Raw genomic sequence first — 144,179 nt, 5'->3', positions numbered from 1 at the left:
CTCCAGGTCATCACAGAATTAATTTGTTCTAAGGCTGCATACATGGAGCGCTCTTGATATGCGAATGGCGGAACCGACTTGACTTCCATATCTCGGCTGACGTCATTATGAGTCGTAATACAGACACACAAACCAAAGAATGGGCAACATTGCCATACGGCTACAAGCTGGTTAACCCCCCGGAGTATTTTTGTTCTTTTCCATATTACGTGATGCAATCTTTTTGTATCATTGTATACCGGTAACTCATAAAATCAAGACGTACATGTAGTTCACAGGCACTCCAGTGTGACAGTAAAGAATGTACCATCGAGTATGATTGATTTTTACAGTTTGGAACCTTCTGCATTCGCGGGATATGTTGAGCAATCACGTCCACTGAACGAAAAACAAAAAAACCGCCTATAATTTTAACATAAAATAAAATAACACCTAGGCCATATTCATGTTGCATAGACTTCATTCAAGATTCAATTTCTTGATTAGAACACATTTTTCATTCTGTTAGGGGAAATGTTGACTTTTCAATACAAGCGTTTGAATCACTTGAATTTAACAGGGGCTTGATAATGAACTTTTGCTAGCATTGCTTCTACAGTTAGAGCACTACATCAATTTACACAGCGCTACATTTGATGCTTTTTCATCAATTGCTTCTGAATCAGCAAACATTTAAGAACGCCAAACTTAAAACTGGAAAGTTATTCATGTAAAGCCGTTTGAACGGTCTGGTCACTATAAGGATGTGCTCTTCTAGGGTTAGGATCAAAATTCATAGCGGTTGTATAGTAGCAGAGGAACGTCTTGTGGGTAGGCCTAATGCGAATAAGTTGATTTATTTATTTATTTATTTTACTGGTGTTTTACGCTGCACTCAAGAATGTTTCATTTATGCCACGTCGGCCAGCATTAACCCCGGGGAAACCCGACACAGCCTGGGGGAAACCCACGACCATCCGCAGGTTGCTGCAACGAACAAGTTAATACTAAGGTCTAATGTAGGCCTATAGCCCTTAGCACACAGGGATACTGATTTAGATAAAATGACAAAACTGAAGAGCCAGTTGGTTGCCTCCATGGCATTTAAGGTGACCATGGTAACCATGCTGCAGGTGTAACAAATGATAAATGACCTACTACTAGTGTCTTGTAAAGAGCCTACAAGCATCAGCCTTATGTCTATGATACATGTACATGTACATACTGGGAGTCAGTGTTTCCGGTGAAATGCTGATCATGTGACACACCATGTCCGAAAAGTTCAGACTGCGATAATGTTTGTATTAATTTGACTTGTCTGATGTTTTACGCCATTTTAATAGCCATGTTAAAGAATTTGGCACCTACCGCAGCTAAATCGTTACGGGACTGGGAGAAATCTGCGCTGTAGACATGTAAGGTATGAAGTTGATCGTGCAGGTGTATTCGACAGACCTTTTCACTTTGTTGTAGGGTCACTGCTGATTGTAACGAGGAAGCTATTGGACAAACTCTCTGCATCACAGTTTCGATTACCTATCTGAGATCTAAATTTATTTAGAAAAAGATTGCTAGTCTATGCAATTCCTGAAGGTTGATATAATTAATAAACATCGCAATTGGACAACGGAACAATATTATTTGAGAGAAAACGAATTACCTAAACTCTCATTTCACAAACAGTTGCAATGTCAGAAAAAAGTCCCAATATGCGCCATGGTATGTGAATGTAATCCATTACCTATAACCTGCGATGTCAAATTTTGTACATGAGAAAGACTGGCCTGAAAATTTAATAAAGCAGTGTTGGTACCGGATTAGTGTTGTAGTTCTAACACTTCACATTAATATATCCATAGTTGGGATATGAATTAAATCTTAAATCTTCTTTATTTTTATAATATTTCTAGCCCCATTAAAAGGAATATACCTACCATTGTATTTCTTCAAAGTTTTATGACAAACGTTTTCATGTTTTAAGTAACTCTATACGAGATATCCACGTGTTTATTATAATAATGTATATCTCAAATTGCAAATTACTCACAAAGAATAGGGGAGCATGTTTTCCAACAAAATTGCTTACAAGAGTTTGGGCTGTTCTGATTAGTTGACACGATAACCAATAGGAGAAATAATTGAATAAAAAAAGAAAATTCCCATGAAAAATGTTTTATGTTCAGACAGACTGTATATTCCACCTACTTGACTGTAATAAATAGAGGATGAATTGCCCGATTAACTAAACACGGAACAGGTTCCTCGTTACAGACAGTATGGGTTCTTCTCCTTTCTGATCGATGAAACGTGCTTAGAATTGTCCAGGTATGGTACTGAAATTACACAGCTTGTGTGCCAAGCTGCCTTTATGGCGTAACTAGGGGAATATTCAAGGAGAAAAATCAAAGATTAATTGTGATGTGTTTATTCGGAGATTAAGACGTTCAACATTTCCTCTCAAACTGCCCTGTGCCGTAACCAAAGCAATGGGGACAGCAATTCTTCACCGATATGCTCTTGTATCGCACTATAGGAAAATATACACTATTTCTACACAACGATTTCTAGATACATGGTTCTAATCAGGGAAATATAAAACAGTATCAAAGTACTTGTCCATTAGAAGGTCATCCATATACAACAAATAACGAGCTGCAACTCTTGCCAACCTTATGTAAATATGATGCTAGATCTATGTTAGATAATACCGGATTTATAGGCAACATATATCTTTGCTTGCATTTCTATTCTTCTGCTGGACTTGTTGCTCGAGTTGTACGCGTCATTCCTTTCTGACTTGTTGAGCCCGTCACAGCTGCTGTTTCATCACACCATGTGTGCGCCCGTTTTTCCATCACACGAGACGGACACGTGCTGTGATCCAGAACAAGCCGTCACCAGCATTATACGACAGCATACTGGAATTGATATTGCTCCTGGTTTCCCGATCACTTGGGATATTTTGACAAAAAAATTAACTCTCATCATCGTTATGGACTGAAATGATGGTATCCAGGCATGTATCTTGATATGGACGCGATGAACGGAACGAAATGGGGAAAATGATAATCACGATTAACGACGGATCCGAAGACATGAGGAGGAACCACTCTTGGGGAGGGGGGTGGCGGTCAATAAATTACCATGCCTTAAAAACACGGGAAGTTTCCTCAGGGTTAACCTTGGATTTCTCCAGGGAACTGGGAGTGCTCTTAGCGGGCAGCGTGTGCGTAAGAAATTAAGTCTTACAACACAGTCATTCCCCATGATAGTTGGATGAGGACGAGATATGGGCGGTATAGCTATTGACTTTTGTAATGTGAATGTTATCATCATTTCATTTTACAAGTGAATAGATGTTTTTGGACGTAACCCTGGTGATATTCTGATGAACAGACCCATGTCTGGCAGATTGAGCAAAGGTACTTGGCTGTATTTTCATTTGAACAGCGAGGCTTTGATTCTCCCTTACATTGTATCCTCTGCAACTTTGTTCTCAGTAAATTTTGCTCCTTATCTTTCCACCGTTTTTTTAAATATACTGCACAATACGTTATATTTACAGAAGTCTTTTCCAATGTTTTGGGAATTGGCCTTGTGATAGCTGGTCTGGAACATCCATTTTGGCTGACGGTTGGTATACGAATGTCTGTTTCCACGGATAAATTGCGCGAAACGAAATGGGATTTCTCTCAAATGAACGGCACAGATCCATTGGTATGTGCAGTCTATAGGTAGGCCTATATAGACAAGGCTATACAGTTGAACAATAGAAGAAGTTCAGCCTGGGGAATAACTGCTTTTCGAACCAGTGCTCAGATCAGGCCCCGTTAATGAAGCAGACATTAAGCAAGCCGTATTGATCGCTGGGGAATTGCCCCTTTTGGGTGGGGTTCAGCTGCCGTACCAGGCATACCGGCTTAGGGCCCAAACTCAATTGATCTGATCGACTGGGCGCAAGGGCGCAGGGATTTCATTAGACGCTCGGGCCATCTCGCTGGGACGTCGTCTGTCTTTCTCGATGGTAAACATCTGGAATGCCTACAATCCTCGGATTAGCTCGAATGTCAGCTCTAACTACTTCCCGCAGACCCACAATTACTTGTTAAGCATTACGGATTTGACTGAACGTCTCCTTGAAAAGGTGGTAAATCACATTACTGACTTTATATTGATGCTAAATTACTAGTGGGTAGCTCAAATACCATCGCAGACCTATTCCTCACCTGTGTTCGCTATTGTTCTCGAAGATCTACCACACAACATGGTTAAAGCAAAAGACAGATTGCTGCGCCATTTATTATACCTTGAATGTTTACCTGCGTGAAATATAAAGGTTGTTTAAAATTTTTTCGGTGGCCTAATGATTAGGGTGTCCTCCTCGAAGTCGGGAGACCTGGTGTCACACCCGGGTCGGGAAACAGTGTAATCTGACTGGCTTGCGTGTCCTGTCTAGTGTCTTAGGCATGATTATTGAGTGACAATTCTTTGGCGACATAGGTTCGCCCTGTCACAAGAAGACACACATGAATGAAAAACTGTTAAGTGAGACTTAAAATCCCAAGCATACATACCTACATACACATATACATACATACAATTTCTTCTAAGTTCATGATTTGAGACACTAAAGGTGTTGCCTAGTGTCATGGGGAACAAGCATTTCCTCGCTGGAAGTTGGGCTATCGCTGGATTTAAAAACAACGGAACATGACTGGTCTGAAGTGCTAATTCATCCAAATACAATCATCTATACAAAACTTTCGCTCACGCATGATGTGTTTAACTTCCAAACATACATGTGGCTTTAATATTGCCCTCAGACATTTCTAAACAAAAAACTAAAACGTTTGCGTTATACAACAGATGAATTGCACACTTTCCCAGGTTTTAATGAATACATGAAACGCTTGGTTTTTATTTCTTAATTAATTATTTCTTAATTTGATGTGGCTTAACATATCAACTACAATAGAAGTTATCCGCTTTCTTCTTGCTACATAATATGGCATTAAACTACAGTTTTCATACAGCCCAGGTGGTCAGTCCAGAAATTGTAGCCTGCTGTGGTGACCTAAACGGTCAGGACGGTGGTAGCTGTAAAAACAAATGTGTTGGGGGAGAGCCCAAAATGGGACACTAAGCTGACCCCAGGCTCCCAGAATGTTCATCGATGACGTAATTTCCGAATATTAAGAAATATTAAATATGTATCAAACATGAAATACTTTATCTAACCTTTGGTCATATATTTCCTTATGTTCCTTGAAACCATACTCTTTGTTTCATGTATCCTTTAATTTCGACATGATTCCTTTCTATAGACGTCTGTCATTAGTATACTAATTATCAACTGTTACTATGATTCAAGTTTGAAATGATTTCTGTTTCGAAATGGCACTACATGTAAATACTTACATTTGTGTATATATGTACAAAGACAGGCGACTTGTATACTCTGGAAATAAATGCTTATCACATATCATCAAACGAGTACTGATCAAGACAGCCTGTCGGTTAATTCTTTACCAACAGCTGCCAAAACGTTTAGGTTAACAGCTTTTGAATGTGAACTTCAGGTGATCCACTGGAGTCCACGATGTGTCTGCTGACAAGTGTTCAGTGTGGAAAGGAACATCCCAATTATAAATTGCTGGCAGATCTGGGGTGCTGATACAGCGGCATGGGTATTACCGTACTTCTCCAGCCGTGGTAACGGTAACACGAGTAACACGAACTGAATATCAACTTTCAGATCTAAATATCTATTAGTATGAAAGAGTCTTCTTTGGCACTCGGCATAAACATTAATTTCCCTCTTGCCTCACTTCTAATTAATCCCAGTGATCCATTTAAGAACCCCGCTTTGCTCATCTTATCAAATATACGTACACCAATAAATCATTAAAAAGTAAGATCATAATGTTGGAGAAAATGTGTCGCCCCGAAATCAATATAAATATCCCTAAGAGCTCATATCGCTAGACAATTTAACTAGGTTCAGTAGTTATATGCTGAAAGATCTCCAATAAAATAAGATATTTCAGTAAACGTTTATACTAAACTTGACATACCAAAAGGTAAATGAAATTGGGAATTTATTCGTGTTTATAAAATGAACATATGGCAACTTGATGATACATTGTAACTTTTTGTACGACGAATGCAGACAAAGTATGATGATACATATGATTAACAAGGGTATAATTAAGATTATTATGTCTCATACCTGTAAGTAAAGACCATGGCTATACAGACGAACCTGGCTCTTGTACAGACGTACCTGGTTGTTGTATACCGGCGTACCTGGCTGCTATATACAGACGAACCTGCCTGTTGTATACAGAGGAACCTGGCTGTTGTATACAGACGAACCTGGCTGTTGTACACAGACGAATCTGGCTGTTGTAGACAAACGAACCTGGCTGTTGTATACAGACGTACCCAGCTGTTTTACAGATGTAGACGTACAGACATAGCAGATGTAGAAGCGTAGTAGATATACCGACAGAAGTATCACATATTCACGGAGGTACCAGATGTACAAGCCGAAGTAACAAACATACAAACGTAACAGATACAGACGTGGCCCGGTAGATGTAAAGCCTACACGTCACGGTGCTTTAGAGGTACAGACGTCACAGTTGTATAGAGGTGTACCCAGCAGATAGGCAGATATAGGCCTGCATGTAGTAGATGTAGAGACGTAGCAAATGTGCAGACGTGTAGCAGATATGTGCAGAAGTACCAGGCAGATGTACAGATCTAGGCACACATGTCCCAGATGTACAGATGTGTACAGATGTACACATAGCAAAAATACATTGTGGAAAAACCAATAAATATATTCGTCATCTGTGATGCACTTTCCGTTCGCGACCCCACAGCAATCGGACAGGTTCAGACGGCCATTTTGCTTCCTACAGTTATCTGTTATGAAATTATGAAATCTTACTGGCATTGGTCCACCGAGAATTTAAGTGATTTATTCACATAGAAATTAAATACATAATTCTGTGGATACACATCTTGGAATTCTCATATTATATGGTATTTTAAAAAAAGTTTTTCTCTTTGTTGCTAATAACAGTTAAACATGTCCGCAAAGGTTGCGTGTTATAGGGTTAGAAAGTTTCGTTCACTAAATATTTTCACAGAACTGCCACCGATGAACCCACCGTGACAACATTAACGGTACATATCGATCTGGAGAAATAAACATAGACAACGATCGTGGACATACTTGCTGTCAGAAGTGTAAAATTTGTCGCATAGGTATCATCTTCGTCTGTTTGCAGTTATACCTATAATCATATGTCAGGAACTTCAGTCTGCTATTTGACGAAAAGATACAGCTTGGGAAGTCAAAACAAAGGCTTCATGGTGTCTGTAGGACAGACGGACACGTCTGTTAGGGTACTGATGGGAAATGAGGTAGCAGGGAGTGTTAGGAGTAATGCTAAAGTATTAATATGACGGACAGCTTTTATGTGTTTGTCAGACCGATGGCAAATTGCCATGTTAGCTTCGCTAACGATGATTGACCAGCAATTTGCGAGAGCAGATCTCAGCCCAGATATCCCGTGTGCAATCAGCAGGATTAATGGAATAGCTGGACCCCGAGCAGATATTGGCAGCCATTCCCGTCGTATCTGTCAGACCGAATGGCCCGCTGTGAAACCAACACCATTGTCACTTATTTCGGTGGGTTTGAGGATATACCCTGCCACTTCCGCAGAGGGATTATCTTACGCAGAATAAGAAACCAATCTGTCTGTATACAGGATGCTGCTAATTTGCTTAATACCAGCTACGACATGCAAAGCATTCAGCAAACTTTGTATTTAACTTAAATGGCTAAAAACGCCACAGACAACATAAAGGATGAATATATTCTCTACTGGGAATTAGAATTGCAAGAGGAACAATAGACAGCATTTTTCATTGGAGTCTTCATTAGTTTTACGAAAGACCTTTTCAAGAATCATTGCTTCATATGAAGAACCATTTAAGTTCTGGCGTAGCCTGAGCGAGCAATTGATTTATTTAATTATTTTACGCAGTACTCAAGAAAATTTCACTTATACGACAGTGGCCAGCATTATGTTGGGAGGAAACCATGCAGAGCCCGGGGGAAACCCACGACCATCCGCAGGTAGCTACAAGACCTGTCCACGTACGGTCGGAGAGTAAGACAACATGAGCTGGACTTGAACTCACAGCGAGAACTATACACACATATACGATAAGTGTATATTTGACTAGCTTAACATTAAACTTTAAGATGTTTACAACTACAGCTTTGTGTGCATGTTGCATTTCAAGAAAGCATATGCAAAACTATGTTTCTCTACTCTGTTTCTTTTATTCTGTCACCTACATTCAAATTTCCTTAAGATAACTCTTAGCCCTTACGTCATAATTATTGATAAAGAAAGGGAGTTTTAGTCTTGTATGTTAACATCAAGATTGCTATGGAAAACAGAAAAACGAAATAGTGAGATCATACACGTGAAACCGTAGCAAGTTTGATACCAGGATATAGAATAGACGCCTGAATCTGGATTTAAAAAAGCTAGGTTCGCATCAACAAATAAATACCATCATCTGTAAACAGTCACGTCTCTGCAAGCAAAGTACTGGCTGGACGACAGATCCGTTGCCTTTATGTGTATATGACCATAATGAGCTATGTATTGTATACGAAAACTCTTCCAATAATATACATTCTAACATTCTTGGTAACTTGGGGGAAACATTAAATTTGAAACGGCGAAATAAATTTGTAATAGATTTTTTGTTCTCTGCCATCCAGTCGAAATTTAGAAATCTCATCTGCTATTTTCAATACGTAGCTGAGAGGCTTAAAAACTGAATGCACTGGCGGCTCTTGGCGAGTAAACATGGCGACGTAGTATTTGTAAGATTTCCATTGTAATCGCGTAAAATCCCTTGTGTTCGAAAAAAACAGAGCTATAAAAAATTGCTGACTTTCAATCAGACTGTAATAGTTCCTCAGACAGTTATTATTCCACAACAACAGCGACACCACCAAACATCTTCCCGGAATATGCAGGTCTGTGTATCAAACGAATATTGATCTTAGACACAGAAATAAGTTGATACAGTAAATCACAAGTAATTGGGTGAAATTCTTCACCAACTAATCACCCTGTAATGCATAAGGGCGATTAGTTACATGGTGAATATCACATTAAGTAATATGTGATTTACGGTTAATAAAACAACGATTTTTAACAAAACAAAAACTTTACAAGATTTTCACCAACACGTGCACACACAATGATGCCTTTTAACATGGGTCTTTTGCTTCAAGAGGGTATAGGCCTACCGAGGATTTTTGGCAAAAAAATGTATATCCGCTAATCAGTCCAAATTTCTGTGTTTACTGAGAACAGTTAAAGCTATTGCCTGTCAGTAAATATCAAACTCGTTCCTGTACTATTTATAGTTTGAAATGATTCTAAAAAAATATCATGCGGCCCACCCTTATAATTTTTAGGAACTTTATTACCGATTTTGAATGGTAACGCTTGAACAGGCGAGCCTGATACTTTATGGAAAGTTATTGGTTGGGCTATTCTAAATTAATAGCAAAATTCGATGGAAAGGACTAATTGCGGTGCGGCACACCTAGCTGCGATTGTGTATCGCTAGCGTGTTGGATTCTTTCAGCTTTTTACAACGCTCAGCTCTGGCATCATGGAACTACATTGTGCCCTCGTCCTTTGCAATTGAATTCAGTGACATAATGAGATATATTACAAGTGTGAAAATACTTTTTTTGTTTGTTTGTTTTAACACTTATATATTTCAAAAAAAAACATACACGCAACAAAATATACATAAAAGACAAAGCCAGAAGAGAGAATAATTCCATGACTTTCATGAGCCAAAATTCTAGAATCTGACTGGCATCAAACGGGTGGGGGATAGTCAGCCAGACTATAATCTCGGCTGTTTTACTTTCACCCTTATAATGATGCCACGTGGCTACCAGATGCTTCGCTGCAGCGAGGCGGACGAGACGGATTGAGATAAAACTCCCGTCGCGAGAAACTCCAGATGGCGGGGCAAACCCCTGCTCTAGCCTGACAGGTTATATTAAACACGGGTGGTAAGCGTGTACGTTTGTAAGGGGGATATATACGAGATAAATGAACCTCGAACTTAGCTTACATTTGCCACTCTCATTAAAACGCCTGATAAATACCATTAGTCGATTTGGAAACGGCAGGTTAATCTGGTATTTCTAACAGTCCGTCACCTGTTTATTCTTACTTTAGTCTTGAATGCCACTGTCAATTTACCTTTATTTCCTGGTCAGATTTGTTTTGTTGATTATTACTCCGGCGCTATTCCGCATAGCGAAATTAGCAAAAAATCTTTGTGAATAATACCAACAATGCCTGTACCTTGCTAGATCCTCACAATTACGAGCATCACTAAAACGCTTAGTCAGCTACAAGCTGTCTTTATGCAGTACGACTGAGCGACCGCCTTAGTCTTCTGACTAGTGGCTTTAAAACCTATAGAAAATGGTTCCAGCTACACTATGTGGAGATTCATGTCCTCACGCTTTTGTTACGCTGCAACTTTGGTGATCCGACTCACCGTTTCCAGGCGATGTTAACTATATGAACCTGAGGCATAATAATATCGCAGATTAGAGACGATTACAAGATATTGGAATAATGGTACATATCGTAGCGAATATTTCTTTTACTTCACACTATCTCCTATATGAGGAATGTAGCAGTTGTACACAGAAAAGCTATTTCGGATAAAAGAAAGTTTGACATGTCCCATTAGGGGTTAATACTAAAGGTGAGCGTAGTTCCCCTGTGAGGAATCTTTCCTACTTTAACTGAGACTGACCAGGTCCAAGCTGTATAGCCCTAAGGGTTCACATCTCTTCTGTGTGACATTTTGATGATTGTGTATAGGTAACATGTGAAAAACAAGCCAACCCCATCACTCTATTATCAGTGGATAAAGTCTCCAGTGTTGGACATAGTTAAGGGAAATCTTCCTACATATATACAGCAAAGCATTTGGGTATAAGTATGTACATGTCTCAGTCGCCTATAGGACTGGACTAAGGTTTCCTGTGTTATTCATGCTATTTAAAGTTTCAAGAGATACCTCTATGTCCTGTTAAAACATCTGAACAAATATGACGTTTTTGATGTACTTCGTGTTGTAGATATACGCTTGACAGTTTCCGTTGGCTATGTTCTTATATACCACATACATCATATCGCATAAATCATATCGCATAAGTCATCGTTTCTGCTTCTACGGGATGAACTTCACTTCAGAAGGTAGCAAAATGTCTGATATATGTATGGGAAAAACTACTGGGCAAGTTACAGTATTATAACTTATACCACAAGTTTTTAGAAAAACTGGAAAATTTATTTTGCCCTTAATTGTTTGCATCGTGCATCCAGTGTTTAGCTGATGTTATACCCATGTCTATTTATGTTCCCTAAACTTCCGGTATCTCGTGTAATATTTTTAACTGAGAAAGATGAAGGAAAATCAGGTATATCTGCTGCTACTTTAGAACCGCCCTGATATCTTTACACCGTGGCTGAACTGGGTCATATCCAGAGAGGGTAGCTAGATTCCCTGAACGATAGACATTTCAAAGCCAACATCATGCAGATGTATAGTGATGATAGTGAAACCATACGTCTTTTAGTGGTAATGTGTGATTCATCATGAGTAAGCTAGAAAACATATAGTGCGATAAATATTTAAACAGCATGTTAAGTCTGGTTTACCTTGGACACGTTCTTGAGTATTTCGTTGAACAACGATCATATGCAATCATGCATTATTTACAAGTGGGTATTACATTTACTCCAGTTTAGGTATACATATCGACAGCTATGTAACATCTGACAAGTTGACAAGCTATTGGGATGATATGTTGTTGTGTTTATTTCGTTATTTGACCTTCAGGTTTTACCGATATCCGCTGACCACACCTTAATGGTGATTAGCCCTTTGTTAATGATATTATAAATGTGTGAAAGCAGAGATTTGATTTCTTCAAATTCAGTTTTTTTTAGTAATCTAGGCCATCATTGTCAGAACATTTGCAGTGCTGGAATGAAAGGGTTTGATACTGGTTCTTTTCGGTTAGAATCGAACCAACACGTAAAAAATGTGCCAGAATTGTTTGTGCATAAAAACTTTCAAAAATTCTTGTCTTTGCCTGGGGCATAAAGCAAACTCAGAATAGCCCGCCACCTGGTGTTACGCACGGAAGTTAAATGGCAAGATAACAGAAATGGTGACGCTTTGCTGGGAGTTGGAGCAGGTGTAGGCTGGTACATTGGGCTGGTCAGATCGCCAGCCCGGCAGGCGGTCACACCTGCCTCTCAGCTATACCTTCCAGACAAATGTCTCAAATAGGCGGTTTACGATTTTTTCCCTGACCTTTTTCCCCAAGAGTGGCGAAGGATTCAATGATACATGTATTTCGTGTAAAAACTGCATTTTATACGAACTGACGTATGCAAGTTTGTGACTGATCATCGTGTACAGGGGGAATGGCTATCGCATATTTCATAAACTTGACAAAATGAGCCAATATAACTTAATTTATCCTCAAGGAATTGAACCCAACGCCATATACACCCTCCTTATACCCTCTGACGGGGATTCTCTTTGGAGACACTTTATGGTATTGCTTTTATTATATGTATTATTGTTTATTATTATATATTAATTGAATGATTATAAGGATTAAAACCAACATAATCAATAATTGAACTCATGACGGAATATCCGTTGGGGACTATTAATACTATTCTAAAATAAAAAAAAAAACAATTTTGTAATTACTTATTCAGATTTAGACTTTATAAGTAAAATATTTAGCCATGACGTTTTTACGAACTGATTTGTTATTATTACAGACTTAAGGTTTATTATCTTTCCACGAAAGGAAAAAAAACCTGTTAAACTGTGTTGAAGTTCTCGGCTTGACGTCTCTGATGCCAACGCTCTAAAAAAATACACCATCTCTTTTGTAAATAGAATCCTTAGCGCAGGTGCTGAGCAAATAAAATTGCAAAATTTTACAAAGATGGCTTCCATTTAGGACACAGAATGTTTATACCAGTTAAGTATGTCTCCGAAGTTTAGAATTTGCTCCCGGGTCATCGATAAACACTTGTAAGCATCGGAACAGTTGGTATTTATATCAAGTTCAACTCCAAATTACTCTCAAGTCTGAGGGATCTGGGATGTAACATATCGCCTGGTGGGGTAATGGTAAACAAATCTCTGATTCTGTCAAATCTTACAATGAATCTAAAGGCGTTATGTTTGTGGCAGGGGATGAAAAAAGCACAAGACGTTACGATAAGTATGTACCAGGTGCAAAATCTCTCTGTGTATTAGGCCCGATTTTTCCTGCACGCTATAGCCTATTTCTACTTGTGCAACTGCATTTGGTTACTGCTGGCTGATGAAACGAATGCTAACGTCATTTGTGCATACATACAGATAAAAGTGTAATGAAGGTTAAAGAAGAGCAAATGAATATACAACGAGCGAGATATATTACTTTTGATATTGGCGTACATCAGTAAAATTTGATGAAATGGTCATCTCTCTCGCGATATTTTCTTCCATGCAAAATATAATGTCATAGGATGTCGATACGATATTGATATATATGTCATATGTTCAGGGAAAATGGTTTCTTGTCAAATTCTTTCGTATCGATTTCCCAGTCTTTTAAGAAGTTATTGTATCACACCATGGTTGTTCCTGACTACTGCGTAAAACACCAATCCAATAAATAAATAATTATCAGAGCATGGCGCGATGTCTGTCTTTATGGGGTCATACTGCACCTCGCAAGCACAATTTTATAGGCCCTACAGCTTTGGATGGTTAAATTAAACTTCAGACTTCCTAGAGCAAAACATTTTAATTGTAGCTGTGTTTGAATTTTTGACTTAAGTCTTAAGATGTTTGATAAGTATGGACGCAGGTTCGCTGCGACGATCAGGCCATTGACCAATCAGGTCGTGTGCACGAATCCAGCTCTTGCTGTTTCGGAGGTTTGTCAGGAACGTGGTGACGAAGGTGATTTACTCTGGCCACTCCACGTTTTACTCCACTTATACACGTGGCCGCCGTCATACAGGTGAAATATTCTTGAAAACGGCGTTAAATTCCAAAATATGCTGGCTTCCTGTCCGGCCATGCGTTGTAAGATCTTCCAGCAACGCGCGGATGGTTGTGGGTTTACCCCGGGCTCTGCCCCGTTTCCTTCCAGCATAATGCTGGCCGCCATCGTATAGGTAAAATACGACGTCAACCATTAATCAAAGAAATAAATAAATTCCAAATAAATAAATACAAGCTTTAGTATTAACTTCATAATCTCGACGTTTGTGCCGTATCCACTATCTGGCAATGGTCTGTTCACTGAATATATAAACATTTAAGGCCAAAACTGATAAGTTCATTTTGTAGTCCAGACTTAATCTACAAAAAAACATTTAGATCCATTTTCACTTTACAGGTGTGTGTCAGCGATTGTCATTAATAACCCACGCGATTACCTGTTCAGGAATTATGTGTGACATAGGTTCTTTGAAGCAGGCGCGAAAAGTGATCGAACAGTATACATTATATTAATTGTTGTTTTACCGGGAATTCATTATCGTCAGCAGATGTTTGCCACAACATGTCAGTATCTGTGTAAACAAAGCTAGGTTCAGCTTACCCCACTGCAAGGAACATCACACTCCACAAATCACGATAGTCACAACAGTTATACTTAAATGCTTATTGTCTGGTTGCCATTTGGTACTGAAGACCAGCATTCAACAAATATACGTCCATGGAGGCTCAAAGATACATATCCTCAGGCTGTATGTCCACCTCGAGACGTATTAGTCAGACTCATATAACCCTCATTTGTACCATCCTCTCTACATAAACAACTCAAGTATGTAATTTTTTTCTTGGACAAGGAACAATTTCTGGTTTCAGGTTTACGGCAAGTCAGCTCGGATCGTATATCTATCTCTTTTTGCAGATTTTCAGTCGCTCTTTTGTTTTTGGCCTTCAGGCATATTACAGAAGGCTGGATTTTGACAGGTATATTGACTGTAACGAAATATTTCACTGATCTTCAGCAGCAGGTGGCAGGTGCGTCTCAGTGATAAGAGACAGTCAGTGATCTGTTGTTCGTATATATGTCGCCCAGCTTCCAAGGAGGGACCGGAAATTAACGTGCCAAATTGATATACTGACTTAAGTTTGGACAGAACGGGTATTGGGCGACATGTTATTTTGCTCAGGTGTCAAAACCGTATGGTAATGTAATGGCCACTTGGGTGAGACGATGGCATTTTGCCATGGGTTGCAACATTGTTTATTCTAAAATATATTGGACAGCCCGAGTAAAGGGAGACCATTACATTTTGCCCAGGTATCACAACAACATGATAACGTAGATTTAGAACAGCCATCTGTGTGAGTTTGGGCAGTGCGGTGTTTTTTTTTCGGATGTCACAGTCGTATGATATTGTGAATGGACGGACCGGCCATTTAGGCGAGACGATGGCATTTTGCTTGGCTCCTATATGTCGTTATAACATTTTGCTAGAACATGACATTTTGGTCCAGTAACACTTTAATGTGGTTACGTGGATTTGGACATAACACGCACACAAAATGGATATGTCTGCTGTTTTGCTTTGGTGTCACAACGATAGGGTAATGTTAATTTTGGCATTTGGTCGGGTACTAGTGGAATGGTTATATAGATTTGGACTGATCAGATAGGGAGAAGATGACGTTCTGCTTGGCATCGCACAAGTTACAGTAATCTAAATTTGGATAAAGTGGTCGAATCAGTGGTGTTCTGTTTGGGCGTCACATTTATACGGTAATGTGAATTTGGACAGTTCGAGTGGGACTTGGTAATAGTCTTTGGCATGGACATTATACCATGTAGGCAATCTTGTGCTAGCTAAGCCCAGTAATAAGGATCTCGATCCGGGCTTCTCCGCTGTTAGAGTTTTAGAAAGTCGATATCAAATCCGACAATCGCTAGATTGATTTATGTCCGTTCATCTCCCCCTAATATTTCACTTCTCAACAACTCCATATATTTCGTGTTTTTCATTTAATTAAGAGAGTTCTCACATATCTGCTCAGTGACTAAGGGCATGTTTATTACGTTACCATAGGCTACAAGAAAGCTGCACAGCCGCACCTCCCCCCCACCCCCAATGAATATGTGGCAATCTTCCCAGTGCCCTCTTACGAACAAGGTTGCTGTGAACTTTGCTTATAACATGGCATACAAAATTGGCTTATTGTCTGAGCCGGTCTCCTAAGCCCGTCAGACGAAATCAGAGAAAGCCAGTTCGGGGGTTATATAGTGGCGAGTGTAGCTGGGTGGATTCAGGTCAGTCAGTAACAATAACTAATACCTGGATCAGGTTTGTACTAAATTAACACACCCCTCTGTTGTTCTGACTCGACAGACAGAAATTCCTGCCCGAGAAGCTGTCATGATGTACCAGAAATCAAAATTCGAAGTCAACACAGAAGTGCATGTGAGGACCTTTGGCGATCTGTTTCATTTCTGTATCCGTAGTCGGGAGACCTGGGATCAAACCCAGATCGGGTCATACCAAACACTTGGCACTTGTCTTTGGCGCGATACTTCAGTGGCGGCTTGCCCTGCCACAGGAAGACGCAGTATATGTACACAAACCTAAGGACCTTGTCATATGAATGAATAAATGTACGACGCTAAAGCCCAAGCATACACACATACATTATTCAGAATTGGGTAGTTTACGTAAAATCTCACTCATACATACGTTCTCGAGATCTACTTACGCCATCCCATAATCTCGGGGCCTCAATTGCATCTTGATGACAAACATCGCCATGACCCGGTGTGCCTTTGAACAAATTCTCCCATACACGTCGAGCTCAAAGTGCTTGTCATATAGGTAGACTTCATGTTACCAACCTTGGTGGAGATCATGTTACCAACCATGGTAGAGGTCGTGTTACCAACCATGGTGGAGGTCATGTTACCAACCATGGTGGAGGTCAGGTTACCCCAACCATTGTGGAAGTCATGTTACCAACCATGTTGGAGGTCATGTTACCCCAACCATTGTGGAAGTCATGTTACCAACCATGTTGGAGGTCATGTTACCCCAACCATTGTGGAAGTCATGTTAGAAACCATCATGGAGGTCATGTTACCCCAGCCATGGTGTAAGTCATGTTACCAACCATGGTGTAAGTCATGTTACCAACCATTGTGTAAGTCATGTTACCAACCATGGTGTAAGTCATGTTACCAACCGTGGTGTAAGTCATGTTACCAACCATGGTGTAAGTCATGTTACCAACCGTGGTGGAGGTCATGTTACCAATCATGGTGGAAGTCATGTTACCAGCCATGGTGGAAGTCATGTTACCAGCCATGAACTTCATGTAAGACTGCCTGAAAGGTTTTACAAGCGCTGACGGCTGTAACGCGCAATATAGACCCAAAGGATTCCGCATGTAGCGGGCAAGCCCACGTTTCTTGTTCGGTGGCGGGATGAAATCAACATCTTCTATAATGATAACCTAGCAATTGAAAGACAAACATCTTAACCATTTGGCAACAATAAGTCCCATTAATTAAGTTAAACTGAATTAAATTATCCCTTTGGTTAAGGGGACTAAGGCTGATTAAAGATTACTACAAAACATCGATTAACGCTTTGGATATGGACAATCCTATTAATTTATTTCTGGCGTTGTTTAAAAATATAACATGCAAAATGCAAATGAAATATGCATTGCTCTGGACAGATTGGATATCGATTCGTATTTGAGAAGAGCTGGATTTTTCAGCTGAGGTAGTTTTATGCAGTTCTGCTGGCAAGTAGTGTTGACTGTAATCTGCGTAATCAGTGCTGTACGTCAGAATGATTTAGAAGCATCGAGTTAAGTTTTCCCCTTGGCTCCTCCCACACTGATTACCGCCATCTAAAGCAAACACTCATAATTATAGCTTAAAACATCAATCGACTCATATAAAACTAAGGTACTACCTGGTGTTAAAAGGCATCCTATGCCGGGGTGTGAATATATTTTCACTGACAAAAAAGGAAAGTTAATGTGAATGTCACACCTCGCAGGACAGTAAGATACGGAATTATTGAGGGATCAAAATACAAAGAAAGTGATTGTTACATTCGTAAACGCAGACAGGAAAACTTATACTACCGCGGACTCGATAGATATTTAAGAGAAATGATTCCAATTCTAAACTTCAAGCGTTTTTTCTTCCTTCTTCAGGAGTACACACTTATCGTGCGAATTTTTGATAATCCGTCTCTTTACTCTGCGTGTTGTACACCACAGACAAGTTGACTACTTGGAACACTTTAAAGTGATGACGTCCATCTTTGGGTTTCTTCCCTGCGCTGTACGCTTTCGGGAATGAAAAAAAAAGAAAAAAAAAAAAGAAAGAAAAAAAAACCCTGATGTAAACTGAAATGGAGCTTGTGGACACTAAATGGTGAACCATCCTATAGACGGTTGTTTTAACTTAGTATGCTAATTACTATGTAACATTGCCCAGGGAACAAATCAGTTCTCCCATAAATTGACGCCTTTTAATAATGTAACTTAAACATTGTAACTGAAAAAGAAGTGATGTTGGGACCACGTGGAGCGCTGCCGAACGAAATCATGTAATCGGCGTCATAATCTGATGGAATGAGGCAAGCACAACAGATGATATCTAGACAGCTAGATAACTGTGCAGAGATTCCGGCTTTCTATCTGAGGGTGTAGATGTCGGATTAAAAGCGACATGAAAGTCTCACCATACTTGATGATGAAAGAGGGTATCGTGGCATCGATTTGGATTCCACATGGTGTGAATTTAATGAACGTGATAATGTAGCCATTTTTTTAGCGGTGAAAAAATAAGTTGCTTCGAGAGTCTTCCCAAAAGACAAACTTGGAATTTAGATCAATACTTGTATCTGAAGCGAGAAACCACTCCGTTTACAGTCCAGTAAAAAAAGACATTTCAAAATCGATTGTTTAAAATCTTTTCAAGATGAAGGAAAATCCTAAAACAAACTCTGTTCGGTGGACTTAATGCCAGAATGTTAAATAAAATCGAAGAACAGTGGGCAGAAAATGTTAAATGGATTCTCTAGGCCTTAAACACAGTTACCTAAAAACACCGTCCTATCAATTCGGCACAATCTTCGATTCCACAACCAGTTTACTGTAAGTTCCATATGGTTACTGTATGGTTGCTGGACAAGAATTGCGTATACCTTTACAACATCCATAAATAGTACGGAAATGTCTTGAATATCACAGAATTGAAGTCTTATATAGCAGTTATACGACAAGAAAGAGACCTGATCTTTACACCTTTACGTCAATAGCTTTATATCAGATATATAACGTACAGTTTTATCTGTTAATGCGTCTTTGCTATAGGCAAGTCCGCTCGTCAACAACGCCAGGTTTTGGTCAGAATCCTGTGAGATTGATTTCCTCGCCAGGCTGTTACAATAAAACTATTCAAAGTTTAGAAATCCCGTTAGAGTTGTAAAAGACAATTGTGCTTAGTACATGAACCCCAATGCCAACTCGTGTACACAATATTTCCCACCGGAAATCGGTATTATGTAAAAGGTGCTTTTGGACCGAAGCTATATCCAGTTTTTTGGAGTTGGCAGCCCTCCAATGTGTTCGAATAAGATCCTCAACGACTATGTAAAGATGGGACCAGACATAGCCTCAGAAATGATTGCAATAATAGCAAAGGGTTTATTTCGGAGAAATGATTTATCTTCTGCCATAGTGCAGAGGCAGACGAATTGTCACACTGGGACATTGAGGACATGTTTACCCTAAAGAACACGGAATAGCGCTTTATATGTAGGGAGGGAGATTCAGTTTTTCTCCCTTGAGGCCTACCGGAACATTTCCCATTATGTACACAGAGTTCTCTTTTTACCTTAGCCAAAATGGTAAATATAACATATAAAAGTAGAAAACCACGTCAACTATTACACGGCCTTAGCTTGCCAGCGCGGCACAATGACACAGTAGCCTCTAACCATTGTCGTCGCTGTGAGTTCAAGTCCAGCTCATGCTAGTTTCCTGCCCGGCCGCACGTGGGAAGGTCTCTCTGCAGCCTGCGGATGGTTGTGGGTTTCCTCTGGGCTCCGCCCGGTTTTCTCCCACCATAATGCTGGCCGTCGTCGTGTAAGTGAAATATTCTTGAGTACGGCGTAAAACACCAATCATATAAATAAATAAAATTAAATAAGATTAAGGCATCATCTCTTTGACAACTTTGACCTGGATACAGTGATGTAATATCTGACGTAAGAGCCACGTGATCAAGTCGGTTTTTGATGTCTTCATAGATGTTTTGTTTCTTGAACGACATGGTTGTTAATAAGGAAACGTCATGTTACTTACAAATGTCTTTTCTTCTTGGTGCCCTGTAACAAGCTAATTTGAGTTAACCTGAACTTACGAGATGTGTCGACACAAGAAAAGTCGTGTTTTGTTTACAGTGAGGAATGGAATTATGCATCACGACTCCAAAGCATCATGGTGAATTCGAAAACCACGAAAATCTTTGCTGGAGTAAAAAGTTTCCAGCCAATTTGCTGTAGTTTGCTTAAACGCGCGAGAGAATGACCTCATTAGCTGGCAATACACCCGGGTGTCAAAAGTAAGGACAGAACCTCAGAGTAAATCAGAAAGGATGACCATGTTCAGCCGAACCTCATTGATCGTGAGGTTATCTGCCCAAACATCAGCCATAAATCACCTGCATTTACACCAAACCTATTTAGGATATCGCGACCTTCAGTGCAATGTTGTAAAAACGTGATTACTAACGGCTCAATCCATCATAATACTGCATTGCTGTCGTGGCCCCCGGTGTTAACAGAGTCCCTAATCATTGCTGAAATGGCTGGCCAGATGACACCTAGAACATCAGCGGCGCAGCAACAAAACACTCATCTCAAATCCTTCCGTCATGATTAAATACATGCAGCGGAATATTGAATCTGTTTCTAAACTAACGATCAGTCAGAGATATTACATAATGTGGAACACGCGGCAGAATAACCTCGGCAAATACACAATGAAGACAAAAAGAAAGGTTCCACGAACTTTCAACGGTCATCAGTTTTGTGTTTGTGTCAGAGAGTATCAGGAGGGGGCTATGTAAGGGCTAAATCTTTGGAATCCGTTTCCCCGTGTCGTTCTCAAAATTAATAAATCAAAAAACTGGAAGATGAATGAGTCTGTTTAAGAGAAAAGTTTAAGCTTTTAAGCGAATACATATATCTCAGCAACAGTGCAGAACGAAAGCTACTAGCTGTCATATGCGAAGGAGTATAATAGGTGCACCCGAACCAATAATCTCTGATGATAGTTCTTTGTATAAAAGGACTTATGGTCCAGATATAACAAAAATAACCAATGTGATCTTGCAGAACGATATCTATGATCATGTATATACATTCAGTCAGGTTAGAAGCGTGCAAAATATATTAAGATCCCAGCCTTAACTCATGCAGACATCACAACATCCATTTCCAGAAACTTAGGACATTAAATGTTATTAAATTTATTTATTTGATCGTACTCAAGAATATTTCACTTACACGACGGCGGTCAGCATTATGATGGGGGGCAAACTGGGCAGAGCGCGTTGGAAACCCAAGACCATCCCAACATTGCTGTCAGACCTTCCCACGTACGGCCGGAGAGGAAGTGTTCCTAAATTAGATCCCCTTTTACATCGTCACTCAGACAACGCCATTGAAATATAAACGTTTTTGAGAGAAGCTATAAACGGAAATACGTGTTTTTGGTGTTTACAGGTAATAAAGGTAAAGTAGACTGGACATGGTTGTCGAAAGAAAACAGCCAGTTGTGACAGTGGCGGATGCGTCTGTATATTTAGCTTGTTACATGGTAGACCTACTCAGTAAACAAAAAGCGTGGCTTATTCGGCTTGTTACATGGAACCACTACGCAGAAAACAATAGGCGTGGCTTATTCAGCTTGTTACATGGAACCACTACGCAGAAAACAATAGGCGTGGCTTATTCAGCTTGTTACATGGTAGACCTACTCAGTAAACAAAAGGCGTGGCTTATTCGGCTTGTTACATGGAACCACTACGCAGAAAACAATAGGCGTGGCTTTTTCAGCTTGTTACATGGAACCACTACGCAGAAAACAATAGGCGTGGCTTATTCAGCTTGTTACATGGTAGACCTACTCAGTAAACAAAAGGCGTGGCTTATTCGGCTTGTTACATGGAACCACTACGCAGAAAACAATAGGCGTGGCTTATTCAGCTTGTTACATGGTAGACCTACTCAGTAAACAAAAGGCGTGGCTTATTCAGCTTGTTACATGGAACCACTACGCAGAAAACAATAGGCGTGGCTTATTCAGCTTGTTACATGGAACCACTACGCAGAAAACAATAGGCGTGGCTTATTCAGCTTGTTATATGGTAGACCTACTCAGAAAAAGAAAGGCGTGGCTTGTTCAGCTTGTTACATGAAACCACTACGCAGAAAACTATAGGCGTGGCTTATTCAGCTTGTTACATGGAACCACTACGCAGAAAACAATAGGCGTGGCTTATTCAGCTTGTTATATGGTAGACCTACTCAGAAAAAGAAAGGCGTGGCTTGTTCAGCTTGTTACATGAAACCACTACGCAGAAAACTATAGGCGTGGCTTATTCAGCTTGTTACATGGTAGGCCTACTCAGTAAACAAAAGGCGTGGCTTAATCGGCTTGTTACATGGAACCACTACACAGAAAACAATAGGCGTGGCTTATTCAGCTTGTTACATGTTAGGCCTACTCCGTAAACAAAAGGCGTGGCTCATTCAGCCTGTTACATGGAACCACAACGCAGAAAACAATAGGCATGACTTATTCAGCTTGCTGCCTGGAACGACCACACAGAAAACAATAGGCGGGGCTTATTCGGCTTGTTACATGAAACGACTATTCAGTAACCAAAAGGCGTGGTTAATTCGGCTTGTTACATGGATCCACTACGCAAACAACAATAGGCGTGAGTTATTCAGTTTGTTACATGGTACGACTACTCGGAAATCAAAAGGCGTGACCTACTCAGCTTGTTACATGGTACGACTACTCAGAAAACAAAAGGCATGACTTATTCAGCTTGTTACATGGTACGACTACTCTGAAAACAGAAGGCGTGGGTAAAAGCTGGTAATCGGTTTACACTAATCTATAGCCTCTGTCTAGACACTAAACAGCAAGTGCTATATATTAAATGTATAAAACGTTTTGGATGGATTTCCAAGAATATAGCATGCGACTTAAATCAAAACTTGTGCATGTGTTCTTGTTTGTATTATGTATACTGACTCGAAAGCAAAATGTTAGAACTTTAAATCTGATATGTCAGACACCAGTCTTTAAATGTTTAAAACATAGCCTGTGGCTGTAAGTTATCATCGGCTCTTTCGTTTCGGGTACAGTAAACAGGCAATGATATAAGCGCTCACGTCCTTATATGTAATACAAGTCCACCCCATTATGACTTCCTCTCCGGCTGTGCGTGGGAAGGTCTGCTAGCAATCTGTAATCGTGGGTTTCCCTTGGGGCTCTGTCCGGTTTCCTCCTGCCATAATGCTGGTCGCCGTGGTATGAGTGAAACATTCTTGAGTACCGGTACCGATACAGCGTAAAACACCAATCAAATAAATAAATAAATCATGGTCATGTGAAACAAAGATGATTTTAAAGACACGGTCAACAGAAGAGTTGAGTATAAATTCGGGGACGTTTTCAAAATCTTATATGACGTCATGGCATGTTTAACAGATGTCCAGCACAGATAAAAAACATTTGACGGATTGATTGACTGTTTGTTAGTTGAAGTTATGCTGAAAAAATTATCACTTGTACCCGACGAACGTCGCCGATCACTTATTGTCCCCACGGCTTCAAGGATAGTGAGTGCGGAAGAATCTAGATATTTTCCTCTGCAACACCAGGTGTGAATCCACACATCGCGCGCCCTAGTGGTTGAACAGCGAGAAACATTTCCTATACTCATCTTTATAGTCATTCACTATACTGCCAGAACGTACATAGAATAACGTCAGACCAAGAGTGCCATGTTGTAAGTTTGGATATATGTCTAAAACTATAGATAAAGGTAACTTACACGAAGACTGGATAGTACCGGTACCCTTCTGTGTATCAATACTTCACACTGGAAAGTTTGCCACTTCACATAGAAACATGCCAGTTGAAAAGGAGGACCTCTAATATATATATGCATCACACATTCTTTTACAGACCTAGAGTACATGTGGATATGGATTCTACTTGGTGATTGAGACTAAACATAACCTGGTTAATATTTGCGGTCATCTTTAATATTAAACCTCTGTCGTTGGTTAGACTACAATGCAGGCATCACCAAGGCCAATCCGGCTTGATCAAACGGACGTATTACATTAGTCCTACCTACGGGGAAAGACCCTCTAATAGCCGCCTGCATGATAAGCGGAATTCCGACTTCATTTCCAAGTCGGATTTTCGGTCAGTATATGTCATTATTGCGTGAGTCTTGGCAGGGAGATGGAGAAAAGCCTCGGCTAAGGACTGGTTGGTGTCTGCAGGGTTAACAGGGTGGTTAATGTAATGCCTACCCCCCTCCAAAGTGTTTGAAGCGGAATTCAGATTGTCACAAATAAAAAGGATCCTCCGCGCCAAACCGTGCCAACAAAAAGTCTATTTGCTTTGTTCTTTCTTACGTCCATAGCAGGAAGTACAGAAACTACGCAGACAAGATCAAGAGTACAAAGCTTCATTTTGAGATTGCTTTGTGAACGCTTAGCACCTCATTCTTTTAACATAATTTTAAGTAATAATATTCTTAATATTAAATAAATAAAAGAAAATTATGTATCTAGATTTGCTCCGATATAGGAAACAAACAAATTACAAACAATGTTAGAAGTATCCTCGAGATTTTTGTCCTAAACCACACTGTTATTTTGTTAAAGGCATGGTAAAGCATATAGTCATTGTGTATAATGGTGGTATTTTGGCTTATTTAATCTAAAAAGACTCAAATAATTAACTAGTTTACCGGAATCATGGTCATACTGAAGACGGCATCAGGTATGACATGAGATGTAGGACACTCATCTGAATATCACAGCGTCTTACGAGGAGTATAGCTTTGAATCTGTCCAGTCGAAGCTAATCGCCTCCAAAAAAAAAAGCCTCAAGAATTGTTTTTGAAGTTCGAAATTGTGCGGTGGTGTGCAATGCATTATGTGTAAACCGAATCGCCTTTCTTTAGAATTGGTTTAACCTGCACAATGTTACAGCACTATAGGAAACCCTATTGCTTTTCGCCTCCGGCTTTTCTCATATTTTTGACGTCAAAGGCTTGATCAGATTTTTGTTCAATAATAAAAAAAAATGGCTTCCACCACTTTCTCTCTCTTGACAAGACACATTGCCTCCGAGCCGGTTTAATAATGTTCGCCCACCGAAGTCAATATTGACTGTTCAATTATTTAGAGAACATGCGAAAAGCAATTAAATTCGAGGAATATGATGAAAAAAGAATGATGCTGTGAGCGATTGCTAGTTCTATCGAATGATTCCAACTAAGCTCGAATTTCACGATACAGTGTTTTCTGATGTGGTGTTCATGTGCAGTGGGTGAGATCTGACTTAAAATACCCGTCTTGTATTTGTACATAGCAATTGTATGTCCATATTGTTCTGAAACAGCCTTAACAAGTGCGTGGTTTTACTTGATGCCATGCATGCAGAAGATAATAAAGACAATCACTTTCACAATTTACACGATTCTGATACAATATCTCAAGTAAAGGAAATTAAGACACAAAACTTCACAGAGAATAAAAAGGTCACAATCTTTTACGAATCTTCCAAGTTCCAAAGATTTCCTTAGAGCTTAACATTTCTGCATGTCCAGTGTCCATAGTGGAGAATTTGACTGCATCTGAACAATAAACCTGGCAGAATAGTGACCAGACTGCAACACCTCAAAGTCAAGCCAACCTGGGCATGAAAATAAAATAAAATAAAATAAATAAATGTGTATGAACAAATGCACTAATACATGGGGCTGGCTTCCTCTCCGGTCGTACGTGAGAAGGTCTCCTCCCACCATAATGCTGGCCGCCGTCATATAAGTGAAATATTCTTGAGAACGGCGTAAAACACCAATCAAATAAATAAATAAATTAGATGGGTAGTGCCACTACTTGGGTAAACTCACCTTTTTCTCAACTGACATTGCATAGTTTGTTTATATGGGTTATGTGGAGTGCCTCCAGTAACATGCATGGAATATTCTGGAGTTCTCAATGATGCGCAGTATACATCACGTGTTGTCATGTTTAATTAACACCCGCACATTGTTCCATCGGCAGAATGGGTAAACCGATCCGTCACCGACCTTTTTACATGAAAAATACATCGCTGTATTTAACGTTTAATGGCAATACCATGTAACCTGAAGTCGTAGGCAGCAAAGAATTGAAGGTTAATAACTGTGGGCAATTTTTCGTCATAACAACAACATTCAACGTTATATGGAATCTCACACTGTCTTGTTTTTGCAATAAATTTCCATTTCGCCTTGAGAATTTTATTTTCATCAGCCACGTGTAGCTGAAAAACACGTCCATTATTCTTCTGTTTCATGCAGGTTGTTTTTTTTTTTTCGTGACCAGGGATTCTCTTGCGCAATTTCGTGAGCTAATTTTGTTTTGTATGAGTGAAACATTATCGGCCATGGCCTCCGCTCATCAGATTTGATGCATCTTTTATCACGTCCCTTGGCCATTGCTTTTCGTTTCGTTGAGCGCCACGATTTTTTATTTAGCGGTAACATCTTTCACCAAATGCTGCTGGCTTAATCGCTATCGACGGCCCATAGAACCACAATGCAGAGCTCTGTTATACACTTTCCTAATGACTCTGTTAAATCCATCTTTGTTACACACAGAGCAAACGCCACTTTTTTCAGACAATTCCTCAGCTTATAAAGGACGGAATGAAGCATTTCTGTTGCGCAGACCATGTAGTTAATACCCTGTCTATTTATTATGTCTATTAATGTCACTTATGACAAAGGTAAAATACTTATTCATGTAAGGCGAAAAGTGGACATGGATAAGCATGAGAAAATATGTTTCTGTAACGCCACCACTTAACCAGGGAATCGCCCGATTTTTGCACAGAGATATAGAGAGAAGAGGAGGCTGCTAGTCAACTGTACGTCTATGCTTAAACTTATGTAGTGTTTTACTAGTGCTATAACCGACAGAAACTATGTAATGTTATGTATGTAAAACAAGTTTACGTTGATCAATTCTTCAATTTCAGATGAACAATAGCGACCAATAAAATTTTCATGATATGGGAACGATGAAAACTAGAACGTGCGACCACATCGATTTCTGACTGTGTAAATTTGACTGCTAAAGAGGGAATATGAAACTGTACATTCATGTACAGATGTGAATCATTGGCAACACCTTCTCTCTTTTTCAGTTTTATGACTCGTCCAGTTGCTTGGTTTCACTTTACCGTGGCCAAAAGGAAGATCTACCTATAATCATCTTAGTGTTTACAATACAGACTCAACTTGGCAAAACAGACAATGCTTTCATTTACATACTTTCACACATGCAGACATTTCAAAAGACTAACATCTTCTTACAGACTCTGAAAAAGAGCTATTCATTTGATGACAACAAAGAATGAAAGTGGACAGGGAAAAGGCAGATCTGATAACTATGATAACTATCTTTCCGAGCATAATTTTCAGTTACATTAACCTATAGCTTTGTCTTTCGAGTGTGTTGTCATAAAAGGAGAAAAAAATCTAAAAATGATGTCATAATCAGATGAACTTCGCTGCAAACTTATCTGTAAATTTCATAATGGTCTTCAGTATTTTTTTTTTTCATTTTTTTTTTCAGGAGAAAAGGGTATTTGAAAATATTTTTGTATGGTGGGTATTTGGGATCACCTCATGGTATATATCGTCTTCGCATAATAATGTACTAAATTAAGATTTGATGCTTGTCTAATAAATTTATTTGAATGTAAATTTGCTGTTTATATCTGAACTCATACATTTAATCTGAATTATGATAACATTTATCAGACATAAATTTATTAAAATCCAGATTGTACACATATATTCAGTGAAAAGATCAAATTCTAGTGCAAATATATTTATTAAAAACGTGTTACAACCTCATTTATAACATTATTACGCAAAACAATATATACCCAGAGGTGGTCTGAAATACCAATCATACAAACATTATTTTTAAGTGTCTTTTTCTCTTTAAAGCAAATCGACAAAAAATATTGAAGACCACAATGCATTTACATCTAGCGATTCACACTCTTCCATCCGAACTTTTTTATGTTATCCCCATTTTTAACAAGAGCGTCTGCTATATAAATTACGTTACCCTTAATCAAGAAGTAATTTTGTCTTTATGTCACCTAGTTATTCGTGAATAATTAAGTCAATAAAATCATAATTAACATGGGTAATATGCCGAAATTCGCCAACTGCCATTAGCAGACTTGAATATAGTCCACCACACTCGACAACCTCGTTTCAGAAAACACGAGTTTCAGTGGATTTCTCTGCGTCGTAAAGCACCGACCTCGTCAAAAACGAATCAAGAAATAAATCTGCTGGCTCTCAATAACTTGCTATATTTTCACCCCGTGATGTTGAGTGTATTTACTGTATCGGGCTGTGAAAGGCCTATAGGGTGTTGCAATGCTTTGCATCCAACCATGTTGTATGCAAATTAATGGGACTTCGCTTTAGGTTTAAAAAAAGCAGCTTATCTCTTGAAGATAATCGTGTACTGCAAAATCCTTTTACTAAGGCACTTTGATATCATTGAAAACTTAGAAGCTCCGGTCTGCGGGTGTATCAAACGAATAATGGGGGAGATATTAGTGCGCTGATAAGTAAGCCTATCTCGCAAGATTCCAAGTTAGCTGGGTACAAAGAGCCGGAAAGTGATAGGAGATCTGTTTGCTTGAGGTAAAAACGGCCCCACGGCATCGATTTAAAGTCCACAAGGTGTGAAGTTAATGAACCCGGTAATGTAGCTCAGTTTCCGGGTCTTCATAAACTGTTCTACTTTAGCCGACAAAAAGCTACAATCTCCAAATGGCGCTTAAAAAACGGGCGAGATGAGAAGCTGTACGAGCATATGAACTATGTTTTTGTGGTGAAATTGTTGGTAATAAAACACTTTAGTTTGTAACGTTAGCATCGATCCCACCTTGCAGTCGCATTTCCAGATTGCCTCCTGGAATTCTCACGGGCTAAAAAAAAATAATGTATGGAATTTGAATTTGAATTAGTGAAAACAAAATTCTCCATTTTCTTGGCATCCCTTTTTTATGTTGTCTTAATCACTAATGCTCAGCACGAAACATGCTATACATTTTTATATGTGGGTTTTGCGCGGTGATAAATCATGCCTTGAATGTTAAGAGGGCTTGATTCTGATAAATTTCCTTTCGCTGCAGTGTGAAGTATTTGGCAATGAGGATGGTGGTGATAGCCAAGACGAATTTCGGGTACCGACGTTAACACTTAACATTGCCAGTATTTTTTGTCCAAAGGCCTCACTGGCTCAGTGCATGCCTTATTAAATCAGCAGTTCGAACCCCGCTGTAGCTAATTTGACTCCTACTTTATGTCAAGAGGTGTGGTTTCCCCTACGCGAGGCCCGGTTTCTTGCACACGTTGACCTGACCGCCATCGTTGGAGTGAAATCTCACCCAGAGAAATATATTTACCTCAATAAAGACCGACCAGTGAAAACGGAAGTGCTGTTGCAGTTAGGGAGTTGCATTGAGCTTAGGTACTAAACGTAGTCTGAGACATTATCATGCGAAAAGGTATTCTGCTATTCAGGCTATAGAACAAATAAATAACGTCACTAAACTCTTACAGATATGGATTTACAAATCTAAAAAAAGACATGCACGCTTATCACAAAGACAAATGCACGATTCCTGGCTTGCGAATATGAACAAAGCAGGGGGAGTGTTGGGGGCAGATATCAAACTATCCCTAGATAGATGAAACTTCCAAAACAACAGTCACTTTCATCATTCACAAACTTTCTCCATTTTTACTGTTGATGTGTGAGAATCACGTGTTGGCAGAAAATTTCATTCTCACGAGACCTCCATAGTAACCATGGTAAAGTGATCTGCAAGATGTAAAAGAAAGTAATTATGCTCAAACAACCGACAACAGTCGTCTTTTTCTTGTTTTTTGAGGGAACCAATCCCCATTTACACCTTGGCTAAAATATTTGTTCACGAATAGCGGAGGTGAAAACTTAACGGTTCTTTTCTTCAAGAGTGATGTAAACACGAACCTGGGATACATCTGCGCTACAATGATGTCCATATAAAGCTGTAAACAAACCTGCTTCTTACTCCTCATGATAAAGACAACAGTAATATGGCTGTAATGATGGCTACATCTTGAGCAGTCAGGAATGTATTCACTGTTGACATTATCACGCCATATCAATTTAGTAATGATTTGTAATGAACATGTAAGTGTTAATAATTTCCTTCTTTATTTTGAGTGTGTTCTCTCTGGTCTGCCGATAATGATAGCGAAAGTGCATGAGTACAGGAAATTTAACAATGTGACGTGTTTGATGTGGTGTAATAACATTATATCTTGAGATTAAAGTTTTATTTTCATTCGCCGTCAAGAAACACATATTCAAAACATATAACCACACGATCCATTATCATGATCCCGTAACACATATAAATATGTATATAATGCAATCGCTAGCGCTTACGATATCAGAATGAGCTTTTATGCTCATCAACCTGATCTGACTGAAAACTAATACAAAAGCTATTATAAAAATTATCCAGGTTTAATGCAACATAACTGCGTCTGGGCCGTGTTGTGGATTGGTCAATGTACATCTAGATTAATTGTGACCAATAACTATACGTCAGTTTACGCTAGTAAAATTCTTTCTGTGAGAAGAAAAATTCCGCAATGTCAACCGATTCAAAAGAGTACATATTAATGATGGTTTATTTATCGAACTAACCGGAGAGGGGTTGATCTATGGAAATAACCACCTGAGAATTTGCAAATTCCGAAGACGTTGACTGTGTTGTGAAGTTAGGTATAAATTACAGTTGTTACAATTATGCATAGATGGAAACAAGCAATCATAACGGTTTAAGGACAATTCAGAGCTGTGTTGAGACAAAACAGGAAACTATTAGACAATCCTTGGACGTAACGTTAAACCATGGCGGAGTTTAGAGTTGAGGAATTCATGAGAGTATTTGAGGAAACAAAAAATTTTGACGAGATTTAAATTGGACGATTTAGGAGTGTAGTACAGCTATTGAAAACCATGACGAAATCTAACCTAAAACACTAAGCATTGGATTACTTTGTAATTGAAACACCTATGTAGATTTGGACGATTAGAAGTGTCTCAACGGAAGACAGAAACCTGGACGGGATTTAGAGGGTTTTGACGGGAGAAGGAAATCATAATGGGATTAACATTCAATTTCCTATCGAATCGTTCAAATTATACTTCGTCTTCGTTTTTTTTTATCCACAATACACACCCGAAATTCCCAAGACTGGATATACAGATTTGGGTGATTTAGTTGTGTTCTGATGGGAAGCTGGAACTATAATTATAATGTTAATACGTTGGATTCCATAGAAGGTTTTTTTCCAGGATATTTTCCAATCTGTGTACATTTTATTTGATGGCAACAAAACATCTTAAATGTATTCAGTTGTTAAATGGACACAGTGACATGTCGTTCATAGATAAATACAGAGAACGAAATCTGTGACATCGCATCACTCGAACGGTAACCCAATACGATTTAAAGAAAGACCGCTGCAAGATCTAGCTAAGATTCAGAACCTTATCCAAACTTTTGCCATATTTTATGTTCTATGACTGCGCCATTTGTGGGAAATTTTCTCATATTATAAGCAATATTTGTATAAATTATTTAGCTGATTTAGCTGACTGATTTAAAGTGTACTGTCAGCCTTAGATGGAAATATGTTAACCAGGGCTGGTAAGGAGAACCCACTGTTGTGGCCTCGATGTGGATACTTCTGGGTTTTGTGAATAGGTCATGACGTCACTTCCTACGTCACCTCATTTTATATAAACGTATGAACGTCATTTTCCACAACCAAATTCAAGCTACTTCCTACAAGGTATATTCGAGCCACATCTGTGCTAAGTCTTCTTAAATCTTGTTAGTGAATTGTGTTTTATTTCTTCGTGCTTTAAGAGCAACCTTGAGTTCGTAATCGGAGTGTTACGATGCAAATGCTAGTGTGATACAGAAACACTGGATGCGCGATTGCTGGTTGTATGCCCCTATATAAACACCTATTGTGACATTAGCATTGAATCTCAGTCGTTCATCGTATAGTGAATTCGTTGTGGGTAAACTGTCTCTCTGTACCTTACAGTCACAACAAGATGGCACGTGCATCTGTATTCTGTAGGGTTTTACATTGTAAATAGTATATACCAACCACTGGTATTAATCTCGTCAGTGAACAAAACTTCAAGCAATTGTAATAATATTGTCAAGTAATGTAATAATATTTAATAATAATATTAATTTTTTATTTTAGACAGAATAGTCAAGATCATAAATTAACAAAAAAAATGTTACGACTCACAAGATAACCTATATATGGCCTTTTTAAATGCACCGTAAATATATATCTTACCATCATGCTAACTAACATGATACTAAATGAAGGCTCCCGCTTTTGCAAAGTACGCTCAATTCTCCCAAATTGCGCAAAAGGCATTAACCCAGTGTAAATGGCTATTACAGTGATTTGCATAAATCCTTCCGCTCCAATTTCGAGGGGATTTTCTTCCGCGTGTTTTTGTACCGTCGAAAGGCAATTGGGGATTACAAGGTATTTTGTTTCCAATATGGATCTAGGCCAGCTTAAGGAAAGGGATAAATAAGACGGAATCCATACCAAACATTAGACGAAGCAGATTTTTTATGAATAAAAAGCCCTTGTTGGATGCACCGGAGTTCGACCTCTTCATCGTTTGCAACAGATCAGAAATGAGACCAGTGAAATTTATACTTCATGGGAAGGTTAAAAAATGGGACAGCGCAAAACCATTCTTTAGGAAAAAACCGTTACATTGCCAAATGAAACCAGAGTCAACAAATCCTCTGTTTTAAACCAAATGTTTTTTGCAATGACAAAATTATTTAAGTGCCATTTGCGATCTAATACCAGAGTCAGAATGACCGAGTATAAATGTTGGATTTTCCAATATCTCTTCCCTCTGAGGAGTGGTGTGGTCTTGAACATATTTTTTGGATAGCATGAACATGTCTAATAATGTGCGGATCGCCTTATTTGTCTGAAAATGGAATCTTGTCAGGTGGCATGAAGTTGAGAAGTTGACTGATGAAAAAGCTCTTAAACTGTCTCTTATGAATGTCAACTAAAGGTAAAAGGTAGATGGTTCAGATTCGTAGATCAAAAGAAAAAACTGGGTTCTAGCTATTGAAAAGATGAAAGCATAGGCTTCAAAGTTCAGCTCTGCTCATTATGATATTAGCTATACAGTAACTATAAAAATACTATTATAAAAAGGTTACAGCTCATGGTGAATAAAGCCGTGGCGGTGATGACAGTGTGTTTTACAAATGGTCACACATAACCGGAGAAATCAGGTCTCTTGTTAACTTTCATCTCATAATACAAAAGCTTAATTTACGGAGCAATGTTTACTGTCAATACAGCTGAAGGAGAATTAGTAGTGTCCCAAAGTTGTCTCCCCTGGAACCTGCCTTTCCACTATAGCTCTTGACAAGTCCTCAACTAATCGTCATTTTGTCACAGTACTTGTGTAACATCCGCATCTTCTGCTGGATGTCTGGTTATCTATATAACCGTACAGACAAAGCCAGTGTCACTCTGTTTGTACACTGACTAGTTTTAGTTCGGTTTCATTTTAAAGGGGTTTACGGAAACAAATGTTTTAGCTTCCTCTAAATTGCATACGTAAGTATGTAGAAAACACCATTTATTTCCATTTTCACTGATAGACTTCACAAAGTAGAGTAATGTGATAATTTCAACAAGGTACATGATTCAATATTTTGGTTTTATTTAAACCATGGTTTAAATAAAACCGAAATATCAAAAACCATTTGCTGCACTTGTTTTATGTTACTAAATGGATCAAATGTACAGTAAATACAAAACCTATAACGAACCTTTCACCCAATGAAAGAGACTATGGGTGGCTCGAATGTTAGCTTTCCCTGCTGGTTCGACTGCAGCTTTAAGTCAGGAGGTTTGTCAGATAACTGGAGATGATTGGTGGTTTCCTCCTGACCTCCTGGTTTCCTCCAAACCTATATCTGACTGCCGTCTATTTCGTGGAGAAATCCCGAAAACAGCGTTAAAATGAAATAAATAGTATTAGATCCTTCATACACAGTAATGTTGTCTAGAGATAAGGTGTACATTAGATCCTTCATACAAAATAATGTTATCTAGAGATAAGGTGTACTTTACATAATTCATATACAGTAATGTTGTCTAGAGATAAGGTGTACTTTAGATAACTCGTACACAGTAATGTTGTCTAGAGATAAGGTGTACATTAGATCCTTCATACAAAATAATGTTGTCTAGAGATAAGGTGTACATTAAATCATTCATACACAGTACTGTTGTCTAGCGATAAGGTGTACATAAGATCCTTCATACACAGTAATGTTGTCTAGAGGTAAGGTGTACCTTAATAGTTAAGCCAGACATTGCTTTTAAGACTCTGCATGAAATATTTGTATCTTCAAGCACAGCACGAGCATTATACGAGTCTAGCACGATGTACTGCGATTTCATTACGAGCTTGATACGAAGACTGTCCAGCTGGCTACGACTAACAGCGAGGTCAGTACAAAATATTAACGAGTTTTCCGAGGTGTTTGCAGCTTTTTTTTCGAATTTTCATGATGAGTTTGTAACGAGGTTTTGTCATCCTATTCCAAGAGATTTGTACGCGCTTTTATCTGAATATTCACTACAGTGTGGAGATATGCCGGACCTCAGATTGAAGATATGTCCGACTTCAGCTGAAAGCAGCGTGCCCTCTCTTCTGCCAGAATAGGAAACTGTTCTGTGTGCTGCAGGACAAATTTAGGACGAGTTGTCCCTGTTGTACAATGACTTGCTAGGCGATGTCACGACATCAGATCATGTGTTTTGAACATTTTCAAGTCAACTTGGCAACAAACTTGGCACCCGTATTGGTGAACTGTGAGTCACTTAAAACTATGTATCCACTAAACAGCTCTTTAGAAACACGTTGGAAACAGAGAAGGAAGCATATACACTTTGGTTTTATTCTTTACCGCTTGCTTGACTGACTGATTATGGTTCATATTTTATTGCTGACAATGGAATGTCTACCAGCTGAAAACAGGCATGTATACATATGTACTTATACACCTAAGACATGACGACCGTGGGCCAAATTCGTTGGGTTTTGTTTTGGTGGATCTCCATGCAGGACATATGCCGAATAGGTTTATCTTCTCGGCTTAACATCTTATAAATGCTGCATCTGTGTGTGGATTGAAGGTACCCGGGACCGTGCAGGACTACAACGTCATACTCGGTTCACGGTACATTTATTACGGTGTATTGAGTTAACAGGGAAGCTGGTACATGTAGCGGCCCAGCCCAGTGAAATACGAGCAAGTATTTACCTTGTTGGTAAATCATCGCCTGCAAAACAAGCGTCTCTGGTGGCGGAGCTTCGATACACGGATTATAGGCATACTCAGGAGAGCAATTTGCCCACGAAATTGACTTATATAATGTAACTCTTACAAATACCAGATTGTGGATGTCGGATCTAGGCATGCAGTTGAGATAGTTGTGAGGGTCTCGGGCAGCCTCAATTATAGCTCTCTCATCTTAACACATGGGCAGCATGGTGTGTTTACGTAAGCAGGTTAGCCAAGAATCGCCTACACCTGCCGCCGGCAATAGCTCTATTGGAGATAAATCCTGAGCCGGATAACAGTCCTTACATCAGACGTAGTCAGCTGACAGGGCTGGTTCCTGGGTACCACGCTCAGTCGTATATACAGGATCAATCCTGCAACCCTCTTCGTTGAGACGGTTATCCCTGTAATTTTAATGACCTATGTGTTCTCCCTTGAAATAAACTCCGCACCTAATGACGTCATTAGAACCTTGCTCTGTTGTCCGAAGCATCTTATTTTGAATGGCACTGGTCAGTTTCTAACACAAATACTCTTTAAATCCAGTGCGTATAAGAAATTAAAGAAGCAAATCCTGCTTTGCTGGATTTCATTGCGTATGTGCTATAGATGGTTTTATGTCTTTGGAAACCTCTGACAGCAAGGCCTGAAATACATCACTGCAAACAGCCAGGTATCTACAAAACAGCCGACATCACGGCATGAAAGAAACGCCTGCAAGTCGCCAGGCCACGATGACTGCTGATTTTAATAACCGGATGGTAGCTGCTCAATCAGGTCTGTACACAGGACCCGCAGTACCAGTGAGCGCATTCCTGCAAAGCTTTGCATAGCTACAATCACGAGAGTGAAGCCTATTGTATGTTAAACGTTACTGTATGTTAAATGTGATGACCACACATCATTTCGAGTAATTCCTGACCATCAACGTCTAATGAATTGCAGTTAACATCACTGCATTTTTTAACCTAATTCTGTTTAAGCTACGGTGCTAAGTGTTGTGTAATTTTCTATTATTTATATATTTACATGAATAGTCGGAATAAAACCTTGCCTGGAATAATTTTACAATAGGCCTTATTTCACCGCTTACGTGTGACCATTTGCCAGCAACCACGCTGTCGTTGCTGATCTGGTTTTACTCTCTATGCTATACGTCTTTAATTATATTACACTGAAAAGCGTCCGTGTTAAAAAATAAAGCCAAGGTGAGGAGGAGGTGGTGATGCCAAAAGCTTATTAACACTACGATGATTTATATTGAATTCCCTAAAATAATCCACACTGCTGTATAATAGATGGCGCAGCTGGATGGGGTAACACACTTGTATTTCCGTTCTGATGACCTCACAATCTGTCCGGAAATTACAACACACAGAAAACTGTTTGACTTCACCTCAGGGGCCACTTTCACAAAGATGTCTTACTTGTACGATATCGCACAAATAGTGACATGCAAAATATCGGGCGAGAAGTGTACGATAAAAAAACGTCGTACGCTGCTGTGTGAAAGTGGCCCCAGATCCTGTATATTCGGAAGCTAAATTCCGGTAACTTTCCTGAAGTTGTCAACATATTTACTGCGGGTGGAAACCTTTGGGATGTCACGTGACAGGGTTCAGTTATAGCAACTGAGCTATCCTGCTACCTATATAAATTACATACGCCAGTTTAAAAATAAATTTAAACCTTTTTAACCTGGCTGGATCTGTATACATACGCATGAGTATGTTGTGTCTGGTTTTGGTAACATATTTATATGTTCCTGTAATACAACAGGTATCTAGCGTTCAGTTCGAAGTGTACATATGTAGATATGTACAATTGTGCTTGTTCATTTGCATCGATGGTTCAATGAAAAGGAAAAATAGTGAAAAAACAAATGGAAGATAAAGTGGCGAGTGATACCAAAGACACGCGAGTAACGGTATAACTCGTGTATATATGGCATGCAGTCAGTGAAATATCATTGAGTGCGACGTAAAACACCAATCAAATAAAGGAATAAATATAAATGAAATAAATGTTTCATAAAGTATGCATACCAAAACTTCATTGCTAACAAAACACATCTAGGTTTAGGTCTAATTTAAGTAATACAAGTATGACTTCCTGCATGTGTTGTTCCAATTTATGATAAGTCAACAAATACAACACCGTGGGTGTTTTGGACTATTTTTAACAATAGTATATACAGTGTTATTGGCTGGGTATGTACGGATCGTGGTCGACATCGGGAAATGACCAAGTGCTGGATTAGTGGGTTGAAGGCTGACTAAACAAAGTGAGTCTGTGTATTAGTGTAACCTGTATCACGCTAAGAGTTCTACACGACGTGGATGATCGGAACCACAGACAAACCACATGCTTTATTTTTGTGTGAGCAATCCGATGAGACTACCTCCGAAGGATATCCTGGCTGATAGCCGCTGTGATATGTTTGGTTCGTTAGCAGCTAGTTCATAAACTTACTACATCAAACGTGAGACACGAATACTCACATACTTCGTGTATGCTGACGACCTGGTCGCGATTTCATGTCGCGAAGCTTAGGAAATTAATATTACTGAGTGTCTGAGACAGCTTTAGAAAGACTCAGAAATTAAATTAAGAATATTTGAAAGGAAGCATTTTCTTCTCGCAAAGGAGACGTACAGAAAGTTTGACCGAGTGTTTACTGTACGTACTATACTGGCGGTCCACATATAGAAATTCTTACTTTCCCCCAATTAAATAGTCATTTTGATGATATCGTTGAGAACTAAAATCATTTTAAACACGATGTCATCCAGTTGTGCCATATACCATAAAATAATATAGAAACAATCAAATAACATGCATTAGTTCTTTATACCTGATCGGTGTTTATGTTTTTCTCACTAAGAATGATTTAGGTAATATGACTCTGGCTGGACAGGTCAGAAACCGGAAAGATCACGTCGGAAATCACCGCGCCCCAAACCTTGCTGACAAACCTCCTGACGCCAGGCCGCGAGCTAATTCACGACTCAGAACGATGTCTTGTTGCCCGGGAGCATACATGGTCTTCAGCGAGAACCGTTTAAATCGGAGTCTTCCACTTATAATGACGATTCGAAAGGGAATAAAACACCCCGTAGACATCTCAGCGGAATACTATAATCCCGTTGACACTGAAATCTAGTCACTTGTCAGCATTCGTTCTAGTCTGAAAAGAGTTCACTTTTGGCAGGCTTTTGTACATCAACAGAAAGAATTCCTGTGATTCCACCATAACTTAGTTAACATTACGATGGCCGCTCTTAAGACCCAAGAAGAATTTGTTACCGACAAGCGCGGAGGACGCAAGCTACTTCTTAACGGCTTTATGTATAGAAGTAACACCAAACTTGACACAAAATGCTGGTGGAGATGTGATTTTATCGGGTGTCGAGCTAGGCTTTGCAAGGATAATGATATTGTCATCAGCTTAAATGGTGATCACAACTACGGATCACACTCTGCAGATCCAAATGTATACAAGTTTCTTGCAACCTTTAAGAAACGAGCCAGAGAAGAAATCACGCCAATGCCATCCCTGTATACTGAAAAACTTGGAAGATTGCGTACCGGAGACGACCTTGATCTCTGTGATGAAGAAGCAAAGAAGACGCCGACGTTTAATTCTGTCAAGGCTGGACTTTATAAACAGCGACAACTTTAACAGTTAGAAAGCGGTGATGCTCATCCACTTACAGGAGAAGAAAACTTAAAATTTTGACACTGGACTGAAAAGACCACATTTTTTGTCTATTTGGTGGTGCCTGCTGCATAATTTTGCGATTTTTCCTCGCCATATACGTAAAGCCTGAAAATGGCAAAGCTGGCATAATCCATCGCGTCCTCTATCTTTAACACCCTCTAATTTATGCAGGGGGTGTGTTGCCTTTCAGCCAGTGAGAGTCGTTGCCGGCTTGTTCGTGTAAACTCAAGCGGAAAACGAACTGTTCCCTACCTTCTGGGAAGAACAGTTACACCGGAAATGTACGAACTGCATTTTGGCGGTTTCCGACGGCAATTCTCCTCCTAACACAGAAGACTCCTCTGCGCCTGGATGTTTGTTTTTAAAACCTGAAATGTTTTTTGTTGGTCGTGTTGGTAAAGGCAACGTGAGTAGAAATCTGTCCCTTGGACAGGATGTAAAACTGAGGCTTTTATTACACAATTATGTTATTAGTGTGGTTCCGAGGATAGGCATGTGGCCGATGATGTTGTTTCTTTAAATAATAAACATTATAGTTTTACTTTCATTCCCGAAAAATTTTGTCCCTTGTAGTTACATGAAGGATTATATGTGTCACCATTTAATACAATAGAACATCAATTAAAATGACCCCATGTTTAGTTTGGTGTTTTATTTAATCTTCCTTCATTTTATTTACATTGTAGAAGGTTGACATGCCATTAAAGGTTCAATAACAGAGCGGGTAATTGCACGTATTCTGTACAATGGTATAATATGACAGAGGAAATGTAACTGAACACATTGACAAACAATAAAACATTTGAGGTACGTGTAAAAGTAAAATACCTTACATTAAAAATTAATTGCCGAAAAGATTTGTGTAGAAGCTTTAGGACAGTCGTCTGAAAACTCTATACAGAGATATAAAAATGTCAATACATATATTTCCTTTTTAAACTTACCAAACCATCCCAATATCCAGATGGTACAGCAGTTTATTTTCACATCCGAGAGCTCCCCCTCTTTGATGAATAAAATTACCGCTTCGTATGTACGAGTCTGTGGGTGGTTTAATTTTATGCTAAACTATTATGACCTCAATGTGTAGGGCGCATATAAGTTTCCATTGACTTCTTTTACAGAGTTTACCCTCTGTGACCATGGCTTTTTTTATCTTTCCTTGAAAATTGAATGCCAAGAAAAATTGTTGTCACATGAGACATAATACCTGTGGGTAGTTAAAAAAAAACTCATTGTCCCTAGATACGGGTGTTTATATGACTGCATTCAATAGAGGTATCCGTTTCCCTGTGTGTCCTGTGGTGGAGGGTTAAATGGTACAGAGACTCCGGTGAGCACAGCTATTCGTACCTGATGGAGCAGAACGACTGTGAAAACTCTGCGGATAAGTCTCACCCCACCCTCACAAAGAGTCCAGGCAGGGGACCTCAGAAAGGATGACGCGCATGCGCCCTGTGGAGGGATACAAGGTTTTAGGCGTCCTTTCATGTCTTATTCAGCGGTAAAATATGTGACGAGTCAAACGGCTACCAATGTGGGATTATTACAGGTGGAAACTAGGTCCGGCAGCGTTGAAATAAGAAGAAAAACTATATTAATACAGTCTTGTCTTGGTTATATGTCATGTAAAATTATTACATAAACGATTTTGTAACTTACCGGTACGTGTTATGTCTAGTTTTCTGTTTGAAAAGTTATGCCAACATTTTGTGTATTGAATTTTTAAAGATTTTTTGCATTTATTCTTAAGATATTGAATATGTGACACAAAGGACAGTTGGAATACGGTTCGTAAATATATGATGTAGCGATATCCACACTGCATGAACGCTGAGTATTAATATAATTAATGAAATGAAAAACTGAAATCTGAGCTGAGGGAAATGTTAGAAATGCCTAACTGGACAATTACCAGATAATATGCTCGGTACTGATCAAACTTGTCTGCCTGGGTGGGCTATAGGTATCGGTTTCGTGGCTCTTAAATCTAGTTTCCTATCACACTATAGTGCATGTCGGAAGCCACTCCACATATCCAATTCCCCTTTGTCGATTAGAAAAATCTCCTCACAGTGAACGGCTCTGTGCAATAGCCCAACATCCAATCGTCGCTCGTAGCTGAGTCCATGGGTAAGCATATTACATAGCGGACACTGCAAGCAGTTTGCTGGCTCAGATGAAAACAGAGGGCAGGCGTGGTTCGGTGTGTACTGGACTAAAATAAGACCAGGAAATTAAGGCTTAGTGAGGGCGAGATTCATTCCTCCTGTTGTGACGGTGGAGAGAAGCAGATGTATTGGTGACGGTGTGACTGGAATATTAGTGGAAATAGAGCTTGTGAGATATCAGCTGAGGTGTAGATTTGACCGTCCACGGTGTACCGCGAGTGAGCGAGGCGTTGTTCAGCTGAGCGGGTGGACAGAGACGGACTGCTGGGCGGAGGGAAAGAGGCACAACTGCCGGGTTACGGAACCGTGGGGCTGTCTAGCAGATCTCCCTGGTCCCACTCATCCCTTGACGGCGCGCGAGGAGAGAACGGTAAAGGCCGTGTGCTAACACACTTCTCCCCAGACTATAGCCAATTTGCAATGCCTTGTTGAGATTTGCCTAGTGCTGGTCGGTGATAATTCTATTACCCTTTACTAGTCAAGACGGATCTCAGAAGAGACCGACTTTAGCGAACAAAGGGTATATATTTACCACGCGAATTGTCTCTATGCAGCTTGTGTGGGTTTCACTAGGTCTCGAGAATTGCCTCGGCGGTGTATGTGTGTTCTAGCCAAACCTGTGTGAAATTCCCCCCGGGATTTACCAGTCTGCGACGTGAGAGGATACCTATACCTAGCACCAAGCATGGCGTTCAGAATTCGTGTCTTCCTTCTTATCGTGCTCGGTCTGACATTAGCAGCTGAGGTAAGTCAAACTTTCAACCCCTCCCAAAATAACTCTTTGTGTCATCGTCACAGACTGAATTCAGTGTCCGAGTGAGTGTTTGACCAGCAGTCATACCACATTCTTAAGACGCGTACAGCAGAGATGATATATCCACTATTTGACCAGAATTGCTGGCTTTATTGTTTTTGTCCATTCCTCTACATAGCTTCACAGTTTCACTATCAGCAATTTGCATATTTTTAGCAAACCAGTCCGAGCTAACACAGCCCTCCAGAACTAAGCGGACTCATGTAAAACTGGACTATATTGAACTGCTATAATTCTCTTTAGACGCGCCCTTCTAAAATTCCATATTCTTTCTTTTATTAATATTCATTATGACTGCCCTGTTGTCTACATTTTAACTCACTGTGAAAGTTTTATATTTGGTAAATAAATACGATATAATATCCTTTCAGTTATATCATCTTCTATACATCATAGATTTTGTAGGCCTGTCTAGGTACATTTGCTTGTAACATTTAGCACGGCATGAATGGCATATGCATTTAGAATAAGCTGCATGTGGCGCTGGTACTCCGTTGCAATGAACACGAAATTTCACAAGATTCATTGGGCGGCAGCGATTCAAGTAAATGTTTTTAAGCATAGAATTCACTTTTTGAATTATTGCTTTAGACGATAAGGGTATACTTGAATACTACATTCTCATTTCACACACTGAACACGTTAATACGCCTCTTGTATACGTATCGGGTCAAAGCGCGATTAACATATATACTAGCATAATATGGTTATATATCCCGAAATCACACCTGTAGAAAAACCCTATTAACTTTAGGTGTTGTAATATGTTTTAGGTAATATAGATTCGGTGTTTTGGCTAGTTACTGACTTTACAACCCAAACTTTGTAATTGGCAAATCCGGATACGTCCACATGTCACATTACTTATCATCACTGTAAAAGCTTGGCTGTAGGATTTTTTTTTCTATTTCATGTTTCCTGTTCTACTACTCGTGCTCTTTGTTTTCCGGTTCATAACTTAACAATGCAAGGCTTTTAATATGTTTTCAGCGTTAAAGTTTTGGCTCTAAGAATTAAAACAGCGCTTCTCACGTGCAGTGTGCCTGATATGCCGGCTTAACTTGTATGGTAATTGAGGACGATCACGACTGCTTAATGACACTTTAATCACACCATGAGAGATGTCAACGTATGTGGCCCACCAGGGGGCGCCCATGAGCTCCTCTGGTGACGAGGAAGTCAAAACAATTCGTATTTGTCAAAATATTTGAATTTGAACCGGCGGGTTTGTATACAATATATTCAGTATTATAGTTTAAACTTGCAAACACAACAAGAGGTTTTAGTTACCTGATCCTGAAATTTTTGAAAATTTTGAAATATGTCTGTTTAACAGAAATGTGTTTGACAGAATGTCAAAGCGGTGAAGTCAGGTGCGGGACGCTTATATATCCATTTATACATCATTCATATGTGGGTGCAAAAGGTAACCTTCCCGGGTTAGAGCTGAGAGACCAGAAGTGGTTGGGGGGCGGGGGGAGGGGGTGGGGGCGGTGATAATGATTTGAGTTAGTGATAGGTTAAGCTCTTCACCACCCGGGCTTCAGATTTACATGTAAGTACAAATATAGAGATCCTATATAGCGATCATAATATTTACAGCCCTGGCTTCTCCCTTCAGGTCCTAGTATATATGTGACAACATCAGTTCACAAGGCGATCGATATTAACCCGAATACTGATGCTTGAATCTAACCTTAATCTGAACAAATGACACGAAGCTACAACCTGCCACCAGCTACAGGGAACAATTATAGCGTTTGTCTCCGGTTTTCAAATCAATTTTAGTATCACTCAATATATGAATGTGTATCACCATCAATATATGGTCCAAACATATGTGCCTACGTGTGTGATAGTGTAGTTTGGCATGTAAAAAAGTTAAAATGTATAACTGGTGTTTAGTTTCAGGACACAATGCCTTACAGAATCCGAATGTATTGTGAGGTATATTATCCTGTAGCTTTTATTGTTACACTGTTGATTAAACTAGGGAATAAAAACATAGGAAACGTTTTATTAATAATGATGGACGAAGTATACTTTAAATTCTACCGGGTACTTAATTAGTCAAAAGAATGCACAAAACATGATCGGAATACCAATATATATCCCTTCTGTTGATATAAGCGATTTTTATTTCGAACCGGGTAAATTCATTTCAAATTTCACGTTTCATTGTTTTCGAGAAAGTTGTTTCATTGTTGGAAATGATACCTATTTTAACGATAGTTGAAGTTCATTTAGCACAAAACACCGTTATGCCTACATATCCGAATATAACAACCCAGTTTACACTGAATGGTCACTATTTGCTCACAGAGGTTGCCCGCAGTTTTGCCAATTTTCATGTAAACGTTAGTGACCCTGGATTGACACGGAGGTATTCTTTTACCTGTACATACTTGGCCTTTGTCATACACCTATACCTCACTCGTGTTTAAATATACCTGTATGTATAAGAAGTACTATTTTGAGAACAGACAATAACGTGTGAGCCTTAGCTTCTGATCCCGATCTTCAGCGGTGTAAGAGGCAGCTGCATTGCCTGTGTTCAACAGGTGATTTTATGGCCCCAACGCTATTGGCATTGCCCCTCACCCCCCGACCCCCCCACCTCCCGCCGATGCTGGTTGATTGCAGTGCTGAGTTCCACTGTTGAATGCAGATCCCTGGACAATAATGCTATGTAGTAGAACTGCTGTGTTTATATCGATCAACATAGCGCTGAGCAGAAACTGCAGCCCACTTTCAAACAGGCAGCAAACATATCTAAGAGTAGGAAGTTGGCACTGTATTCAATTTACACCTTAGACGTTATGCTGTCATCAGTTTGCTATATTCGCCGTTGATGCTGTGACTGATAGGTTATTACAGATTTGGCGTTGTAACCGCCTCATTTGCACGCGGATGCCAGGGTAAACCTTCATTTTCAGAATAGTCTCTTATTTGTTTGTAAACTGCTGGCAAAGTTTTGCATTTGCTGGAATTGTTTTCTCACAAGCTGTATGTTTGTTATAGATTTGCATCTGATGTACAGAAGTTTCAAATGTAAATCGATGAGATATGGCTGGGATATTGCAGTTGTGGTTTTAAGACCTATAGCCATTCATTCAATTTAGCCTAGCACACAGTATAACGTGCATGCTGTTCTCCCCTCTGACTTTTACCAGTTTGTCCATTGCGCTATAGAATGACCCTGGACCAGCATATTTAATTTTAATAGGTGTCTCCCGGTCTTTTTACAAACAAACTGCCAAAGACTCACACCACGTGATAAGTATCATTGCCTGTCAGACGGACATACAACGTGTCGCTTTCATACTGTCAAGTACATACAGATGTAGAGTTTTGTGTACAGCATGACTTATCTGGATGACGTAGATAGAGGTCATGTGACCCAAGTTTACACACCGGTATTAATAACCCTGTCTCAGGTCGACTGGTTCACCAGTTACGTCGTTAAGCTTGGCCGTCACAAGAAATCAGACCACTTCGTGAATTGCAGCGTAAAGGCTGGACCGAATACTACTTGTTTAAAATACCCCAGCCCTCACAACCCACCCACGACTTCACCAAATCATCGCTTTGTCGATACTTGGATCAACAGGGCCATATCTAGAAAAAACATTAAAGGATCCCAAACTTTAATTGTGCTATTGTGACTGAATAAAGACATTTTAGAAATACAACTGAAAATGATGCTATCTGAGCGCTTTTAAGTCAGTGAATGAAAGAAATCTATATAAAAAACTTAACATTTTATTGGTAAACCATCATATTTTGGTTAATTTACTTGTTAGTTTTATAATACAGCTTGTTTAGCTTAGGCGGCCAACAGTTTGGGAGCAAAAAAACAAAACAAAACCCTGATGAATGGTTGTTATAGATATGGCCTTGATGAAGAGTTCTTCTAGATATGACCCTGATGAAGGGTTGTTCTAGATATGACCCTGATGAAGGGTTGATCTAGATATGGCCGTGATGAAGGGGTGTGTATGTTAACAATGTGTGATGCTCCATTATCTCATGACTTTAGTCGTGTGTATACATGACAGAATGAGATAAATTCAATATGTGAAGGCCGAAAATTATCCAGGAAATAGGAATATAGTGTTGACTCTAATCGTTATATGTTTGGTGGGAAATGAAAACTCCCTTTTTACTAACTATACATGAAGTATGACATATCAGATATTTTCAATTTTCAACAAGACTGTATGTCTAAAACGAAATAGACTGGCAATAAATCAGTAAATTCACTCGTTTATGAGAAAACCAGGATAGGAAAAGTTCAAGAAAAGCATCAGATCCTATAGGCAAAGATATCCGTTGAGAGACATTCGGAAATGCAGCTAACCGTACTCCAGGTTTGGCTTTTTTAGAGTCCGACTTTTTGAAAATCTTCCATCTTGTTAGATATTTATACTAGAAGAGTATGTCATAACAGTATTGAGAACAGAATATAGTGTATGGATTCCAACCGCTCAGTTTATTCCACAGGGACATACGGTCATAAAATGTGTCTGGTACATGATTAAGGCACAGCAACATTCTTGTAAATGCCTTGTTCTATCTTTTCCTGAAGTAAACCTTTTCTATTTCTGTTGAATTTTTAATTGTGTCTTCCCGGAACACTGCGAAAATATTATTGTGAATAAATCTTTGATAACAAAATTGTAGTTGCGGAACACCGCGGCAGCAAGCGTATGCTTGGGGGATTGAATTGTCAGATACAGCCAGTACAATGAATATGAATGAATAAACGAGCTTAAGTCGATTTGTCCAGAACCCTCTGGGGAGCCCTTGTTGGCATTTCACGTGACAGGTTCATAATATGGCCGGACAACGGGCAGGAAGTAAGGCTTTGGAGCTTATGTACTTGTACATATCTAATGAGCTGCCAAGACACCTATATGTTAATAAGTCGGTGTGGAAGAGGGTAGGGGAAGGGTGGCAGTATAATCCCGTGTAAAGCCACCTCCTGATCAGACAGTCTTGGCTTATGTAGGCCGTGTCACTTCTGTAGGATGGAAGGTGTGTACTTTAAAAGTCGTGTTAGGGGATTAAGAACAGACTATCCGCTGTAATGAAATATTCTGTAGTACGGCGTTAAATAATAAATAAATAAATAAATCTAAATAATAACGCAGGAATTGATCTTTTAAAACTTGTTGCTTGAGCTGTTTCTCAAGACAATCGAATACAGGTAATGAAGTGATTTGCGTATACAATACCTTTCATCTCCAAAGCTTCGCCCTTCGCCATTTGTATATTACCGCTTTACATGAGATAGTGAAACTTATTTCGCCATTGCACCTCTTTCTATCTGTGTCCTCTATATTTTACCTTCTCATTCCTTCACAACATCAAATTTTGTTGTTATCTCACACCACAACGAGTTATACTGGAGTGTGTGTGTGTGTGTGTGTATATATGTGTGTGTGTGTGTGTGTGTGTGTGTGTGTGTGTGTGTGTATACACCATTACTTATTCTGGAATGCTAATATCATATAATAATATTGTTAATGTGGAGATTATTTAATATGTCTATGTATATGTATTCATCAATTCAGCATAAACCTTTAAAAACTGAACAACTTTAATGCACAACTTCTGTGAGAAACGCTGACAGTATGGCTATCGTACAGACGTGCTTACGACAGTATATATGGAGATGCTATCATTACATATATTATCTGAGATTTGCATCGCGAATCTATCTGAAAGTAAGAATGTGTGGTTGTCCTGATTACGCGTAATCTAACATCATTCAGCTGGGTGTCCACACTTAAGCCGTCATTTACCACGTCAGTGTATATGCGTAGTTTTATATTTCAGCATCAATCTTTGTTTTCTAAAAACAAGCGTCAGTGCTTCTATGTGTCATTCTATATGTTTGAAAAGCTCGAGGATCAGTTTAGTTTTCCGCACCACATATTACTCGTTTTCTCTGCAATAATGTGTTGGAGGGTTTAATAACATGCGTCGTAACTGCCACACCAATCATTTACGGCTGGATTGTGACTAGAGATTCCTGAATAGAAGTATCCCCTCGTCTCCTGACCCTGCACACTATGTAGTCTGTAGCAGTATGTTAATGCCAAACTTGGTTCAATACATTTATGACAGAAACCAGCCCGTTGCACTCGGCGCGAAACACTGCAGCTGTTCCTTATTCCTTTGCAAATCGTTTTGCCGGTGTTGTTATTGACAGACCTCACGAATACCCTTCCTTACGTGATTATCGGCACCAGGAGAGATCAATCACGACTGATCGATCTATTTGAATAGCTCGCCTGCTGTATACATAATCAGTTGACGAGCTGTTCAGTTAAACAAGAACAGAGCCCTCGAGGCTTGTATTTGAATACAACTACCATGTGTACTAGGCACCAACATTTCAGGCTTTCATGGGCTTAAGTCCTCAGTTGAACGGAACTTCAACTGGTAGAGAACTATACTGCATATAAAAATGTATTGTACTTGAACTAGAAGACTTAGTCAAATAATTGCCCATTTGTCCTAAAACGTAACGGATGTTTGTAATGATAAGAGACATTGATTGCATTTCTTCCTTCGGTGCGTTCAAATATGAATCGAGAAAATGTTCATATGTGGAAGTGGTGAAGAGTTCTGCAATTATAACGCCTGTGGTGTTTGGAGTAGGGGGAATCTATTGTGTTCTCGGAAGCCTAATAGCTCTTTCTCTAGTCGAGTGTTGTATTTGTTTTTCTGATAACCACATATCTGCCTGGACTCTATTGATTGAGTGTCCTGGTTCGTGCATCTCCGCCGTTTTAATCTTCTGCGCTGAGAGTAAATGTTTGCTGTGAATTCATCCGCTGTAGAAGGCCGTGTAAACACTGCGGCAGCCCGCTGGGGAGCGCTATTCCTTGTGTTTTGGAGCTTCTTGATTTGTATAGAAGGAAGTTTTGTTACCTTATCTGTCTTATCTGTCATTGGCCCCACCGCTTTCAAACACACACCCTACACCAATATGACAGGTGGTTGATGCATATGTATATATGTATAGACCGTCCTTACCTGACTTAACCAGTCATTTGTGACAAAGGTGACAAAAATGCTACTGAACTGTGTAAGACACTCCTATTCTCTCATTGCCAGATAGCCATGGATGCATGAATGTGTTAGGGGTGAAATGTCTCAGTTGTCCCTTAGAATTTAAATACCTGAAGCAGTGGAAAGTTGTTGATTTTCATCTCTACAAGGTATCAAACCATCAAGACAAAGATGTACTCCAATGGACCACCTTAGTTATAAATGAGTGTGTGTTAGCGCTTGTGAAATATACGAATAGTCATTAAAACCTTTTATTTTTCTTTTGTAAAATCCAGTGATTTAAATCTATGCGTTGACATTCTTATACCAGCCGTCAACCAGTAAGGATTTTCCAGGACTATAATCGCAAGGCCAATTCCCCAAAAATTCTACATGGTCTCAGCTACCAATGTGTGGTTTTGTGAACGCACATTATCGTTGTATACTTGTCTATATGATTATCTACGGGTATTTCTATTTATTTCATGTTAACAAAGAACACAGTAATGTCTCGCCTGTGTTGTGTGTTCATCCATGTACATTTCATCCATGTACATTTCGTGGGCTGAAGTCTAAATGGTGAAGAAACCATACGGCAAGATTCTTTTCTTGTGTTAAAACATGTCCAGCTGTAAACGTGCACGCTGTTAGCCATATAGGGTAAGCAGATTGCGTGGCCGCCAGTGTGTATTTAATTCCGAACCAGTATGCGTACGGATCTAATTAATTGATACGCTCTTGGAATAACCCTGACAAGAATATGGCTTTAAATGACACTTGATCAATTTTTACACTCGGTCGGTGTCTGGACAGCGTACATGCCGTGACTAGAGACAGCCTGGATACAAGCCTCCGCCGTGATTTCCAGAATTCGCCCGTATACTTCAGACTTGGATGGGGTTCCTTCCGCCTCTGTCACAAATGCCATACGTAAACATCTCTATATTCCAGACCTTAGCCAACCAACTGCGGCCGTAAGTCGTCAATTAGGCTGTAGTTGGCTGCTGGAGTTATTGGCGGGCAAGGCGCCATTTGCAGTCGTAAATGAAGAGGCTCAGCCAAGGTTAGCCTAAGTCAGCCATGAAAATGTCAGATGGAAGAAGATTTCATTATTCCTTAAATGCCAGGCACGTTGTCAGATAAATCATAGCTTACGGGGTGAGAACCGTATTCATGAATGCAGATCTGCTCTGCTCAGGTAAAACTGGACATTTTTCTTGGTGAATATATATATATATATATATATGTATGTATGTATGATTTCATCCTGTAAGATTTTTGTTCATGGGACCAAAATCAAAATAGAGTCAAAAATGCATGTTTCGGACATTTCAGAATGATGTTCTACCTTGTTTTACTTGAAAAGGGGATCAATTGGTCCTCCATCTTCTCGTTAGCGCAAAGTTACTTCCATGAACTGATTGAGTCCTCAATCTCCTTACGAGTAATTGTTTCCAGCAGTCCTTGATGCGTGTCACACAGGTGCAGCGCGCGCTCTACTCATAAAACCTGACGTGTGATGCAATGTGGGTCACCGCAACGTGCGTTTTTGAGGCTATGTTTTCATTTTAACCCTGTGTACATACTATTCAAGCTGTGACCTTGAAACTTGTTCAGTATATTAGCAAAATCATGCCATTTGAATGTCTAAAGTGTAAAAAGATTTGAACAAAGGATAATGGAGCAATGCAGCGTACTTTGATGCTGCATTGCGATATATATAAACAGCGACATTTGAGATTCATGTATAAACGGAAAACCTCGAAACCAGCTAAACACTCCGACATATAGTGTGCATAGTTTGTGATGAAGGGTCAGTTTAGGCGCCTGTCTTAGAGTTGATGTACAAACATAGATGATATATTATATAATCGACGTAGTTTCCGATTGGGGATCGATATGGATCTTTCTCTTGTAGAGCTATATAGATATATCATATACTGTAAGTGGATTCCGTTTTGAGAGGGGTATGGGACGACTATCCAGAGCCTCCCATTGAGCCATACACTCTGCATGACTAAAAATTTCAGACAAGAATGGGACGTCTTTCTGTGTGCCATAGGCCTAGATGCAGCCCCAAATATGAGGCCCACACGCGACATGGTTTCCTGTTTGACACCTAAATGGGGAAACTCATATACAGACAGGAGCATGGTACGAGCTTACAATGGTTTCATACTTGAACCCTGTGTTAAGCAAGTCATTTGGGAGCTGCACATTCATAGTGGATGTATCGCACATAATTTCTTACTTGTTATCGCGTAATTTCTTACTTGTGATCAGCATGGGTCTGTTCAGTAAGATTTATCACATCTCAGACCAATATGACATATGGCTGTCTTTGAGCTACAACGTTCAAGAGTGATACCATCACGGAATATTAGTCGCTACACCTTCATGTATGATTAAATGGGGATACTCCATTGCCTACTAACATATACCCCAATATGTAGGAGAAAAGAAATTATCATAAGTTATATAATAAAATGATGGAAATATCTTGTGTGCCCAAACTGACCTACACTCTGGAACAATCATTTTCGCGTATAAATATGGCAAAATGTACAAGCAAACAAGTGCATCTGTAAATAACACTGATGGATGAAAACAAAGATAGTATCTTTCTGCTTAATTGGCTAAACAGCGCATGGTATTCGAGGTTGCCTGTAAATGTCAAGCCCAAAAGAAAACAGGAAATCAGGCGGAACATGAATAGTTGTACTCGTAGGTGCCTGGTGTATGGACTCTGTGTCAGCACCAGACATCGGTATATCAGCACATCTCTGTGTTTTTTGATAACACTACGGACTGTAACCGATATAGGAGTAAACAGTAAGGGAGAATCAGCGGTAAAAGTGTGAAAGACCTCGCCGAGATCAGGTGATGATGTGAACATAAGTCTAAAGGTCTTTTTTCTAGTAAGAGTATCAAGGAACAGAAGTATTAGGTTTTATAGTCGACTAGACGAGCCTGCACAGAGACTGTTGTGTAATTGTGGCGGCCATGTTTTATATAGGCTTACATCGGCCCTTATCTGACGAGGCTTTTGATGTTTGAATTACATCCGGGTAATTCAAAAACACATTATGATGTGATGATCTCTTTTAGAATTCTGTTATATTCTTTGAGACACTTTTAGGCCTATGTCATGTTCAGGGCTTGCGCGCCGGCGATCGAGTGAATTTATTTATTTACTGCTTGAAATAGCTCCACTGAGCACTCGGGACATCCATCAGCTTTCGCACGTATATTAGACACTTCCAACCGTAAAGCAATCAACACGGCAGGTGTTGGATTCGATCTCGCAATCACACTTATCAAGGACAGATTACAAAGCCGTTTTTCTTTCGGTCATGCCTTTATTCTAGTTAAGTATGATTATTTGATGTTTACGAGTAGCACAAACTGTTATGCATTTAATTGTGTTCGTGTGGGATACAGCCTCACTTCACCCAATTATCATGTTCATTATCCAGTCATGGATATCTGCGAGGAATGCTTATTACCACGCCAAATTGCCTCAGCCCTACAGAGACATTAGAGAGGTACCCAAAGCACCGGGATGTAAACAGCGAGGATATAATTACAGTACACAATAAATAGTGAATTTCTGTCTGCCAAATTGCAACTGTGCATCCGTGCATCCGATGACTAGGTCGTGCAGTATGACTATCTGTATGGATGGAAATACCAGGCTTGGTCATATGGGAATGGTGTCGGTAATGTTGCTATCGAAGAGAAACGCTATGTTTCAAATTATATCGAGAAACTCACTCTGAACAAAGCCCTAGACAAACATTTTAATATTTTCAGAAGTGATGCACTGCTTTACACATAAAGATTTGAGTTTCTTTAACTTAATGTGAGCCATGTGCCGCTTACTAAATATATCCATACTGCTTGACAAGTCAAATGCGTCTTGCGATGCTTGGCAAGGTGTCGTGTCACAAGACATGTAACTATCACGTAGAAATGAAAACACTTAGTTTAAGTCATAGGCACACCGATTTTGTCGTCCAAATTAACACATGTAGTGTAAAATGGTCACCTGCACATCTACATGTTTTAAATCATGCCGTCCAAATTAACAACGTGTAACAAAAATAGTCTTCTGCAAATACTCAGAAACTCTATACTCCTGTCTGACATGCAATCTTCGAGCGCACGTATCACTGGGTAAAGTTGTAAATGCTAGTGCAACAGTAAAATTGTTCGACTGATGGGTGAGACACAGAGGATGATTTGACCCAAATGAGAGTGAAAACGACCCTAATCTTTTAACAAGTATCAGGGAAAGTACAGGGAATATCGTGTTTATTTGTACAGAATGTATACAAAGTGAATTATTTACAGACGTGTTTTTTGGTAGTAAACAAAGCATTGTAAAGAATCGTGGTTTTATGACCGTGGGATCAAGGTCGTGCTAGTATTTACTGGCATTCGCGGACAATTTTTCCACTTCAGTTCGTCTACGACCATGTCTGTGGAAGAATGGAATTAAGGGGTTAACGTGGTTTGAATGGCGCTGGAAATTATGAAGTGTGTAGACATTGTAATAATCGGAAGACGCCTGATTTGCCGTGACCTCGTCATTACCAGCAATATGTTAGCGGTACTTGGCGGAAATTGATTTTACTTCCAGCCATCCCTTGAATGAAGCAAGGACGAAATATTCCGCGATAAAACCAATTTATATCGATGAGATTTTCCCCAGTGCCTTAAATCTCCGCTAAGTCTCCCACTGCTCGTTGAGGCCCACTGTGTACATGTAAATTGTAAATCTCTCCTCGGTAAATCGGTGAAAATATATTACCCGGACATTTCGATCGCTCGTATTACCTCTGTACAGGGATGCTCATTTCCCCACCCACTGTAATCGTATATTCCTAACCACGACTGCCTCCGATTCGACCAGATAAAACGGCGCAATTTTCGATCGTATTCCCGAGACTGGGCTAATGACGCTACCGTTTATCTTCACAATGGGCGGCTAAAGAGCTGATGGTAGAGCTGCAGCCTGTAATTTCCCAAGGAATCGCTGCCATACTATAAACACGCCGATAAAACATGCTTCAGTTGGTGCACCCAGGATGGTGAAGTGTTTGGCTTTCTCCAGGCCCGCATCGCTAAGCTCTCGATTTTAAGTCAGCTTCATGGATCTTAGATAGTTGGCTTAAGGCTATCCGTGTGTTTTACCTTTACCTTAGAGACTGGGCAATGGCAAAGAAGATATTCATTACTATAGTCCATCCATAACCTATCATACCGAAATATATGTGGCATACGATCGTATTGGATGTTTATATCCACGTCAAACCTTTTACTTCATTTTACCATTACCCCTAATTCCGTTATGTCCATGAGTTTTCCACAGGCTCTGCCTGGTTTCTTCCCACCATATTGCTGGCCACCGTCGTGTAAATGAAATATTCTTGCGTACGACGTAAAACACCATAAATATATAAATAAATATAGAAATCATTGCATCATTGAACCTGTACAAACTTCTGAACGGGTCGTAACCCTGACCTGGGTTTTAGGTCCTGCTTAAACCTATAGTTAAGGTTTGAGTTGCCTTGACCAATGTAACCTTTATCTTGGTAAGTGATTCATTAACCGCTATTGCAGCACCGCTTCAAGCATGTCCTAGAAAGTCAAGTTAACCGTTTGTTAAATGAGAAAGATTTATATCTCAATAACTGGGGATTAACCACCGAGATTTTTTGCACAGCTATAGAATATTTGATCCGATTCCTTGCTTACCTTTCATAACATCTTAAATTGCGATGCTGACTTTGGAGTTTCAGATAGACTGATTCTTCAGTTTGTTCTCCTAAAGGATTTCTAAGGTAAAATTACGTAAGACATGATCGATTGAGTGTTCTACTATTCTGGTAAGTCTTAATCCTCATTGAGAAAGCGGAACCCGGTTTGTGTTGGCGAATTTTTTTCTGTGGATATACGATCTCATTTGTTTTGGACGTTTACAATTATCTGTACATTGATTGACAAATCATACCCAAGATTTCAAGACCATGCCATTGATCGTGAGATTTTATTATTGGTTGCATTTTGACCATGTACCTTTACTGTTATATAGGACTTATCTCAAGTCTTATACTGCTTCATAATGTACTGGTCCTTTTCTGCGTAACTGGAAATGCCTGTCGCAATTAGCCGGCTCGTCCCACACTAACCTTGTACTTGCAAATACTATTAAAAATCCTATGTTACAGTGTTTACCATTTAAAATCTTTCTATGAATAATTTCCCGCGATTCTAGCAGAGTGAAGTCTGTAAGATTTCCCGGGAATAATTTGTTCATCCTCCTTTTTCCCCTCGCTAACAATCTCAAGCGCACTGTGGAGTTTTCCCGCAGGCTGCTTCATTTGAAATTCAAATCAAGCTGGGTTTCACGTAAGCCCTTCATGAGATGCTCACCAAGGCGGACTTGCTTGCTCACAGCCTTGCGTATTTGACTGGAAGGATAACAAATGAGAGCATGGCATATAGGCTCATTTAGGCGTACCCAAATAAGACTTTCATATCGAATCTGTTTGATTGATAGCCCACTGTGTGATCGGGCTAGAGAGGCCGTGAAGAGCCTCTAGTGAGTGCAGCGCCCTCTAACAGAACGCTGCCTTGGTCTAGGCATTAATCACCCTCTCTTTCACCGGAAGTCAGTACTTGATTGGTCTGCAGAAATTTCATTTGCTGACGGATTATTGAGATTGCTTATCCGGCTAGTCTTGTCAAAAGTTCACATGTTGGAAATTTCATTGCGCCAAATTGCTGTCTATTCTGGCAGAGGTTGGTGAACTTTGCTTTGTCCTGTGTTATTAATGGTCTTTATTGTCTACCTTAACACCGCGAAACGGACTTGGACGAGGCTGGCCGATCAGGCAGGAAAGATCATGCCGAAAGGGTCATTTTGTAAAGTTAAAGTTCCGTAAAGTTCATTTTCTACATCTCTTAATTGCCACGCGATTTCAGTTGTTCAAGGTATTCAATCGGTCAAACCATCACTTATGACTTGAGTATTCAAAAAATGGAAAAACACCGCTTGCTATGCGCAATCAAAATTATACTATGTACTTTTCAACAGTTGTATCCTATTGTCTCCCTTGCATGAGCTCTTTCCTCCCTATCCATAGTAGGCTAACTTCGATCTCCCTCTGTTACTGCTTACCGACTTTGCTATGGAAGGATAAAAGTTTGCCTCAGTAAAATGGAACCCCTAAAATTAGGAAACTCAATTGCATACAAAGAATCTATCGTTTTGTATTATATTACGAAGCATTCAAACTGAATTCATTCATATGGCAGGTTCTGCTTTACAGGAAACTAGATTGTAGCCTGGACCTCGAACTTACTTTGGCAGAAAAAGGTCTTCGCTAGTTTCATTTCGTCATGACGGCCCGGACCGACCAGACAAGTGCTTCCGCTTATTAACTGGTTAATCAAGCCTCAATACTGACGGCTTTCGTGCTATCTAATTATTGATTTTAGAAAATATGTTACCATAGTAACAGAGAAATTAGGAATTACTGTTCCTCGGGGCATTTAAGGTGAAAACACATTTACATCGTCTTGGATGCTGCGTGATAATTCAGTGATGCAGTTAATGGGTAAATTCTATATAACAATGACTTTGATTGGAGAAATTTTGCTATGTAAACTGGAATATGCTTGTATTGATCGCACCAGTGGAGTAAGTACGATGACTTAGGCTAAAACGCACATATATAGACCCCAAGACCTTTAAAAGTGTAATGATCTTTTAAGAAGTATTGCTTTATATTGGCGTGTTTTTTTTTTTTGTCAACTCAAAATGTTTAGCTTACCCGCCAAATAATACCTTTTGATATTCTTCTTGGCGCAGATCGCGGTTTATATAGAGTTTCAGTCTGGAATATAGAATTAGCTGACTTGTCTTTTATTCCGTTTTTTTTAGTACCCAAACTTAATGCTTCACCTGTATGCCAGGACCACTCCTCCCAATGCATGATGATAGTCCGACCGTCTACACGCTGATTGGTGAAAATGAGCCGTTTGTGTATATTTATCCTAAACGCGTATAAAACACTACCAGTTTGTCTGTCTGTGATATAGACGGGCGTCAGTGAACCATGTTTTTGGCTGCAGTCAGTTTTGTGCTTTGATGATATATCAGTGGAGTGGCTAGTTAAGAGCACGTGGCCGTTTCTATACATGGGCCACCCCTGTTATGCTGGCTGCTTTGTTGTAGGTCGATATTGCTATCTTATTCCATCGTCCTGCAAATCCGGGTCTTGATTGAGCGCGATAGTCCCAATCCTTTTGGAGCCGAATTAGTTGGGCGGGTTGTCAATCCGGTATTCTGCTTGAATTGTATTCAACGACCTCGCCCGATATCCCCGAAATCCTCCATTCATCTGAGATGAAAACCTGACCTGCATCCTAAGTTGCTCATCGCAGTTCTGGCCACTTTACTTCGTTAGCTGTTCATGTCACAAAACGGACCTAATAAATGTTACCTTAGGCGTGAAGCTAAATAGAAGCGAGCAGCTGTAACTTTTTTCCTTGCCATCAATGTAAAAGGCCGGGAGAAAATCCAATTACCTCACCTCCTTGTCATGTACGATGTTATGAGCAAGGACCGATAACGAGTTTAGCAAGATGAATTCTTTTAAGCTTGTAGCATTTGTGTAGCGGTCTGCACAAGACGTTTGTGGTCGTTAACAGAGAACATGTATAGAATCTCGTGGTAGTGTGTTTACAGTTTTTCTTCGGGTTTATTCCGAACTGTATCACTTATTACCCGTCATATAGCATTTGTGGGCTCTCTTTTGGAGTAGGATGTAGTACCCTAGAGAAGCAATTTACCGCAGATGTCATGAACTGCACGCCATCCAGTCACATGCTATCGGCCATTGTGTCGAGCATTCCCTACGCTTTCTCTTAAGTCCCAAGTATCAGGCCCTCTTTAAAATCGTTATTTGGAATGGCACTATAGGATAGACACTGTAACTGCTACATACGGAAGTGCTCCCACCAATGCTGCGGGGCTGAGATTAATTTATCACCTTTGCTTTGGACGGCTTCTCAGAAGTACACAATTGGCACATTTGTGCTTATAAATGTATTATTCCCCACATCTTAGGTTCTCCAACACCTGCATATGCTTTGAACACACAAACAAGTGAAAAAAAAAGCCGTTTTTGAGGAACTATGGAGAAGAGCACCTGAAAATTAGCCGAGACTCAGCCTTGACAGGGAAATGTAAAATATGCGCATTAACTAAGCAAATGTTGTGGCCTGCTAGTGAGAGAGTCGTGTGTCTTCATTAAGCAGTTGCTGTATTCAGCCTACAATGCACACGGAGCCATATGGCTTTAGTTAATTATTGTAATATTGACAAATGGACTACTACGATACTGTATACAGTGTGAAAACAAACGGATACGACGTGAATAAGGTGGATCAAATAGGAACACTGTGCACACGGTTTGTTTATAAGATGTACGATAGGTGGATACATAGTTCCTCTTGAAACAAACCCTTGATGATACGGCTCGATGGAAATAATTTTGGCACTTACCGTTTTGGGGATCAGGAGAGGAGGGCTGTAATTATTTCTTATGTTCTGTTGAGAGTTGACGCAAGTTTTGATTATAGTTTTGGAAGAACAGGTATTTCCGGATATTTCTTATGTTGAATCATGCTATGATATGGGGCCGGTATGCTGCATATTGTAATGAGTTTTGGAATGTGATGTAGCATGCAACGTTAAAGTAGAGCCCTACAAGACCGGATAGTCCCCTCGGCGATCGTGTTGGCCTAGCAGCCATGAGATGGTACCCTGAAGAGCCATTGACCGAGGACGGAAACCAAACGACCATTTCATTAATCAGCTGTTGATGACCGGAGTCAGTATGGTCGATATAACCATTTGGAGTCTCCCAGGGGTGTTGGCTAGATAGGCTTTGACCAGTCGGAGCGTCAGAAGATGTCCACTGTAGGCGATGAAGTTAATCTAAGCGGACAGGCTTACTCCTCAGCAATTGCAGAATACAGCACTGTAACGAGACGCCGTGGGTTCGTAATACTCGAGAATCAGCCGTACTGTATCGAATTATGACCGTCTAACCGACGCTAGCCCCGCTCCGACAATTACACTAATGACAAGGATGTGCAGCGTAGCCTTTGCGCTTGGAATCCTGACATGCGTCTGATGGTAATAAAACCATGCACTCTGACGAACGTGTCATACATAACGCAACGTATTACACCGGTCTGAAATTGTTTGAAACGGCAGTAAGGAATGGTACTGTACCCGAAGATATGCAGGGGGGTATGGCTTTTAAATGGAGAAATGGGTTTGAATTGAAGCCTTAAGTAGGTCATTTGAGAACACTTGAAGCTTTATTATCCTGACCTGTGTTGATGCTCTACCCACGATGTGCTACCCACGATTACTTCAGTTTGACGATACTTAAGTCATATCGTATTGCAGCGCGTATTTTGATACAGAATTTTAAGCTGCGGTCAAATCACATCCAGTTTGAAGTTTATTTGATTTAGTCTGCTGTGGTGCCGAACCCATGCTGCTTTTAACCAGGCTGAATCCGATTTGTTTCCTCGCTAAGTACAAAGCTTGGTTCGGTATCTGCAAACGTTTTTTTTTTAATGTTAATGGAATTGAGGATAATGTGACCTCAGCTGTAATTGACACAATGTATCTACTGCGCATGTATTCAGCTTTACTTCCGCTGAATATTTGTTAATTTTATGACAGGCGTTCAAGCGACCTTTTTAACTTGAAACTAGCAGTGGTTGTTGATTTCTGATTGGTTGTCGGACAAAGGATTAGAGTTAGCAATACAGGGCCAGTGAGGTCAGGTCTTAGACGTAAAGCCAATATTTACCAGCTTTGAGATAGGCAATATTCAAGGATCATTTCTAAAGACGTTAAAGCTCTAGATATTCCTCAACTCACTTTTACTTTTTTACTTGGTTTGTGATTAGGATTGAATGATTATGACTTAACGTCACAATTTTCAGCCATACCGTGGCGATTGTGTGTAAGAAGTTTGTGTGCTCAGATAAGGGCTTTTGGGAAAAATACACTAAGCCCTTTGTGACATGCTATCTTATAACAGTGTGTACCCAGTTCATAAATGCGTTTGTAAATTAGCCTTCGTGTTATGAATTCAAATGGGCTGTAGTGCTTTTGTATTTTTAACGAGAGAGTAAGTAATCGTTACAATTTTGTACAAAGTTCTCTTGGAACCCAGTAAGAATAGACCTTCACGGGCGGTCTTAAGCCTTTTTATGTATCAGATATCAACAATCCTACTTTGAACAGCAATGCAATCTTCTTGTACCATGAAAAGGTCAAATTATCAACAGATTGCCATAATGGCCACAACCCACGTATATTTCAATTTGTCAGAAAAACAGTTTTTGAGTATCTTGATTTGTACTAGAATCGTGCGATAGAACACCGTCAGGGCTGGCGAACGCTGTCTCCTTTACAGACAACTATATCAAATGCTGTTTTTCAATGTGGCAGATTCGTCACGTCTGTGATGTCTGTTTGATGTTATTTCTCGTCAATCACTCGACCATGTTGTCTGCCTGTATAAACTCTCCTAATGGGAGCACGTCAGAAACGTTCTGCTTGGTGTGGGGCGGGGGAATACCATGCTCGGTTATTTAGCGCTTTACCTATGGATCGGTTGGACGGAAAATACGACTGTTATGGCATATGTCAGCATATATATCCCAACTAATTCCTCAAAACCACCGGTATCCCCACGCAGAGCTTTATATGATTTGATTTGAGTGTAATCTGCCGTTATTCTCAATATGATGTGATTCGAAAAACTGGTCAAAGTCTATCGGCGAGACAGGATAGCTCTGTCCATGGACCAATGACCCCACGTTTATACAATTGTAGGCTGTATGCGATATGGCAGGAATTGGGTTGTACATATTTTTGTGGACCTTAGACTTTGGGAAACTACTGTCTCTTCTGATTATCACAAAATGGAATCATGGTGCTTTCTAGGGCGATGAAGGCGAGAACGGCTCCCAACAAAACCTTCACGTGTTCGATCCTTTTGTTATGCGCACGGCGTTGGGAGATTTAATATGCTGATCTGTTTCGACTGAATAATTTATGTGGTATTCTCTGCTATCCGCTGCAGGGATATTGTAATATGAGAAATGACTTGGTTTTTGCGCAAAGTGCGTACCAAGCAAGTCCTTGAAGACCTGTATTGTACATCCAGTTAAAATGTCACTATAGGTCTTGTAACATGAGAAATTACTTGCTTGTTTCGGCAATGCCAACCATGCCCTGTGACTTACTTGCATTTAACACGTCAGAAGGGATGTTGTTATCTAAGAACTGACTAGATTGTATACACCCAGTCTCCACCAAACAAGTTCATCTGGCCATGTGCTATACATGCTGCTAGTAGATCATATGATGGCGTGTGGTCAAAAACATTGCAGATGGCGATGATGCCCTTTCCTCAAATCGTTTCGTAAATGTGAGTAGTAGTATTCCATAAACAAAATACGCAATATTTGGGTTTCAGTCGGTATAAGAATCCCTTCCGAGATATCAGAGTCAAACATGTAGAATGAAAAACAATTGAAAGTTGTAAATTATTACATAAGATGGATGTAGAGACCAGATCTGCGGGTTTTTAACACACCAATATATTAGATGTTTCTCTTGGGAGAAATATGGCCTGGTGCTATGTTGACGCGAATCCCCCTCCCCATCCATTACACCGTCCCTAACGTCTCCTTCCATTTTTAACGGTCATGGCATGTAAAAACATTGAATTATTGTTTTTCAACTGCTGGCCACGTAGACAAGTGCTTCATCGAGCTGCACGACGTTCTGTGATCGGATTGAATGAGGCACCTCTCTAAACATCCGGTACTTGGTCAGTCTCAACGGTCAAGATCAATTAATTATGTTTACCGGATATAGATCACCTCTATTTATTAAGGAATCCCGTCGTTTCGCGCTTGTCCACATGGCTATTGAGTGAGAATACCCTCCTGAGATCTCTCTTCTATGCCTTTCTGTTGGAGTCTTCCGCTAGCATTAATCTTGAATATGTGGCGTCAAGGCGATGTTCTTGCTTCTGTAATTTGTAGTATCTGAAAATCAATAATGTCATGCTACGCAAGTAACGTCTTCCAATAGATCATGTAGACTGCGTGTGTCTAATTCTGAAGTCAGGAGTTAAAATATGAATGTTTTTGCTTTTTGTATCTTTCGGATGAATTGCGGCTGAATTTATTGGCAAGGAGAATTAATACATGTTGTAGGATAATATAGTTTGCCTGAGAAGAAGAAAGCTCATTCACTGAAAGTGTAGTGAGATGTTTTAGAATATACAAACTAGACCTCTGTAATCTGACCCTGGAGGAAAAAGACTATAAAGAAGAACATAAAAAGGAAAGATGTAGCAAAGATGTAAGGAAATTGAGACGAACGGTGATTGGCACATCTATAAAGGAGAGTTAATGAAGGTGCTCCGACGCAGGTTTCAGAATTTGTGCTACCAAATTTGTCAGCCCACAAATTAAATTACATTGTGCTGTAACCTAGTGAAGATATATACCATATAGACGCAGTACGAAATCATCTGGCGTCATAGGCGTGTAAACGATACCTCTGTAAATACGAGAATCAATTTTGTTAATTAGACAAAGAAAGAGCTACCCAATTGTCTGATGCCATGCAGAAAGTTTTGGGGTACACACTACAACAAAGAACGTTTTCCTCGGCATCGCTAATTACGACCAGTACTGCATGCTCCTTTTTTGCATGGATGCATGTTAGTTTGCCTGTATCCTCAACCACTGCCCCTCTAAAACACCAACCACCCCCCATCCCCCCCACCCCTCACCCCATCCCCCCACCCCTCACCCCATCCACATCACCCGAACCTCAGGTATGCCAACCCATCGCCATGGAGAAAGATCAGGGAATGGAATTTGATTAATAAGTGCATGACTACGGATTTAGAAAGATCTGGAGAATAACTCTTCAGGCTTAAAATTTGGATCTTCACCCTCTCCGGATGAAGTGAATGGTATGTAATGTAGACTTGCTGGTTGGGCTTCCCGATCAGTGGAGATCATTTCCCCGGCGGGATCAGAGCCATCTGTCACTGCTTACTGTCAGTGACCACCGGCAAAACCCCGTATAACTATAGATCTCACGGCAAATAAAACAGACACAAGAGCGTGTGTGATGAACCGATTAAATATTGAGCAGCACAGTGGGACTCCTCGTGTCAGCGCAACCATACAAGAACGCAATCAGGGGAGCCTTGCTGGAATCCGGTGAGACTTAACTCAGGCAAACGGCCTCTGTTAGGCTTTCTACAACAGTTCCAGCTTATGCCAACCGGCGTGTGGTCTTTTGTGTTACCTGTCATCGTAATCAAAACGAACAAATTCTCTAAGAGTGTCTTAGGGGAATTACAAAGACAGGTTCTGTACCTATATTTACATGACCACAATGAGATTTGCACACAGGCGGCAATAGTTTCCCGTTCTTCTGTCTTGCTTGCTCCAAGGTCTTTTTCTGCCAAACAGACGTCAGTCCATTTGAAAACAGAGCGTATTTGCTGAAACTGATCCTATGTGTGTCCAACGTTTGACTTCTTCAAAACTTGTGAAGCTGTTGATAGAAAGTCAGATAATCCTTCAGGATCTCTAACAAAGGTTTTCTCTGAAAGTTTTCTGTAAGCTCATGTTGTAGAACAACTTGATAAAACTGTCCGACGTAAGCAACGCTTTACATCTTTAAAGTCTCAACTCAGCATCTCAGTATCAACGTATACCTCTAGTCTGCTTCCGTGATTGTGGTTCTTTTGGCAGAGCTTTGTTATATAATGCAGTCATGTTAAAAAAACGTGTGTTGAGTTCTTATTTTTTATTGGACAATATCTAGCGTTAGGACGACTCAAGACGTCTCCAAATTTATGAATGACGTTTTTCTTCCGTGAATTCTGTGTTATAAGGGCAACTCCTTAGGTGCTTTAATTTTAAAGAGTGACGTTGCTTAGACGGAATTAGACCAGGGTTATAACCGGCATCAATGGTGGTCGTTATGCACGGTGTTTCGCAGACCTGGCGTGAATTACACTTACATTCCTAGCCATATGGTATTCACCAGGTGTCTCCTAGTTAGTTCTTCTCTGTACATATGAGATCCAGAAGTGCTTAGACGGGATAGTAACTTTCACAGACATATCAGAGACAGGTGCGCCCGGGGAATCTTCTTGGACGTGCACTTCACATTAAATCCTCCGCCAAATTAGCTTCAATGTGATATAATACTACGACGGGTTAAATATACGATATCCGGCGTGCACGGTAGAAAAAGAAAGCAACCAAGAAAAAAAGAAATTAGCATTGAAGCTCTTGGCCGCAGATGCATGCCAACCCAGAGTATAGCAGAGCTCGTCTTTGTACCCATGTGCTTATCAGCAGCGTTAATATGGTGTATTGTTACTCTCGCCTCAAGGCCTGAGAATCCCGCATAGTCCATAACAACCTTCATAACCCGATACAACCTGTCTCGTCCTGCACATGCCTCAACCAAATGAAAATAAACCGTTATACTGGATACGCAAATATATGCCTGTAAATCGACGCCGTTTTCCCTGAGGATGTGTTCTGTTTAAATAGCGACCATTAATCAGAAAAACCCTGTCGATTTCGATGTTTTCTCTTGTATGGTGTCCGCCTACCATTGTGAAAGAAGCGTTAAACCGATCTCGTAGCTTTTTTATGTACTAATGCATAAGCAGTACTTGTTACATGAAACATCAAGTGAACTATGTCATTAGTCCCTTATCCATTGAAACCGTGGGGACAGAAACTTTTCACCTCGTCTGTCAGTTTGTTTGTCTGTCTGTCTGTGTTTGGCACTCTCTTTGGGTACACTGTGTTTAAGGTCTTTTTACTGAAATTTTGCTCATGCGTTTGGTATAAGGCAATTGATACAGGGCGAACTAGAGTTTGGTGGTGGTTTATGCATCTTTGTCATTGTTGTTGTACTAATAGTATGTAACCTCCTCTTTTATTCTTCGTCATGCATGTACCTATGGTATACTTTGTATTGACTTAGTCACACTATTTTCATAATGGAATGATGTGGTAATCCGTTGTTATGACGATTTAAGAATAAAAGCATTAGATCTATTTTTATTAGATATCCAAATATTACAGCGTCTTCCGTTTGCCTCCTGTACAAGCTGATTCACAGTAGGTCCACTCAGCATATACGCCTGAGGCTATACACACCGTATTGAATATCAAAACATGGTTAAACATAAACGTAATCGCAAAACGTTTGACGATAGCACTTTTGTCATAAGCATATTGTATAAGGATCTTTTAATATTAATGCCATTTCCAGCAGCGATTGTTGTGCAAGGGATTCTTAATGTGAAAAAAGGAGACGCGGGATCTGAAGTACATTGAAGAACTCCTTTGAAATCCTTCAAACGCACAGCGGCCAGTTTCATCCTCCTAAAGAGGAACTTTTTCGTTGCCAATCTCCCCAAAGCAAACTGTGTGGAGCTATTTTTTGAATGCACTGTTTTTGTATTGGAAGAAGCCGCGGTTTCTGCGAAGCTGCTTGCTATAGGAAGGCCATCTGCAGGCGGTAGGAGATATTTCACTGTCGATATGATCCAGGTATGAAGTCTATAAGTAAGCTCACAGCTGGCGCCTGCCTAAAGTTTGCCCTAAATCCCAAGCTCAACCATACGCACCAGATGAATAGATTTTGTTTGCCGACATACAGGTTCATATATTTTCAGAGACGACTTGGGTGAGATTCCGAAATATCTTTCTGTTTTCTTAAGAAGCTGTGGAGAATGTTTAAGTAAGCGACTTTCGGTAAACACGCCTCCAAATCGCTGCCTTGCTAAACGGTGTCAAATGCACGCGTGACTCGATTGTGATTATCCTATATATGAGGCACAATAAGTGGTTGAGAGCATATTTATATATCCTGTGTTTGTAAATTCTAGACGGAGAGTTTTTCTGTTGTAATAAGGCGGTAGAATCCACGCAGGTTTCACCCGCTTGGTGTAAGAGTAGGGTTGTTTGTGTGAAGCTTTGTTGTGAAATTGTGTATTTGTGATAAAATAAAAAAATATACTATACAGTGCCTCTTTCTTGGTGTACGTCATGTAGCCTACCTTAATGGTAAATTTTGCTGGGTGAATCTTGTTGAGCAACGATTTGCTGTGTTAAGAACTACAGGGTGTTGAATTGAATAGCCACGAATGCTTTTCTTTTGAAATAGGTTTGTTTCTATGACATACAATGGCTGTAAACATGTATTCCATGATTCACCCTCACTATAGACAGACTTGGTCCACGCATACAGTCTGTCATATTAGCATAGTAAGATCTAAGCATCTTAGAAAGAGACATGTAAAAACTTTATCTAAATATATAACTTGATAATTTAAACAGTTTCAAATGCAGTTTCATTTTATAATTCGAAAGCTCTTTGTTTTGGGTCATGATTTCTTTGTGTGAATTACAAGTTTTCATTCTCAGCTTTGCATTAACAATTGTTCTTGAATGATATTTTTGCGCTCTGCTGGATTTATGTGGCATGACTGTTAAAGAAACTAGAAAAGCTTGTTGTACCTGAGCACGACGAGATTACTGCAATAGGTAAAACATTTAGGATTGAATGTTTGTCCTCTAAATACTGTCCTAGTAATTGGCTTGATGGTATTTGTGTGTGAATATCGGTTTAGAAGCTTTACATAGTAAAGTCATCGAAACCTATGGATACAGCCTTTGTCGTAAAAGTTTTAGTAAAATGATTAAGTAAACTAAAGTTTTACCGTGCGCATTCATATATACGATGAAATTAGAGTGAGACAGAGTGAGCGAAATGTGTTTTGCGCTTTATAGAGTTTCTTCAATACCGGTATGTATCAGAGTAAAATACGGGCCGCTGCAGGAAATAGCATGTTTTCAACGGTTTTAGTTGTTGAGAAAAAATTGAACCCTTACTTTTTTAATTATTTAAAAAAGAAATTAATGACTTTTATTGCATTGGTAATAAAAACATTTATTATTAATTTATGAATATCACCAAGTCCGCCTATAAAAAATAACAAAATTTACGTATAGTCATTGCATGGAGACCATGTCAGCGTAGGATATTACTGGGCAGCGCCTGACATCAGATGTATGTAACCTCTAATGACCAGCCTAATAAAGCGTTGTGTCGTCTGTTTCAATGGTTTTAGCAAACACATCCGTGCGCCTGCGTGTACGTTGGGGATTATCCGTCTGTTCTTGCTCTGGGGCTGTGTTGACTTGTCAGGGTTTTATGTTACCAAGCTACAGATCACGCGAAACCTCATAGCTACACGGCCGGCATGAACCGTCTTAATCGGAGACGACCATCTTTAACCTGCCAAACATCTGACGATGTAAACTGAGATGTGTTTTTTGTCCTAGCTCTATGTCTATTGCTGCACATTACTGAAACCTGCAATTTACATTCTTCTTACTGTCTCGTGACTGATAGGTTTATTATATTTTCTCCTGTAAGTGTCTGACTTTTGACAAGTTGTCCTTATCAGCAGTGGTACTAATTTTTTTGTTTCTTTTGTTTTGGTGAGTCCGATTGTAAATAATCTCACTGTCGCCTTTGAACTGGGTTCTCTTAACACTGCGAAGCGTTTTTCAGATGAGTCGCCCATTAGCACATGACTAACGCATGCTGACCTCAGCGCGGGTCAAAATGATCATCTATAGTCCGTGATTTTAAACGCTCAGAGAAACTTAACACTTGTATCATCTCAAAGAGCTTACGTAGCAATGACGTTATTGGGAGAATTTCTAGTCAGTGATAAACCATATGCACCCATAACAAGCATGTATACACTAAATATGAAAGCGATGATGTCTCGTACCTTTTTAGCCCTCTTGTCATTTTGTGCATATGCCTTTTCACACTGGAGTAAAGTGAAACTGCATTAGTGATGTGTAGTATGACATAATTTACAAATACAAATGTCTGTAGTATTATCAGTGTAAGTTCCCCGTGGTTTGGTTCTGGGAAGAGCTAACTACACATGTAGTTTGATTTACGCGGACGGGGACCTCAACTGGATGTTAATGCGTATAGCACAGGCTGTAGTAACAAAACACTTCGCATGTCACTGGTTATGTCTTTATATATGACTGCTTACATGTTTATGTATCACTGCTAAAATTACGGAAGCTTGGTTGAATTGAACATGGCAGTACACTATGCCTTGTTGATTAATGTGCGGGGTAGTGCACGTTTATTATCTCAACACCTAGAGTTTATCTGAACATCTCAACTTAAACCGTCTTGTAAATTGTTTCCTTAATTTTATCTCATCTCATGCTGGTGTGGAAACGTTCCCTGTGGAAACTGTCGGTGGCTTCGAAACCGTCCCCACTGAGGAGAACACCTGATGAACATATGGTTATCTCGTGGAATTGTTGAGGAGCTAGAATCGGCCTGGAGCGTGGAACCGTAAACTGTGGACGAAATTTGTTGGCCTTATCCTCCCATGATGGTCACTTCCCCTTCTGCGCATGTCTGGCGTTTCCCCAGCTAGACTTCTCGTAATAGACGAGCGAACAGAACATATAGAGATTAATGTGAGATAAAAATGTGTGGTGTTTAAATTAGGCAGTAATCGTTTGGTACATTGATGAGCCAATAGACCGGCGTAAGCCTGTGTAAGGGTGTAGTACGAAATCGCTGATATCCTTTATGAGCGCTTTCTACTTAAGGTTAAATAGATTTACTTATCTTAGACATAATTAGGATTCTAAATTTTGTTTTGACTGGAAGCTCTTCATATGTCGTTCTAAAGTTTTGGAAGAGCTGTTTAAAAGAGAAGTGAAATGCAAGTCCCTTTACTGTTAACCATGGTCTGCTTTTGTTACCTGTACATTGAAACTGGCGTTATGAGATAAATCAGGATTAGCTTTCATCACGCTTATTAACGGCTAGCCCCACGAGACGTATTAATTTAACATCATAATGGTGGTGTTTTACATTTGCGAAACGGCTTCCATGGTTACAGGTTTAACTGACAAATTGTACCCTTGTGACGGTGCTAGATGATAACCGTGCTGAATTTATTAGTCCAGCCAGTCAATTCAGCTGACAGTGTGTGTTTATATAGTAGCCCAAATCCGGCACAGCCTGGTGAGTTTTAAGGGACGAGATAAAATAACTGCCTGCAAATTTCGGTTTCCAAGTACGTCGTTGTTTTGTGGAAGATTTCGGGTTACAATGTATAGTTGAGGTTGTGTGGAGGGGGTCATAGGGCATTTAGTCCGCCCCCCGATAAAACTGGCTTGACAGATTCGTGGGTTCGTTTACACGTATTAGATCCGTCTGGTTGACAGTGAAGGAACGATTGCATATTTAGCATGGACCGTGTATTTATGTATACACCTCTCAGAGCCACCTGGACGGAGTGATGTGAAGTTCGAATAATCAGAGCATTTAAAATAACCGGAGAAAAACGTTGTTGAAAACAATTCTGCAGACCTTCGAGTTTACTGCCTGAGAATCACACAACCCTCGTCATAGGTAAACACATCCACTCATGTGCAATTTACGGTGAGAAAGACAAATCTATTCCCAATACAGCGCCATCACGCAATTCACGGAAAGTATCTAAACACCCCTAACGAGAAGAGCAACGCAACAAGCGGCGCACAGGGTGGCCGTACACTGTAAAACTTAGGAATATGTGAAGACGTCAAGCTCTTGTATAGTCGTGTATATAATCAAACTGTACCTTATAAACAAATAGCGTTTTGGATGAAGAATCAGGTAAAAATTTCGCTGATTATCGTCCAAAGTTAATGTTCACTTTATTTCAAACATGACTAATCTTTTGGATAGGTAAAAGTGACACTCTTTCCTCAAACTTTAAGAAAGTTGTAGTGGATATAAAAACTGAAGGTACGTGGTACATTAAAATAAAACGTCAACCTAATTTACCGCAGGCTGCCTTCACTATAAATACTGTGTGCCTACATGAAATGTTTAGAGTTGAATGGGAACTTTTTGCAGTGTTCAATCCAGATACTGATGTAATCATTCTTGACAAATGAAAGAGGAACAGCATGCAGAGTTCTTCTCAAAATTACCATTCATACATCCGTGGTTTAATTACGATTCGTAGAACTCCTTAAGTTAGGTCAGCATCTGCGACTGTCGTTACTCAGGTGTAGAGGACAGCTTATCCCTGAACTTAGACTTCCGGTGATACATAACTCAGTGGGTTTTTCTCGGCCAATGTAAGGTAACGAGAAAAGATGATAAAAACACAGCCCCTGCGAAAAAAACACCACCAGTTACAACGTGGGTGAGATGGTAAAAAACAGATCAATTCAGGTGTGTATTTTTGTCCAATGTGTGCACTGTAAGCTACTAAATCTTGTTCGGAAGGTCGCGAGTTCGAGTCCAGCTGCATCGTAGTTTACAACTACCCTTTTTTCCGGAGCAATTTTTGACTTTGACTTAAAGACCCAAGCAGCTCTGTCTTATGATATTTTCAACACAAGAAGAACATAAAATATAAAAAGAATGAAATATTGTCCGAATGACAATTATTACTCTGGACAGACATATTCACGCCTTTGACCAGTCCATTCGCCGATGCTCAATCTATCTTTGATGCTGGACCGACCCTTCCTGCTCAGTTCACAGCTGTCGATGTTATCCCAAATCTTGAAGTTAAACACACAGTTGATGTTAAACACACTTTCAGGGTATTCCCACCGTTGTTAGCAAACCCACTGCCCATGCTAAATCCACCGCCGGTGCTAAACCCACCGTCGGTGCTAAATTCACTGCCGATGCTAAACCCACTGTAGATGCTAAATCTACTACCGGTGCTAAACCCACCGTCGGTGCTAAATCCACCTCCGAATCTAATCCCACCGCTCTTGATAAATCCGCCACTCTTGCTAAACCCACCGCCATTGCTAACTTCACTTCTGATGCTAAACCCACTGCCCATGCTAAATCCACCGCCGGTGCAAAACCCACCGTCGGTGCTAAATCCACCGTCGGTGCTAAATCTACTGCCGATGCTAATCCTACTGTCGATGTTAAATCCACCGCCGGTGCTTAACCCACTGCCCATGCTAAATCCACCACCTGGTGCTAAACCCACCGTCGGTGCTAAATCCACTGCCGATGCTAAACCTACTATAGATTCTAAATCTACTACCGGTGCTAAACCCACCGCTGGTGCTAAATCCACCGCCGAATCTAATCCCACCGCCATTTCTACACCCAACGCCCTTGCTAAACTCGCCGCCATTGCAAAATCCATTTCCGATGCTAAAACCACCGACCTTGCTAAAGCCATTGCCAATGCTAAACCCACCGCCGGTGGTAGTTCATCTAAGGAAAACTAGCCTGGATCCACCAGGAGCATGAGAGAAGCACACTGATATTGTCGTTTGCTAATGTGTGCAGCTTCATGACACCTAACCCAACCTTTTTGGAGATATGCATATATAGTCTTAGAACATTGTCTGCCCTGATGACTTCTGATGGGGATTCTTGTCACCATCTTCCATCATTATACACTGCCTGTGTAATACTGCATCTAGAACCAGGTTAGATCTAATCTATACCATACGATGATTACAAGCCCAGTGATAACCCATTACACTGTAGAATAATACATGGTTTCGAGCTTGTCAGGGAGGATTGATTTTATATAGTCACGAATTTTTTTGTTGCATTTTTTTATATCGTGAATATAAATGTGATGCATTGACGTGGTCTAAGCCAGATGCCATGCCATGGTTGATCGTTATACAGTGTGTCTCATATTGCGTTTCTAAATCTACATATGCGCCACATTTCATATAAGTGGCACCATATGCGTTATAAAATTACGCTTTTCCCACATTGCATTCATTAATTATTGTTACATCGTTTTATATTCATGATGATATTTGTTGGTTGCACACAAAGATAATGGGCCACAGTTTTATGGCAGGGAGGGATTAATCTCTCTAGCCCGACATTGTCAATCAGACTGACAATGCATTTAGTAATGTATCATTCTCCAGTCCCGCAAAGGAGTCAAATTCTGCATATTTAAAATACTTGTACTTTTTATATATATGTAAACATTCATGTATATATGGAAAAGGAACACAGGAGCAAATATTTTAAAACCTTCAGTCAGACGCAACGTTGAATACTGAAACATGTTTGAATACATTTACGGAAATTTAGCGTGGAAATATACTACAGTGTAGTATGTGCCGTCTAGATCCATTGTAATGCATTGAAAGAAAATTAAGAAAGAATTTGAGTCAGATATAGAGGAGACGGCAAACACACATGTAAGTTTCATTTGCGACTATACTTGAAACTGTCTGAAGTAAAAATCCAGACCTGGATAGAGGCCAAATGATGAAATTCACACATACTGGCATGCTACGCGATTTCTTTATTGTCTCTGTTCGTGACAACGCTTAAGATAAAACGTTTGATAATCATCATACTTTGGTTTCAGTGCTTAAGTGATGGGTAAGGCGTGCAAGGTCAGTCGTGTTAAATGATTGCTTAGTGGTGGAGAACCTCTGTTCTGTCTTGTAACAGCTTGGTTACTGGACTGTAAAGATTGACGAAATCAAAGAACGTATTAAATAAATAAAATAAAATCTAATCGTAAACAGATTGGTGAATTTCTACTAGAACAAGAATAAATCCTCAAGAGAAAAACGAGACAATAATGGCAAAATATTAATCTGCAATAAGTTGTGTGGAATGAAGGTGGATTTGCATTGTGAACTTCAAAAAACATCAATGTTTGTGGCGTAATATCTGAGCTTTTAGAGTTGTCCAAACCCAATCTGTGTGCGCATTCGACACGATCATCCCAAGCTAAGGAATCTTTTTATTATTTCGTGTAAGAGTTACAGTTCTATGTGCGTTTAGTTTATAGCAGCCTTGATTTACTAATTAAAAACGGTTCAAGATACAAGCTTCATTAGGTTCAAATTGAATACCAATAGCTCTTCTGTTATTCGATTTATTATAGTGTCCGCATTGGGGTCTTTCCAACTGTTCGCCTCCCTTGTCTGTTCCAGAGGCACAGCACCTTTTCTTTTAGGGGAGGTGTGCGGGGAAAATAATTTGTGTTCTAGTAAAGAACTATTGCAGGCGTTTTATATGGTTGAAATAAGACATATATGCTATAATCATATGTGTAGAAAGAGAAATAGCTACGAAAGGGAGGTGAGAAAATTGATTCCGAAGAAAACCACGCCTTTTCCCGATTCATAGGTCGGTATTGTCTGAGCCTTTTTTAACAAAAAGACCCCTGACATCACTCAGTGTAGACATAACAGGAACGTGTGTGATATATGGACATCAAAGACCTGATGTCGCCGATAGCAAAATCCCTTATCTACTTCAGCACTCCCTGATAGAGGTAATACCTCTGTGATTCGGTGACATCAAAAGACGCGTTCTTGTGAGTATCTCGGGTTAATACGATGAACACAAATCTGCGACATTTCTGATCTTGTTGATCTGCCTTTTATTACTGTCATTTGCCACTCAAAGCCCGCGATCCTTCGGATCAATACAATTTGGCATCCTATAGCTGTGGATGAAGGTTGGAAGGATCGACCCACCTCTATCCTTGTAGGGATGGATGGATCTTTCCAGGCAGCAGGGAAACAATCCAAGCGCCTAATATTTCTGCTGTTCTCATATTATACATGGGAATACCATTACGCTAACACACAGAAGGTTTTGACATGTGCTCGTTACGTCGTTTTTGCCCTGAATTCTGTTCCCTGCTGGGTTTTTATGATGAAGCCAGTGAAGAAGCCTCCGCTGCGTACATGCCCCAAGTTAAAAGCCTTCATTGATCACAAAACCACTGCTATCTTTCCGCTGAATTGCTCAATATCGCATAGGCAAACAAATAAAGCGCAAATGGTGCGAGAATCTGCCCAATTCATCAATGGCGGCCACAGACCGCCAGCCGTTCAGTCGAAAGTCAAACAGTGCATGTGTTTTTGGTGTTCGTTTAAAGTCCAAAGAAACCATGGAAGTTGTGTAAATTGCATTTTAATTGCTCTACACTAGGAAGTTTATAGTATTCCTTCACGAGCGCAGGATGTTTTGCATAGATGTTTATGCCCATGATGCGATGGAATGATCTTTGCCTTGCTTAAGTCCCGAAAATTAATGACAGTTTGAGGAAAAATCAAAGTTTGGAACATCGTTAATTAAGCCAAAACAAAGGCAACCTTTGTTATTTTCCTGTTAAGTTTTTCACAGGTTTTATCTCATAGTGTCGGACTTCATATTCAGTTTCTCTGACTCAGCTGATCAATTTCAGCCCTCCTAAACATTGACGTTCTCGTGGATAGACAATCACGTGGAATAAATAAGAAATGTGTTTTATTTATTGTGTAGCCTTGTTTTTAAGTTAACGCACAATTCATGCGAGTGACGTAATGTGCGATAAATTATCAGCAAAGTTCATCACGCTTGGATTATCAGAGGAGGAAAGGAAAAGAACAATCAAAGACTCGATATAATGATGCGCAGTCCTCAAATTGTGTACATGTAACATAAATCATAGAGACATCGTCATAACGTCACAATGTATATATGACGCACCGCTAGAGGGAAACGATTATATCGAGCAGAATATCAGTGCTTAATTTCCTTTCTGGAGCTACCCTCTGAGCAGCTAGAAAGCTTTGTTCTCACTTGTTCTGTAACGTGGGATCTTTCTCACAGGAGTGTCATTCGTGCCTTCAAAGTATCACTGTCCTGTAAGGACCATAGCAACATTCAGCCCGGAATGTATGACGTGTCATCAATTCTTTCATTCCTCTGGAAATTTTCTAACAGCTTTACAAAGGCGTCTACATTCAAAAGATTAATCTGTAAATTTTAACAGAAAGTCTTTTGTCTGAATGATGCTAGAATGTATTCTGTTATTATAACACAATATTCCATCATGTTGAACATAATATACTGTTAATCTAACAGAATATTTATGTTGAACTATTAGAATATGTGCGTTATATTTAACAGAAAAATCTGCTGCAATAGAAGAATACATTCTAGCATCACTCAGGCAATAAACTGTTAAACTTAACAGATTATACGACAGCAGTCATGCCTAAATACACCAGTGCACCAGTTGAACTATGAGTAAGTTAAAGTGTAGAACTCTTGAGCTAAGCGTCGCAGGAACGCAGGAACGCTATATACTGTGAGTGGGTAAAGCGATGTCTGACATGTAGAGTACAGGGGATTGCATGACCTACTGTACTACAGGCAAGACAGTAAACCGCTGTTCATTACGCAGGATACATAAGTCTGTCTCTCCCTGTTGCTTTGGTCCTATTAAGGTTAATTAATGTCTTCGTTATACAAGATACACTTCTTACATGTGTCATTTATCGAAATGTACTTGTAAGTAGTTCTTGTTCCATTTCAAGTAATGGCAGGGAAGGCCTAGCTGACGGCTGTAATACATTGCTGAGAAGTCAAGCTGTTGTTGTTGTTGTTTATATGACAAGGTTCAAGATACTTTCCATCGTAAAGGAAATGATCAAAAATGAAGTGTTTTTACAGTGTTCAGAGTGTCCCGTTACTTCTCTGTCTGTGGGTAAGTAGACAGTATGATGTCCACAACTAGGGTTTCCTGTCCTTGTAACTTATATCAAAATGTTATACAATGTTTTGTTAGCTCGTCTTCATATGACTGAAAAATTGTTAAGTATGACGTTAAACCCTAAGCACTCACTTAAAACTATACCAAGTTTAAAGATAAGAGAGAATCTTTATATAGGTTCTTTATATTAAAATTATCTTTAATAACAGCATTGTTTCACATTTGAACAATTGAATTCATGAATTCTTGACTAAAATACTATTTAAGAGTATTTAGGAATTTCGGTCACACATGCCACTACGGATTTTAATAACGCATCCGAAAATTCGGCAAATTGTTTCATGTGAAACATAGGTTCATAAAGCTTAGTTTTTTATTTTATTAAGGCTTTAGGTCGTGTAGATCTTTAATAGCACAGGTGTCTGGTGTTGCCTTGTTTTGTACTTTTTTTTTACACTCTAGTCGTTTTATTTCCTCGATGTACCCCGCAATTTCAACTTAATTTTCAGGTAAAACTATATTCATGTATTTGCAATATCACAGATATTTCTGTTTCATATCTACTTAGATCGTTTCAATGCCACGCTATCTTAAAGCTGGTAAAGTACATCTGGTAGGAGTAAGATTGTCTTTCTAGCAGCAGATCAATGCTACTAACCTGATCGGTAGAAATAAGACCATAATCAGACTTCAAATCACATCACTGTTCCTGTGATGCGAATGTATTCTTCCACATGTCCGTATTGATTGGATTAGTCGTCTGTAGTACCCCATGCACTCCTCTGATAATATTAATCCGCCCAACATCCCCGGTATTCTGAAACCAAGCAAGTACCTAAGCTGAGTACATGGGTATGGCTTTACTTTTCTTCCTAAGCCATTTCATTTCCTGTGTATCCCAGGTATTGGTTACAAGATATTGTGTTATATAGACAACATATTTGTCGGCATGTCGCATATGTTAAATTTGTTATAAACGTACTAGACCCTTTGTTTTCTGTCAAACGTTTTCATTTTGTATAATCGTACCATATAAATGTGAACTTTTTCTTTATACATAGACACACTGTGCAGTATTGTCTTACCTGTTTATACCGTTTAGGATCACATTTCTCCCTCTTTTGAATGTTTATTACCTTACCAGTGTAGTACTTATGCGCTTTTGCAATTTTGAATGATTACGCTGTGAAAGAGACAACATTTATTCTGTTATATTTGTTGTTATTATGTTTTTTTTGTCTTTTTTTGCTGGGAGGGGGGGTGCAAATTTAATGTTAACAAACATCTTCATTGAAGATGTTTTGATGACTGCTGAGTTGATTGGTGGGTAGTGTTTTTCTATCGTCATAAGTCGACGGAAAATACTGCATACTCATTTTTGAGTATGTTTTCATACTCGTTTTTGCATGTAGAAGCACCTCTTGTTTCTAGTTACGCCACGCCTCGCAAAACCTAAGGAATATGAAATGGATCAATACAAGTTTTTCAAAACGCACTCTTCTGCCATCTTCGAATATTTTATTAGCAAAAGTTCGGCTTTGATTATATTTCACACTTTATGGAACTTTCTCTGCAGCAAATTGATTTTTCTCTGATTATTGACGGCTTTCAACGTTGCTGCCTTGAATATTAAGTCGGTTGTTTTTTGTGCCAAAGAGCTCTGGATCTAATTAGCAATGAGCTATGTAGCATCTTTCAAGTTGAGCTTATTAATAGATTTGTAGTCAGGTTTGGCGTCGACTCACTGGTTAACCTGTGACCAATATATCCGAATTGGTTTCCGCACTATTGGCCATTATTGATCTCAGCAGGAAAAACTCTGTCCATCGTGCTGACAAGTCACTAGAATCTAATTTGTCAAAATTTGTACCTGAAAAACCTGGTCAGAAATAGGGGGAAAAAATATCCTGCAGCAGGAAGTAAGATTTTTTGTCATCTTTTCTTGATGTTCTACAGCCGCTCTGGCTAATGAGACAGCTTCCCTTTCGTGACAAAACCAAACCTTCCTTTCAATTCCATTAACTCTCTTTTCTCCTGTTGATTTCGTAAGAGTTTCTTCATGGAATTCCCATTGTTACTTTTTGGCCACAAGCTCGTAGAACCTTCCTTCGCACTAAGCTGGGAAATGCATTACATTGAATGGATTCATTTCTTTCTGGAGAGGGCCATCCCTTTATATGGAAGCGGAATGGCTTTGAATTCGTTCACTCCCCAATGAAATCACTTCTCTGTAGAGTTGTAGCAAATCTTCTCAATCCCTCTCTGACTGTTTGCCAGCTAATATATCCGTTTGTGCGGGTAAGCTTGTCTTATTAATCTCACAGTGTTTCATCATAATATTTCACTGGTCTTTGAGAAAACATTTGTACCCAGATGTAACGTTTCTGTCCGTAACTTTTCCTGTTCGACAAAAATGTATTTTGTATACACCTACGTTGCTGGAGCAGAACAGGTATGGCTTCTGGTTTTGCAAAGCCTCAGGGCACCTCGCTGACCCTTTCAGCAGGTCCCTGACCTGTGAGATCCAAAGCTCAAATACAGCTCTTGTACTCCGGTTTCGGATTCCACCCATAAGTCTGACCATAGACCTAGAAGTTAAAAGATAAATGTTTGCTTATATTTTGTTCTTGACATTTCTGCTTAGTGCTTATTTCATGTCATGCTGAGTATAACATTCCAAGTCGTTTCCCACGTTATGTCATTTGCTACAAAATCGTTATAATAATGTTAATGTCCAGACTATTGCTTGTTATTCTTTTCAATGAATGCTTACGGCTTAGTGCCACTTTGGGAGAAGTACAGCCATATCGTGACAAATCATTGTTTTGATTTATTTATTTGATTGGTGTTTTACGCCGTACCCAAAAATGTTTCTCTTATACGACGGCGGCATTATGGTGGGTAGAAACTGTACACAGACCGTGTGAAAACCACGACCGCCCATAGGTTACTGGCTGACCTTCCCACTTACGGCAGGAGAGGAGGCCAGCATGAGCTGGACTTGAACTCACAGCGACGGCATTTTCTGGTATCGGCATGTCTTACAACGTGAAAGCTCCCGTCACCAAATTCATTATTTAGGTCATTATTTAAATGATTTTATTGCTGTAATCCTCAATTTTGTTGTAGATAAAGTAGCTTTTATTGAAACTACTGACAGTACATCGCCTTCTGTCGTATCCTCCGAAATCTCACCCAATGGACCTACACAGAGGTGTAAATTACCTCCAAAAACGTCGTTTTCAGCAGTGCTTGTGTAATATCAACATGTTTTATGGGAATACATATGCCAAAAGTGTGACGTACGGAAACAACGAAAGAAATGAATGATTATGGCTTTATACCGCATCAGCAGTATTTCAGCCATATAGTGGCGAGAACAACAAAAGAGTGCATAGCTTTGTACTGCTCTGCTAAAGCGGTATGAGTTTTACGAGTCTGTCATTTGGTAGAGCCGTTGTTTGTAGGCATTGGTTGTTTCAATAGCGGTCGAGAATGTCACCTTTGGAATTTATGATTGATTTAGGAAGACACAATGTTGAGCGCATGTGTTTGTTGTTATGCTTTTGTCTGGGCGTTTAGGCGTTACCGACATGCTTTACTGTGTGAGCGTCTTCCCAGTCAGAACAAAACACGGCCCTTCCTTTTGCAGGAACCTAAGGTTACAACCTCTGCGAGAATTTGTCAGCTGCAACTAGCCACTACAACGGAATCAATACGCCGCCATAATGGATTCCTCGGGCATTACTACCGCTTCATAAAACGCCCCTCTGTCAGCTTATAGAAATATCCAGTACTGATTGACCAATAATTCCATGATGAATTGGCCCGCGATGCTGCAATCCTTTTCACGATATCCCTTTCCCGGGACTGGGCTCTTAGGCATACAAGGACACAGCTCAATCCCGCTGTCTGGGATGTGTTCGTGTACTAGCTTAGTCGGCCCTATGCTCTACCAGATTCCACGACTGTCATAACATCCAGGCCCCGGGATTAGCTCAAGAGGGAGAAATGAATTAGATCGAAGCGCATCTCCGATACGCGCCTGAATCGCCCTCGACACGGTCCTTGAAAGCTGGTTTGTGTTCTAAGCAGGATTTCGTCGGCTCCGTCGAGCCAGCGCGCTATGCTATCAGATCGGAATAAGTCGGTCAAATCCACGACCAGCGCTTCCCCCTGATTGAAGATTTTCTTCGTGTATAAATTAGGCGAAGCGATGTCCGATAAATCACCCTTATTACTATTTTATCACGAGCGTATCACGGTGTGGAATATGTCCTCCAAAGCCGTGGATCGCACTGACAAGAAGTGGCCTCAGGCTTGAAATGCCGAAACTGTACGGGAAACTGTATCTGATCACTGCGATTAACATTAACGTAGTTTAATTATAGGGTGCTACTTTGTGATTAGAAGATGCTAGTTAAAGCGCAAAAATAAGTATGCTAATATCATTATGATTGAAATCGGTATTGAAATCTGGAAGCCATTCACTTTATATTTGCCGAAGACCCATACTTATTCGGTGTGTTCTGGAAAAAATGTGAATCCAGTAACACATGTGTTTTTGCTGTAGGAAATGTCTGCCTTACTGCAGACGTTTTCATCTGAACATAAAAACACTGTAACTCTAGAGATAATAACTTGTATGTTGTCGTTGTAAACAGCTACACCTTACGTACTTCCGGATGAAGCGAAATGCCTGAGATGCTGAATAGGCCTACTTGATACAAAAGCTGTGTCCATGGAAACCCCGTTTTTTTCTAGTTTAATCAGCAAACCGTGATAAAACGCACAAGGATTATATGCTACGTGCAGTTCTGTGGTGATGATAAACGGCTGGTGAACATTCGGGATTCTCTGATAACTGTACTTGACTGCGTCGCTTTGTAGACATCGCCTTTGTCCACGTTCATAAATCCAGTTTTCGCAACATCCTCTGTTGCCTTTGTGATATGGAAAATCAATTTATCGGCTGAGAGATGATTGATTATATAGTTGTGTATCTTATTCCCTGCTGCTAATTTACCTTTCTACGTCTTCATGGAGGCACAGTGACAGATGACGAAGGCTTTGTTTTTATAATATATGAAGGAAACGTAACATGGTGGAGTACTGTTTAGTAGGATAAGTCCTTGATGGTTAGATTATCGTGGTTCATGTGTGTAATCTTATAGTTCTGTATCTTTCTCATAGTTTAACTTATCTCTTTGACATCATGTATTAAAAACCAAACATGTCAAAATTGTTGAGAATGCTGGTGCTGAAGTTTAACAACACAAGTTCATGATTATATTGAAAACGATTGTTTTACATCTTCTGATAACTTTGACTTGGTAATCATACCCGTAATACAGGTGTATTGATAAGATATTATGATTGAGTAATATGTATCAGACCTAAACATCACAAATAAGAATGTGAAATAAATTTGAAAGTGTTGCGCATGCGTAGTGCAGATTTGTGAAAGTGAAATTGACCCCTGTAGGCTATTAGTTCAGGGCCAGGACACATATCACGTGATGAAGATGTTACGGTATGAATATTCATGGTTGACAAAAGGTGGGTTGAATATCGTCTTTAGGCGAGATGAAAAGAAAACTGATTAGAAATCGATGTATGACCTGCGCCCTACATTTAGTGGCTGACCGAGATTTCCTCTTGGTTGTGCGCTTCAGTCGACGTGTCTTATGGTTACCGTTAGTAACTTTCGTGTAAAACTCAGAGAGAGGTGGTTGTTTGGCGTTTGACGCTAGTTTATAACCCAATCTCATCCAACTAAATCCTTTGTGAATCACTGAGTAGCGCCGTTTCTTTATTAAACCAAAGGATACACGTAGATAACAACCTGGCCAATGAGGGGCGTCTAAATTGTTTCCTGTATGACACTAAAATATTGATGATTATTAAAGCATCATACATATTTGACAGGCACGGACAGGCGACATGCTTGCAAATGTATGCATTCTCTATACTGTCAATATTTAATTATTCATCTCAAGAATTAAACATCACCTGGGGCTTTAGTTTCTTATACTTACAGCGCTTTACTTTTGATGTTTCAGATTCATATGGCGCGTGCATCGGATCCGCGATGTGTTCAGGATCTAGAAATATGTCCACCTGGTAAGTAGTCCTGAGTGCGAATATAAAGCGTAAATGGAGAGGAATTAGAAAATACAATTCATCTAAATTTTTAGAAATCACAGAAATTTTGAGTAGCTCACTAAAACGACACATTCATTTGTTCGCAGCCCATTTATTTTATCTTTTCTCACGCGTGTTAGTTTGTACTTAAATTGATTTATTGAAAACAACTAGCGACTCTGCCCTCCCCCCAAAAGCCGTGAGGCTTAAGCGTATTACGTATTAAGTATTATTATTATCCCTCTTAATATTAAACGCTTTGAGAAGAAAATGAACGGAAAACAGGAAATTATTTTTCATGAAACATGTACATGTGTAACTTTTCAATCATGTCCCAGCTCATCTGCAGCAGTAAGCCTTGACTTGGCCTAGTTTTCTAAGCTACACCTCTGGACATGCGTATTGATGAAGACGTCTTCAGTTATGACACCTTCTCCAAACTAGAATTCCAAACACGCCATCTTGTTGACCTGAACATTAGGATGTCTGTCAAGAAATGTAGGTCACGATGAAAAAACCTCACTGCTCACTCCGAGTACCGGCAGCATGTGTTTTCCTCATCACAGTAGACTCCACTTGTTGTGTTTTATAATAGATGCTGAGTGGGGGATTGCTGTGGGAAAGCAACCGGCCAGAAAATCCTGTTTACCTGCTCTGATACATGTATTTTTCTTCCTTGTAAACCGATTTTGAGATGATCACATAGAACAGCTGTCTTGTATTATTCCTACCAAGAGTAATCCGTGCTGCTTCATCTTACCAGAAAACAGATCTTTTCCACGAGTAAAGAATATGTGTGATTTACACATGTTAAAGGACCTGAAATGTACTGCAGCCAAAGCTGGATCAATTTCCAGATTTTATGAATGATCTTGTGGGTTTTCTTGAACTGTTACATAATAGGACATCAACTGATTTACTGGAAAAAAATCCCCATTAAGTAAACTTAATTCGCAAAGCTTTGTCTTGGTTCTCTTCTTTATGTGTAAAGACGAAAATAATCACAAGTTACCAGTTGTTCAAAAGTGTATTAAAGTTAATCCGGGCTTAAATCTGAATACAAGTCTCATCCCAGTACAATGCAAATGGCACTTTAGTCTGGATTATCGTTAATACCGGGATTAAGTTCAATTTTGAACAACTTGAAGAAGAAGGAAAATCTAATCCTGTCTATACTGTGTTGTCACAAGTTCACAGGGTCTTCGATACTACGGACTGCCGCTTGATTCACGCACACCCCGCCGTACACTGTGTGCGGAATGTTTGGTTGACCACACAAATATCCGGTTGTCATGGTGACACATCTATAATGGTTTGTTATGAGAGAGAGACTCGTTTCCATATACAAATCTTATTATCTTATTCTAGCTTTTTTTAGACAAGACTGTATCGTAATCCGCACATTTGCCAGGAAACACAATCTGTGATAACCTATAATTTTGTTTAGTTTCCGAGCCTTGCACTGGAACAAAGACAACGTCAGATACAGACAAATTGGCGATAGTCACAGTTTTGCACCTGATCTCGTTGACTTAATGATCAAACGGCTGCAAAAGTAAAGTCAGTGCTCTGTAACGCAGAACGTTGTGTTGGACACAATCATACTCAAGGTGCTATTGTGTAGCAAAGCAAAAAAGTATATGTGCCAACGAGAGTACGAAAATGAGCTCCAGCGCATTGGCCATGTTCTGAAGCCTGTGTAATTTTTACAAAGACGGGCTTTAAGGAAACTTTGGGGGCTTTGGTAATGACGGGTTTTATCATGGCGATGATATGTGCTCTGTGTAATTCTGAGGTTTAAGTCCCGATCCATTGGCTGGATAATAACGGACTTGAGTTGCAGCAGCCATGATGTGTGGATGGGCGTCTTGGGAAAATTGCGGGGTTTCCAGGGACCTGCTTACACTGAGAGAGGACTATGGACTGCCCGACGGTGGAATTGTCTAATAATGGCTCAGCCATGGTTGAGTCTATCATTACCTGGTTGCTTCGTTGGCGTAATAGACAGAAAGAGTAGCAATTTATGGCCGACATATGGAGTGATCACCATTTCCTCGCGCCCTGTCACCGCGTTTTCGCCATCTAGTGACCACTCGTTAAGTCCATGGTATCCCGTACCATATGTTATTCGTGGTAAAATAGTGACTGGTCATTAGAGACCGCTTTCAACTGAAGAGTGTTAGGATTAATTATCACATAAGGGGCTTGTCGAGAGAATATTCACCAAATACTATGGAAATTTCCGAAGCGAGCTCTTTCTTATTCAGAACAACCTCTTTACCAAGGCTTTTTTCACAGTTTTAAAATTAGTGTAGTTTTACAAAAGGGTAGTGAGTGTTATAATCGTATATTTTCTTAACTTCTAAATCTGGATTAAAACGTTCTGTTTTGTGCAGTTCGATGTCATGCGAAAACCTTTTAAAAATGAGACCTTACGTTTGGTGAAAACGACTTTTATGAATTTCTAACATAAATAGAATGTTTGATGATCTTACGTGTTAGATTGTCGTTGTTGTCCTTGTGCATTGTTATTGTTCCCCATAGGTCACTACATGAAGGACTGCGTGGACGCTGCGGGGGAGAATGGGCAGCTTTGCCAACAGTGCCCCGAGGGAACGTTCCAACCAGATGAGAACAGATACCCAGACAAATGCCGCCTGACGTAAGTTCATGAAACAGATCGGTCTACCCTGTCCATACAGACGATTACCACAATAAACCTGACTACCACCATAAACCTGGCTACTACCATAAACCTGGCTACTACCATGTACATGATTACCACCATAAACCTGAGTACAACCATAAACTTGGCTACCACCATAAACCCGACTGCCACCATTTACATGACTACCACCATAAACCCGACTGCCACCATTTACATGACTACCACCATTTACATGACTACCACCATCTACATGACTACCACCAGAAACACGACTGCCACCATTTACATGACTACCACCAGAAACACGACTTTTACCATAAACACGACAGCAACATGACCACGGTACCAATATAAGCATAATTACTACCATAAACCGGGTAACCACCATTAACACGACTACCACCACAAACACAACTACCACCATAAGCACAACTACCACGATAAACACGACTACCACCATAAACCTGATAACCACCTGACTACCACGATAAACACGACTACCACAATAAACAGGACTATAACCGTAAACATGATCGCCGCCACAAACACGACGTCACAGAAGCAAAAATACTTACAGCAGTCTTTTAAATGTTTATAAATGAGAATACAAGTAATTATATATCAGGCTGCCTATCAATCACTATAAGTTACATTTTTTTATTTAACATTACATACAGACGTGTTTACAGCAATTGAAAAGAAGTTATATCGTGAAAAAATGAACCTTTCAGTCGCCTCTGTGAGCAGCCGTACATGGAGTACAAGGACTTTGGAAACACGATCAAGGACGCTGAATGTAGCTGTGTGAAGACCCATCACTTTGAAGGAGATGACCAGCGTGCATGCGTGCCCAACCAAATATGTGATAAGGGTTTCGGACAGGGAACTTATGGTAAGCCTGCGTTGTTATCGATATGAGTTTGATCTGTGTGGGTGTGATCAGCTGACATGGCCGATACGATACATGAAATTCTCAACAATACCAGACAACCACTTTTAGACAAGATGTAAAGAGATAAGACTGGATTTGCCAAGGATATGACTGCGTCTGCTTTTTATTCATGTTATGTACTTTTTTTGAATAACGATGTGAATTATTCCTTTCGTATTTTTTAACGTAAGAATTGTAAGAAAATGCAAAATATAAATTTCGGCGGTAAAACGTGAGCTCATATAATACTCCTCTTGACCATTCACTGGCGGACAAATTGTAGTTTAGAAACAGGTGTGTTCATCTTCAGACCACGAAACTCGGAGTAGAATGCATTAAGATGCCCTTATGCTGGGTTAACGGTTGTTTTATATCATCCTTTTCAGGACAGTGTGATCGGTGTATTGACAAAAACATGTACTCTGATAGGAAAGACAACAGCCAACGATGTATGCCATTAACAGAGTGAGTATTCCTGTCTGCAAACATTTAAAACCTAATAAAAACGTTTGGGGCCTGCTAGAAAGGGGATTTTATTTAAAGTGCTCGTTAAGCTGTAAGGGAACAAGTGCGTCAAAGCGTCCAGTTGTTTCAGCATTTGGCTGATGATGTTGTTGATATACGCATATATATATGTCGATCATGCTTGGTTTGAATACTGCATAAATACATGCACGGTATGCTTCGGCTATTTAATATGATTAACTTAATCAGCTACCAATTCATATCATTTCGTTTTACTTTCAGTTGCGAAAAGGAAAGTAGGTGCACCGTCCGGAAGAGCAATGGTACATTTGATACAGAATGTGGACCTTTCGTGGAAGGTAAGCACGTACTTATTTCACAAACATTTACCCACTGTATATTTCTATATTTTCTTCTATCGCTCTCCAGCGGCTAACTGAATGTAAGTGCGTTTGTATTTTCAAGGTGATATACTCGCCATGATGTGGCTACAATATTTCCGAAGTTACGTTAAGCTGTGTCATTCATTCGTGTTCAGTTATAGAGTAGAGTATATATATATCATCCAGTATATATATCATATATTTGTCTGCTATCCTGCAGACGTGAAGACTTGTGACAGCTTATTAGGGCGAGACCAGGACTTGCTGAAAATCATCCTGCCAGTGATCGTCGTGTGCGTCCTCCTCATCCTTTTGTTCGTGTTCTGTATTCTGAGATATCGGCGCCGGAAGCGAGCCCTCCGACATCTCGTGGACGCGGAGATTCCACGAGAAACGATAGACACCGCCATTAGCAAAATCGTAGAATTCTCAAAGAAAGATGACGTCTTTTGTCGCAAAGGTAAGCATATAACGTTTAATTTCTGGCCCATGAAAGCAGCAGCATGGTCTTGAAATACGTGATCAACTAACATGATGGTTCTGAGCGCAGAAATTTCGTGTGTATTGTTAGCTTGGAGAGGTATTGTAAGAGGGGAATCAGAATCTATGCGTCGAAAAAGACATTCGTGCGCCAGCCATCAACCTATGAGGAAGTTCCAGGTCAATAATCACAAGGCCAATTCCCAAAACGCCGTATTTCACAAACCACCAAAGAACTAAGATAACATATAAAATACGAAAATGTGACGGAATCGCACAAAGAGAAGCGGTCAACAGTTTTTAATGATGTAGGAAAGATGTAAGGTATGTTCTGTGCGACTGAGTGTAATAAGTATTCAAATCGTGTACCATGGTAGAATATCAGTTGTCGATAACAAAATGTGTATCTCAACTTCGCTTAGACTGGAACTGTTTTTTTTTCTTTTTTTGATTGCCAGAGACGTTCTGTCCATATTTACTTACAAGAGAATTATTATACTCATTGTAAAACCTAAGAAACTTTGGGTGAAGGTCTTTGATGAAATAACCTTGACACAGTAAATGCTGTCGGTGTCGAATGTGGTTAAAGTTTTGGGCCAATCATAGGGTTGCAGTGGCCACTCATAGTACACAGATAACCAATCATCGGTAGCGATTTGCATATGGAAGGAAATCTTTTACCTGATGGCCCAACATTTTGCTCAGCCGTTCACAGGGTTGCAATTGCCTCCCATTGTACATGGATTGCCAAATGCAGTTCGCATATCAAAGACCTCTGTGGTAAAGTTGTGCACTAATTCTCCACAGTGTCTTTTACCACCACAATGATTTACAACTCCATAACATAGAAAAGTCACTGCTTGGCATTCCTTGGCATTCCTTACGCATATGATGAACAGTGATAGTTGTAACAGTATAATAATTTTGGTCTTTGTCGTTGATGTATTGGCAAGATTTTAGCACTGTATAATTAGAAGATAATATCTGTATATGACAGCGTCAATCGTTCAATTTTTGGGGGTTTAGAGGTCATTATATGAATGTGTTCCATGACCTGAACATTATACATTTGTACAAGTTGCTCTATCAGTCGGGCTACCGGTGTTCTCTGAATGCCTTGTGTTTTTTATGTCATGTACTCATTACTTTATGTTCACAGCTTCTCAGTTATGTGACAGGAGAGTAGAGATGACAATAGGCAGACAAAACTGGGCGCTGGCCCAGGATTTATTCAGACATCACCCCAAAACAGGCAAATATGAGGTCATCGTTCAAACATACAAAGGTAAGCATTTGCTAGGGCGTTTGGAATCGCGCGTGGCCGAGATTATGCCATGTTCTGCAGCTTTTTATAGATTGTTCCACGATGAAACCTGACTTCACTCGCAAAATGGAAAAATTATTAAATACAACAAAACAAAACTCAAATACATTAAATTATAATATTGTCCATTTGAATAAAAATCATTACCAATTAACCTTAAACCTTAAACATAAACCCCATGAATTTATTTTTTCGCTTTTTGGTTCAAAGTATATGAACAAATGGGGTATGCACATGGATTACAACGGTGTACATGAAACCGTCCATTGTACGCAAACTTTAACCTGTGACTCTACATAATCTGTGACGGAAGTGTTATAACCAATTAAAAACAAACAAAAAAAAAAAACTGGCCTTTATTACACCATTCAGTACAGGCTGTTAGTCAACAAATGCTCACGATTGTTTTTATACTGACATTCCCGCGGTCGTATAAGTGAAATATTCTGGAGCACGGCATAAAACACAATCAAATACACCAATATACTGACATGGTTGTAGATGTGCCACATCCAGAGGAGGTCAAAGGTTACCTCAAAGAATGGCACGACTGGAAAGATAACTGTCCGGAGGCTATTGCTGCTCTGCTGCGATCTTTAAGGAATATATCCAGAGAAGATATCGTACTGGACATTTGCAGAAGAGTGAATACAGACGCAGGTGGGTAATCACTTGATCTTACGGGGAGAAGGCGGTGTGTGGAGGCTTAATAAGTGGGGTGCCTCACTCGGGGATTAATGGAATAATGCCATGCATTCCAAAATGCTAAATAAGCAAAATAACAAACTTTGTTTTGAAGCTACCTACTTTTGTATGATCTATGTTGTATCTTGCTGTTGTCGACGTAAAATGTGACCCTAACGGGTAATTATATAAGCCTGTGCCCGGTTTTATGAAACTTCTTAAGTTATTTTGCTTAATCAAAAGTGTTTTGCTAAGCAGCATAATACTTCTGAAGTGCTTGATTTAAGTTTTGTCGAGAAGCACTTCGTGTTGAACTGGCATGGCAAAACACTATCGACGTAATCAGTTGATTGAACTTATGAAGTTTTCTGAAACCGGACCCAGCTTTGCATGAAATATTAAGAGCAAGAGGCGATGTTAAAATATGCATATTATGAAACAATTCCACTTAAATACCAAAACTCTTGCACTTATTATGTCTACCTATTCATGTTTTTACAGGTGACATCGGTGTTGACATTCCGTCTCGCTATCATAATGGGGGCGATAAGAAGGCATTCCATTTCACGTCACTGTTGCCTTGCACGAAAAGGAGGGCGAACAATTCTCAGATATCCATGAATGGGAAAAACAATGAAAATCTTAGAACTGTGAAACCTTTGTTGGATGAAGGCAGGGCTAACAACGACGATGACGATAACAGTGAAGGCAATTCCAGCGGCCCATTACAACCGAGCGCGCCGATTATGGCTGGAAGCTCGCCATTGGACAGACAGGAATCAGTTCCGATACAAGCGAGCTCATGATTAGTTGTTTCATTCCCATATTTCTCGCATACATAATGACAGGAGTGTCTGAGTAGTTTCAGTAACATAATGGATGACGGGCTAATAAGTGTGGATTTTTAACCTGAACATTCTCGTTTGTGGATTACCCCGCCTGTGGAGAGAGCTTGAGAACAAGATGCGGTTGTCTTTCATGGGCGTCATTGATATAGTGGATACGCCATTTTACTTTTGGGCTTGTTTTAGCAGCCCTCATTGTCGTGATAAGCAAGAGTGTGTTACAGTGCAACCCTTCTTCATATCCCAAACTGGTCAACTGTGATTGTAAGCCTTATCGTATAATGGAGAGTGCAGAAGCCATTTTGTTTCCAGTGCGCCATTGAGAAGTCTTCCAGAATGGTGTGTTGACGAGAACTGCGGGCTTCTGATTGGTACCACAGTTCATACGTAAGACCATCATACAAATTTAAGCTCTCTGAAGTTTGTTTTTTTTACGATAGATGCTTTTGAAGATGTCTGATATCGGAGGCGCCAGTGTAACTCACAGGATTTGTCATGATGTAGGTGTATGGCTCAGCTTCTTGTCAAATGAAGTGAAAGGCCAATTTAACTTTCAAATTCTGTGAAGGGTTGAAGGCAAACATTAATTAGAACGTCATTTTTTTGGAAGTAAGCTTTAGATGGGATTCCCGACACCATGTGGCTTACGAATTGTATTGACAACGTGGTGGAAGACTCAGAAACATCGTGAAATGCTATCGTGTAATGTTCCTGCTGTAAAAAAAGTGTGTGATGTACGATTATGTTCTTACCAAAGTGTCTCTGAACTTTGTATTCAGTTGTGACCCATTTTACTGATTACAGAGTTTATTTTAATTGTACAAATATAAATATTATGTCAGCAAGTTTCTACACACGGATGATAGTATTGATGGGGTGGTAATAAGTGGATATCCACATATATGTGGGGGAAAGTATGAAATATCTCTCATACATATTTTAGAACTTTGATTCGCTGTCATTTATTATCCCGGCCATTCCTAGCAGCCGGTGAGATTGCGTGTACAATGAGCCTTGCCTTTCAGAACAGGATCTGCGGAAAGCAGGTTCAGGTTCTATTTTAATTTGATTTTAACTCTGATAAGTTATGCAGGTTGACTTTAACTTCATTTTGCTTCGGTGCAAGTAACAGGAATCCTGATTCCTGAAAATATCGTATGGTCCAAGTCAGGTTGGTATAAACTGATACAATATCGCCGTATTTGTCATGAACAATAAGGTAAAATCAAAGTGACAAAAGTTTTAAATACAACACTAGCATGCAGTGCTGTTTATGGGTGACATCGGTAAATTCCTTCGTCTTCCTTTTCCAAAAAAGGAACACGTGTGTGCGCAGATCATATGACAAAATCAGGCCCTCAACAACTGGGTTCAGAGCCCTACACCCCTGCTTAATCACTTCTTAAGTTCTATTGCAAGACAGAAACCAGGGCTTGTCCTAGAGCGAATTTGTCACGTTCTACAATAGTAAAAGGTAGTTCTACGCATGTAGCTCAAGGGAGACAACTCTGTCCGCGTAGCCTTATGTTTCTCAGCAGCCCTCTTTCGGAATATTTGTGCCCTTCTATAGTTTGAAAATATTTCAATTGCCTAAGTTATGTAGAATGTTTTAGCGATGTAACGAAAGTTAATGTACATAAATATACAAAATTTTACGGTGCTTCTTCTTTCATTTTTATCTTGTGGCGATATTCGTTTAATTTAAATGGCCTTGATCTTTAACGCGATCATTATTCGGAGCACATCATTTCTGGCATATTGGGAACTATGAGAGTATATTTGTTATTCTTGTTACCATGTAGATAGCTGTTCCACCACCATGAAAATAGAAAACCTGCTCATTAAAATATCCTCTCATCGTTTGTCGTTTTTGAAGTAGACTTTTTTCTTTAATATTCATTAGGGTAATTGACTGCGATTTTGTTATCCTCTCACTAAGAAAATCTGCAATTTAGGCTTATTCAGGTTCGGTTCCTGCTGTTTCTAGATAAATTAGTAATGTCACCGTCATAACGAGGCTGAGAATAGTGACATTCATATGCAACGCCAAGAATCACACAAATTTTATAGAACTCATCATACAAATAAGTTTTATTCCCACTTATGATAACTGCGAAGCATTTGCTGAAATCTTGTCCTTTTAATCGGATTTTGTTTGATGTTTTTTTTTCCTTTCATCAAAATATATATAAGCGCATTGTTCCGACGTCTAAGTGTTTTGTATACATAGTTTAAAAAAGGGATGTTTGTTTTCATGTTTCGTCGTTCTGTAAGTGAGATTTTATGGTTTCGACATTTCAGAATGGCGTCAAGGGCGTTGGACGCCGAAATGTATATACCCATGAGACGTAGTTTTACACTTCACATTCCACAACGTTAAATGAACGCCAAGACTTCAACAGAGTAATATCTTTTGAGGATTTTGAGCCTTACTCTGTAACATCGGCTCTAAATGGTCATCGGCTATATATATATATATATATATATATATATATATATATATATATATATATATATACACGTCCATTCGTCTTAATCCGGCTGTAATTAGCGTGACGCCTACGAATCCAGATCGCCAAATGTTAAGGACACGTGATTATGATTGTAACAATGTACAATGCTGTTACATATGAATTCATCTTTATAACACAAAAAGAGAGAGAGGGGGGCAGAAAGGGGGATTTTAATATTTAATTCTTGGCAAGTTTTTTCTTTCCTAAAGTAACAGTTGCCAACGACAAAAGAACAAGATAACATCTTTATATCAAACATTTTTGTGATTCAGTTAATAATATATACAATAATATGTGTGTAATAAACAGTTTTTCTTTATATCGTTTTTCATTTCAATGCATTATACGAACATTAAACATTCTCTTTCGTCTCTTTCGTTGTCATAATTTGCATGTTTTGCACAACTTCAGTTTATCGTTATAAGATTGTTCATTGGTAAATAAATGATTAATGATCGCTTTATCGCATTGTTGTTGCGTGTCATTTATATCTTTATGTAATGGAGGCGAGGTTGGCTTATACCCTTTTTGTGTCTGTGGCTTTTTACAGTGTGACAGACGCCCGACGAATTATCATAAAAAACTACTATATACCAAGTACTGGAGTGAGTTTGTGAGTACTTGGGGTTTAACGTCATACTTCACAATTTTTCAATCATATGACGGCCAAGTACTGCTTATTGTTGTTCTGCAAAAATCTTCGTACAATGCGTCGGATGAAAAACAAGGATATTGTTGATCCACAAATGAGCTTAGCATCGTATAAAACCATAGATTCTCCGAAAAAAGACGGAGTCGTCGCATTTTTAACATTTCAATATTCTGAGACATTTTCTTAGGATTTGTCTCCAAATATTTAATGTTTCGACAGAGTATTGAACATGACAAATAAAATTTTACCGAAATATTGAAACGTGAGATATGTAATTTCTCAGCTTTTTCGGAGTTTCTATACACTTTTGGAAAATAAAGATTGGTTATGGACTAAAAATTGCCTTTAGTAACTCTGCGCTGTGTGAAATAGGCCTCTAGTATAACAGAGGGTTTATTTACAGTTTGTTGTTTAACGCCACACTGTGTACGATGGCGGTAAGTGTTATGGTTGGAGAAGCACAGGTATATATCTAACACAGTGTTGTTTCATGCGCCGCGGACAGTTCCTCTGATCTTGACATACAATCTGCAGAACACATCGAGTGAGCGAGTGAGTGTTTAGGGTTTAACGTTGTAATTTTTCAGTGAGTGCAAAGAGTGCATGCAATGTGCCTCCTTGTTGCAGAACGGATTTCCGACACTCTTTTATCTAGTGCTACTTCACTGAGACGACTTACCGAAGGTAAGTAAGCGGCCCCACCCGAGCCATTATAGTGCTACGGGTCAACCAGTCGTTACACTATCTCCTTCATGCTGAACGCCAAGCGAGGAAGCTACAGCTTCATCTTTTAAGGTCCTAGGTGTGACCAGACCCATGCTTCACCCTGATATACCGCCCCCGAAGTAGACACTCTACCAACTGAGCTATCGTAAACAGTTAGGCACACATCGAAAGTCAGTTTGAAGCGCAAACAAAACGTCAAATGCACTAGGATTGAACCAGAGGACCTCTGATGGTAAACTGATCTGATTTTTATTTAACACCATACTAAATATTTTTTCACTTCTTCGACGGAAATCAGTCTTAGTAGGGTGGAGGAAACCGGAGTACTTAGGGTAAACCGGAGTGCTTAGGGTAAACCGGAGTGCCAAGGGTAAACCGGGTTGCCTAGGGTAAACCAAGGTGCTTAGGGTAAACCAAGGTGCCTAGGGTAACACGGAGTGGTTAGGTAAAACCGGAGTGCCTGAGGTAAACCGGAGTACCTAGGGTAAATCATTAAACCTTAAGTGTAAGAATACCATGAATACCACCAAATGGCTAAATTCTAAAATGGGAGATACGCGTGATCATGTGAAATCCAGTTTTTCTACTGTAACATTTAGCAAGAATTCTTGTTGAGTAATGTCAGCTCATCAACGCAAATGGGCTATTTTTAGAATGAAATGCGGTGTTTTGGACGAAATAGGGTTTGTGACGTCACTGACACGTGATATATTAGTCTTAGTAGGGTGGAGGAAACCGGAGTGCTTAGGGTAAACCGGAGTGAAGTGGTTCTTTAAGACTAACTTTAAAATATGAAGTAAAAAAAAAAACAATATAGCTGCTTTTTGACGTTGTTTTCATTGACGTTTCCTTCATTTTCGGAAGGAAAGAATCCCGACCTCTCCCGCCCAACCCTCCCCTCCCCGTAAATCTCGGTTATAAGTTACACATGTAACATCTATTTCTGGCTACAATAATGAATACAAACAACTTTGGTGCTAAATTTCCAAATGCACGGAAACTGAGACGAATCACACAAAGAACAAAAACAACACGAAATATGGAACAAGGACCATGCTTTATCTTATGTTTTATAATGGCTGTTTTCCATGCTGGAAGTATGTTGACAGTATGGGCCAGTTTTGGTGATATCTCCTCAACAGGCCAGTCTCCACGAGTCCAGATCCCAGTCCTTAATCAACGTGCTGAAACCATGCGGACGTTTAGAGCTCGAACAGACGGAATGCTGTTTGCTGACACCTTGTGTTTTGTGGTCAACATACTCAGTGTGGAAGACAGCCTAGACACGAAAACAGAACAGAAACCCCTCATTTTATTTACTAATGTGTATTATTTACTAATGTGCATTATTTACTAAAGTGTATTATTTACTAATGTGTATTATTAACTCTCCTACTTCCGCAGTCTAGCTTGTGAGAGGAAGAAACCTCAGTAACTATCTGACATTATTTCTGACAAACTATCTGACATTATTTCTGACAAACTATCTGACATTATTTCTGACAAACTGTCTAATTTTATTTCTTATTTATTTATTTATTTGATTGGTGTTTTACGCCGTACTCAAGAATAATTCACTTATACGACGGCGGTTAGCATTATGGTGGGTGGAAACCGGGCAGATCCCGGGGGAAACCCACGACCATCCGCAGGTTGCTGGCAAACCTTCCCACGTACGGCTAGAGAGGAAGCCAGCATGAGCTGGACTTGAACTCACAGCGACCGCATTGGTGAGAGACTCCTGCGTCATTACGCTGCGCTAGCGCGCTAACCAACCAATTTTATTTCTGACAAACTGTCTGACATAATATCTGACAAACTATCTGAGTGACATTATTCCTGACAAATTATTTTACTTTATTTCTGACAAACTTTCTGACATTCTCTCTAACAAACCGACATTATGTTTGACATTTTTCAGGACAAACTGTCCGACATGATAAACTATATAACATCCTTTCTAACTGACACTATATTTGACATTCTATTGGACAAATTATCTGACTATAATTCTGATAAACCAGCTCAGATTATTTATGACAAATTATCTGGCAGTATTTCTGGCACGCTACCTGACATTCTTCGTGACAAAAGGTCCCAGTGTATGGACTCGACGTGCTTACATTAGTGCATGTCTGAAAGTTATAAATACACTCTGTCTCTAAGATGCAACATGAAATCTGAGATATATAATACCACGTTGCACGCAGCAAATTAGAATAGTCGAGAAACTAATGCCTTCATCAGATGACTTAAATAAACGCGAATGCTCCAAGGCGTTCTTAGCATCTCTGCCCATGTGAATATCTGTACAATAAACTTTCTTAAACGGAGCCTGGCAATTTGTTAACTTTTGTTTGATTCTGACGCATAGCTTCCTGTATATTTGATCAAAGGGAGACAACTATTCCATTTCATTTGTCTGCTTTATACAACGAGTTATTTCCCTTTTAGTCTCAATTTTAGACTCTTTGAGACACTTCTGTGGTTTCCACCCAGGTGAAAACAGCAATCGTCTGTGTGAAGTTGTTGTAACCTAGATGGGCACAGCTTGATGAAAATGTTTTCATTCAGTTGATAACTCCTTTCATCACCCTTGTATCACGTGAACTGAGGGTCGGGTAGAATCTGTTTTTGCCAAAATGAAGTCTACAGTTTTACTCAGATAAGAATTGTTTCTATTCAGCTTTCAGTAGCTTTGCTAGCTAGTTACTTTCGCCAAGCAGTTACTAGAACCCATGTGAAATATTATAAATTCCCTTCACCAAAGAGAGCTTTACTTTGTTCTGCTGCAGAAAGGAACTGTATTTGCCACACTCGTTATAGTTGACACACTCCTCGTTCAGAGCCCAGTCAAAGTATGAAGCCAGCTCATGTATCTGGTCTACGTCGTTCTTCAGACCAACCGACAGACCTCGCTTATGAGCCTCTGAGGAGGTAGACATTTACACACTTGTACATGCACATATCCATAACATACAGATATACACAAACATTTCACATTACAGATATAGATATACACATGTACGCATGTACATAGATATGGGTAATCATTTAATTTATTTATTTATTTGATTGGTGTTTTACGCCGTACTCAAGAATGTTTCACTTAAACGACAGTGTTCAGTGTAAAACAGTGGCTAGCAATATGGTCGGCTGGAAGAAACCCACGACCATCCACAGGTTGGTGGTAGACCTTCAAATCAGTTCGATCCGATCAGTTGTGAAAAATAATAATCAGATGTACAGGCACGGGAAATGCACGGAAATAAAATAAATACTCAGACAGGTTTACAAAGATAAGCAGACATCAATATGCCGTAAAATGTACGTACACCCATCAGACCATTTTATAGGTTTACATAAAGAAAAAGACGGAAACAGCAGTGTGCCTATATATTGGAAAATGTTATACACAGCGCTCTATGTTAACTGGAAGAACTGATACACTAAAGAAATTAATCTGTTAATTTTAAAAGAAAGTATGAATAATGCCGGAATGTATTCTGTTGTCATAGCACAAGGTTATGTCAGATTCGACATAATACCCTGTTAGTCTAATATAATTTTTCTGTTGAATTAATAGAGTTTTGTGTATTATATATGACAGAAAAACGCGCGGTAATAGTAGAATGCATTCTAGCATTACGCAGACAACAGACAGTCTGCTAAATTAACAGATTACTTTTTGAGAGTACACAATAATTTAACCATCGTTAAGCGTACAAAACAGGTATAGGCTTAAGTCAACATACCGACATGTAAGTATGCCTATCATTAGTAAGACACGTGAACTTAATTATTCCTCTCAAGCACTTAAATTTTTAACTTGTAAATCAAGCTGTCAGTCATAAAGATATATTTCCTTGTAATTTTCCAGGTCTTCATTGTCGCTTACCTCCGGCCAGCCACTTGTTATACTCCAGCTGATCGCTGGCCCGCAGACCTAGCCCGTTGTTGTTGGTGTAACCGTCAACATTGTCTGGTTCCACTCCGTCACAGTTCCGAGTTTTGGCATGGTCCAGACGTCTGCTCATGATCTCTCGCACCATTGGGTGGCGGATGTCAATCCAGTGCTCATCTGGCCAGTCTTCGAGCTTGTGGCCGATGGCAGCGTGTGGGAACTGGCCCGCGTCGCTGCGATAATTCTCCTTTGTTCCGGCGGAAAAATAGCAGATTACTATTTTGCCCGCTCTACAGAGAGCATAAACAGAGAGAGCACATATCAAGTTTAAAGACGCATACAATGATGTAAACAGTCAGTGAATTCGGTGTAGTCCTAGTGTAGATTACTTCTTGATGCTCAAAGTAAACGACTATACTGACAGCTTCGACATATTTGACAAGTGCAGATAATTGCATCAGGTTTTAACTTTGAGCGCGCTCTGACGTTGGTTTGGGCCACCAATCAAAATTTGCCGAAGCTAACGTCAGAGCAATCTGTAGAGTAGATTCAGTGCCGTTTGTTGTGTCTTAGAGTGAACAGTGGTAAGCCTATGTTCTCGGTGTAATCAAAATAGACAATATACAAGACGGAGCTATATATGGCATCTTTCTCCCATACCCATACCGATTTTCTGTGAATGCTACACCTAAAACAAGTCGGTAACGTAATGCCTTTTTCTCAAGGAGAAAATGCCTTATTTACCGCAAATGAGGAAAATTGGTGTACTTTAATGTGTACTTCTAAGCTTATTTGAGGCTATTGTAGTGCTTACTTTTCTATACGTCAGATATGGAAGCCGGATAAGGCCATCATCGTACCATCGCCTCGTGCATCGTGTCATCACTTCGTGCCATCGCTTCGTACCATCGCCCTCCCACGAATACTCACGTGACCAGAGCAGTGCATTGTGGTCTTTAATTTCATTTTCCGCTACTGATCAATTATTTTTAAACATACCCGTATGGATCTGTATAGCGTCGAGGGTTTGTCCTTAAGCGTTTACACACAGGAAGCGGAACCATAGTCTATTTCTTTTAGCCAGTCACCTGTATTCATCTATTTGTAAAATAAGTCATACTACCAAAACTGCCTTTAGTCAGTGACTCCTAAAAACACAAGCTCTACTCATGGATGTGTTGGAAGTCCATATTCTTGCACAGAAAATGAAGGTAGAACACTGATTCTACACTGATTTCGATGGCAAGAACTAGATGACGTTATATAATTATTAAAAAATACAATGGCGAGCTGGATACTTGGGGGGGGGGGATGGGCAAAAAGTGGTGTAAACGGGAGAAGGTAGAGCCTTCAGTCCTTGACGCTTGGCTTGAGCTTGTTAAGATCAAGGTTGTGTATGCAATCCACCATATCAATACTAATGCTCATGTGACAGCCAAGCAAGTTCTGAAGCATCCTGCCTTGCGAAAGGTACTTGATGACCTTCAGACAATGTATGTTATTGTTTCTGCGGACAAAGTCGCTAATAATATTATATTTGTGTGCAAGAATTATTACGATATCGGTTTCTTGTGGAGGGGCTTAATATCACAACAACTGCTGCAACATCAACGTATTCCATAACTACCTATACCCTGGAGGAACTATTTAAAAAAAACATCAATCCTTTCTCAAACAGAGGAGTACATCCATATCCGTACCTTCCCGTCACAGCCACATACCACAACTTTACTGTATTCTGAAAATGGATAAATTCCCCATTCAATCTTGATTTATTGCTGGGTTAAAACGCTGTACCACCAAACTTGTATGAACTATCTTAACGAAAGCACTACAAGAAGTACAGTCTTTTTGTAACAAATTTTATTGTGCAATTGCAAAAAATTCAGGCGTCAACTGTGTTGGGAAACTTAAAAACTCTAAACGTTTCACTGAGGAACAAGACGCTCTAATACATACCGTATAGGGATTTCTCCACTCTCTGTAGTACGATTCCTCACACGGATTTAATAGATAAAAATTGTACCACTAATTGCTTCGGCGTTTAAAAAAACCGGTCACGGCTATGTTAACGTCAGAGGCTACAAAGCCTTCTTCAGTTCCACTCATACGAGGGTTACCATTCAAGGGATGTTTTCATGTTTAATGAGTTGCTTGAACTCCACATTAATAACATATGTGTGAAATTCGGGAAAACCATATATCAAATTGTGCCCCCTTTTGGCCGACCTATATCTGTTCCTATATGAATACGACTACATGTAGAAACTATTAATGAGTAATCCTCACCAGACCCTATCTCTCTCATTCAGTCAACAGTATATTGATGATTTTCTGGTTTAAACAATCCATATATAGCAAAGGCTATGAAAGATATTTACCCACCTTCTCTGGATTTCAAGGAAACCACAGATTCTCCAGATGGCACATCTTACCTGGACCTATATTTTTACGAAGACCGAAAACGGTTTCCTCTCTCGCAGAGTTTACTACAAGAGGGATAGCTTCAATTTTGGCATTGTAAATTATCCTTACTGCACAGCAATATACCGAAGGTCCTGTGTGTGGCGTGTACATATCTGGACTTGTAGCATTTGTTAGATCCTGCGTGATTTCAATCAACGTCACAAGTTTTTACTGCAAAAACTAGTGGGTCAAGGTAATTCCATCAAACGCCTTCACTCCAAGTTTCTTTTTAAGTTTTACAATGAGTATAATTCTCTTGTAAGTAAATATGGACAGAGCGTTCAGAAACTCTGGCGATCTGCTTCATGACTGTGTCTAATCCCACTTAACCCGGGGCTAGGGGGAGTATATTCATCGTGCTGAATTAGATCAGCACTTTGTATACGTGAAGAGTTGCAATCAAAGCGCAACTGAGACACATATTTTATTATCGACAACTTATATTCTACCATGGTACACGACTTGAATACTGATTTCACTCAGTCGCCAAGAGCATACCTTGCGTCCTTCTACGTCCTTGAAAACTCCTGACCGCTTCTCTTTGTATGATCCCGTCCTATTTTCGTATTTTATATGCTTTCATAGATCTTTGGTGATTTGTGTTATATGCCGTTTTGGGAATGCACCTTGCTATTATTGACCTGGGGCCTGTTTCAGAAAGGGCACGTAACGTTACGTGCGTTTAACTTCCATGGCGACCAGCATTGTAGGTATTACGTCGCCATGGAAGTTATGAGGACGTAGCGCTACGTGCGCTTTGTGAAACGGGCCCCTGGAACGTCCTTATTGTTTGCTGGTACATGAATGTCTGTTTCGACGCATACTTCGTAAGGCGAGCTAACAAAATTCCTTTGAATACTCATAAATTTTTCTGCGCACAGAACTATCGTATTGGCTGATTTCTGCACCTATTTCAAGACCATGCTGTAAATATCATGAGCCTGAAATGAAACGTTATAGCTTAACTTTGCAACAAAGGCGTCATCTTGTTTGTGTTAAACGTCATTTTGGGAATCGGCCTTGCGATTATTGACCCGCAACGTCCTTAATGGTTGACGGCTGGTATACGAATGTCTGTTTCGACGCATAGATTTAATATCTTTTGACGGAGGGTGATACCAGTTACCTAAACTACTATCGATTTTAATCTAAACCCTGTTCCTGACACTGCCATATTTGATATTGGTCATACGTTTAGCATAATATAACCTTCATAAATGGATTTTACTTTATCTCCTCTTGTATTTAATCTCCTGTATATTTTCTATTTGTAGTCTGTTCGCTGAGAAAGTAGTGTAGGCTGTGCTACTTTGTGGAATTTGTACTGACCACATGTTGGTGCAGCTATTGTAAAGCAAATTACTCTCCACGCCCATTGTACAGCATACCACTTGGTTTGAATACTTATGACGTTACCTGAGGCAATGAGTTCTTGGTGTTGAACCAGGCTTACAGAGTTTAACATTATGAATTAGGACAAGTATTCTAACTGCATTTTCCTTGCAATAACACAAATGTACAATATATCAATGTGTTGATTTTGTGGTGTTACGTGTCACTAACAACAGACAATCCAGGTTGCGAGTATGACTGATCTTACAGATAACTGGATATAGGCGAGTGGCGAAAAGAAATAAACCATATAGTAATAAGATGTATGCATCATGAGCACTACGTTACCTGTCTTATGGCCGATCGAACGATGGTACGAAGGGAAGGTACGATGGCACGAAGCGATGACATGATGGAACGAAGCGATGGTACGATGGCACGAGGATATGGGACGATGGCACGAAATGATGGCCATCGTACCATCGTTTTGTGCCATCGTACGATGGTACGATGGTACGAAGCGATAACACGCTTATATAACACATAAGATGTACCATCGCCTTTTGCCATCGTACCATAGTGCCATCGTGCCATCACTTCGCATCATCGTGTCATCGCCGGGCAATGGAACGATGGTACAATTATGGTCTTATCGGGCCCCCTTAGTCAGGGCATAAATTTATGTCAGTTTTGACCTTTACTGATATCTAATCTGGAAATCGCAAAGCTGTCTCAGGTTGGCAGACATTTGTCTTAACTCGTTTCAATCCTCAGTTGAGATTGTAATTACGCTGAAATTGTAATCTTTGAATAGGCCCTACTATACTATAAAAATGCCCCACCGTCTTATAAGAGCAATAGTTTTGAGTATGGAATCAAATAAACAACAAAACGAACAAATCCGTCAAAACATACACATCAAGATAACTTCTCATGGAAAACGGTAACTACATGTAACAAAATTGTGATTATAAGATGGTATTACTTGACCCTAATGCGATGTGAAGAATGTATCGTTGCCGTAATTGTTATCGTCGATGTTGTCGTGTGTTTATCTTACTCACGCTTTCAATGCATTAAGGTCGCTAGATGAGGTATCGTACAAATCCACGTCGTACATGTCCACATTGTAATGGGTATCTATCTTCCCGCCACTCAGCTGCCATTGCCAGGACGTCCCAGGCTTAGGTCTCCAGACCGCCAGGACGCTGACCATTAGGCTGACGATCACGGATGACCAAAAACTGACTGTTACACCACCACTCATTTAGGACAGCACCTGATGTAAGACTGACGAAATTAAATTGTACACCTGTCGTTGATGTAATACGTACCAATTTTTTTTTGTGGAGTAGAGCTTATCTCATGGCTTATCTATAGTTGGTTCACATACTATCAATGTCACAAAGTAATGGCTGTAAAATATTAAACTGAAGATTGTGAACAAATACAAACGGTTTTAACTGTTACCTGGGCCTGGTCGTTCAAAACTGGTTTAAAACTTAATACCAGATTTAACTTTAAGCCAAGTCTTCAATTTTGTACTTAACCTAAAACAAATTGAGTTCCAGTTTATTAAATATGGGGGGGGGGGGGGTGTCTCAGTTGGTTAGCCCAGTATAATGACCCAGGAGTCTCTCACCAATGCGTTGGCTGTGAGTTGAAGTCCGGCTCATGCTGGCTTTCTCTCCAGCCGTACGTGGGAAGGTCTGGTAGCAACCTGCGGATGGTGGTGTGTTTCCCTTTGTTATATTTTGACTTTTGTTAACTGCATTGAATGTTGAGTTAGGCTAAAATTTTAGATATAAAATGTGACTTAATACCAGTATTAGCTAATGCACCTAACAACTGTGCCCAATTGAATAAATTCAGCCAAGACCTTCTCGTGTACACTTTTAAAGCTAATCGGTTAAATTCAACATAATAGTTTGTGTTATGGGTGATGCTAAAATCGATCATGTTACTGTAACATAATATTATGTTATGGACAACAAAATAGCTCAATCGACCAGACTGGTCATAGGTATAACAGAATAAGTGACATAATCCATTCTGCCGTCAATCAAAAAACACAGTATTCTGTGAAAGGGACATACCGACGACGGCGAAAAAATTGTGCTGTTATTTTAGACGTCATCTACATAATGTCGAGACTTCCAGGTGTCTACTGACACGTATCTGACTTTGAGTGAACAACCGAAGGCTCAGTTTCACCCAGGGTTTAGTTTCGACCTTCAATTCACTCAAGCCCCTGTATTTAGAATGACTTCGTTTTTTTAGTCAATTGCCTCCCCTTGTTAATTATGTGGTCTACCATTTAACTTCAGTTCTGCCCTAGAAATCGTTGGGAATTGCGAACATTTTATAAACCATTATCGATAGAAAGGAATATCGTATATGGTTCACTTATAATTCACTTTCAATCTGTCGTATTGTTTACATTTGCAATCCACGAGCGAACCTTGCATTGTGGGAATCTTTGCACTGGTTCATTTGCATGTAATCTCGTCAGGCGGACAGTTTAGACAAGTGACGAATTTCCCCTTGTAATTCTCTTAATCGACATTTTTCGGGAAAAAAAATAGGAGGTTTAGTTAGGATTTAAATGCAACTTATTTTTGTATTTAGCTGAACCAAGTCAAGCACTCTGAATTTCTTTCGGCGCTATGCCCATTTAATTTAACAGATCAGCCTTTAGATTGTATCAGAATATGTATGAAGCTGAAAATGCTCAAAGAAACTTCATGTTTCTCCCACTAACGCCATCGTGGAGCCACTGTGGGGGTATATCCGGCCGAATTTGTGAAGGGGATGAAACAGGATAGCTCTCTAGCGTGTCGGTAATGTCGAAAGCCTTTGTTATGTTCACCACATCTGTATATTAAGTTATACTTCATGTACAGCCGTCACTGGTGTCTTTTTAGCACCAGGACTTGTCTTTGTACGTTTTAGGACATCCGATGACTACATCCTATAACTACATATGCTTATGCGTACGCATTACTAGTATATCCTGTTTCTTTTAAATTGTCTGCTGTGTTCTGCTATTTGTGTGAAATATTCACTCCTGCTCACTACCAAAACTGCCTTTCGTTTGTGACACGTAATAACATATCAATCCAAACACACTGATATACACCAATAAACTACTTTTGGAATACTTTTTCTAATTCATAATGTTAAACTCCATCAGTTTGCTTTTTAGACCAAAACTTAACATTGCCTTTTGTGACGTTAAAATTATTTTAAAAAAAACAGATGGGATGCAGGATAATGGGCGTAGTCCAGTAAGGTTTGGCGGAAAGGAACACTAACCTAACTAAGTCCTGTTTCTGAGAATACCATGTTCGACATTTTTTCCAGGTATTGTTTTACCGTAACCTCAATAAATGACTCTTCTCCGGTCTCCTGGCAGTATGGTTACATATTCATCAGCAAATTCCTGTATTTTGTTCCACTCGTTGTGACATCTGGGGCTTTACATTGGTTCGAGGACATTTTCATGTCGAAAATTTAGAAAAATACATTTTAAGAAACTGGACTGGATTCTTAGATAAATTCTGAGCTGTCGCCGAAGACTAGTGTTGTACCATAGGCAAAAATAATCTCTTGTTTATCTCGTGCCCTTGTTTATCCCACGTAGGACACGTTACGCACATGCGTACTGAGGCACCACTAGAAACTGTTATCTGGCTCACAGTATAACAGATTACTACCCACGCACATTATACAGCATGCCACATACTTTTTAGTAACCATGACGTCACTCTAGGAGGCAATGAAGCTGTGGCTTCGAACAAAGTAATAGAGTTTAACGTTATGAAATAAAAAAATATTTTAACTTCATTTTCTCTGTAATGATACGAACTCTCACCGTACCATGGTATAGAGCTTGGAGTATTACGTGTCACTGACTTAAGGCAATTTTGGTAGTGAGAGAATGATTTTACAGATAGCTGAATATAGGCAACAAGTTAAAAGAAACAGACTACAGACTGAGCATAATTAAGTTCCAATCGCTCTGCAAAACAGTCACTAGGATCGTGATCAGCAAAGCTATCTATTTCTAAAAATGTCAAAAATATCGTAGTATACAAGGTACATGAAAGGGAAAGGCCGTATCTAAAGGGTTGGGGAAATCAGTAACAACAAGTACTAGAGCTGATTTTTAAAAATATTATGATTTTTATCTTAAAATGAAAACATAAATGAATCACCATTTCATAAACATAAAGGAAGTATCCTCTCTACCCTTGGTTGTTCACATATACACTTTTGCTGATTCGACATATAGATGTGACTTCGAGTAAGGCAACAGCAAGGCGTTTAAGAGTACAGAGCTAGGATTTAGTGACTGCGTGCGTTCTTGCGTGACGTAACGTAAGATGTTATAGCCGGTAAATTGGTTATACACATATTTCAAGAAAGCAATCCTGATTATCTCGTTTCTAATCATGTAACAATTTTTAAGGTGCTATTTACTGTTTAATGAGGTTCAGAGAACACTACTCTGATTTGCCGACTCAAATCTCGAAACTACATTGGTCCAAAACACGCATGCCTGAAATTAAACAAGAGAACAATTCCAAAAGAAAACTGAGCTTAACATGTATTTACATTTGGCATACTTATTGTCATAAAACATATATTTCTTGACTTATTGTGAACTTTGCTGACAGCAGTCAAGTATTTTAATCATTTTAACCACTGTAAGAAACAATGAATTGCAATTCATCTTTGAGGCATCACATTTTGTAGAACGTAAAATGTTCCTGTCGCATGTTTCTGGATAGTGAAAAATGTGTTTTTCCTGTGACAAACAAAAGCTTATGGTCGGTTGGTCTGCCTGTCAATCAATGAGCAGTTGAGGAACAACTGAACAATGATTTCCCTTATGAAACATTTTTCGAACAACATCATAGTTTCCGGGTAGCTGCTCTAGTTGAAATTCGAATTCCTGAAATTCATTTTGATTCACAATTTACATCAATAAAAAAATGATGTACCTTTGACAACAAAAGTGACAACGCACAAAAAACCTTTTTTTAGATACAACACAATAGCGGGAAAGGTCCATCGGTCGAAAATGTAGTACAACTGCCTCCATGCAATGTCAAACAATACAGTTTGAAACGAAAAAACACTGCCTGTAAGGTTATAGCGTTAGTGGGCCTATAAAAGTCGACGTGAACCAAATTTACAAAATACATCATTTACATGGTACATTCTGGTGTGTAATTCATACTGTGACGCTGAAGAGGATCACAATCCTCGGAAACAGTAAGTAAAGCATAGTAATTAATGCAGCAATCAAACGCAATGCAGAGAATAACTACATCCCCAATAGCCAAGTGGTTACCTATAACGACTCTAATGCAAAATACTGTCAACAATCTCGCGTAACAAGGTGACCAACAGACACTTCTGAAAAGGAACTGTCAAAACGTTCCGAATACAACTGCCACATACATACACACATATATACACAGTATAGTGTTAATAAAGCCATCGCATGACTTTCACCTAGACGTATTCCTTCTTTCCACTAGTCTGGCTCATGCCTATCATCCAGATTCGTTTCACACAGCCGTCTCTCGGTGTTTCCTTCTAACGATTTCGCTACCTTGCGTAGGTGTCAAAGCAGCTTTAAGATTCCGCCAGAAAATGATCTCCTGATCGGCGTCATCACTCCATTTCAGGAATGTGATCTTATGCCACAGGTTTCTCAATGCCCTCGGCATCTTCCGAACTGGGATATCCTCCATCAGCACACACAAGATTGTGTCGTCTCTACCTTCTTCCAGGCATTTCATGCCAGCGTACTCGATTTCCAAAGGGCCGAATCGGGATTCCAGGAACCCTTGACTGATGATTAATAGGATTTTACGACTTTCTTTCATTTTATCCACGATATTTTCATGAATCGGCTTTCCAGGAATGAAATCTCTGTCATGAACACAAAGTCTTATGGGATCGTCCACCAATTCTAGTTTCGGACGCAGCATTCGAATCACCCACTCGTAATCATCACAGGTGTAGGCCACAAAAGCGTCATAGGTATATACCTGATCAACAAACATGTCCTCGGGTGGCATGAGTTTAGTATACAGCCAGTATCGGAGGTTGAGACGGTAACGATATATCCCAGCAAACAACAAAACCAAAACGATAAGCGTCGAGACGCCCACCACGGATATTATCAAGTAAGTGTGACTAACGCATTGCACTTCAAAGTCCGTTAACAGTTTTCTGAATGTCGAAAAGGGTAGCCGAGTACCATTCGACAGTATGCACGTGTAACTGTCAGGGTTATCGAGGTTGTCTTCCACCTGAATGACCCACCGGATAAACATAATTGTGTCACATGTGCATTGAAGAGGATTATTCCCAAGCAGGAGATGGAATGTTGGAGATTTCTCAAGCCAGCTGTCAATTAATGTCATTTCGTCTGATTGCAGATAGGTGAAAACATTAGCGGATAAATCCAGTATTTCAATTCGGTACATGTCGTCCAGATCTTTTGATGGTAAGCGCTGTAACTTATTGTTAGCCAAATTAATTGTTCTGAGTTGGTTGTTGTTGGCAAAAACTTCTGTGGGAAAATGTGTGAGACTGTTTCCTGACATGTCAATGCTTGTTAGGTTGTAGAAACCTTTAAAACACTGACCTTTGCATTTACCAATGTTATTAAAGGCAACACCAAGGTGGCGAAGATTTGAAGTAAAAGAGAAATGGATTTCTGTGTGCGTGCCAAACCAACTCCAACATTTACTAAAACTAAGCCATGACAGGTTTGGTGATAAGGAGACGTTTTCTCTCGAGTTCTTATGTACTCTATATGGAGAAAATTTCCTCCAGTCTGTTGGTACGACATTTTCTTGACTGAAATCTAAACTTTTCAAACTCTTGCTTGTGCTGAGCGACTTTAGTATGACAGAGGGAAACACTTGCAGAGAATGGTGTGATACGTTAAGCTTTACCAGGCAGTCTATCCACAGACTAGATTCACTAAAAACCAATATGGAGATGGAATTCATGGATAAATCAACCGATCGCACGCAAATATCGGACAAATGCCTAGTTTCATCCGGTATCAAGACTACGTCTTGAAAGTTAAACGTCTCCCCGTTTACCATCGCCAAATTGATCTCAGTCATGTTTCTTTGTCGGAAGGAGTGCAAGCTCCACATGGCGTTATTCAACCCTAAATCTATGTTGTAGCTAAGGTCGAGAATTTCTAGTGACGTAAAAACATCAAATGTACCCTTCTGAATGAGCAGAATCTTGCAATTAACCAGTCGCAACTCTCTTACAGGCGTGTGTTCGAGAATACGAAAAGTTCTCGTTGTGAGATATACTATTTTACAATTTGAAAATTTGCTTTCGCCATGTGTTGAAATTGTGGTCAACTTTTCCAGTGAATGAAATCCTTCTTCGAAGACAAAATTAACCGGTAAATCGAGAAAAATTTTCGTTAGGTTTGTAAGTGTTCCGAATGCGGCACCAATGCCTTGCCATGGCACTACTGCGGTACTAGGTGGCCCTTTAATCTTAATCAATCTCAGGTTTCCTAGTGGCTCAAGCAGTTGTGGCGTCCATACCTTGAAAGATAAGGGTAATCGGTTGTAAGACAAATTTAGTGATACAAGGTGTGAAAGACCTTGAAATGCTGCTGATTGCAAAGATTTAATTACATTGTTTGAGAGATCTAGGAATTCTAACATCGGCACGTTTATGAATGTCTGATTTCGGACTTTGACGATTCTGTTATAGCTCAGGTCAATTCCATGGGTGTCATTGGAGAATTTCCTCGACTGTACTGATTTCCACCCGCGAGAACTGCAGTCCAGGAAAAGCCGATGTACATCAAGATCACAGCCAGGTTTTGATAGTGTTGGAAGGAAGACAGCGAGGAGGATTTCGACGTAACAGAGCAGCATATTGTATTGTAAGTGTATACCTTCTCTTGGAATCGCTCTCTTTAGACTGCCTTGTGTTGTCATTGTGGCACTGCACACCTTGAAAAGAACAAAAGACTTGCATGATGATCTATTCCAGTAGGCCCATGTTTTTGAAGGGGCTCTCTACTTTAGAACTAATTTTTGAAAGTTTTGAACTCATCATTCTGAAATCTTACAAGTCGAAAAGTCGAAACAACTGATCTCATCACATCCTGGACCAATAGTCCACAGATTACAAATTTACAATGAAAATCGTTATTTTATTCCCTGTTAGAGAATGTTTGCTATATTTATTGTTTGCTAAGATTTTCCGTTGTACAATTTTCACTAATAATGCACGTTAAAGCCAAGCACTCATTCACTCACTCACCAATAATGCAAAACATTGGTGTTAAGATTTAGGTAAAAATCTAATTACAAAATTAGCCTCATTCCAAAGATTGGAATCTCTTTAAACATGAGAAACACAACATAATGTATTGAATGCAGTAAAACAAAAGATTTATTATCCTGGGTGATCTCCAACCAGATCACTGACCCATTATTACAAACAGACATCATACACGACACCTGGACCCAGTTTTGCAAAGCAGCGTACGACATTTTTTACCGTACATTTGTCGTACGATATTCTGTACGTAACTGTTACCGTACTATTGTCCTATATGTGTACGACATCTTTGAAAACTCGTACCAGGTTCAGTCAGTACGTTTGTTACATACGCACATGTATACTTATTTGTAGCAAAGACGATGGCCTTACCTACTTTGATAGTGACGCATCACTAAAATGTCATGACGGAAACACGAAGAATGACACCAGATCAAGTCATTAGGCGGTTATCAGATCAACCTGACATGATGTTGGCTCATGCCGGTGGGGATTTACTTGAAAAGAAAGTAAAAGTTACAACTATGCTTGTATCGAAACTAGCAGAATACATGTATAAATTAACTTCAGACATATCACAAGCGAGATAAACCTGACAAAACTCCACACCATGCCTTTGAAAGCTATGGGAACAGATATACTTGGATTTATTGTTGCCCTTTTGGAACGATTCCCACATGTACATAGTCTTGCTTTTTCAAAACATAATAATGACTTCATCACTAATCGTAATAATTTAATTTGTGAAGCTATGAACATAAATATGACTTCAAACAATACACGAGAGAATAGACACATCAGTCCATGGTATGATCCCGCACAAATGTAGTCACTGAGTAGTCACTGGCTGACATATGACCTTGACCGCAAGGTCAAAGTGGACTGGTGTTCCAGTCCGTGGTATGAACCTGACTAGAACGCCGCACACACCAGTGTACCAGTCACGGTCCGTGGAATAACCGTGACTAGAACGCAACACATAACAGGGTACCATTCCCATTCCATCGTATGACCCTGACTAGAACGCCGCATACACCAACTGGTACCAGTCACCTACGTGACATGATCCTGACAAGAACATCGTACACACCAGTGTAGCAGTCACCTCCGTAGTATGACCCTGACTAGAACGCCGCATACACCAACTGGTACCAGTCACCTACGTGATATGACCCTGACAAGAACATCGTATATACCAGTGTAGCAGTCATAGTCAATGGTATGGGCCTGACTAGAACGCTGCATACGCCGGTGTACCAGTCACCTACGTGACATGGCCCTGACAAGAACATCGTACATACCAGTGTAGCAGTCACCTCCGTAGTATGACCCTGACTAGAACGCCGCATACACCAGTGTAGCAGTCACCTCCGTGGCATGACCTAGACTAGAACCCAGCACGTAACAGTGTACCAATCACAGTCCGTGATCTCACACCGACTAAAACTCAGCAAACGACCTTTTTTGTTCTAAAGGTGTACATATAGGCCTACGCTGCCAGACCAGGAGATTGGAGTTTTGCGTGGGAGATGTCCGCGGTTCCGTTCCGACTCTTTTCTAAAAATGGCAATTGTGATGTGTTTTTCGCTTGGCGATTATCACAAAGGGGATTTCATTCAGCAGATATCGTCATAAACGCCTCTATGAATATCTGAAGGCCAGAGCTTCCCTGGATATTACACTGGATCCTAACATAATGGGTTTGCATAGTAAGACTAGCTCAGCCATATCACTCAGCAAACGTAATCATCATATGAAGTCATCATATAAAAGACTAAAAAAATGTAATTTATCCTGGCTTTCCCTCTTAATTTTAGTCGCCAGTAATGTTCTAAAACGTGTCTTCGGCTATCAGATATGCATGTACCACAGCTTCCAGAGCGTGGGCGGCCCCTGAACCTTCGTTTCACTACTTCAAGCCCTCATACAAACTTAATTGTATGAAGTTAAATTTCAGATATAACGGCTCTTTTTCTCGCTGAAAAGCAGTCAGAAAGCGTCTCCATCCATCTACGTGGGCCCGGAACATTTGCTGAGAGGACAAGGATAGCTGCTGACTTGCTCTAGAAAATTCATCGCAAAGCCTATGCTACATACATATATACGATGTTGTGACCCCGTATGTATCGCATCATGTCTATTTCATTGTTATGCTTTATGAAAGAATCCGCCCGCATGGAGGCCGTTTGACCTAAATCAGAGTTTGTTTATTGTTTAAAGCCAGCCCGAGCGATATTTCTGAGTGCATTGTCAATGCCTGTAAGCTTTTTCTGTAGAGTAAATATGTTGTTCTTTCTAGAATCAACTGTGAATTCTTGCAAATTGTTCATGTTCGTTCATGTTTATTGTTCATGTCCATCGAAACTAGAGTATTCTAGTATTTTGTTCGATCGTATATGTAGTCCAGCTCGTAAGGGTTAGATGGCCGTCTAGAGCAGTGTAATGGTAAGACGGAACCAGTCTGTGCCGTCAGTTCATCTTGAAAGATTAGGGTATTTCTGCATTGTGAGTTTATTGCTATGTGACTCGGTTATTTTGAAAGCTCTAGTTTTACTGTACGAATACACATCGAGTGAGTGTTACTCCCCGGCACTGACTTGCGACTTTACCTCAGTTTCCAAGGGAAGGGTTTGAGACTCGTCAGCGTGCCTTTGAATACGAATTATTTTCACCAGGAAGCTGGTGATATTTTTCACTTGAGCAATTCGCCTAATCCTGTAGACTGTGACTTGCCCTTGAGACCGCAACTTACAATTTCTTATAAAAAAAACTATGTTTTGTTGTGGTTTATACATTGTTTTGTGTTTATGTGTGCTACTTTTCACTTTAGATTATTCAGTTATTTGCACTGAATTTATATAAAAGTGGTTGTGTTTCTTAGTTTGATCTTGTGTGAGGGTGATCACTGCCTGGGAGATGAACAAGCCAGTGAGGGTGATCACTGTCTGGGAGATGAACAAGCCAGTGAGGGTAATCACTGTCTGGAAGATGAACAAGCCAGTGAGGGTAATCACTGTCTGGAAGATGAACAAGCCAGTGAGGGTAATCACTGTCTGGGAGATAAACAAGTCAGTGAGGGCGATCACTCTCTGGGAGATGAACAAGCCAGTGAGGGTGATCACTGTCTGGGAGATGAACAAGCCAGTGAGGGTAACCACTGTCTGGAAGATGAACAAGCCAGTGAGGGTAACCACTGTCTGGGAGATGAACGAGCCAGTGAGGGTAATCACTGTCTGGAAGATGAACAAGCCAGTGAGGGTAATCACTGTCTGGGAGATGAACGAGCCAGTGAGGGTAATCACTGTCTGGGAGATGAGCAAGCCAGTGAGGGTGATCACTGTCTGGGAGATGAACAAGCCAGTGAGGGTAATCACTGTCTGGGAGATGAACAAGCCAGTGAGGGTTATCACTGTCTGGGAGATGAACAAGCCAGTGAGGGTAATCAATGTTTGGGAGATGAACAAGCCAGTGAGGGTGATCACTGTCTGGGAGATGAACAAGCCAGTGAGGGTAATCACGGTCTGGAAGATGAACAAGCGAGTGAGGGTAATCAATGTTTGGGAGATGAACAAGCCAGTGAGGGTGATCACTGTCTGGAAGATGAACAAGCCAGTGAGGGTAATCACTGTCTGGGAGATGAGCAAGCCAGTGAGGGTGATCACTGTCTGGGAGATGAGCAAGCCAGTGAGGGTAATCACTGTCTGGGAGATGAACAAGCCAGTGAGGGTAATCACTGTCTGGGAGATGAGCAAGCCAGTGAGGGTTATCACTGTCTGGAAGATGAACAAGCCAGTGAGGGTAATCACTGTCTGGGAGATGAGCAAGCCAGTGAGGGTGATCACTGCCTGGGAGATGAACAAGCCAGTGAGGGTGATCACTGTCTGGGAGATGAACAAGCCAGTGAGGGTTATCACTGTCTGGATGATGAACAAGCCAGTGAGGGTAATCACTGTCTGGGAGATGAGCAAGCCAGTGAGGGTGATCACTGCCTGGGAGATGAACAAGCCAGTGAGGGTGATCACTGTCTGGGAGATGAACAAGCCAGTGAGGGTGATCACTGTCTGGGAGATGAACAAGCCAGTGAGGGTAATCACTGTCTGGAAGATGAACAAGCCAGTGAGGGTGATCACTGTCTGGGAGATGAACAAGCCAGTGAGGGTGATCACTATCAGGGAGATGAACAAGCAGTGAGGGTAATCACTGTCTGGGAGATGAACAAGCCAGTGAGGGTGATCACTGTCTGGGAGATGAACACGCCAGTGAGGATGATCACTGTCTGGGAGATGAACAAGTCAGTGAGGGCGATCACTATGTGAGAGATGAACAAGCCAGTGAGGGCGATCACTATCTGGGAAATGAACAAGCCAGTGAGGGTAATCACTGTCTGGGAGATGAACAAGACTCACGACTATTCACAGGTTGTTGGCAGACCTACCCAGCTGAGCTAATGAGCTGGACGCTAACGACTCTGCCACAGAGTCCACCCAGAAGCCTTCAAAACGTGCTAATTGCGCACCAAAAGCTTTGCAGCTGGCCGTGTTTTAAGAGGTTTTCATATATTTACCTGGCTGACCCCGTTGGTGTGGCTGTTAGCGGATATCAGCCGACCCGCTGTACACTTTTTGTACAAATACATCTATATATCTAAACATCGTTGAAGTTCCTGAATCTGTATTATTTGTTACCACGGAGCCTTGAGTTTACACAGTATTCGCAGCTTACTTATCATATCTAATAGGGCTGATTAGATTCACATTAAATACTTCATGCTGGAATTTTATCATTTATAATATTTCCCAGCAGCCATACCGTTGCTTACTGTATAGTGTATACATGAGTAACAAGTCATATGGCTTGTACACAAATGCGAGGAGTAGGCCACTTACTGTAATGTCAACAGCATGTGATACACCGATTAACATGCTTCCCAAATTGGTGTTTTACATGGTTCACACATAACTCAGTCTTTTTTGTAGATTCAGTATGTAAAGATCAACCATTGCAGCAAATATAATTACGTTTACCACGATATTTCAATCCGCATAATAAAAATTATAATCTTTGATTATTGAGAGTTCAAGTCATTCAGGCTTGAATCTCTATTGTGTTTGTTCGAACAATTATTATTCTCACTAAAATTGTGGAGCGTTTTTTGAGAAAGCGGCTGGCCAGAACTGTATGAAACTTTAGTATGTTTTAGGGAAGGACCTTAAGACGTGCACCTTTACTCTTGCAAAATTTGAATAGGTGACTTGAAGGCTATATTGGATTTTGTGCACAACGAAAAATATCCTTTTGTCCAGAACGGCGGATGCGATAAAGCGGGTATGTTCCATTGGGAGTGACTGCTTGGAGTTTAACGTCGTACTTAACACTTTTTCAGTCATATGGCGATGAAGGAATCCTTAGAGTGCATGTAATGTGCCTCGTTGTCGCAGGACGGATGGCACTGTTTGCATTTTTTTTTTAATTCAAAAACTTCTGCAACTGAAACTTCAAGACTGAAATAGATAAAACCTTGGTAAGTAGTAGAAGTGGAGATGAAATTTAGGGAGTAAAAATTTGGGTGTCCTCAGTTCCATGGATGCTATGTGGAGAGGAAAAAATGCAATGTATGAGCAAATCTAGTTTTAGAAGATACTGCGGAAGTGATGAAAAAATGATGATGGTGAGGTGAAAACCAAAAATTTGAATTTGAAGATTGTAGACATCTAACCTGACGTAATTTGGCGTCCTGATCACGATTCTGGTCTTGTTAATTTTCTATGATACTTTCGTGGCAAAAAGGGCTATATATTTACTGTAAACATGCTGAAAATTGTTCGTTTGTGTTAAAAACCACAAGACTTGCAGTCCTTGTATATATAAATGGCACGTTTGCCATTTTCTATTTACTTGTGTAAATAGATGTAAATAAGATAGATTCAGATAAGTAAACAGATGTAATAAACAATGAAAAGATGAAAGAGATGTCCGATTAAAAAAAAACATTTCATAAAGAGCAAATCCTTGGTGTCGTCATATAAGTGGTCACTGATGATTAGGTTGATAAAGTTCTCATTAAAAAAATTAATTACTTTGGGTATTAAATTCAATATTTGGGAATAAAAGTGACTGTCGAGATAAAAGTGACGCAATGAGCAATGCAGGAGCCTCTCACCAATACGGTCGCTGAGAGTTCAAGTCAAGCTCATGCTGGCTTCTTCACTGGTTGTACGTGGGAAGGCCTGACAGCAATCTGCGGATGGTCGTGGCTTTCTACCACCATAATGCTGGCCTCCGTTGTATAAGTGAAATATTCTTGAGTACGGTTTAACAAGCACCAATCAAATCAAATGAGATATAGCAGGCCACTCTACTGCAATGGCATGCTATCGCTGAATGACCTGTATTCAAGAACCACGCTGGCTCAGTAAACTAAAGTGTTGATCTCGGAATGATCAATCTGACCCAGACCAATGAGGTCGCTGATTCGAACCCATCACTGGGTTGTTCCTATACTGCTTTGAGCCAGGAGATTTAAGAGTAAATAGAGTGGCTGAATACTACGGACACTCCAGATACCTTAACCTATAAGCATAACCGACACCGTATTAGTGAACATTCTAATGCAGCTACATTTAAACAACAATAAAGTAAAGCAGTGACTAACCTGGCAGTTGGACGTCCGGGAGGCTCTGTGTCGCAACCGTCTCTGTATCAGGGCAGTTCATTAGGCTGTGACACAATCATTATTGCGCATGTACCGCTCTTGCATCCTTGCATTATATCACTGACATCAGTAGCAAAATTAGTACAGCAAACTACAACAACGCGGTCACTGGGATGAAGGTAATGACGCAGGATGTGATATCAAAAATGACAAAAACTATTGTAACCTTTGTTTTTAATAATGTGTTCTTTATATACATGTATCCTGTCTATCTAAAGTATGCACATCATCATTCAAACCAACACGTGAAACAATTTTAGTGCTAAATGTTGATAAAATAGACGAGACTAATCCAAAGCAAGCCTAGGGGCGCCTCACCAGCCCCAAAAGTCTAAGCTTGTCTAAGTGGTAGAAGTGATGCAAGCATGTTGTAAGGAGTATGAGTCTGTCAAATATTTCCACCGTTTCCTGTATAATTTCCGGACCAGGACTGGTGTATCCAGATTGACATTGTGAGTAACAAACTGATGGCTAACACACGTGATTTGGTAAGCCAATCACAAGCAAATCACAATCACAAGTTACAAGCCGTTTAACTTCCGAAAGGGAAAGCTCGACGTTTCAGTAACAGCACAATACTTTATGTTTTTTTTAGTGTCTATCGTATGGGTCTTGTACGATATTTACGGAGTTTGTGTGTTTGTCCTTGTACAAGGAATGTGCAAAAGTTAGCCATATTAAGCGGTTGCACACTTGTGGTGTTTTATTTGCATGCTGTAAACTGCCAGTAAATTAACTTGAAGACAAGTAAAAGCGTTGTGTGAACAGTTTATTTCACACTAGACTTGTTAGCACTTGTTCATGGCTTACATCAGACTCGTTAGCACGTGCTTAGAGTGTCACAAAGGTCATAGTTCACATCAGACTTGTTAGCACGTGTTTAGAGTGTCACAAATGCCATGGTTCACACCAGACTTGTTTATAGCACGTGTTTAGAGTGTCACGGGGGTCATGGTTCCCACCAGACTTGTTTATAGCACGTGTTTAGAAATGACAGAGCTCATGGTTCACACCAGACTTGCTAGAACGTGTTTAGAGTGTCACAAAGATCATGGTTTAGACTTGTTAGTGCGTGTTGTAGAGTGTCACAGAGATCATGGTTCAGGCTTGTTAGTGCCTGTTTAGAGTGTCAAAGAGGTTATGGTTCATACCAGACTTGTTAGCACGTGTTTAGAGATGGTTCACATCAGACTTGTTAGCACGTATTAAGAGGTGTCACAGAGGTCATGATTTACATCAGACTTGCTAGCACGTGTTTAGAGGTGTTACAGAGGTGATGATTTACATCAGACTTGCTAGCACGTGTTTAGAGGTGTTACAGAGGTCGTGATTTACATCAGACTTGCTAGCACGTGTTTAGAGGTGTTACAGAGGTCATGATTTACATCAGACTTGCTAGCACGTGTTTAGAGGTGTTACAGAGGTCATGATTTACATTAGACTTGCTAGCACGTGTTTAGAGGTGTTACAGAGGTTAGCACAACGAGATTCAGTAAGAGATTTAGTCAAAATTAGGACGACTGTGGTCGACTGAATCTCGGTCAAATCCAGGACAATGCATTGATTCTCGTCTTAATTTTGTTCGAATGATGCATTGTTTTTTTAATAATTGACCTGATTCCTCGTGGTTAACTTGCAACTCAACTCGAGATGAGAGACATTGGAACGACAACGTGAGAAGAGTGACATTGGAACGACAGCTCGAGATGAGCGACACTGGAGCGACAACGCTAGATTAGCGAGATTCTGTTTCTGTTAAAACAGAAGATTTAACATACGTGTACATTTTCAATGATCCTTCCGCTGATCAAAAAGAGCACACCGGAAAAATGAGCAGATTACTCACAGTTTACTCACAATAACACAATGGTGGGTGTTGATGAATATGCGGTGTCTAGTTTTATGCAGTTTTCACTTTCATTTTCGCTTAGAACCCATTGACAACCGATGACTATTCTTTCTACGACAAACCAGTCGAATCGTATCGGCCCGAAGCTCTCTGAAAAAGACAGTTGGTTTTATGATACGCGTGAAATGTGACGTAATCCGTGTTAGCCAATAAACGCTCCCAAACAAAAAAAAATAACTTGGCAAATGAGTACAAACTTTAATTGTTGGAATTGGATGTGTGTGTTCATTAATATTCACACAACTTACACTCAGGCGGCCGTAAGTGAGAATGTCTTCCAGCAACCTGCGGATGGTCGTGGGTTTCCCCCGGGCTCTGCCCGGTTTCCGCCCACCACAACCGTCGTATTAGTCGTATTAAAACGCCGTCGTATTAGTGAAATATTCTTGAGTACGGCGTAAAACACCAATCAAATAAATAGATAAATAAATAAATGAAATATCCTCAGGCAATGTGTCGACTACTGAGTCTTCCATTTCCAACGAAATAAAAAGTACTTCAGCAATACTGAAGTGAGGTGATCACCCACAGCTAGACAACTACTACTTTCCATTCATAAAACCCGATCTCCATCCACGAATGCAGTAAAGTTTGGCCCGTAGGCCTATTCACCATCCCGCTTCGGTTATAATTATTATGATAATTAGAAGTACCGATCTGTATCTTGTTCCTCAGCATTCAGCAGACGGAGTAGATGGCAGGCTACGGGCATCTACGTGAATGGGAAGAGTAAACGATGACCATTAAAACATCGACTTGAGTTTTAGATATTTAAACATTTAATTGATTGTTAAATAACAGTGTTCTCTCTAAAGTGTGGATTAGAGTAAAATTTTTAAAAAATTCTCTGAAAAGAAATTTTCGGGGCCTTTTTTCAATGAAACGCAGAGACTGATAAATAAAACGTTTGTGTCAAGATATTCAGTGAATATGCTATCAATAATGAATAAAGTGGATAAACCGAGACATCATGTCCAAGTAATGCATTATCAGAGCACTGTGACAGAGACACTAGACATAACCCCCGATCCAGTCTCTATGTTTGGCATATGAAAACCTATTTTCAAAAAGACGATGTTTGTATTCTGATATTCTTGAGTACGGCGTACAGCACCAATCAGTTATGGTAAATAAATAAATTGCGTTCCGTGCCATCCTGCTGCATCGCTGAAGCATCACGACGAAGACACCAGGCATTACGCCTGATCTAATCTATACGTTTGTCATATGAAAACTTACTTGTAGCTGGGAGATGTTTGTGTCCCGTGTAATAGTAATGCATCAATAAAGCATCATAATACGTCAAGTATATTCTCAAAAAAAAAAAAAGAATTAGCACTGCTTTGCAGAGTTCTTCCTAACAGCACGGTAATATGAAAATTATTGTACTGTGTTAAAACCCACTGTAGGTGGTTTACTTCAGGCATTCTGCGTATTCCTCTGCTAATCAATGCCACCGCTCCTGTGGCTGATTAGCTAGAGTGTCCGCCTCGGGATTGGGATCAAAACCGGGTCGGGTCATATAAAAGGACTTCAAAAATGCTACTTGCTGCTGCTCGCTTGGCGCTCAGCACTGAGAGATTAGTATCAGTATATAATATATCTGGATGTGGTGTCATGTCTGTTGTTTTCGGCATGATACTTTGGTTCACTCTAGTTGTCATATGAATGAACATTTTAAAGTATGTCGTTAAATCCCAAGCATACATATATACATGTTAATAAAGGTGGCCACCGTGGGAAAGTGAATTGTTTTTGACACAGCGTTAAACAACAATCATATCAGTATAATTGGAGCTAATCCCGTAACTGTCAATTAGCCTGTTGCACCATGTACCCAGCCAACCCTGATGATTCACACACTAATGGCTAACACATGTGACTTCATCAGCCAAAAAGAGCGACACCATCCAGTTTACTTCCAAAAGGGAAAACTCGCCGTTTCATTAACAAAATAACTTTTTTTTCAGAGGAACAAAGTGAAAGTGAAACAGTAAATTGCCATGTCATGTACACTTTGTATTTGATATTATATAAATTGTTAGTGTGATAGTCAGCCTATTTAGTTATTTGTTTCTTGTTTCTTGTTTCTTGCAGCCAGCATATTTGTAGGAGGATACCGGGCAGACCTTGGGAGAGCGGGGTTGAGTCGTAATATGCTGTAGGACTGGCGGAGGTAGAATAAAAGTGTCAATACGGGACACTCGGTTCTGCAAGATATGTAATTTATGAGATAACTTTAGTGGAGACGGTGTTCTATTCTGCTTTTAAAGCATACCGTACACAAGTTGGGGGCTTCGGTGGCGTCTAGGTGGTTAGCGAGCCAACTCTGCGCGCCCAATCCGGCCGTACCTGTTAATGGTCGCAGGTTCCTCTCTGCACTGCCCTGTGTCCTGGCCGCCATCGTATAAGTGAAGAATTCTTGAGTACGGCGTAAAAAACATTCAAGAAATAAAAAAAAATATATATATGTACCTTAAAATCTATAAACTCTCATTATAATTATTAAATTTGCATGTGTTGGTAGATATGAACGCAAGAATTTCTTGGACCTGTGCTTCAGACCACAGTACATCAACTTCGAAGATGTGATTGGTGGGTTAAACATATTCCTCCTCGCCCACACGTATCATTTACTGGATTGATATAACAAACCTACTGTTAAATATACCATGTAAAAGAAAAAGTCCCTTTCGGGCCATTTTTCTTAGTTGGTGGCTAAACACAAAATTATGGTTAATGCAGTGTGTACTGGCTTTTAAATTGAAATTGTTTCTGATCAACACGGTGTTATTGTTTGAACTGTTATTGCTGCTAAGTGAAGGCCTTTTATGCACTCAGGTTTTAAGTCATTTAATTGTTTTGAATGAAAAGCTCCTACCACGTGGTGCAAGGGGCTATCTGAATGCATATTTTGTTATATAAGAGAATATATACTAGAGAATGTTATTTTCTTGAGCGTATTAAAAAGTTCATTTGAAGTAGAAACGATTACATTGATGGAAAACGTTTATTATTCAATGTATGTATAGACTATAACATTACATTTAGAGTCTCATGAATTATTCTAAGTATACATATGTAGTAAGTTCAACTGAGTGAAACCGAATTATCAGTGCAAACAGTTTCCGTTCATTCAACTTTCTCTATTTCAAATGTCCCTTTTGAGACATTAAAAAGTAATAGTTATTGCGGTTTAGCATTTATTATAAACGACAAACTATGGCGTGTTAAACAAATAACACGTTAGAGAAATGCAGTGTTTTAAAACTATTAGTTTTACTACCCTGTTTGTATTGATTGTGTGTGATATATGCACTTCTGCATCAAACCATTAACCAGGTGTGATCAGTTTTAAACTATATGAAAGCATTGGTGCATGTCGAGCTATTTATTTGATTGGAGTTTGCTTATGTGATGCACAGCAGAGCATGTGCCAAGCCAGGAAATGACTCACACGTTTAGATATATATAAACCATGCAGAGACAACAAAGTGCGTTTACAGATAAAATATGTATTGGAAATATATATTTACAAAAAAAAGGAAAGCTGTATCTATGTAGGCTTTTGCTAGTACGGCAGTAATTTTAAATTAGAGGGTTTATCCGCGGTTTCCTCAACACATAAACCTCAACTCATAAACCGGGGTACAAAAAATACTGGAACACCAGTACAGCTGTAGCTACCTGCAAATGGTCTGTTAGCTCTGAAATCGGTTGGCCATGTTCCCAGCTTAGCTTCCACATTAACCGCTCTGAATCGTTATATTCATTAACTTGGAACTCCGTACTGTTACCTGCGCTGTCCTCAGTAATTTCTGAATTCATGTCACCTCATTATGTGGGAATAATAAAGACCATAACATCGCAAATAACACAAGTGTAACCAACGCATCCCCACGGACATCATCGGAACTTCTCAAACCGCCATTTTCGAATCACGTGACCCCGTTCTTATACTGGACTCGGCTGCTCTTCCCAAAATTAAGATTATTTATTTTTTCACATAGTTGCTTACAGTTCCTTTCTGTTCATTATTAAAACAAAAATTAAAGTTAAGACTCCCAAACAATTTGTCAATCGCTCTTTAGATTATGTTGGCCTACGTCTCATTGGTTTCAATCCAATCAGAGAGTCCAATTCCACGAGTTTATATTTTTCCGGACGATGCCGACGCGATTCGAAAATGGCAGTTAACGATTTTTGGTTTTGGCCGATCGCCAAGAACATCTGTGATAATTGTAAGGTTATGGTCTGTATTATTCACGAATGACTAGGTCATATGAAGTCAGAATTACTGCATGATTAGTGAAATCATGTTTTTGTAGGCTACATTTTTGACATATTGAGGACAGCATACTCGAAAAGAGCGAGTTCCAGGTTAATGAATCTGTATCTATATTTCTGAAAGCTAAGCTGGGAAGAATGAAACAGATCTCAGATCTAACGTTCCGTGTACTACTGTGATGTGCTTCGGTTGGCATTCAGCACTCAGAGGTTAGAGCAAGGAAACAGAACTGGTCGACCTGCTGTCAGTATTATGTGACTGGTTAGGGGGTGTCATGTTTGGTGTCTTCGGCATGACACTTCAGTGGAGGCAGTGCTTTGGCGACAAGGATTCGCCATGCCACAAGACGCCACAATATATGTACATACCTAATGACTCCTCGTCGTCATATGACTGAGAAGTTGTTAAGAAGGACGTAAACCCTCAAGCATACATACATAGTTTATATACGTACGTACAAGCATACATACTATCTACCACAGACATTTACTTATTTGCACGAAATTTTCACTTACACAATGGCGGTCGGAGGAAACCGTACCGATCATTGGTAAGTTAATGACCAAGTTTCTAAGCTAACACTTGACCGCACAAACGGCAACTCCAGTGTCGCAGACCGCTTGCTGCCACCATTTCTCACGAACAGCGAGAGTTGATGGATCTCTCCACCAGAGGTAGAACATATAACATGTATATAAATATATCTGTGCAAGGCAATCAATAATTGAATACATTGACAAAATGGAGCACAAGTATGTTAATTGCGAAACAAACAAAAGGTTTGAAAAAGCATATGTGTGGCACTGACATCAATCCCTGCCTCTTCTTCCAATGCTGGTTGCTGGTCGCTTAGAGCGGATATGCAGTCTAATGTGACTAAAATCACAACGGGAACTTACTATGAAGACATTTTCCTCTAGTTTCTTAAGAAACCTTCAGCCAACGTTTATGTAAATTAGGGCGCTCATTACATAGGTATTATCTATATCCTCTAGGCCTACATATAAACGTCTGTGTCTTAACATATGTCATATTATCAGTCTGAGGCTTTAATGTTGTAATAGTTTCATGTTAACGTCTTTTGACGTAAGAAAGTATAAGTAAATAAAGGACTCGAAACAGTGTCTCCTTTCAGACAGTCACTCTATTCTTCTCCCTTCATCACCTTGAGCAGTCCCGCAGTATGTTACTTACGTAATATTAGCCAATCGCTATGCTGCAACGTCATGAATATTAATATAGGGGAGTTGATCATGTGCTGTAAACATACACATGTGCTATGATGTAAACAAATGCACGTGGCAAACTATGACAATATCACAAATGCCATTAATTATTGTACGAATACAACCATACATGACCTTTAAATCACTTTTCTTGAACATTCAAACTGAGCATGACTACGATTTACAGATCACGATGAGACGCTCGTTTACCCGACTATTGCGCTAGAAAACACAGTATCTCCGAGTTCGCTTTTATGGATAAATGTTACCGGTCGACTAAATACCAATTTACAATGCTTATGTGACATTCCTGATCGAACCTTACCTGAAAGTGATGTCGAAATCATGTATTATAAAGTGCAAGTATGATACAAACGTCGAATCATGCTGCCTGTCGCTTACAGCGGACATGCAGTGACGTCACAGTGTCAACAACCACTACCGCAGATTACCCCTGATAGCTAGCTGCGCGAATTTCAGGTCCTGACAAAGTATCAATTCCCTTAGAAAGGAAACTGCTCGTACAACTCAACAGTTACCCAAGAATTAAGAATTATTTCCGGCCAAGGAATGAACTAGTAATACTTCTTTCAGTAAAATTAAACAAATCTAACGTAATTCCAGACATCTGTCGACTTCGGTAACAACTGAGTACGAAATGCTTATAAGAGTTATTTCCCTTGAATGACATAATTTCATTAGCTGGGTCACACTTGCAATATTCAAGAATGACGTCCATTATTTGCTGTGACACAAGTGTACATTTCAAGGTTTACACTGGAACTTCACTGAAAGTGCTCTGTATCATATCACACCATATAATCACCGGGAGAGGCTGACATCTCGAATTGGGGCTAAACGTCCTCTGGACGCATCCATTCGCTTTTCTTTATTACAGACAAAACATCAGGTGTAAATATGTGTGACACTAAAAGAAACGTAAGCATACTTCTGTAACAATAAAAAATATATACCAAAACAAATTCGATTTAAAACCCAAGCATTCTCAACTATACAAAGCATGAAAACATGTATAAAATTCTGGGGCGTCATCTAAGTATGTAAATTAAACATGGATACAAACACCATAATATACAACCGTAGAAACCAACACGTTAACAAACATCAAATTAAACAATTTGACAAAGAGTTAAAAACAGCAAAATTCTACATCTGTACAATCATTCAGGCAGCAAATTACTTCAACACATCGGTAAATGTTCATAATGGTAAACAACAAAGCAAGAAGATCAGTATCCTATAGAGTGAACTTTGATTCACTTTTAAAACGACACTTAAACACTATTTAAACGGCCTACCAAGTAAATCACTTTTCACGGGCCCCGTGTTTACTTCAGTGGCGTCCTGGTGTGACAGCAGCCCTAAGGTTCCGCCAGAAGATAGCCTCTTGTTCGGCATCATCGCTCCATTTCAGGAAAGTGATCTTATGCCACAGGTTTCTCAATGCCCTCGGCATCTTCCGAACTGGGATATCCTCCATCAGCACACACAAGATTGTGTCGTCTCTACCTTCTTCCAGGCATTTCATACCAGCGTACTCGATTTCCAAAGGGCCGAATCGGGATTCCAGGAACCCTTGACTGATGATTAATAGGATTTTACGACTTTCTTTCATTTTATCCACGATATTTTCATGAATCGGCTTTCCAGGAATGAAGTCTCTGTCATGAACACAAAGTCTTATGGGATCGTCCACCAATTCTAGTTTCGGACGCAGCATTCGAATCACCCACTCGTAATCATCACAGGTGTAGGCCACAAAAGCGTCATAGGTATATACCTGATCAACAAACATGTCCTCGGGTGGCATGAGTTTAGTATACAGCCAGTATCGGAGGTTGAGACGGTAACGATATATCCCAGCAAACAACAAAAGCAAAACGATAAGCGTCGAGACGCTCACCACGGATATTATCAAGTAAGTGTGACTAACGCATTGCACTTCAAAGTCCGTTAACAGTTTTCTGAATGTCGAAAAAGGTAGCCGAGTACCATTCGACAGTAGGCACGTGTAACTGTTAGGATTATCGAGGATGTCTTCCATCTGAACGATCCACCGGGTAAACATAATTGTGTCACATGTGCATTGAAGAGGATTATTCCCTAACCTGAGTTCAAAAGAGCCAGATTTGGCCAGCCAGTTGTCGATTGTTCTCATCTCTTGTGTTTGTAGATGAGTGAAGACATTGGAGGTCAAGTCCAGTACTTTCAGTTCACTCACGTCTTGTACAGTTTTGGGTAAGCGTTGTAGCTTATTGTTGGCCAGATTGACTGATTTCAGCTGTGTGTTGTTGTGAAAAAGCTCTTGGTGTATGTCGAACAAATTGTTTTCCGAGAGGTCAATCTCCTCTAGAATGTTCAGTAAAACGAAAGGGAGAGTCGTAGACGTTAAAGCTAAATCCATTTGTACTGAGTTGGCGAGAGAAAGTTTGGTAATACTTCTCAAGTATTGGAAATACTGTGGATAAATTACTGGACAGCTCATACCGGATAAGTCTATGCTTGTCAAATTCGATAGGCCTCTCATCGGCATATCCCTGCATTGATCTATGTTGACAAAAGCTAACTCGAGATAGCGAAGATTGTTACGGGAAAAGGTAACCTCTGTGTCGCTTGTGAACCAATTCCAGCAACTGCTGAAGCTAAGCCAAAACAGTGTTGGCGGTAAAGTATAGACTATTATTAAATTCTTTTTGTTAACTGACATATCATGCTTATGCTGTGGCATAGCCCTTTCATGACTTAAATCCAAGTATTTCAAGGTCTTGCTCCCATGAAGACGGAGATTAAGAGGTATTTCAAGGAAGGAATGGTAGGATATATTCAGTTTTTCCAGGCAATCCAGCCACAGTCTAGGCTGAACAGGAACGTCGATACTAACAACAGAATTCTGTGACAAGTCTACAGATTTTACGCATATAGCACTCAAGTGCGCAAAGTCCTCTGAGTTGACAACCGTGTTATTACTATCTGGGGCGTTTGTATTTACCATCGCAAAGTTAATTTCTGTCATATTCCTACCATGGAAAGAACGTAAGCTCTGAAGAGCGGTGTGTAGTCCCAAGAAATTATTGTAGCTAAGATCAAGAACTTCCAACGATATCAAGTCATCGAACGCGCCGGGAAATATGATGTTTATATCGCAATTTATAAGTCGTAATTCTCGGAGGGGTATGTTTTTAAGATAACGAAAAGTTACATTGTTATAGAGAACTCCTATGCCACAGTAATTATTCATTGCTTGGCCTTCATTTGAAATTTTGTTCAGTTTTGTTAATTGCCTAAAGCCCTCCTCAAAGCAAAATAAGTAGGGTAAATCAGCAATAAACGTCGTAAGATTGGTAAGCTTACCAAAAGCAGCATCAAGCCCTTCCCATAAAGGGTGAATCATTCCGTATGACCTTTTGATTAGTATGGATCTCAGGTTTTCTAGAGGCGCAAACAATTGTGGCGTGAACACCTCTGAAGTGAACTCGAGATGGTTGAAGGACAAATTCAGTGTCAAAAGGTTTGCGAGTCCTTCAAAAGCTGACGATTCCAGAGTCTTGATAATATTGTTTGAAAGATCAAGAAACTCCAAAGATAAAAGCTTTGTGAATGTGCGGTTTTTTACCACACTGATGTTGTTGAAACTCAAGTCAATTCCACGTGTGTGTGAGAGAAATTCCCGTGTCGGTACAGAGGTCCACCCGTGACAGCTGCAGTTCAGGAAGAGAAGATGTACATCAAAATCACATCGAGGCTCTTGGTCGAAGCCGGAAACAAGGGCCGCGCAAAAAAAGAGCAGCATGGTTGGCATACAGTGGCGTGGCCTATGCATCTCTACTGAGATACAGTTTTGATTTTGTCCGATCTGAAATGAAAAAATATCATAATGGTATCTAAAGTTCTTCATATATTCCTTGTAGGCCTATATCAAATGTGAAGTTCCTGAAACGTCTGTGTAATGACCAAAAAGTTTTGCGGTCTTAATACTACAATCAGGTGAAATTTTAACATTTACTTAGTATATACTGATATAACCACTAAAGAAATTAATATTCAGTCATTTATCATCCTGCTTATCTTCTGTAATGATGTTAAGCAGAACATGTTATAGGTCGACTTATTTGATGGCTCAGACACGGTCAGCAGACGTGTATGTATCTATCGCGTGACATAGTGTTGCGAGAACGGGACTAGGGGTAGGCAACCATGACTGAAGCAGTCTTCATTTTGCTTCATCTGTCAAAAACCAGGGCCGGCCAACATATGGCAACATTATTTTCGACAGATGCATTGTTCGGGGTAACATATAGGCACAACATACTCTTCCTGCTCTACGTGAAATTTCTGTTTTTGTGGCTCATGATCACATCTTCCTGACTTACCTTTAGGTCCCAGTAACCATGAGATCTGTTAGTCTTAGCTAAAGTCTAGTCTGGCTGCCATGTGATAAAGTCACTTATACCAACATCACTGTTTTCTGGAGAAGGCAGAAGGGTTAAACTCTGATGTAATAATGATCTTTTGGGCTTAATTCTTAACGTTTTTGTTTGACGAGCCTATATAATACATATGAATGTTGGATTTGAGGCTTAGATTTCATTTCTTGTAGCAAAATAAGCAAGTGAAGCCGCAGCTTCGCATCCAGATCTGGCTAGCTCGTCAGCGGCTTTGAGTTAGGAGATTGTCAAGTATTTCGTGAAGGGCTGTATGTTATTGCTGTCACTCAGGTTTCCACGACCCCTAAACTTGACCGCTGTCGTGTAGGTGAAACACTCTTGAGTTTTTTCATTTAATACCAACTAAATAATTAATGAATATATGTACATGTATGTCCTGGTCTATCCTGAGGGCCCCTCTCAGAATCTGGAACATGTGGGAGACATCATTTTTTGTCTTTGGAACAAGTAGAGCCCAAAGAAAGCCATGTGGAGTCCGTACGGTTGAAAAATGCGGACTTACCTTTAAAAACACCGGTATTGTGCAATAAGAGCTATGAGTTAACGATAAACCACCGTGTGCCGTATTAGGCGCAACACTATTAATACAACTATACAGCTAGTTATACATAGTTAACATTTGTTAATGCGACTTCCTGTTCTTGTTCCGGTAAAAGTGCATGTAGGACTCCTATATTCTTGTGAAATGTATGTCTGGTAGGCCTGTATTTATTGGTGTGTATGCAAATATACATGTAAATAAAACTACAGACCCTATTATCGAATACAGCACTATAAAAAAATTAGGTTTATAATAATTATTATGAAATCGAGGATACAAACACTTAGTGCACTATAGTAACCAAACAGCGTGAAAACAAATCTACATAGACATGTGGACGATATTGATACAACATAACAGGGTTTCCTTTCTATTATATTGTAAAATTTTGGTGGGCAGGTTGTTAACGGTCTTTGTCTTTCAATCTCTGAGACACATGGGGCAGCTTTAGTCAGAGAAATAGTAAAATCTCTGGCTTTCACAGCTTGGAGCCTTGGTGAGAATAAACTGTCTGCAGCTTTCATGTGGCTTGTCCTCCACCAGTATGGTGTGCATATCCATATGCACCTTACACGAGGGTAAGTTCGCCAGTAACGTACCAAAGGTCGCTGGCGCACTGCAGGCATTTTGGTTGCACCCACACATAGTACTGATCACCATCATATAAGTGAAATCTCCAGAATAAACCAACTATCAAATCATATAAAATTAAAATAGCCAGTACCGGATATTGTTTTTGTCGGGTAGTTTACGGCTCGTTGTAGAAACAAAGAGCCATATACTGGAAGACACAAAATAGGTCAGCCTACACTTACATACTGCAGATAAGCGGATCTGTGTGCTTACTTATATGACTTATATGCTTCTGTCTCATGTTCACTTTACACATGCCTAACCCATTATAGCCGTAACATACGTGGCTACAACGTTTCACGTGCATGTTGGGCACACCACTCTCTGTGAACATTGCCGATAGCAACATTTTGGGACCTTGACGTTCATTAGATACAAACCTGCATATTGGCGTGAATCAACTGCAGTTTTTCCGGACAAATAAATCTCCAACAACAAATGGGCTCTAGGTATCATCACGGTGTAGATTAAGTGTTAACGTTATCTTAGCTTACTTTGTATCTGCTGAAAATTAATCGTACATTATCTGGCAAGAATATAACCGAGATAGTGGAATAAACGAGATAGTCAGAAGTCATATGGAATCATTTGTCCTCGACAAAATATGGTTTCATTCTACTGCATGTGTAAGTACTAACCTTGAAGCTCTGGACAGGATAAATCAATCACAGCTGTTTGCACGTTGCAAAGTTATTGATGGAAATGAAATTTAACTTCAACCTTTATACGAAAATCATCGAGAATCTCCGTCCCATCACTTATATCACACCCATCACACCCGACCAATCAGATTTGTTAGCAAAGCTACATGACACCGCTCTGAGCCATCGAATCCCTCATGGTAATCTCCATCATGTAACTATATGACGAACTCTGGGACATCGAATCCCGCATGGTAATCTCCATCATGTAACTATATGACGAGCTCTAAGCCATCGAATCCCGCATGGTTATCTCCATCATGTAACTATATGACGAGCTCTGAGACATCGAATCCCGCATGGTAATCTCCATCATGCAACTATATGACGAGCTCTGAGCCATCGAATCCCGCATGGTAATCTCCATCATGTAACTATATGACGAGCTCTGAGACATCGAATCCCGCATGGTAATCTCCATGATGTAACTATATGACGAGCTCTAAGCCATCGAATCCCGCATGGTTATCTCCATCATGTAACTATATGACGGGCTCTGAGACATCGAATCCCGCATGGTAATCTCCATCATGTAACTATATGACGAACTCTGAGACATCGAATCCCGCATGGTAATCTCCATCATGTAACTATATGACGAGCTCTGAGACATCGAATCCCGCATGGTAATCTCCATCATGTAACTATATGACGAGCTCTGAGACATCGAATCCCGCATGGTAATCTCCATCATGCAACTATATGACGAGCTCTGAGCCATCGAATCCCGCATGGTAATCTCCATCATGCAACTATATGACGAACTCTGGGACATCGAATCCAGCATGGTAATCTCCATGATGTAACTATATGACGAGCTCTAAGCCATCGAATCCCGTATGGTAATCTCCATCATGTAACTATATGACGAGCTCTGAGACATCGAATCCCGCATGGTAATATCCATCATGTAACTATATGACGAGCTCTAAGCCATCGAATCCCGCACGGTAATCTCCATCATGTAACTATATGACGAGCTCTGAGCCATCGAATCCCGCATGGTAATCTCCATCATGTAACTATATGACGAGCTCTGAGCCATCGAATCCCGCATGGTAATCTCCATCATGTAACTATATGACGAGCTCTGAGACATCGAATCCCGCATGGTAATCTCCATCATGTAACTGTTTCATCCTCATGGGAGAATGATGCTATTATTGCTGATCATATTTATTTATTTATTTATTTATTTGTGTTTCACGCTGTACTCAAGAACATTTCATTCATACGACAGCGGCCAGCATAAGGTTGGAAACCCACGACCATCCGCACGTTGCTTTTCTGATCACATAGTACTGGCATCCATGTACACACGTCCAGAGTGTCAGGTCTGCTTGGACCTTCCGGTCAAAGTCTAAGTGTGGGATGGGCGCTCATTCAGGCTATGCCGTCGATCTATCGGATGTAGAATACAAGGTGATACAGTCAACTCGGAGATGCGGCTTTCCTGTGCACTTCGTTCTGCAAACAATGTAATTAGCTTCAGTAAAGATGGTGTTGTTGTTCTGTTTTTAAAGTATATATCACCGTAGTTTATACATTCTCATTATATTATCTTGAAACGTTGTGTTGTTAGATATCAGCTCAAATGTTTGATGGACCTACGGTCTGTTCCACAGTAATTTAAGTTTGAAGACGTGTTTAAATATGTTTCCATATTTCCCCTCCTCCACAGGCATGATTTGATGGATGGATATGATAAAATTATAATTAAATATGCCATATAAATGAAAAGATGTCTTTCGCGCCATTTTGATAATTGCTAACGTAACACCAAACTAAGGTGAATGCGATACGCACTGGTTTCAATTGGAGTCATTTCTGATCAGCATGGTTTTCTTGGTAGAGGTGTATCAGTTGCTCTTTGTTTGCAACTGTTCATATATCCAACGTGGCGATCTTATTCAACGTGAACAATTAATAGACTGCCTCTAGTCCCGGGTTAAGCGGAAATTAGTAGACACAATCAAGAAGCAGAGCGTCAGAGATTCTGGATGCTCCGTCCATATTACTTACAAGAGTATTGTACACATTGTAAAACGGATAAACCTGGAGTGTTGGCGTGTGATGGAATAACTTTGACACACTAGTTTTTGCAGTAATAAATTCTGACGTTGATGGGAATTACATAACACACAGGATCTAACATATGCTACAAGTCGAGATATGTACTCTCCACATGTAGGGCCCTTCAGTATATTGCTGTCCAAGTAATGATAATTCACAATGCCAAAATTAAAACTATCCCTCTTGTAGCAAACCCTGCCAGAAAGAAAACCGCTTTGGTCTTTGTACAAATATAGATCTAGAAAAGATAGGTACCGCCTGGAGAGTCAGTGGTTTCCTTTAAATCCAGCGAAGGCGGATAGATATTATTTACAGCCTTTGGTATATAAAGATTCTTTAAAGCCAGCAGATCATCAATATACCGTTGAGGTAAAAGAAATCTAACATATCAAGTAAGGGCCATCAGTTAGACAACTGAAAACTATGTGTAAAAATGCTTTTATTTATTTTTTTCAGATGTTTTGAAGAGTGTTGAAAGGCATTCAAATATTTGAATACAATGGTAGGATTTAAGAGCCATACTGATGGTATCTAGGAACTCTGGCGTCACATCACCTTTCATTTCCTGATGTTCCAGAAAGAAGGAATTTTTGGGAATCTTTTATCAGTAATCTTTCATTCATGAGTGAAAAGTGTTATCCCAACCTCCAGTGTCGTGGTTGGAGTGGCATCAGAGTTCCCAAATTATAATGGTAGCGTCCATAATGCCCACATTAGAATTCAAATGTTTGAACGCATTAAACTCTTTGCACAAAATAAATGAAAGTATATTTATGTACTGTTTAAAGTGATCTATTTAATGATGCCTACCTCGAATTTTAGGGGTCCTTTCCTTCACGTGAGTGAGAAAGATCAGGCTTTGGTTTACTCCGGACACCCCTGTTTCTTCAGCCTATAAACCGGACGACGATTGAATAAGTAATCCAATACGATTGAACACCAATGAAACAAATAAATAAAACTGGAACATGGGTACAGCTGTACGTACATGTAGATGTGCCGTGTACTACCAAGTTACGCGAGCGTATTTATTTTCATTACTATTTATGTAGTAAACTTCAACCTCAAAAATATATAACCCCTAACTTTCACGTGGCGCAGTGCCATACCAACACATGCAGCTTGTACTTTTCTCCACTACATATCAAAAAATCAACCCAGCATGACCACCATTTGTTAGCTGTGGATGCTAGAAGTGAATTCATGGTATTTTGTAACCTCCAAGGGGTAGTAAGTATCACTGGCAAAAAAGTTTTATGTTCTATCCAAAACAGACAAAATTCTGATATATTTTAACTAGGTGCAAACAGTACAGAAATGTCTGTGTAGCAGTTTTACCCAATCAGCGTTCCTTCGCTCTTCAGTTCGGACGCAAATGTTAGACGCAATTGCCTGCATTGCGCATGTGTAACATATGTACTACTACTCACTGGCTAAGACAGAGCTGTTAATGAGAGATGTCACTTATGTCATTCCTCTTTTTATTTCAGAAGTAATGTGCCAACTATAACATTTTTCATTGGTTTATGGCAGAGTCGGATGAGAACACAAAAAGGTTTTTCTTCACCAGATGCCCCTTCTTGTGTCCTCCTAGTTTGGGCGACTTCCGACTAGACGGACCGATGTATTTGTCCTCCGACAGGTTTCGGTGTTATTTTGCAGATAATTCGTGTCTCAGGCTTCTGTGAGACATATTTAGTGGATGACACTATACCACATCTGTTACAATCGTTCAAGAATACAGTCTTATGCAATTCTAATTAAAATTTCTTTGAATCTGTTTGCAGATTTTTGCGTTCTAAAAGCTCTCAGGTCGTTGCCTCTTTTTTATTATACAACATAAGAAATTCTAAAGTACTCTCTTGCAGAGAATGCAGAGTTTACGACGTGTACTATGATCTAATGGCATATGATCTTTCCCTCAGATATACACACCATACACGTGGACAATCTTTTTGAGTGCCGTACATTGCTTATTGTCACCATTGCCCGCAATGTAAAAAACGGGAAATCCCACAAATTCTCGGTCCGACGCCAGTTTTTAAACCACACTTGGTGTGTCAAGTACCTTTAACAACCTGACCACCAAAGTTTTTATATTATACTCGCGGGAAACCGTTGTATTGTTGACAAATACCATCCAGATTTGTGCGTGGCTTTGAGAATACAGAATCTGATATAGAATTAATTTGTCAACGATTTTATTATAATAATACCCTCATGACATTTTTCAATTCCAGATCGAGCAAAATCCACGCCACGGTATGTCAACCATGCTGCTCTTTTTTTGCGCGGCCCTTGTTTTCGGCTTCGACCAAGAACCTCGATGTCACTTTGATGTACATCTTCTCTTCCTGAACTGCAGCTGTCACGGGTGGACCTCTAAACCAACATTTCTTTTTCAAACACATGGAACTGACCTGACTTTTAACAACATCACTGTGGTTAAAAACACCACATTCACGAACCTTTTATCTTTTAGTTTCTAGTTTTTAGAACCTTTTAGTTTCTTGATCTTTCAAACAATTTTAGCAGCTCTCTGGAATTGTCAGCTTTTGAAGGACTCGCACACATTTGACACTGAATTTGTCTTTCAACTCTATTCGATCCACTTCAGAGGTGTTCACGCCACAATTGCTTGCATCTCTAGTAAGTCTGAGATCCATACAAATCGAAGGAGGATTTAATGATCGATGGCAAGGAGTCGGTGTTGCTTTTTGTAAGCTTGTCAACCTTAGGACTTTTATTGCTGTCTTACCCTATTTATTTCACTTCGAAGAGGGCTTTAGGCAATTAATAAAATTTAACAAAATTTTAACCAAAGGTCAATCAAAGTATAATTTTTATCTTATAGCTAGTCTCGAAAACAATACCTGTCAGTTTCTTACAAACGTACCTAAATGAGAATTACGACTTATGAATTGTTATATTCTCCTCATATACCCTAAAGCGTTCGATGCTTTGACATCGTTGGAAGTTCTTGATCTCAGCTATAATATTTTGTTGGGATAACACGCAGCTCTTCAGGGCTTACTATCTTTCCATGGTAGGTATATGACAGATAGTAATTACAAGGCCTTGACCTCAGATAGATGATTTTGCGCACTTGAGTGCTATTGCGTAAAATCTGTACACTTGTCTCAGAATTCAATTGTTAGTATTATCGTTCCTGTTCAGCCTACACTGAAAAACTGAATATATCCTACCATTCCTTCCATGAAATACCTCTTGATCTCCATCTCCAGGAGAGCAAGACCTTCAAGTACTTGGATTTATTTTATTTAGATTTTGTTTTTTATTTTGATTGGTGTTTTACGCCGTACTGAAGAATATTTTACTTATGCGACGGTGGCCAGCATTATGTTGGGAGGAAACCTGACAAAGCAAGAGGGAAACCCACGACCGCAGGTTGCTGCCAGACCTTCCCGCGTACTACTTGGATTTAAGTCATGAAAGCGGTTTGCCACACCACAAACATACTATATTCGTTAACAAACAGTATTTAATAATACTCTGTACTTTATGGAGCACAATACTGTTAGGCCAAGTGGTCAAACATGTGAACACCTTTCCTGCCAAGCCGCATGCATGATGGCCTGAACGGGGAACGGTGCCATACTAATTGTGTAATCCTTGCTATACACTTGTATATTTATTTATTTGTTTATTAATATATTTATTTGATTGGTGGCTTACTTGAGAATATTCAACTTGTACAACTGAGCTCAGCATTATTTTGAGGGAAACCCACGACCATTTGCAGACTGCTGTCAGACCTTCCCACTTACGACTGGAGAGGAAGATAGCATGTCGTGCTGCCGTGCTAACCCTTTCGGTTATGGAGGCTCCGTATACATATTAAGCTTTCGTGAGAACACAGTTGACGTCCTATAATTGTATATAATGGCGGCCATTAAGGTGGGTTGAAACCGAGCAGAGCCCGGGGTAAACCCACGACCATCCGCATGTTGCTGCAGGCCCACTTGTATATTTATATACTTTTAAGTGTTTTTTGTTAGCTATTGCGATGTTATCAGTATATGTTTATTTTTTGTGTTGTGTTATATTCTGCATATGATATTGTACAGTCATATATATATCTTATATATACATATATCACTGTGAACTCTGGACATAAATCTTGATCGTGTCGTTTGTGCAGTTTGACGTTCGCTCAGAACCACTTGTTTAGGAGACCACTTGTACTTGTTATGTGGGAGACTTGGTCATTATATTACCAAAGGTCGGAGGTTTATCCCGAACGCTACTGTTACCTCCGCACATAAAATTTACCGACATGGCGCAAGTGAAAATTTCTTGAGTATATGGCATTAAACAATCAGGCAAATGATTGAACATAGATGTCTGTAGAGGAAAACAAATGGACGCTCACCATATAGTATGTATGTACTAACCATGAAAATGGTCGGTCATGAGTGAATGGTACACGTACTTCATGAACTTGGCACTCGGCATAAGAGAACAGGTCACAAACTCGTCGGCCCCGTGGCAGTTTCCTGTTAGTGAGTCAGACTTCACGGATATGACACTCAGCATAAGAAAACAGGCCACAAACTCGTCGGCCCGGTGGCAGTATCCTAAGAGTGAGTCGGACTTCACAGATATGACACTCAGCATAAGAGAACATGCCATGAACTGGTCGGATATAAACATTGGCAAATTTCCAATGTAATGCTGTATGTGAAATGTCGATCGCTTATCTCTCTTCGTTTTTACAACGTCAAGAAGTCAATGGAGGAGCTAGTCACTCAAGTTTACAAAAGCGTAAAGATGTTTGTGACGTTGACTGTCAGACAAATGAATCGGGGTCCCTTTGACGCCTCTTGATCCAACGGGATCAAGCTATAGTGTTTTGATAAAATTTGGGCGTTTTTTTTTTTATCTCAGGTCAAAAATAGGTACACAAATGGCATACATATATACAAGATAACAGAAAAATGCAATGAAATCATAACTATATGTATTCACCCTGACAACTTTCATTTTCAAACCAAACGTCTTTGAAATTTATCTTTGTAATGGGGAAGTCCCTACTGTAAATTCGTCGGAAAGAGATATTAATATACCAGCCGTAAACCTTAACGGACGGTTTCCAGAATAACGATCAGTGTGAACCACCAGGAAAGTATATAAAGTAAGAAGTTAGGATGGATTTATGCAAAGAGAAGCAGTGCCTAATTATAGCAGAGCGGTGAAATTTACCAATATATCATGCTTCAGTTGGCAAAATCTATGTCCAACATCAGAATGACCATTTTCCCCAACATCATTGAAAACTATTGACTGCTTCTCTTTGCATGATTCCCTCCGAATTTTATACTTTATACACCTTTCTTACTCCTTTAGTGGTTTGTGTTCTGCGAATTGGCCTTGCGATTATTGAGACGATACTTGTATTTGATATACGAATGTCTGTTTCGACGCAAACATATATCATAACATGTTAATCCGTGAACCAGTTGAACCCAAAACATTGAGAGCGTTCAGAAAATTGCTCTTTTATTTTAGTTTTCTATTTCAGTTTCCCACAAAATATAACAACAAATTTAAAAGCCATACGCGGAAGCTGTCCCGACAACCGATTGTGGGAAAAACTGCCATGGAGTTCAACAGGCAGTTGAGGTACGGTTTAATTGTTGACTGATTCATACGCCTAGAGCGGAAACTGTCAAAACCATTTAATATAACTATGGGGAAGAGAGACAATAAATCAGTATAATGTGACAATTACACAGTAATGGTCGTCATTATAAACAATCATAAGATGTCAGCTCTGTTGTCACAAAAGTTTAACATGTATACCGTTTATATCGTGCAATTTGCTTGCACTCAAAAAATTAACTGGTTAATTTTACAGAGACTGTTGTCTGAGTGATGCTAGAATGTATTATGTTGTTATAACATAATACTCTGTCCTATTCAACATAATATCCTGTTAATCTAATAGAATCTTATGTTGAATGAATATAATATATGTGTTAATACACTCCAGTGTCACTCAGACAACAGGCTTTCTGTAAAATTAACAGATTAATTCTTGAGTGTACTAGCATATATACACATTAGCACCAATGAAATAGCATCTTCACACGTTACCACGGGTTTGGTCAATTAAACATGATGATATAAACATATAGGTATGTGGAAAATAACATGATTCATATAACATTCAAAACGACATTGAGCCGATTAGGGCCTAATGTCGAGCTTGTGCCTCGGTGAAGCTGGGACTTTTGACGACTGGAAACATCTCAGAGCGCGCAGGACATCTTAGTTTCTCTGGTCGGATTAAGATTTCCGATGAAGAGGTTTTCTTTTCCTGCCGCTTAAAGCTTCCAAGGACGCCTGGGTCCGACACACGAGGTGTTCCGTTAGTTCCTAGGTTTTACTAAGAATTATCATTAAAAACAAAGAATTTGATGTACCGGTGAAAGCAAACCCGAATTAACGTCGCCACAGAAACAAGTTAGGTAAAAGTGATAAATACTTCGGAAAACAATGAAAATCGGTTTTAGTGCTTTATAAACAAAACAAATTAATTATGTATGTAAGTATAACTTTTGCATATATAAATATGGAGAAGTCGACTTTTTTAGCTGCACTGAAGCAGGGGCAGAATACATTAGAGTCATGCGGCTGCTGTGACATACTCATTATACTTAGGACTGTTAGCCTATACCAGTTATGCTGATTATAGCCGTATTTCCTGAAGCAGGTACAGTAGGCCTGAACGCCACGTTTATAATGTGACAGGCTGAGTGATATTTTATAAGTGTGCAGGCCTAAATACTGCATTTGGTGAGATATACTGACGTGCATGTGACACACTGATGACAAATGTGCAGATCTCAATATGATAGCTGATGAAACCCCCGGGCGTGCAGAGGTCCACTGATATTTTATAACTGTGTGGTCTTCTGGAATTTTTTTGGTTTCCATTTTGTTTGTGTTCTTATCTCATTGTACACATACACGTTATAACATATCGTGACTTTGAGTGTACAGGGTAGACTACTCGTGTTGACGCTATCTTGGCAGGTCAAATCACGCTCAAGCCTAATTTGATGGCGTGCTCCTTTTTCCTCGCAGCTCATAATAATTGAGCTTTTGTCATTGTTTTATACGTAGGTGTCAACTGAATAAGCATTGAGGTTTTGACTTGCTTGCACTAATGAAGGGTACAACATTTTAACTGTGCTAAAATGACGTAAACTTTATTTCTTGCCTTTCATTAACGTTATGATGTTAGGAGCCATTAAAGTCTGTTTTGAGATCAAAAGTTAATTATTTCGACTCTTTGAAATGGTTATCAATGATTTGTTGGATTCCTGATTCTGTTCAAGTGTCAAGTTCTATAACACGGTGTCATTAGCCAAGAGCTTTAAATTCAGTTTGTATTAGTATAGTAATATGAACAATCGTTGGTAAAATGTATGGAAGGCCGTAACTGCCACAATGCTCTATCGCGTCTATTTCTAATACTTAAATGTCGACTTTGTACACATAATACATAGAAACTGTAAGATTCTGTTTACCATTACTAGTGAACTTAACTATTTCTTTATGAAAAACTACGTTGAAAACAATATACTTGTTTTAATTATTTTATTGTTATTCATTAAAATTACACTCACCCCTTATTTGATGGCGTGCTGTTTTCCCTCGTCGATCATAATAACCTGCCCGGATAGCACAGTTGGTAGAGCGTCCGCTTCGGGCACCGGTAGATCCAGGATCAATCCTTGATCGTGTCACACCTAAGACTTTAAAAGAGGAAGTTGTAACTTCCTCGCTTGGCGTTCAGCATGAAGGGGATATCAGTATAATGGCTTACTTGCCTTCGGTAAGTCGTCTCAGTGAGGCAGCACTAAATAAAAGAGCGGTGGAAATCCGTCCTGCAAGGAGGCACATTACACGTACATGCACCCTAAGGATTCCTTCGTCGTCATATGACTGAAAATTTGTTTCGTACGACTCACTCGATCATAATAATTGAGCTTTGTCATTGTTTCATAGGAGATTGGTGTTCAGACAACAAGCGCGTACCAACTAACGGATTGATCCATATCAGTTCAAGCCTACTAGGCTACAGGTTGTACAAGGCTAAGGCTGTAGCTGGTGAGGTATACTAAAATGGCTGTGACTCACTGATCTTTTATAAGTGTGCAGATCAAGGCATGGTAGTTGATGAGACACCCAGACGTGTAGTGGCCTTCTGATTTGTGTGTGCAGGTCAAGACACTGTAGGTGTCCAGGTACACCGGTGTGGCTGGAATACATCGTTTTTGTAAGTGTGCATGGCTAGATCCTGTAGCGGGGTACACCGGTGTGGCTGTGTCACACTGATCTGTTATAAGTGTGGGCTAGATCCTGTAGCTGATGAGGTACACTGACGTAGCTGTGACACACGTCTCTTGTAAACGTGTAGAGGGCTTTAGGATATACCTGGTGAGGTAAACTGACGTGGCTGTGACACAAGTCTGTTGTATATATACGTGTACATGACTATAGGCTGTACCTGGTGAAGTAAGCTGACGTGGCTGTGACACACGTCTGTTGCATATATACGTGTACATGACTATAGGCTGTACCTGGTGAGGTACGCTGACGTGGCTGTGACACACGTCTGTTGCATATATATATATATATATATATATATATATATATATATATATATATATATATATATATATATATAACACTTTATTGTATATTTCGGCGACCATTCCTGAAAAATAGTCATTTGGGCAACCATTCTTTCATAAACTGATATATTCGATCACAATAAACATCTGTAGAACAAAAATTTTTTATTTTCATCTTAAACCATTTACACATCAAACAGCATAGAAAAATAATTCATCATCTATTAAATAACAAATATACACAATTCACTGCATATATCTGGTCACCCAAAAGTCAATGCGTCATTTAGGCGACCGCATATATGTCGCCCAAATGACATATTACCTTGTGCACAAACATTTTGGGCATTTAGGCGACCACATCTGTATATGTCGCCCAAATAACAAATTTTCATGTGATATTTTATCTATTATAAGACCTTGTGTTTAGGTGTTAATATGTCGCACAAATGACAAACTTTCATACCTTTTAAGACAATGTTGTATATATCAAAGTTGTTAGAAATATGGGATTCCCATAAACACCAAGAACCTTTGGAGAGAAATGTGTACCTTTTTAAAAGACCTGTGTAGATTTCCTAAAGCCACCACTTATTTGGAGTTATTTATCTTTACACCACTTTATTTATCTACGCTTCTTGTAAAGATGTATTCCCAACTATGCCAATTTTCATACCTTTTAAGACAATGTTGTATATATCAAAGTTGTTAGAAATATAGGATTCCCATAAACACCAAGAATGGTCGCCCAAAGTTAAGCTGGTCACCTAAATGACTTTTTATTTTAAAACGGTCGCCCAAGTACACAACATATACTTCATACACACAGTCAATCAGACGATCATATATGAGAATGTCGTGTATGACTATTTTTGGTTGACCAGTGTTTACACAGGGTCATTCAGACGGCCATATATGATAGAATGTCACGTCTGCTTTGGTCGACCTGTGTTTACACAGTGTCATTCAGACGACCGCATATAACAGAATGTCGTATATAACTACTTTTGGTCAACCAGTGTTTACACGGTGTCATTCAGACGATCACATAAAACAGAATGCTGTATATGTCTGCCTTTGGTAGACCATCTTTTACACAGTGTCATTCAGACGCCCCTAATGAGAATGTCGAATGTATTCCCATGGTAGACCAGTGTTTACACGGTGTCATTCAGGCGACCGCATATAACAGAATGTTGTACATGTCTGCCTTTGGTCGACTAATGTTTACACAGTGTCATTCAGACGACCCCATATAATATGTCTCCCTCCTTACAAATGTTGTCAAACCTATGAAATATGTCTGGCTAAAGTCGTAAACTCAACTGTGTTAACGAGAAGGTATTATATGGTAAGGGTGCAATCCTCTGATCCAGAGAAATCTGTAATTTTTTGTTGTCAGTTACTTGCGAAAGGTCGATTTCCTTTCGCAAGTAACTGACATGTCACAGTTGTGGACGGCAGGCTAACTAGTCGTAAAAGCATACACAAGAGAGGGGCGCCTATTACTAATAGCCTCCAAGCCCCAAGGGCAATTTTTTTGATTTTTGATTGCTGCTTAACATCAAACTATTTAAATTAATTGATGGCGGCCAGATTTTGTTGGTGTGGTGGAGGGAAGCAGCGTGGCCACGGTAAACCATCGACCTTTGGCGAGTAACTGGCAAACTCTCCCACATCTGACATATGCTCATACGAGGAAACTTGTAACTCCTCCCGATACGAGTGTATCTGACAGTGGTGAAAGGCTGGAGATGTGAAGTGAGCTCTTCCTGTAACATCATATACAACTATTTCCTGTTGACACCAAGGCCCTACAAACAACTGAACAATGACAGTGGTGAAAGGCTGGAGATGTGAAGTGAGCTCTTCCTGTAACATCATATACAACTATTTCCTGTTGACACCAAGGCCCCACAAACAACTGAACAATGATAACATTTAAAGTTTCCTGTTCGAGAGTGGGATGGAACCCACGTCTGGTGTGACCTATAATTGAACACGAAAAAGGGAGGCTTTCTATCAATTGTGAATAATAGGGATTTGGACCATCACCAAAATGCAATGAATTGGTACTAATAGCCCATTGTTCATAGGTTCACATTTCATACTAGCAACACAAGAGGTTATTGCTTCCTGTTTTCTAATCTAGAACAAAGTACACAATGTGTATCTTATTGAACATAGCTGCATTTATTGTCACTTTCATGATTCACAAAAACATGGGCATGGAGTGTGTACAAAGGTGATCCTATCTTAAATGCTCACAATTCAAGGTAATTTTCATGTGATACGTGAGGTTTTTTAATGGTGTTTGTGCCACATCTATGTATATTTCACTTTAGTACAGTCAGTGATTAAAATTATGAATCGAACAGAACAAGTAATGTTGTGGAATACAGAACCATATGTGGAGCTAAACCTGGTTATGTTACAGGACTCTCATCTAAAACATCAACTAATTCAACAATCTGCTATTAACTAACACATTCTACTCAGCATTTTGACATACAATTTAATTACACTCCTATATACATGATTGCAAAACATTTTTCAACCAGCCACACAATTTAATTTTGTTCGCTG

The 144,179-nt window shown here is 39.7% G+C and overlaps 5 protein-coding genes across 13 annotated transcripts in view; 1 reads left to right on the top strand and 4 right to left on the bottom strand.

The window, feature by feature from the left end:
• The first annotated feature begins 41,905 nt into the window (after positions 1 to 41,905).
• On the top strand, positions 41,906 to 91,983 carry LOC135475342 (uncharacterized). Of its 3 annotated transcripts, none has more exons than XM_064755198.1 (10): positions 41,906 to 42,634; positions 82,572 to 82,632; positions 85,198 to 85,315; positions 86,053 to 86,213; positions 86,639 to 86,717; positions 87,000 to 87,076; positions 87,321 to 87,560; positions 88,740 to 88,865; positions 89,406 to 89,564; positions 90,090 to 91,983. In XM_064755198.1, the coding sequence occupies exons 1-10, from the start codon at positions 42,575 to 42,577 to the stop codon at positions 90,392 to 90,394; spliced, it is 1,386 nt and encodes a 461-aa protein (XP_064611268.1). In that variant the 5' UTR covers positions 41,906 to 42,574; the 3' UTR covers positions 90,395 to 91,983. The 3 variants fall into 3 exon arrangements, with proteins under 3 accessions (XP_064611268.1, XP_064611270.1, XP_064611269.1); XM_064755200.1 differs by lacking the exon at positions 41,906 to 42,634 and adding an exon at positions 43,889 to 43,928; XM_064755199.1 differs by lacking the exon at positions 41,906 to 42,634 and adding an exon at positions 76,184 to 76,503.
• A 3,396-nt stretch (positions 91,984 to 95,379) lies between these two features.
• Positions 95,380 to 103,336, bottom strand: LOC135475259 (uncharacterized). 2 transcript variants are annotated; one of them, XM_064755087.1, is made up of 4 exons: positions 103,091 to 103,336; positions 98,223 to 98,518; positions 97,090 to 97,253; positions 95,380 to 95,603 (listed from the first exon to the last, which is right to left on the bottom strand). In XM_064755087.1, exons 1-4 carry the CDS (start codon positions 103,291 to 103,293, stop codon positions 95,460 to 95,462), a joined length of 807 nt encoding a protein of 268 aa, XP_064611157.1. In that variant the 5' UTR covers positions 103,294 to 103,336; the 3' UTR covers positions 95,380 to 95,459. The 2 variants fall into 2 exon arrangements, with proteins under 2 accessions (XP_064611157.1, XP_064611158.1); XM_064755088.1 differs by having other exon boundaries at positions 97,105 to 97,253.
• Positions 103,337 to 106,191: 2,855 nt separating this feature from the next.
• LOC135475258 (toll-like receptor 2 type-1) lies at positions 106,192 to 117,357 on the bottom strand. 3 transcript variants are annotated; one of them, XM_064755084.1, is made up of 3 exons: positions 117,031 to 117,357; positions 110,751 to 110,875; positions 106,192 to 110,044 (listed from the first exon to the last, which is right to left on the bottom strand). In XM_064755084.1, the coding sequence occupies exon 3, from the start codon at positions 110,027 to 110,029 to the stop codon at positions 107,606 to 107,608; it is 2,424 nt and encodes an 807-aa protein (XP_064611154.1). In that variant the 5' UTR covers positions 110,030 to 110,044; positions 110,751 to 110,875; positions 117,031 to 117,357; the 3' UTR covers positions 106,192 to 107,605. The 3 variants fall into 3 exon arrangements, with proteins under 3 accessions (XP_064611154.1, XP_064611156.1, XP_064611155.1); XM_064755086.1 differs by lacking the exon at positions 110,751 to 110,875; XM_064755085.1 differs by lacking the exon at positions 117,031 to 117,357 and having other exon boundaries at positions 110,755 to 113,402.
• Positions 117,358 to 124,828: 7,471 nt separating this feature from the next.
• LOC135475685 (toll-like receptor 2) lies at positions 124,829 to 130,827 on the bottom strand. The gene is made up of 2 exons (XM_064755615.1): positions 130,792 to 130,827; positions 124,829 to 128,387 (listed from the first exon to the last, which is right to left on the bottom strand). The coding sequence occupies exon 2, from the start codon at positions 128,352 to 128,354 to the stop codon at positions 125,868 to 125,870; it is 2,487 nt and encodes an 828-aa protein (XP_064611685.1). The 5' UTR covers positions 128,355 to 128,387; positions 130,792 to 130,827; the 3' UTR covers positions 124,829 to 125,867.
• A 12,938-nt stretch (positions 130,828 to 143,765) lies between these two features.
• The window catches only part of LOC135474989 (RNA-binding protein 25-like), a 10,063-nt gene continuing 9,649 nt past the window's right edge, over positions 143,766 to 144,179 (bottom strand). For all 4 annotated transcript variants that reach the window (XR_010445017.1, XR_010445018.1, XM_064754710.1 and 1 more), the window contains one exon: positions 143,766 to 144,179. This exon is cut by the window's right edge. The gene's annotated coding sequence lies outside the window, so the exon portion shown is untranslated.

This window comes from Liolophura sinensis, chromosome 9 (assembly GCF_032854445.1).
Source record: "Liolophura sinensis isolate JHLJ2023 chromosome 9, CUHK_Ljap_v2, whole genome shotgun sequence".
Taxonomy (NCBI): Eukaryota; Metazoa; Mollusca; class Polyplacophora; order Chitonida; family Chitonidae; genus Liolophura; species Liolophura sinensis.
The sequence above is the reverse complement of the archived record's forward strand: the minus strand, read 5'-3'. Positions and strand labels throughout refer to the sequence as shown.

Bases quoted from the DNA above. Each gene is read 5' to 3' on its own strand.
- LOC135475342 (XM_064755198.1), top strand. From the start codon at position 42,575: ATGGCGTTCAGAATTCGTGTCTTCCTTCTTATCGTGCTCGGTCTGACA. The intron at 86,718-86,999 runs GTGAGTATTCCT...TTTTACTTTCAG, and splicing joins CGATGTATGCCATTAACAGA to TTGCGAAAAGGAAAGTAGGT. The intron at 87,561-88,739 runs GTAAGCATATAA...TTATGTTCACAG, and splicing joins TGACGTCTTTTGTCGCAAAG to CTTCTCAGTTATGTGACAGG.
- LOC135475259 (XM_064755087.1), bottom strand. From the start codon at position 103,293: ATGAGTGGTGGTGTAACAGTCAGTTTTTGGTCATCCGTGATCGTCAGC. The intron at 98,519-103,090 runs GTGAGTAAGATA...TGCTCTCTGTAG, and splicing joins GACCTTAATGCATTGAAAGC to AGCGGGCAAAATAGTAATCT. The intron at 95,604-97,089 runs GTGAAGGGAATT...TTTCGTGTCTAG, and splicing joins ACAAAGTAAAGCTCTCTTTG to GCTGTCTTCCACACTGAGTA.
- LOC135475258 (XM_064755084.1), bottom strand. From the start codon at position 110,029: ATGACAACACAAGGCAGTCTAAAGAGAGCGATTCCAAGAGAAGGTATA.
- LOC135475685 (XM_064755615.1), bottom strand. From the start codon at position 128,354: ATGCATAGGCCACGCCACTGTATGCCAACCATGCTGCTCTTTTTTTGC.